At 46.5% G+C, this 144,179-nt stretch overlaps 1 protein-coding gene and 1 pseudogene across 3 annotated transcripts; both read left to right on the forward strand.

The window, feature by feature from the left end:
• Positions 1–15,441: 15,441 nt before the first annotated feature.
• On the forward strand, positions 15,442–71,089 carry LOC132376392 (vacuolar protein sorting-associated protein VTA1 homolog; annotated as a pseudogene).
• A 37,018-nt stretch (positions 71,090–108,107) lies between these two features.
• Positions 108,108–136,369, forward strand: THBS2 (thrombospondin 2). Of its 3 annotated transcripts, none has more exons than XM_059940818.1 (22): positions 108,108–108,271; positions 110,955–111,023; positions 112,411–112,967; positions 114,143–114,227; positions 116,797–116,993; positions 118,608–118,748; positions 119,321–119,417; positions 120,808–120,975; positions 121,223–121,399; positions 122,142–122,315; positions 122,801–122,928; positions 123,011–123,163; positions 123,589–123,807; positions 126,193–126,300; positions 127,068–127,227; positions 128,670–128,788; positions 129,414–129,648; positions 130,959–131,186; positions 131,664–131,935; positions 132,477–132,574; positions 133,705–133,844; positions 134,715–136,369. In XM_059940818.1, the coding sequence occupies exons 2-22, from the start codon at positions 110,978–110,980 to the stop codon at positions 134,720–134,722; spliced, it is 3,510 nt and encodes a 1,169-aa protein (XP_059796801.1). In that variant the 5' UTR covers positions 108,108–108,271; positions 110,955–110,977; the 3' UTR covers positions 134,723–136,369. The 3 variants fall into 3 exon arrangements, with proteins under 3 accessions (XP_059796801.1, XP_059796804.1, XP_059796805.1); XM_059940821.1 differs by having other exon boundaries at positions 120,811–120,975; XM_059940822.1 differs by lacking the exon at positions 121,223–121,399.
• Positions 136,370–144,179: the final 7,810 nt, after the last annotated feature.

Here is a 144,179-nt window from a genome sequence, read left to right on the forward strand (position 1 = left end):
TGTAGAGAGTCCAGAAGAGAGAGCCCAGAAATAAATCCATGCATTTATGGTCAATTAATCTACAACGAAGCAGGCAAGAATATACAATGGAGGAAAGACAGTCTCTTCAATAAGTGGTTTTGGAAAAACTTGACAGCTACGTGTAAAAGAATGAAATTAGAACATTCTCTAACACCATATACAGAAGTAAACTCAAAATGGATTAAAGACCTAAATGTAAGACCTGAAACCATAAAAATCCTAGAAGAAAACATAGGCAGAACACTCACTGAATAAATTGTAGCAATTTTTTTTGGATATGTATCCTAAGGCAAAGGAAACAAAAGCAAAAATATACAAATGGGACCTAATTAAACTTAAGAGTTTTTGCACAGCAAAGGGAACTATTGACAAAAAGCAAAGACAACCTACTGAATGGGAGAAAATATTTGCAAATGATATGACTGATAAGAGGTTAATATCCAAAATATATAAACATCTCATATAACTCAACATCAAAAAAAAGCAACAATCTGATTTAAATTGGGCAGAAGACCTGAACAGACATTGTTCCAAAGAAGACACACAGATGGCCAACAGGCAAATGAAAAGATGCTCAACATCACTAATCATCAGAGAAATGCAGATCAAAACAACAATGAGATACCACCTCACACCTGTCAGAATGGCCATCATCAAAAAGACCACAAATAACAAATGTTGGTGAGGGTGTGGAGAAAAGGGAACCCTCATAAACTGTTAGTGGGAATGTAAATTTGTGCAGCCACTGTGGAAAATAGTATGGAGTTTTCTCAAAAAACGAAAAATAGAACCACCATATGATCCAGCAATTCCACTCCTGGTTATGTATCCAAAAGAAACAAAAACACTAATTCGAAAAGATATATGCACCCCAATGTTCATAGCAGCATTATTTGCAATTGCCAAGACATGGAAGCAACCTAAATGTCCGTCGACAGATGAATAGATAAAGAAGATGTGGTACATATATGCAATGGAATATTACTCAGCCATAAAAAAGAAAAAAATTCTTCCATTTGCAACATGGATAGACTTAGAGGATATTTCGCTTAGTGAAATAAATCTGAGAAAGACAAATACTGTATAATATCACTTATATGTGGAATCTAAAAAACAAAGCAAAAAATGTATATAACAAAACAGAAATAGACTCACAGATGTAGAGAACAAACTAGTGGTTACCAGTGGGGAGAGGGAGAGGGGCAAGCTGGGAGGATGGGATTAAGAGGTGCAAACTACTAGATATAAAATAGATAAGCAACAAGGATATATTGTACAGCACAAGGAAATATAGCCATTATTTAGTAATAACTTTAAGTGGAGTATAATCTATAAAAATGTTGAATCACTGTGTTGTACACCTGAAACTAATACAATATTGTAAATTAACTATACTTCAATTAAGAAAAAAGAAAAAAGTAAAACAGCCTAGCAAACACTGCAGAGCCCAGAGGCCTTGCTTACTGCTCTCCTCATGGGGCCCTTGTGCATCTCAGGAAAGCTGAGGTCACCATAACCCAGAGACTTGATCTTTCCTGGGAGCTTTCAGTGGGGTAGGGGGGAGGTGCCATCACCCCTCTGCACACACCAGTGGGTACTGGCTGCTGAGCTTCCTGTGGCTAAGCTGGACATGCTCACACATATGTGTATGTGTGTAGAGGATATGCATACAGGCACACACCCACATACATTTTAGGATACCTCCACAAACACATGCATATACACACACTGTGTATGTATCCATCTACGTGTGTGCAAATAGAGAGATACAACCATCCAGCCATCCATACTTACATGTGTAACTGGTAAGTTTATATGGAAGAGTTACCATTTAGACATGGACCCAGATATTGACCACACCTGGGTACAAGGTGGAAGATTTGTCTGCAGAAGGAGTTTTTTCCTATCAATTTCAGTAAATTTAAATTTATAATTGATTACAAAATAATACTTGAAAATCCTCCTTTAAAAATTAGAACCTTAAATATAAGTTCCAATAACAGATTTTCCTTCACTCCCTCCCATCAAATCTGGTGTTTTTTTCAGTTTGTTTCAAAGCATAAATAGATAGATCATCTCTCTCTGTCTCTATCTATCTATCTATCTATCTATCTGTCTATCTGTCTGTCTGTCTGTCTGTCTATCTATCTGGGTCTTACTGTTTTTGATACAAAATACAGCAAGTCCCCTCCATACGAACGAGTTCCATTCTGAGAGCATGTTCATAAGTCCAGTTCACTTGTAAATCCAACAAAGTTAGCCTAGGTACCCAACTAGCACGATTGTCTACATAGTACTGTAATGTAATAGGTTTACAATACTTTTCACACAAAACGTAATAAAACAAACACAAAAAATAAGAAAACATTTTTAAACTTACAGTACAGTACCTTGAAAAGTACAGTAGTACAGTACACCAGCTGGCAAACAGGGGCTGGCATCAAGTGAACAGGCAAGAAGAGTTACTGACTGGAGGAGGGAGAGGAGGTGGGAGATGGTTGAGCTGAAGGATCGTCAGCAATAGGAGATGGAGGGCAAGCTGCAATTTCAGTCACGCCTGACGTTGATGGCACAGGTTCTGGTGCCTTGCTGGAACCAGATGCATATGCGCATCTTTGAAAATTCCCAACTTGAAGGTTCGTATGTTGGGGACTGACTGTAAAATGTGACTATGAAGTAAGACACTGACTTGTTTTACAACAAATTTCACTCAAAATCCAACATAATAATTTATTTCTCAGACAGAGATAGACTCCCACACTGAGTGCAGTGACAGCCAATTCTCACCAGAATATTCTGTACTATAGTTAAAATTCTGTATTGTGATTAAAACTTAACAATGGTGTTATTGTTTTAATAGTTATACCTAGAATGTAACCTTATCATCTTTCTGATCATCATAAGTATGTAATAAACTAATACAAAAATAGAAAATCCTTGTTGACTATTGAATGTGTTATCTCTGAAGTTACTTAATTGTAAAAGAAAATGTGAAAGAAAAGGATAAGGTTTGACAAAAGTATTGTTGGAAATTCTTAACGTCCATGGAATTTTGATCACTACAGGATAACAGCAATGCTGTTCAGGTTTGTGTGAGAATAGCTCTGATTAGTCTGGTTGAGATGGGTGGGCTGAGAGAATTTTTTGGATTCAGAAAACATTTCTAATTAAACACAAACCATTTGAAAAGTAATTTCAGTAGTCTTGCCAGGCATTTTTCTGCTTAGTTTTAGAAGCATGGTAATTCTAAGGAAAATTTGATCCATATGTTTGGATAACTTAAATTGTGGCATTGGATGACTATTTTAAACATTATTTAATGTGTAAGAGGCTTTATTCCCTAAACCGAGAAGCCACACTGTTCCATCCACACATCTGCCAAATGAATCTGAATTTCCCAGATTCCGGTTTTCGTTGGCTTTAGGAGGCTTTCAACGTGGCTGCGGAGGGAGAACAACTTCCAGCCTGGTTGGCTCCTTACGTTGCATCTACACAGCGAGCCCTGCATGGACAGGGGTCCCTGCCCGGTGGGTTTAAGGTGAGGTGGCCATGGTGTTTCCAAGGCCATCCTCCCTCTGCTTGGCTGGAGCTCCTTTCCAGCCCGTGTGTCACCTTGCTTGCGTGTCACCTTTGGTCAATAAAAGAGTTCAGATTGAAGGTCCAGGTTCAAAGCTATTCTAATATCACTCTTCTCCAGCCGGGCTCAAGGGGCCCCGCTGTTGGGCCAGAGCCGGCTGGTAGAGCCTGGGTGTGAGCACTTGGCTGGGAGGAGAGGGATAGCCCGGCCTCACTTAGGTGCCGGGGAGTGGCTGTAACCCTCTCCAGGACAGTCCTGCTTCTTGGGCCAGCGTCCAGGCCTCTCACCGGGCCCGGCTGAGAGGTGGCGGCTCCCTGTTGGGTGGGCCCTGCCAGCCCCTCCACCGTGCAGCTCCATGGCACCAGGCCCCTCTTTGCTCTGGCTGCTCACTCACCCTCTGGTTCTCACCGTCAGCAGACGTCCTACATCTTCGTGCTGAGGCCTCTCACCTGGCAGCCGGCCTCTGGGTGCTGCTTGCAAAGTGTTCTGGGCTGTGATCTTGCCCGTGAACAGGGGCCAACATCACCTGATTTTCCCCAGGAAAGGAGACAGTTCAGACTGCTGTCCTTCCCCTGCATCGCAGCTCAGAAGAATTGGGTGTGTGAGGCCGGCCTCAACCCACACGGGGCACCAAGGCTGTGACCCCCACTTCTGGGCCTCGGCTCCACGCCCAGCAGCCTTGGGGGTCCCTGCTCATTTCTACTGGGTCCTACCAGCCTGCCACAACAGCAGCAGTGTGAGGTCCTTCTGGACACACTTGCATTTTCATTATTGTGGTTTATCCAGTGGTCCTCATAAAAGTGCTCATCTCTACTTTTTGCAACATAGGCAGCTGTTGTGTGAATACTGTTTGTGTTGTCCTTTTCCCTCAGATGAGGAAGGCATTTCCTGGTCTCACTGACAGAGGGGATGAAACACAGGCATTTTCCAGGCAGCCTGTCATCACTCTCCTAAAAAAATCTAAGATTGCAGATGGTGAAAGTGGGGAGATGGACCACAGCACAGCAAGGGAAAGTGCGCTGAAAGCACTGTTTTGTCCTGAGTGATAGTCTCTCTTGTTTTCTGTTTTCTGTGATGTCTCTTTTCCACTGTGGTCCTGAAGCGAATCTGTGTAGGACAGTTGTGGTTATCTTTTGTTTTTGTTTTGTTTTGCTAGAAGCTTTCTTCTATTTTAGAAGAAAATCCAGTCCATTTTGATTCTCAAGAAAGATTTGGGAGAACGTATTTTACTCATCACCAGGTAGATGGTGTTTAAATTGCAGGCTGGATGAGACCCCTGGGCGGGTTCAAAGGGACAAGGGCGCAGGCAATGACGGAGCTAAAAGTCCTTGAAAAAGGAAAATGAGCCTTTAGAAAAACTGGGGAAACAAATGAACAAAACGCCAACCAGATAAGTAGAAGGAGAGCCACACAGATAAGCAGAAGGAAAGAAGGAAAGTAGAAGGTGGGGCGCCAAATGCCAAGGGGCAGGGGGTCCCGAAAAACAAAGAGGCCAGCAGTGGGACGCATCCCACTGACATGGGCACCGGGGATGTAGAAATACGGAGAAAAATGGATGTTGACAGGAGCTACCTCCGGGTAGCTGCGGGGAGAAGTGGGGTTGAGGCCTGAGGCGTCATCAGGGGGCAAGGGGCACAGCTGGGTGAGCAGGTGCCCACGTCGCGGACGGGAGCTCGGTTGGGGGTCAGATGGCGACGTGGGAGCTGGACGCTGAGAAGGGGCCTCTGTGGTTGCACTTGGCTCCAGAGGAGGTGAGGAGGGTCGCAGCACGCAGAGCAGAGGGGGGTGGAAACCGTAGACCTGCAGGGCAGAGAGCAGCCTGCTGCTGTGAGGGTGGGGACGGGCCTGGAAGGTGCGAATGAGGTCATGGAGACTCAGTGAGCACGCTGGGGCCTGGTGCTCATGGTCTCCGCCGTGCTGTGCATTTTCCCCAGAAGTGCCGGTTTGCTCAGATGCAGGCAAAAAAGAAAGTGAATAGTTGGGTTCACCTAGGGGTGGATTTTCTCCAAGTGGGTGAGAGGAAAGGCAGGGGAAACCTTATTTAGGGCATTGGAAGGAGGGGTAGGACCTCGATTTTAAGCTGGATGGTAACTGGCGAGAACCCGGCATGGGTGTGATGGTGAATTTTAGGGCCCACTTGGCTGGGCCATGGTGTCCAGCGTGCGGCCAAGCCCACATCTAGGGGTAGCTGTGAAGATACTGTTATATGAGATTGGCATTTAAATCAGCCCACTTTGAGTCAGGCAGATGACCCTGCACAATGTGGGTGGGCCTCTCCAAGAAGCTGAAGACGCTAAACGAAAAGTCTGAGATCCGCCAAAGAAGGAGGGATCCTGCCTCCAGATGGTGAAGGGAAACCTTGCCTGAGTTTCCAGGACTCAAGACTTGAGCACAATACGTCTCTGGGTCTTTAGTCCATAGGTCTTCCCCGGAGATTTCAGACCTGCCAACCCTCACAGTCTTGTGAACCGATTCCTTAAAATAAATCTCTCTGGATAGACTGATAGATGGATAGATAGATAGATAGATAGATAGATAGATGATAGATAGATTGATAATAGATAGATGATAGATAAATAGATGATAGATAGATTGATAATAGGTAGATGATAGATAAATAGATGATAGATAGATTGATAATAGATAGATGATAGATGGATAGACAGATGATAGGTGGATAGACAGGTAGATGATAGATGGATAGACAGGTAGGTAGGTAGATAGATCCATAGATAGACAGATAGACAGATAGATAGATGATAGATAGATAGATTGATAATAGATAGATGATAGATAAATAGATGATAGATAGATAGATTGATAATAGATAGATGATAGATGGATAGATGATAGGTGGATAGACAGGTAGATGATAGATGGATAGACAGGTAGGTAGATAGATAGATACATAGACAGACAGATAGATAGATAGATAGATGCTAGATGGCTGGATCAGTCTCCTGCTGGTTCTCTTCTCTGGAGAGCCCTCACTACACAGCTCGTCCACCGTGAGCATTCTTAGGAGCCAATGAAACCGGAGCCGTCAGACAGTTCGGGAGGAAGGAGGGAAGTTGTGACCAGTTAGCCAACTCTTCATCTCGTGACCACACAGGTGAAACTTTGGGTGACCCCAAGGACCACGCGTGTCTGGAAGAGTAGAGGCTGAGGGCTGCTGGGGGCTGGCAGGCCGGCTCAGCTGAGGCGAGCGGGCTTGGGCTGCCTGTCCCTGTGGACACTGATTTATCCAGGAAGGGGGCAGAGGTTGTGGCCGAGAGGGCGGCGGTGAGCAGACAGCAGTGGCTCTGATGAACAGGTGAGGGCAGCTGGGAGGCTCTGGGTGCAGCGGCCAAGGCTCCTATGGGGACCGTCTTCTTGTTGGCACACAGGGGGCCAGATGGGAAGAGGGAAGCGAGGCATGTTTGACAGAAGAGCAGCGCAGGGGCTCACGATCAGGCCAGTGACGTGTGAAGGTTAGTGAAGCACCGTCAGGAAGCCTGTGACTCACCTACAGACACAGACTCGGGAACGTGCCACATCATGGGATTCGCTCAAGTCACTGCCGCGAGAATGAGTGACAGAGTCAGCAGAATTAAAACCAGGTTTGTTTAACGGAAAAAAGAGCGAGAAGAAAGTCCTAATTGTAAAAAGTGGGGACATCGGTGAGAAGTGACAGCAGGAAAGAGGGAGGTTAAGAACATCTTACAATTATATGTTTGTTGTTATCTAACATGATATGAAAAAAATAATCTTTTTTTTTTTAAATTTAAAAGGTGGGGATGCATTGATAGTATGCGTTTTGAATATATAAAAAGATGTTTTAATGTCATAGTGAGACTTCCTTTTCTGAAGTGTTTTTCTAATAAATGCTATTAGTGAAAAATAAGGAAAAAGAAAAAAAGCAGTTTTGATTCGAAGTGCCTTGCATCTCCCCAAAGACAATATTAAAATGCCCTAAGATCTCTTCATACATTTATCTTTGGTTTTTGGTGAGGAAGGATCTGACAACAGGGACAGTTTGATGTTGATTTAATGAAAAGAACAATCACTCGCTCTCTCTGTGCTGGAATGTGGGCTGTGATCAGAGCAGAAACTTTTTAGTAACATTAACTGCCTGTTCAGATTTTCCTCACCAGAAATCCAAGTCATTCCTTTTACAACAAAACAATCATAGTAGAATGCATTCTCCGGGATTTGGAGAGAAAAGAAAGTCCAGAGGCAGAATTTGGTATAAATCCTGAAGCTGGGCTGATCACCATGACTCGTCCACATCGGAATGTCACGGCCTGGGCTGGCCGAGCTTCCTTGGCGGGAGGCGTGGTTGTTTATGCCAGGCTGGAGAAGTCACTTGAACTCATGTCCTTCGATTGAGCATTTTTTTATAAGACCTGCATAAATCATTTCCTTAAAATTGGCATCCTGGGCATGGAGACAGTCTGTTTTCCTGGGAATTTTTATGTGCAGGGTACTTCTCTTTCTTAGATGAAAGAGATTCTGCTTTTAATTCCCTTGGCCCCCTTCCCCTGTGCAAAATCTGTGTTCTCCTAAACACTCTGGTTTTTAAGAGTGTTTAGGAGTGTGGTTATCTTTTAGACCAATATTTCCTCCTGTGATTAATTAATTGGAAGAGTGAGAAAGTAAATAAGTAAAGTGAAAAGAAGACGTCTTACTCATTTTGTCTCCCGCTGATTCCTCCCATCTTTGTCAAGTCAAATTTAACCACCTTCTTCTAGAAATTCTTCTTGTAAATATCTTCATGGTCTTCAGGAGGCAAATATCTCTTAGGAGCCCACGAAAATACTAAAAAGAATTAAAAATATAAAAATAATTTTAAAACTGGACATAATCAAAATTAAGGACGTCTATTCATCAGGTGACAGCATTAAGAAAGTGAAAACATGGGAGCCCTTCATTTGTATCCACAGTAAAGAACCCCTACAACTCAATCAGCAAAAAACAAGCCAATTTAAAATCTGAGAGTTGATTGCAGAGGGATTTCACAGAAAAGGATCCCCAAAGCCTCTGAGCACGAGGAGGTGGTCAAGATCACTAGTTATTGAGAAGATGTGAATTAAGCCCACAACGAAGGAGAACTCACACTCACCAGAGTGTCTGAGACCGAGGAGACTGAAAATTCTGCTTCCTGGCAGGGATGTGGCAGCACCTCCCACCCTTCACTGTGGCAATAGAAAGTGGTTCAACCTTCACTGGGAACATTCTTCAGCCATAATTACTAAATTTACAATATGCCCATCCTATGATCCCACAATTGCATTCCTAAGTATGACTATGAGAAATGAGTAAACGGGTCCACAAAAGACATGCACGAGAATGTTCATAGCGGCTTTCTTCATAACAGACTCAGACTGGTGACAACCCGATGCCCGTAACTGAGGGGATGGATGGATACGTGGTGCGTAGTCAGGCAGAGAAAAGTGCAATGTGGCTGTAGCCACAGCCAGGGGGTGACCCCCACCGGCCGATACCATGTTGTGTGGAAGAAGCAGGTTCATTCACGGACAGAGCGTGTGATCCCCACTCTGGGAGGCCCACGTCAGAGGCGAGAAGCCAGACGGCGCCGAGCCCCAGAGGGAAGACCCATGTGCAGTATGTGTGGCCAAGTGTGACCAAGGGCACACAGGCGTCCTGGGACTCAGTGATAGAAGCTGAGTGAATAAAATAAAGGGTTTTTGTGTGCATACAACACGTCAGATGATGAAACTCTAAGCCAGCGGTCCCCAACCTTTTTGGCACCAGGGACCAGTTTCATGGGAGACAATTTTTCCACGGACGGGGTCGGGGCGAGGGGGATGGTTCAGGCTGTAACGCGAGCGATGGGAGGTTTGGTTCAGGCGGTAACGCGAGCCATGGGGAGCGATGGGGAGCGGCAGATGACGCTTAGCTCTCTTGTCTGCTGCTCACCTCCTGCCTTGCGGCCCGGGGATTGGGCCCCTGCTCTAAGCGCTTCCGAGGGGTTGCTTCATTTAATCCACACAAAAACCATGGTTAGTCATTACACTGCTCCGTGCCTGTTTCCTCACCCGTTAGAGGGGTCATGGCGTATCTGCCATGGGGCTACTATCGTGGTCTTTCATGTTTCCTCTTTTGTCAATATCCTGCTCATGTTTTTATTTTCCCTCCATTTTTCTATTGGAGTGTTCACTTTTCTTTTTTATTTGTAAAAGCCCTTTGCATATGACAGGTGCTGGTCCTCTGTCTTGTATGTGTTTTGTGTCCATTCTTTAACACGTGTGAGCCTGGACGATGCTTTGCAGTGTCTCTGAAACTGCTTTGGCAAAGCTCACCGGGTCTCCTAATTGCCGAATCCAGTGGATCCTTCAGACTCTAACTTACTCCCTGTAACTTTGGCCCCGTTACTTCTCCGTCTGCCTTTAAACATCTTCCTGCCTTGTCTGACAGTACAGGACTCTCAGTATCCCTGCTGCCTTCCTGTTTCTCACTCTCTTTTACGGACTCCTTTTCCTCAAATTGAGCATCCTTTTGAGGTTTTTCAAAATTCCCAAGAATTTCCAAGATTCCACGGTGCAAGGGCATGGAGGACACAAGTCACAGATCCCAGGGATGGTGGCCTGGACATCTGGGGGAGACAGAGGCAGTGTCCAGGGAAGGAGGGAGCATCAACGGCTGGCTCTAACCCACACCCTGTCGACAGCAAGGCACCCCAGGGCCGGACCTCATGGAGCGGGAGGGGAGGTTGCAGCTCCGGCTTCCCCAGAGGCCATCGTGGGCACTCAGGCCAGGCTGTGCCCCTCCTGGCGGTGGGAGGGAGCCCCGTGACTGTCCTTGAGTGTGGCCAGGCCTCTCAGGATTCTTCAGGGGTCTCACGGCTCATCATCTGGGGAGCTGAGGAGTAGCGTTCTTCCTTCCCTTCAGGACACAGCAGGTCCCTGAGTCCGGATTCTGGACCTTCAAACCCCATGGACCTAAGGCACTGCCATTGGCCTCCTCCTCCTGGTTGGGCTGTGCTATGGGTGCAGGATTCCAGCTGGGCATCCTGACTGCATCCTCTGCTCTGTCCTGGCACAGTGGCGGGCGGAGTCCTCACAGGCTGAGGGGCTTGGGGCACAGATTCTCATCAGACACTTCATCCTCTGAGACCCAGCTCCAAAGGGCATCAGGGCTCCACCCCACACCTGCCCCCAACACTCGTGTGTGGAGACCTGCAGTGGCCAGGCGCTAAGGTCCGGGGGCTCCTGGGAATCAAGGGCTCTTCAGGGCATCTGTCCCTGTGTCTGCTCCCCCATGATGGGCACAGGCCCGTCCCCACACCTGCCTTCTCTGGGCAGCTGGGTCACTGGGCTGGTCTCGGCCATGGCCTCATCTCCCCCGGGGCTCCATCGCCTCCAGCGCAGTGACCCTGGCCCTTGCTCTGCCTGGTGCACTTGATGCATCCTGTCTGCTGGGAGACACCAACCCCTCCTCCTGACCCATCCGGTCTCCTGCCCGAGACCTTCCCCAGGAACCCGGCTCCCTCTTTGTGCCTCCTGTTGACCCACGAGAACTGGTTGAACCGTCTGTGTCCCTCTCTCTCCCCTGTCTCAGCAGGTGTTCCGCGTGGGTCTTCCCTGCTTTGCTACTGGCCCCCCAGCCAAGCAAGCAAATGGAGCGCCCACCCTAGTCCTGAACCCAGGCCACCCACTAGAGCAGAAATAGAGAGGGGGAAGGGTCCCAGAGAGGGGGGAGGGTCCCAGAGAGGGGGGAGGGTCCCAGAGAGGGGGAGGGTCCCAGGGAGGGGGGAGGGTCCCAGAGAGGGGGAGGGTCCCAGAGAGGGGCGAGGGTCTAAGGGAGCAGCAGGCTGGTGACTCCTCCGTGTGGGGACACCTCTTCCCCCCAGTTTAAAGGGGTGGCTAGAAATAGCCTTGACCACTTTAGAGGGCTGTGAGGACCTTTCCACTGTTTGTCTTTTTCGAGTGGAGAGAGACCAGGAAGGCATAGGAGGAAAGCGTCTGCTGAGGCCCAGGTAAAGCTCGTAGACACGGAAAGCCCACGTGTCCAGCAGGAGGCAGCAGGGCTGGTTCTCGGACCGGTGCTCAGGGCTGGGGGCGCCGGCTGGTCCAAGCCTGGGGGCTGGCGCAGGCGGTGGAGCTGGGGAAGGGCACTGACCAGCCCATGCTTCATTCAATCAACGTTTTCCTTCTTAGTCTTTACAGAGAGGAGTCTCCTTTTTGTCAGCGGTGGGGCCTGAGCTGAGCCTTAGGTGAGACCCTGCTTCCTCCGTGGCCTCCTATTGCCCCAAAGGCACCTGGACAGACGCAGGGTCAGGCACCAACAGCTCAGCTCCTCAGATCCATGTGCGGGAGAGAAAGGACCACAGGTTACAAAGGGATCCCAACCCTAGGAACCCGGGCTGCGGGGGGCCGGCCCCTCCATCCCAGCGCCTGGACTTACCTGCTGTCCAGTCTGGGCCCTTGAGGTCAGAGGAGGCCCAGTTCACAGAGGTGGAGAGGTGATCACCTCGGCCTGGGGACCCAGGACCTCTGCTCCTTCCTGAGCCCAGGACAGGATGTGAATGGCTGGGCAGGGCCGACAGCAGAGACAGAGATGGGCATCCAGGTGAGACGGGGCGTGGGGAGTGTTAAATCACCAGTATCGGCTCCCACCCCACTACCCCGCATTCATGCGTGAGCAGGGCCCACGTGTCTGCACTGGTTAAATGATCCCTGGTTGATTCAAGGCATGGACTAAATGGAACTGGAGGCTGAGAGGGATCCTGATAAAATTCACTTGAAAGGACAGAGGATTGTCTACAGAGAGAGCTTATGAAGGACAGGCCGCTTAGCCGCGAGTGTGGACAGTCAGGGTCCCACCGGCTGCAGCCCTGAGATATCACAGCAGGTCTTTGTGAACAGTTACAGGAGACAAGGAAGGAACATTATCATAGATGCTATCTGATTTGACTAAATGCACATTTTTTCCTACATTGACCTTTACTTAGTAACCAAAGAATACAGTTTTCCCTCTTGTATTGCATTAATTAGCAGGGTGCTAGACAGGGACTTGATGGGTTAGGTCTCAGCTTCCTCAGCAACATTAATTCAGTTTGCAGCAGATTGTTTAGCTGTGGGGCTGTGAGTCCTAAATCCTGGTTTCTCACTGGTTTGTCCCTGTTGACTGTGGACCGTTCCCCAACGCCGGGCTGCAGGCTTAGACCCCAGCTCTCAGAGCGAGAGACTCCCAGGAGACACTCGGCCAAAACCCGTCACAGGCTAGGTGTGCCCCAAACACTTCCCCCGAGAGGAGGTGGGACGGATGCGCCTTGGGGTCAGTCCTGGGTAGGGGGTCCCACCCTCGGGGAGCAGCTTGTGGGGTGTGGAGTCACGCCTAACGCTTCACATGGTAAACGTGTGTGTGTGTGTGTGTGTGTGTGTGTGTGTGGGAGCAGAGGCAGAGAGAGAAAAAGAGAGACAGAGAGAGAAATGGAGACAGAGAGAGACAGAGACACAGAGAGACAGAGAGGGAGGGAGAGAGAAGTAGGCGATTTCCAGGAGAATCTCCCCCTCCCCGTCCCTCTCCTTCTAGAAATCTTCACAGAAACTCAGAAGCCAGTTCACTTGTCAGACCTCATTTCACAGGACAGCGTCTAACGGGCCCCGTTTGATCGTCTCCCTGTTCTGTGCGTCCGCCGTCGTCAGCAGGTGTCGTTGGAACCTCCAGGTGTGTGAGGCTGGATGGGTGGTGGGCGCTCAGATTGCAGATCCTGTCCTCTGTGCTCCAGGAAGCGACCATCCACTTGGGTGGACGACTCTGTGGTCACTAAACTGTAAGTAGAGGTTTCCCCAGGCCCAACGTCCGGGGGATGGGTGTGAGGGGCCCCGGCAGGCGTCCACCTCACAGAGGGCCCGGCTGGGAGACGCCGGGGCAGGACCTGGTGGGGACGCGACCTGCACGAAGGCCGCCTGCCGGCTCCGCTGGGACAGCGACCTCCACAGGCCTACCAGCGCCTCTCAGCCGCGACAGCAGCTCCTAGTGAGTATCCCGGCCCCTGCGGTGCTCCTGGCGACGCTGCCGTTCCCTTGGCTCCGGCATCCCCAGGGCTCCCGGGGTCTGATCGGCCTGCCTTTTTTGGGGGTGCTGTGAACTGCCTCATAGCTTTCCAAAACATTCCATGTCTGGTTTGCCGTCGGCAGAGAAAACGCGAGTGAATGAGAGCGTGGAGACAGGAGGCCAGCGGTCAGGGCCTCGGGGGTCGCGGGCTGGCGCTGCAGCCAGTGTCCTGCAACGCCCTCACGTGACGTCCGGCTGGGATGGGCCAGGGCTGCCACCCACTGCTCTTCCGCAAGCCCGCGGCCAGGCCGCCTGTGTCTGCGGCGGAACGGAAGGCGGTGTCCGAGCCGCGGGGCAGAGAAGCCCGGGCTGCGGGCGGCAGGGGCTCTGGGAGGGCCTGGCGTGGCGTCCCGTCCCGGCTGCAGCATGTCATCCGGTTAGCTGAGTGGGGCCGGTTGTCCCCAGAGCGTGGTCCCCGGGCTGGCGGCATCAGCATCTCCGGGGCTTGTCAGAGACACGGGCCCCGCACTGCGTTAGAAGGTGGGGGCCTCGGTCTGCTCAAGGAGACCCTGAGGCCTCGCATCTGCTCAAGGCTGAGAACCACCGGGGGAGGCGACTCTCCCAGGCTTCGGGGTCGAGAGGAACCTGCAGGTCCCTTTTCTGCCGAGAAGTGACCAGAGGGGAAGAGTGTCCTCCCCGGGACTTGAGACTTGAAGTCGTGAGCCGATAACGTAATTCCTGGTACGTTACGTGTGGTCACTCAGGAAGCAGGAGGAGCCGGAACGACTCAAGCCTGAATCGCAGCGTCACGTGTCCTGCCGCCCTGCGTCCGGGGGAGCCCGTGAGGCGACCCCCGAGGGCCCGGGCTCCGCACCCCTCGGCTCCCGCCGTGCCTCCCCCGCCTCTGCGTGTGGGCTTACCGGTTCCCTCCCACTGTGAACTTGAGTCCTACTGTTTCAGCTTCCATAGTCCATTTCTAAATAACTCGAATTTCTTGGTAACGGTAGTTTCAAATTCTGTCTGGGGAGATGTACTATCCGGAACACTTCCCTTAAGGATGCTAAAGAGTGATTAATTTAAAAACTTAAGTGTTTTGTTAGCCTTTGTGGCATTTACTATTCTGTAAGACTGATAGTGTTTCCCACCGACATCGTAATTTATTCAGAGCAAAGGTGGGATTTGGATACAGTTTTGGGAGAACAGGAAGCAGGGTCGAGCGTCACTGCTCTGCACCAGTGTTGACTGGATTTGGGTGCGTCTGGGATGTTCTCTGTTGGAGAAGTCATTGTGAGATGTCCTGCCTCTTTAGGGAGAGACTGAGGACAGTACTTTCTGGCGGTAACAGAGTCTCTCTCTTTAGGGAGAGACTGAGGACAGTACTTTCTGGTGATAACAGAGTCTCTCTCTTTAGGGAGAGACTGAGGACAGTACTTTCTGGCGATAACAGAGTATGGGGGTGTCTGGGGTGCTTCCCGCTGAAAGATCCTGACACATCCCGCACACAGATCTGTCACGGGCTTGGGGGGTGACAGTGAATGGGGTGGAGATGGGGTTCCCTCCACCTGTCAGGTTCAAGTCCAAGGCCATGCCTTCTCCAAGCCCTTCCCCTCTTCCCGGCATGAGCCCCTCCGTCCCTCCTACCCTCGGCTTCCCTGGCTCGTTTCTGAGATCCTCATTTTAGCACCTGAGGCTGGTTTGTTTTCTAGTTCTCTGGGTGGGAAGGTGGTTGTCTCCTGGGCTGGGTTGTGGGAACCTTGAGAGCCCAGTTTTTCCCTCTGCACGTCCCTGGCTTCTAACTTCATCAAGCATATAACAAAAGCTCCCTAAATTCTACTAAAGCGATGGTATTTCTCAAAGATGAAGGTGGCTGGTGAGTAGGGCGTTGATCTTATTATAAATAATCCATGGGCATGTTTGACCCCTTGGTACCTTGGATAGATTCTAAGATGTTGCGTCTAATGCTTAGCACTGTGAAATCTCAGAAAACTGTACGTTGTGTCAGCGTAATTTTAAAGAGCTTTTACCTTAATTGTTGAAAAGCAGGGTACTTCTCCCAAATTCAGTCCTGGTCATTCTCTGGCCTGGAGGCTGGCGCTCTGTCTGCTCTGACCCCGGCTTCCTTATTCTGTCTCCACACCAGCCGTTTGCTCAGGGGACGCGAGACTGTTCTCCATCTCTGGAAGCCTTTCAGGATCATCCCCTTACCGTGCCCTTGATCTTTCTGTCCCCTTTTCCTGGTTTGCGCCTTGTGTTTGCTTGTTTGTTTTTCCGTTTTCAAGGCCCAGCTCAAAGCCAGTGTTTTCCTCGTGGCTTTGGGCGGGAGTGAGCGCTCTTCCCTGGACCCATTCACTCGTCCTCTGTGGCTTGTGCCTGCACCCTGGCACCATTCACGCGCTCTGCTGGCCTGCGTCTCCCGTTAGATGTTTCTCATTCTTGGAAGAGAAAACCAGGCGTTGGGACGGCATCCTGAACGATGAGAAGCATCAGATTCCCCTTGGAAACGAGAAGGAACTGGCAGTGTTGACCTTGTTAGAACAAACAACAACAACAAAACCAGCCGATGCGGAGTGAGGTTTAAAGCGGGGAGGATGGGTAAGCGACAAGCAAGAAGTCGAGAGGAGAGGGTGTCTAGGTTTAGCTGCAGTTTCCGCAGACCGTCGTGGTGCGAGGAGCAGCGCCTTGTGTTTCAACAGCTCCTCTGAATTTTCGAAGTATTTCACGTTAGCTGTCAGATTTTACCCTCAAATACAAGGACAGGCACGCGGAGGCCTCCCCGTGATGGATGAGGACACCCGGGGGAGAAGTGTGGATGCTGTCTGTGGTCATGTGGCTGGTCGCTGACGGTCTTGGGGCAGAAGTGGACTTCGTGGTGGCCTGTCAGGGGCTGCGAACTGGGGCCCTCGAACCACAGACACTTATTCCTCAGGGTTCTGGAGGTGGAAGTGCCAGACCCGGGCGGGGGCAGGGCTGGCGTCTCCGGAGGACTGTCCTGGGCTCGCAGACGGCCACCCTCTCCTGCATCCTCGTGCAGTCTGTGTGCACAGGCTTCCCTGGTGCCTCTCGGTGCCCAACTGCCTCTTCTTACAAGGATGCCAGGAGGATTGGATTAGAGCCACCCTGATGGCCTCATTTCAGCCGAATCTTTAAAGTCCGCTCTGCAAACACGGTCGACCTGGGCGCTGGGCTCGGGGCGTGGACTTGTGAGCTTGAGGGCCACACGACCCGGCACCAAGCAGGCCTCCCGACCCCGTTCAGCGGGGTTCCCAGAGCTCTTCCCCGCACCAGGATGCCCCCGTGGGGGCTTTCTCGTCAGCCTTCGACTGAGCACTTACTGTGCTTCTGTGGGGCCAGGACTGGCCTCAACGCCGAGCCGCACAGCGGCTCCCAGTCCCAGGGGTTCACGGGTCAGAGGGAGGTCATCAGGGGCTTGTGGTTTATACGGTGACCAGGTTACATTCTGCGCCGTGCGCCCCTAGTGCTCTTCTCCCCAGCGCTGGGGCCCCGGACGGACGCCTGCTGAGTGAAGCAAGCCTATACCCAATCTCCCCTCCACCCCGTCCGTCTCTCATCCCTCTCTCTCTCTCTCTCTCTCACACACACACACACACACACACACACACACACACACACACACACACCCCTCAGGCTCTGTGAGGTCCTGCCCGCCTGCACTAAGCTCACCTGGGTCGGGCAGCCGCATCTCCGGAATCGAGGACCAGAAGGGGTGAAGTGGCACAGCCGCAGGGGCCGGCCCTCCCTGGAGGCGTCCTCTGCCCGTGGCCCCAGGGACGGGCTCGGGCTGTAACTTCTGCGAGTCACTGCGGCCTCCCCAAGCCAGAGCACCCTTCACACCTGAGAGAACGGGGGACCTGGAGCCCGTCTGCGTTCACGTCTCTTTATTCCTCTAGATCCGTGGGAAGTCAGCCCTCCACCGGGCTGGAGCGAGTGGGGTGTGTCTGCCGCTACGTGGATGAGCACAGTTTACAATAGGGGCACCTGTCTCAGGACGCAGGCTGTGACGATGCTGGGCAATTGTGTGGCTTTTGCAGAAAAGATTTCCCCGGGGGTCTATTTCCTCAAAGCAAACCAACAAAGGATCTCCATCTCTGGCGTGAGGAAACTCTGTCTTACTAACTACGGAAGTCCACACAGGCAGATAGACGGGGTGAGGACGTCGGTGCTGTCCTGTGGGGCATGAGAGACTGTGATGAGGAGAGACAGGGTGTGACACGGCCTGGCTGCCACATGGCCCGGTGTGCTGTCACGTGCTGTGACACTTATAGTACCTGCTGCTTCAGACCACTGGATTCAACATTCGTTTCTGCCCTTCAGAAGGTTGGATTTCCAGAAGCCATTTTTTGCATCCTCATAACTATGTGTTAGGTACAGAATTTGTGGTGCACAAGGGAAAGGCATCTGCTCTGTGGAAAATCCATTCTGACTTGACTGTGCCCTGTCCCACACCCCACCTGCAATTCCTCCTTGGCCCCCTTCCTAGTGATTACTAGGTTCCCTAGTAGGTAAAAATAGTGAAAAGAACTTAGCACTTTCAAAACCCTATAAAGAAACCACCCCAGAGGCGAGAGGGCAAGATGCCCAAGACACAGAGTGGGCTTTCGTGTTGCCCTCTTTGTTTGAATTCCAGGTCAGAACTTTGCCCAAGCTCCGTGGAAAGATTAATAATGTGGCATCCATCAAAGACTATTTTCCTACAGCAAAGGGATTTTCATTTTAAAAGGATCCATTTCCACTGAAGCTAGCATTTACTGGCGTTTAAGTTTTGCTCCTTATAGCTGTGGAACCTGGGAACATTTGGCCACGTTGTATTTATTTAAGCAGTTTGAAATGTGCGCACATAGCCGAGATCTCCTGAAGGAAAATATCGTTTTGTGATTTTGAATCTAGGGTGATTTGGCTGTAAGATGTTCAGATTTCCACAATGGGCCTAATTGATTCCATTCTTTGTGCTGTCATAGTTCTTATTAGTTGCCAGTAACATGTAACCTTGATTACGTTTATCGTCGTGAAAGACTGTATTTCTTACATCATGCATCACTAAACTTTGCCTTTCTTAGCCAGTCCTTGAAAAACTGCCTTCAACTTCTACAGCCTAATCAGCCCTCTTATTTCCTTCCACTGGGTGCACAAAACTATGTATTTGTCCAAAAATTTAGTTTTTACAGACTGCAATGACTTAAGAGTTAACACTTGCTTACCCAACCGACAGCCATTTTATTTCACTTTGGGGAGTATAAGGTCAGTCCTCAGATTCCCCCCCAAAGAACTGAATAATCTGGTCTGTGGTTTACTTTTGATAAATCAGGTCTGGGGACTCACTGCTCCTCCACGGAGGGACTGGGTAACATGTGGTAGGTATATAATACTGCCAATTGCTCTGGCAGTAATGGCAATATGAATAAATTTGCCTTATTACTTTATAACCAATTATTGAGATTTCATTTAATATTTTAAAACCCGTCATTTGTAATCATGGCATTTTACATTTTCAAGTGTATTAATGATGAGAAATAATTTTTCAATAATCATCACATATATGGGAGGGGAGTCTGGGGGAGAATGGATACATGTATATGTATGGCTGAGTCGCTTTGCTGTGCACCTGAGACTATCACAACACTGTTAATCGGCTCTACTCCAACATAAAATGAAAAAAATTGATCATCACGTATAACATTCTAACAACTTAGAATTTTCTTTTACTTTTTGTTTTTGCTATAATTTTGCCTTGTATTTGGTTGAGGAAATCATCTGAAATGCAAGTGCTGTGCTAACCTCTTCATCCCGTCCCCTAACTCTTTCAGAACCAAACAGTGGCCAGGAGGTACAAGCTAGTTCTTCTGACCCCTTTTCACTCATCTCTCCCATCTGCACCACCTGCCTCTGATAACCGCCAGTCTATTCTCTGCATCTGTATCTGTGAGCCTTTTTTTTTAGATTCCACATGTAAGTGAAATCCTATAGTATTTGTCTTTCTCTGTCTGACGTACTTCACTTGGTATGATCATCTCCAGGTCCATCCATGTTGTTACGAATGGCAAGATTTCCTTCTTTTTTATGGCTGAGTAATATTCCTTTGTATATATATGTATACAAACATTTATCCATGTGTCCATCAACGGACACATAAGTTGTTTCCATTACTTGGCTATTGTAAATAATGCTGCAATAAACATGGGGGTGCAAATATCTTTACGATATATGTGTTTTTGTTTTCTTTGGTTAAATACCCAGAAGTGGGATTGCTGGATCATATGGTAGTTCTATTTTTAATTGTTGAGGAACCTCCATACTGTTCTCCATAGTGGCTGCACCGATTTACATTCCCACCAACAGTGCACGAGTCTTCCCTTTTCCCACACCCTCACCAACACTTACTGTCTATTTTCTTTTTGATAACAGCCATTCTGACAGGTGTAAGGTGATCTCTCATTGTGGTTTTGATTTAGTGATATTGATCAGTGATGTTGACCATCTGTTCATGTGCCTGTTGGCCGTCTATGCATCCTCATTGGAAAAATGTCTGTTCAGCTCCTCTGCCCATTTTTTAATTGGGTTGTTTGTTTTTTCTGTTGTTGAGTTGTATGAGTTCTTTATACATTTTGGTTATTCACCCCTTATAGGATCGTCTCAGTAGATGCAGAGTGAGATTCTTAATGCAGCAGTCGCACAAGAGCACGCAGCCACTGAAGGCTCTCTGCACGTGATCTTATTCCTGCTGAAGAAAAATATGACCAGAATCACAGGAACTGGATGATTACAAGTGGAAGGAAACTTACAGGCTATCATGACAACTTTTACCATTATGTAACACCCTTCTTAGTCTCTTATTATAGTCTTTATTTTAAACTATATTTTATCTGATATAAGTATAGCTACTTATACTCTCTTTTCATTTCCATTTACATGAAACATTTTTTCTCTCCCCTCACTTTCAGTCTGTGTATATCTTTATATCTAAAGTGAATTTCCTATAGGCAGCATATAGATGGATCTTGTGCTTTTATCCATTTAGCCACTCTATGTCTTTTCATTGGAAAATTTAGTCAATTTACATTTAAAGTAATTAATGATAGATACATGCTTATTGCCATTTTGTTCATTGTTTTCTGGCTGTTTTTGTAGTTTCTTGTTTCTGTTTCTTCTATTTCTTTCTTCTTCTCTTGCTCTCTTTCTTTGTGGTTTGATGACTTTCTTTAGCAATATGCTTATATCCCTTTATCTTTTGTGTATTTACTATAGGTTCTTGTTTTTGGTTACCATGAGGCTTACATATATAACAACTTATATCTATAACAGTCTATTTTAGGTTGATAGCTACTTAAGTTTGATCACATTATAAAGCTCAAGATATTTACTCTCCCTTCCCCATGTTTTATGTGTTTTTTGATGTTACGTTTTACACATTTTAATCTTTTGTATCCCTTAACTTATTGCTGTAATGATAGGTATTTTTACTACTTTTTAATCTCAACCTTTATACTAGCTTCATGTGTTTTCTTTTTATTAGTTAGTGCCCTTTCTTTTCAGCTTAAAGAAGTCCCTTTACCATTTCTTGTAAGAATGGTTCGGTGGATATGAACTTCATAACTTTTGCTCCTTTGGAAAACTCTTTACCTTTCCTTTAATTCTGAATGATAACTTTTCTGGGAAGAGTATTCTTGGGTGGAAGTCCCCTCCACCCCCAGCAATTTGGCTATATTGTGGCACTCCATTCTGGACTGCAGAGCTTCAGCTAAAAAATATGCCGATAGTCTTATGGGGTTTTCCTTGTACATAACAAATTGTTCTTCTCTTGCTGTTTTTAAGATTGTCTCATTGTCTTTAACTTGACATTTTAATATAATTTGTCTTGGTGTGGGTCTCTTTGGGTTCATCTTATTTTTTTAAAAAACTTTTATTGGAGTATAGTTGATTTACAATGTTGTGTTAGTTTCAGGTGTACAGCAAAGTGAATCAGTTATACATATACATATATCCACGCTTTTTTTAGATTCTTTTCCCATATAGGTCATTACAGGAGAGTTCCCTGTGCTATACAGTAAGTTCTCGTTAGTTATCTATTTTATACACAGTAGTGTGTACATGTCAATCCCAATCTCCCACTTTATCCTTCCCCCCTTCTTTCCCCCTGGTAACTATAAGTTTGTTTTCTACATCTGTGACTGTATTTCTGTTTTATAAATAAGTTCATTTGTATCATTTTTTAGGTCCCACATGTAAGTGATATTTGTCTTTCTCTGTCTGACTTACTTCACTCAGTATGACAATCTCTAGGTCCATCCATGTTGCTGCAAATGGCATTGTTTTTGTTCCTTTTTATGGCTGAGTAATATTCCATTGTATATATGGACCACATCTTTTTTTATACATATATGTTTATTTAATGAATGAATGAATGAATTTTTTTTTACAGTAGGTCCTTGTTGGTTATCTATTTTAAATATAGCAGTGTGTACCTGTCAATCTCAAACTCCCAATCTATTCCTCCCCTCCACCCTTCCCCCCTGGTAACCATAAGTTCATTCTCTAAATCTGTTAGTCTGTTTCTGTTTTGTAAATAAGTTCATTTGTATCATATTTTTAAGATTCTGCATATAAACGATATCATATGATATTTGTCTTTCTCTGTCTGACTTACTTCACTTAGTATGGTGATCTCCAGGTTCATCCATGTTGCTGCAAATAGCATATTTCATTCTTTTTTATGGCTGAGTAATATTCCATTGTATATATGTACCACATCTTCTTTATCCATTCATCTGCTGATGGACATTTAGGTTGCTTCCATGTCTTGGCTATTGTGCATAGTGCTGCATGAACATTAGGGGAGCATGTATCCTTTCAAACCATGTTTTTCTCTGGATATATGCCCAGGAGTGGGATTGCAGGATCATATGGTAACTCTATTTTCAGTTTTTTGAGGAACCTCCATACTGTTCTCTATAGTGGCCGCACCAATTTACATTCCCACCAGCAGTGTAGGAGGGTTCCCTTTTCTCCACACCCTCTCCAGAATTTATTATTTGTAGACTTTTTGATGATGGCTATTCTGACTGGTGTGAGGTTTGGAACTCTATGGGCTTCCATGAGCTTGGTGTAGTATGAAGACTCTTGGGAAATTTATGATGGAAACAAGAAAGTAATGATCAAGGAGACTATTAACTGAATTCTAACATTGTGAGCATCTCCAAATAGTTGGAAAAAAGAGCATAGCACATTTTGACACCATGGAGAACTGCTATGGTAGAAATTGGCAAGGTGCTTACCAAGCTATTTCCAATTTCTGAGCACACAGAAGAACTATATTTCTCAGCCTCCCTGCAGTGAAATTAGGACGATGAGAAATATTTGTCCAATGGTATGTGGGTGGGAGCAATATTTGCCAATTCCAGGCCTGGCAGTAAATGCCCCACACAATCTTTCTACTTCTCTCTGCCCCATGCACAGAAGAAAGAAAAGAATTCAGAGATGGTGGAACCATATGATAGAAGGGTCAACATTCCAGAGTCGCCACTTGGTGTAGAACTCAGGTGAGTTACCAGTCACCCAATCCAGGGTCAGTGAAGTATGACCTGTGAGTAAAGTTTCCCAACCCCCACCTAGTCAACTGTGATGCAAGGGAGAAACAAACCTTTATGTTACTAAACCACTAAGATGTAACATAGATAACTATAAGATATAGTCGCACCTTATCCCGCCTACCATTAATTACCCTGGCTTATACCACTCTCAGTGCTCAGAGTTTTCTCATATATATATATATGAGAAACTGTATATATACAGAGCTATATATATATATACAGTTGACCCTTGCACAACACGGTTTGAACTGCGCGGGTCCATTTATACATGGGTTTTTCGATGGTAAGTACAAATACATGATATGTTTGGTTGGATTTGCGGATGCAGAACCATGGATAGGGAGGAACCATGTATACAGAGGGCCGACTATACGTTATACTGTTATGTGCAGGTTTTAGACTGCACAGAGGCGCCCCAAGGCTCCTGTGTTGTTCAAGGGTCAACTGTGTGTGTGTATATAAAGATATATATATGTATATATTCTCCATATATGAATGCTTATTCAAATATATCTCATTAATGTGATATAGTTGAGAGGTAAACACAGTACGTAGTAATGCAAATTCTGAGATATCAATTTTATTTTTAAAATACGTGTAAATTTATCACTTTTGTGAAATTTGAGGTCATTTTGTCTACACCTCTTGTTTTACAAATTAAGAGACTAGAAATGTGGGCTGATGAAGCTATTAAATTATGGTAAGTTTCATCACCATTAGTGAGAGCAACCGTGGTTCAGCTTTCTGGAAAGTGCACAGAACATGCCAGCTCCTACTCTGTGACTCAGCCTTCATGACCCTGATCCACATCCCAGAGCAGGTCTACAGGGGACATGTACAAGGGCACTCACAGAGGCATGTTTGTGGAAGTGCCTAGAATTCATCCTTAGGGGAATGGTTTCGATGATGCTTTTAATGGATAACTACTTACAGACGTATAGAAAACATAATTGGGGTGGGTTTTCAAGTAGGGGGGACATGGGAGAAGGTATCAAAGAGGATGGAAGAAAAAAAAGGAAAGATATTATTTCACTAAGATCAGAGACAGTAATTCACATAGTAAAATTTCCAAATTATTTTCAAGTAGAGAGTTTATTTTACTAAACATGTTGAATTAATTTAAATGTTGTTGGTCACTATGCTGCTGAAGAGAATTATTAAAACACATAGAGATATTGGCTTTAACAGTTTTTACTGAACATTTCCTTTGCCGTTTTAAAAATGATTATTTACTTAATAATTGCTCCCTTGATTTTTGACCCAAACTTGCTTCGTTGTGTGCCTATCACAGAACCCTACATATACTAAGTGCTCAAAGATTGATCATTATTGTATTTTTCCACTATGAATGTAGGTAACGGATGATTTCATAAAGATACTTTTGACATTTCTTTTAAATATAATGTTTGTATCAATTTTGTATTTTACTCTGTCTGGATTCCAGCCCTTTCCTCTCAGTTTTGATTATGTTTTATTTCTAGGATCCTTTATTTATTTATTTTCCCACTTTTCTTAGTTTCAGTCCTTCCTTTGGCTCACTTTGTGGCTTTACGAAATGACGTGGTGTCAAGAAGCAGACGCTCAGCAGAGAACCCACGTGTGGTCTCTGGACAGTGTGCGTTTGAATTAAGCCCTCAAGTCTGCTACTGACAGTACAGCAAACGGCAAAATCAGTTCAGTATTTACTGCTAACATTGCATCTGGTACAAATCACTCTAACTCTCCAAGGTATGATGTTGTCTGTCAATTGCTGCTTTGGTAGTTTTGTGAGGATTTTATGTAGTTTTGTTAGTTCTGAAAATTTGCATTTATTTTTTTAACCACATTCATTTTTAATGACCTAAGTTCTTGTCTCTAAACTAAGAATGTGTCATCTCTTCCTGCTGTTCTGACCTACACATCAGCACCCTAGTCTTGTAACACCCCGTGCCTGAGGCTTGGGTGATCAAAAGTAGAAGATGCCATGATGTTGAAAAGATATTACAAGGAGGTCTTATATTTGAGACAGAGCAGTGACTCTACCATTTTTTTCTGATGTATGCCAAAACGGAATCTTTGTCTTCAGTGGTTTATTGGTGAACACAGATGGTATATGGCAGGTGCCTGGTCTAAAAAATTATACTTGATGTGGATCCTAAGCCTTCCATACTGGCTTATCTTCTTATCTTGTTCATACTTTCCTGCTTAGAATGGCATGGATGGAGTGTTTGTCCTTTTGTATTTAAAATTGTTTTCCTATTTTTGTGATCTCTGGCAACATAAATCTCCAGAATTAAATCTTGGCTCTATTAGTCAGCTGTAATTAACTTACTTGCTGTCAAGACACACAATAGCTCAGAATTCCTCAATGGTTTCTGACTTTACCTTTTCTCAAGATGAGTGATACTAGGGACCAAATGCCTCTTTCTACACAGAAGCAGAGTAAGGCTTTTCATGAGATCCACAACCCCGGGCACACGAGAGTGGAAATAATGTCTGAGAGCCTCTTCACCATGAGACCAGCTGGAGTCCTGGCTCTAGCACCAAAACTGTTGTATTTGATTACTTAAGACAGAGGATTCGGGGAAATTGGCAGAGCAGAAAGTAGAAAGCAGAAAGTACCTGGTAGATGAAATCTGTCACGAGGAACCCTCAATAAGACTATCGACAGATTTCTCATCAGAAACTTTGAGGCCAGAAGACTGGGCTGATCTGTTCAAAGTGCTAAAAGAAAAAACTGTCATCAAGAATCCTGTATCCAGCAAAACTTTCCTTCAAAAGTGAGGGAGAAATTAAGACATTCCCAGATAAACAAAAGCTAGGGAGTTTGTGACCACTATTTGCCCTGCAAGAAGTGTTCATGTGAGTCCCCTGCAAGATGAAATGAAAGGAAACTAGACAGTAATTCAAAATTGTGTGGAGAAATAAAGGTAAATACACAGGCAGTTATAAAGGCTTGTATTATTGTAACAGCAGCTTATAACTGTACTTTTTATTTTCTACATGGTTTAAGGGACTAATACACTTAAAGAAAAAACCAATTATTCGTATAATTGGTATATTTTGGTCACATATTCCAAAAATCTATTGCAAAATGTCTTAAGCAAAATAGGGACTAAATTGGTTCACATACCTAAAAACCATCAGAGCCCTTGATCCAGCACTGTGGCTGGATCAAGACATCACTGGAGGGGCTGGGGATACAGCAGTCAACAAAATGGGAGAAGTTTGTGCATATTTTATAGAAAGAAAATGGAAGAAACATGTAATCTTGTTGACAGTTTATAGTTAGTTTTTAGAATTTAGATTAGGGGTTATATTTTCCTATAAATTTTGATCTATTAATGCAATGTGGCTACAAAATAAAATTCAAAAGGCCAATAGTCAATTGTTATTTACTTTGATATCTCTTTCCATTACATTGAAGAAGAAAACCAAAGGAACTGATTTGGGGAGTAGTTAGGTAACTGGATTAGATACTATTCCTTGCATTTTACTCGGGGTTATTTCATTACAAGAAAAAACAACACACTCTCTTAGCTATTTTAAGAAAAATAAGATTTTTGCATAAAGATCCAGAAGTCTATCGCGGATACTCAGAACAGGAACCCTGCAGTACCTCAGAATGGCTCTCGCTGCGTGTGGTGAAGGATGAGCTCTAGGAGCTGGGAAGCTGTCTGAACAAGGCGGGCTCTCTGTCCCCTCCGTCCTGTCCTGCAGTGTCTCTCATTTCTCCTGCACGTGAACCTCAAAGAATTACCTGAGTCTTCACGACCTCCCAGCCGGATGTAGCCACCCACGGCCATAGCTGTCAATTGTGACAGCCTGGGCCAGTGGCACAGCCCCAGGCAAGTCTGCTGTGGCAGGCGGTGCAGCAGGTGGGGAGCTGTGTCCCACCCTCCGCAGGACTGGGGGTGGGGGATGGGCAGGCAGACCCTCCAGGTGTGCCTGCACCCTGGGCACTGACCTACTCTGCTTCTCTTAGGAGGTAATATTTGTTCACTGATGCTTATTTCTATCAACTAGATGGGGTAATGCAGAGTTTTCGATGATATTTATTCATATGCTCATTTTATTTTTCAACAATATTTAAGTGCCTACGATTTTTTAGGCACTGTGCCAGGTGCAGTGATACACTGGTGGGTGAAAAATGGTGTTTCTGCCTTCTTTCACGGGTTTATGAACAAACAAGGTAGTGATATTATAAAACTTTAAGGTCACTAAAAACACATTTATTAAGCCCCAGTGATCTTCCTGGGCACTTTAGGGACCCAGATATGTATTAAATTAAAAGCCCAGTTTCCACTGCTGGAAATACAGTGGCTCCTTCCACAAACATCACTAATGTTTCCCAGGAGTTTCCGATTTCGCCAAGCCTCCCGCGTGCATGGCTGCGGGGATCCCAGCTCGTCCCTGGAGGGCCAGCGGGGGGGCTGTTCTGTGGGCTTCCTTCCAAATGAGATGTGAAGGGGCTCAGAGAAACTCCTTTCCTTCCTTCGCCAGAAGCTCTGACATGACAGTATCATTAGTTAGGTTACTGGATTGGTTCCTGTGCTTTAGAGCATGTTGAGTTATTTTACAAAAAATGGCTGAAAGCAGTTTTCTGTCAAGCTAGTCATATTTTTTCTGAATATGAAGCTCTATCTGCCCTTTATCAAGTGCCTCACAGACCAGGGCAGCTCTGTGCTGGCTCCTGCCCAGAGGATGCTTTTCTCTGCTGTTCCTTGCACCTCCCTTCAAAGGGTACCAACCGGGCATCTGTCCTTCTGTCCCCCTGGAGCACCTGTGTCTCTCCACCTTTCATCTCCCGAGTAACACGCTGGGCCTTCTCCCCCCAGCCCTCATTTCTCCACACACACCTGCAGACCCACCTCGCATCAGGGTCTTGAACACCCTCTGGGTTATAATGGGGGTGTGGCCGTCCTGCCCTCAGCAGCTCAAGGTCTCATGAGGGAGGAAGCAAGGAAGGCGTGAGGTCTAAACCGCCAGAAGTTCTGGTCACAAAGGACCCTGACCACTGTTGGGGTCGGCGAAGGCCTCTGGGGGGACGTTTACGTCCAAGCCGAGACCTGGAGGCCGGCTGGAAGCCCAGGTCTCAGGTAGAGGCCCCAGCCCGGGGTGACCCCAGGCCTGGAGGGACAGGGAACGGCTGTTTGTTCTGAGTAGTTGTGTGTCTCGTTTATCATGCCAAAAAATGGTAAAGTGATTAGAATGTACAGGACCTGGTGGGCGAACAGTATTGCTGGTGGCCGTGTAAGCACAGTGAGTCCTGGCCCCGGGGGCTGGGGTGGGTGGGGGACATGACGGTGGCCCAGCTCCTGCAGGGAATCGCTGTGTTACTGGAATTCAGACGCCCCCTGGCCCAGCCTTTGTCTACACTAGAGCTAGTTTCCAACCCTGGCTTTCCATGTTTGCTGTGAAGGCGGCCAAGGGACTGAGGGCGCCTGCAGCCCTGGGTGTGCTGTCGGGGTCTCCCACCTCCTCCTGTCCGCAGGGTCTCCTCTGGGACCCTCCCCCTTGGCCTCTCACCTGCAGGCTCTTCACGGGGCTGGGCCACCCCTCAGGGCTCTCCTGTGCTGTGACAGCTGCATGGCCAGGGCTGGGACCCGCAGCCCGCACTCTGCCAGCTCATGTGGTCTGCGACTCCCTTCGCCAGACAGCTCGGCCCCACTCCCCAGGAGGGTCTTGCCTAAGGGCAGCTGCCGTCTTGGCGGATGTTTCTGTTCGTGAAATACACCATTAAGGAGACGCCTCAGGCCTGAGTCTTACCTGCCCTGCCCCACTCCCTGGAGCAGTCGCTCCCACACCATTAACCAGCGCTACTTGTATTTTTCAAATGGAGCCGGTTATAAATGAGGTCATCACACAGCCAGCGTGGGGTGACAAAATAAACCCCAATTATTTTAAATCACATGGAATCTGAATCAGGAGTCGAGGATGGACAGTGCCTCTTAAAAATGTAAAAAGAAACATTTACGGAATGGGTGCGTGAAGGGTTGTTATTTGCTTTATGAAAGGTTACTTTGCTTTTCTAAATGATTTACCATGGAATCACTCTAATGAGTAAAATCCTTAAGTGCTCTTAAAATTCTAATTAGAACTTTTAGCTTAAGATTGCATCTGGCTGTTTTCTTATAGGTTCTCTTCCAACTTCCTGTTTAAAGATTCAAGGAACAGTAAAGAAAACACCAAAAACTAAAATATGTGCTGTAAAACAAAATAGCCGTCAACATTTTATAAGATCCTTGGAGCAAGTTCCAGTAATAATGGGGCAGATGTGTTTGGATTCAAATTCTTAAAAATCTTAAACCTCTTCTTCACCTTCTAAAACAAAGGGCAGCACATCCAGGAAGGGGTGGGCTGGGGTCGGGTCCTCTCTGTTACCCACCTACATGTGAGGTCCACCCGCAGAGGCCAGCTCTTCTCAGAAGCAGCAGGAAGCCTGTGTCCTTGTCCTGAGATGCCAGCCCACCAGGAACCACCATCTTTCCACCCACTGGAGGACCCAGCTCGGAGGACACAGTACCTGTGGGCACTGCTGGGCCTGTATGTGGTGGGGAGACGGGGGATGAGACCAATGGGCCCCAGGAGGCCTGGAGGCTGCTGCACTTATGTATTTTAACACAATGATTATCTACGACCTCCTGTACTTGAAGCATTATTTTTTTCTGCTCTAAGTTTGAAAATTGGACGTAGGAAAAGGTAAAGGCCCTGCCTCAGTCTGGCAGAATACTCAACATGTGCTAGACCCCGGAAATTGGACAATTTCTCTAGTTGTTGATGCAAGAGGGAGATTATTTCAGTACCGACTTGAACAGAAAGGAGACATTCATATCCTGTTGCCAGCGTCTAACTCATTTGTATTAGAAACAATTTTATCTGGTATATTTACTAATCATACCTAGGTTGACACTTCATACAGTATTAATGTGGGCAGCCCCTTCTCTTTTTGCTTGTATCATTTGGTGCTTTTTAAAAATCTTAACCTTTATGAGTTGCTTTGTTTTAGGTACACCTCTTAGAAATGGAACATTAGTTGAGCTTTGCTTTTTCAGCCAATATTAGACTGATGTTTTAATAATGACAGTAGCTAAACTAATTTCTAATAGTGTGAAAAGCTGTGTAAGTGATTATTTAGAATAACACCGTAAACCCACCAGGGCAAGGACCCTGTCTGTTTTGTTCGCAGCCGTGTCTCTGGCAACTGGAGTAGAGACCGGAGAACAGTGTTGCATGAATGTTCAAGTAAATGAAGGGAGAGTTTTTGATTTAAACAATCTCTTTAAAACTGTACATGTTCCTCCCAGTGTCTGCTGGCACCTGATGTTGCCGGGAAATGCAACCCTGTGGGGAGACTTGGAGATGCTTTTGCCTCGGAGGAGTCCTGGGGAAGAAGCATGGGACATGCTAGTTGTTTTATTTCATTCGTTATCAGAAGTGGATTTACTGAGAAGCAAACGATGCTGAGGCCTTAAGGCTCTTCCCTGGACCTGGTGGGTCCTCAGTGGCATGCCCATATCATCACGTGTTGTGAAATTTTCAGAAGGTATCACCTGCAATCAGCAAAGACCATGCCTCTTTCCAGCCCAACTTCCCTCACCTGTGTTTCCCACCATGGCAGGAGGCAGGGGTTGCTGCAGTGAGTCAGGCTCTGGGGAAGTGGGGTCAGGGGTGCATTTGATTAGGGTTAGTGGAGTCACAGTCACTTCTGTCCCAGTGCTGGGGTGACTTCAAAAAATGCTCTAACCATGCACTCTGCTGACTTACCCAGTGTCATGATATGAAGACTTAGGAAGAAAAGATAAGACCGTAATCAGCCAGAATATGTAGTTAGAGTTGTGTAGAGGTGTACTGTGTCCTTAAGTTGAAAAAAAAAAAAAAAAGCTTCTTTCCAGATTGTGTGATGCTTGTGGTAGCTGTCATATTTAAAATGTTAATTTATGTTATTCTTTTATGTGCATAATTTTCTTAAAGAGGTTCCCCAGATTATATAACTTTCAAGCCTCTCAAAACCTGGGATCCCATGCTTATTAAAATCACAAAAATTAAGAGCACTTTTAACATCTCTAGATTTTCCTGCACCAAATAACATGGAATAAATTTCTATGGAACAAAAACTGAAGAGGTTACAAGAAGAGATGGCCCAAAACACATTAGTTGTGAGAAACTTAATACTTATTTCTCTTCCTCTGCATTCCATGGATCCAGAAGAATTATGAAAGACATATTTATGAAAGATGTGTGTGTGTGCGTGTAAAATAAAAAACAAACACCAGAGGGGAAAAACAGAAACAGATAGTAAATGGTAGACTGAGCTAAATCTTATCAGTAATTACATTAAATGTTAATGGTCTACACACTGCAGATAAGAGGCAGAGATTGTCAGGATGGATTAAAAGCAAGTCCAAGCTATATGCTGCCTACAAGAGACAAACTTTTAATAAGAAGACAAGGAGAGTCTGAAAGGAAATGGTGGGAAAAGGTAAATCATGCAAATGTTAAGAATAAGTCATTGGAGTAAAGTGTATTCATATCTGAGAAAATAAACTTCTACATGGCGAGTATTGCCAGAGATAAAGGGAGTTTGTGTTGTGGTAGAACGAGCTTCTCTTCATCAGAAAGTCAATAATTATAAAGGTGCCTGTTGAGAAATACTCCAATACATGAAGCAAAACTGACCCAGTGAAAAACTGAAATAGATGATTCCATAACCAGGGTAAGATTTTAACACTCCTCTCTTGGCAACTGATAGAACAACGAGATTTAAAAAGTGGAAAATGGGTCAGTGAGGACAAAGTGTGACTCACAGCCTGGGGTCGCCCTGAAGGAGCTCCTGACTGAAGTGTCTGGAGGTAGTGAGAGCCTGGCCCCTGGCTCAGTCCTTGTGGGAGGTGACTTCCCTCCTCTGTAGTCGTTTGTGGCCCTCTGAAGCCTCCTTCCCACCATGAGGAGGTGTCTGGCTCCAGGGGCCTGTGGGAGCAGTGGTTACAGGAGCTGGACAGGCCACCAGGCTTGTCAGGTGGCCAGAGCCATGGCCGGCCTCGGCCCATGGAGTCACCTGTGTGTAATCTTGGGCCATGGAGGGCTCCTTACTTCCTTGTGAGCTCAGCAATGCCGTTAAAGAAGATAATTTTAAAATTGCATTCAACATTTTACTTGTTTTCAGGAAGAAAGCAGTTCAGGGAACTTTGTCATGAAGGGCAGAAGCCTTTTGAAACATACAGTAGATTGGTGCGTATTTGTACACTACTGAGCATTACAGTGTTGTTTGTAACAACAGAAAGTGTCAAAGCTACACTAATAAAGTGGAGCAGTTCAGTTGAATGTGGTGTGTTCATATTGAATGTGGAGGGGCCTGGATTAACAGTCCCTGTGACCAGCAGCTTCTGCGGAGGGACCCTGCATCTCCCCTGGTTTCCAGCAACCACTTGCGTGTTTGCCTTTGCAGGAGTCTCTGGGTTCCCAGGGACCACAGCCAACAGCGTCCCCCTGGAAGAACTGCCTTCCTGACTTGCCGTGGGTACAGAGCACAGCCTTCATTTTCATTGCTTTGTGCATCTGAAACCTGGTGGACGAGTGACCCAGCCATGACTCCCACGCTGGACCCAGGTTTGCTTTTTCACGGCTGTTGGAGACTCCACCCCAGGGGCTCTCCTTTCCCGGATTCTTCATTAACTTACTCTGAGCTGACTTCCTTTTCTTTCTCTTGCAGCATAAAAATGAATTGGAAAAGCAAATATCACCTCTAAGATTCACTGCTGCTACTTTAATTAAATGCACATTACCTTGGGGATTTTTTAAATGTTCCATCTCAGAACGGTAGAGACACGAGCAGCGTGGAAACCACATCTCTTTCCACTCCTCTCACCTCCTTTTGGACGTGGCAGATTGAATTTTGGCTGAGTCTGTGTCAAAATTCAGACACTTGGCGACGGTTAATCTCTCACTGCTACTGCAAAGGCAGTAATAACAACCAGCTGAGTGAAGAATGAAGCCCAGACTTGGAAAACAAGCAGAGCCACCCCTTGGTGAGGTCTCGCTACTCGGCAATACATGTTACAGGAGCCCTGGTGGGAGGGGTGGGGTCTGGGGTCTGGGGTCCTGGCACAGCTGTGTCAGAGGCCGCTCTGCTCCCTGACTCAGACGTGCCAGATCACCCTTCCACTAGTTTGCGAAGGTATGTCTGAGATGGAGACAATAAAGGATTCAGAAGTGAAGTCTGGAGTATAGTTTGCCCTGTTATTGTCTCTAAGGACCAAAGTAGCAGAAGAACAAAGTCAGTCCAAGTTTAATACTTTAAAGCCAATGTATTTCTTAGTAAGAATATGAGTGGAAAACAAAACAACTTAGCCAATATTCTCCCAACTGCCATAATCCCTCAGCTCAGGGAGAAATTCCACCCCAAAAATAACAACAAAGAAAATCCAAATGAATACGGACCAAAGCCAGCCTCCCCCACCAGGTGACTATTTCCATGGGTGATGGGCCTTGGATGAAGTCCAGTCCCGTTGGCGGACGCACGGCGCACTGGCCCCGGCAGCCACGTGGACCTGGGCGGGGGTGTGTCAGCGTCTCCCTGAGCACCTTCTACCTCTGCTCCCCACACAGGGCGCCCGGACGTGGGACAGAAGCCAGCTCCTGGCTGCAGATTGACACCTAGTTTCCTCATGAAGGTGGATCTATCTCTAAACATGTGTGCACAATAAATGCTACATATTCCTTCAACAAGCAAGTGAGAGGGAGAGGGAGAGAGAGGATGGCAGGATTGATTCAAGAGAACATTTCACAATGTACATGAAAAGTTTTAGTGGGTTGAGTTCCATATGTAAACATTTTTCAGTCTGTGTTAGATCTTTAGAACAGCTCCCTGGGTAACGTTTTTGACCCGTGATATATAGGGCAGTGTCTCCCCCCAGCCTGAGAATAAGACATGAATGAGACCCTGAGAGCTAGAATAATAATTATCTTCCCCCCAGTGAGCTAATGTATGTAATTTCCATGTTTTAATGCGATAACAGTAGACTCTTATTTGGAGTTCTAAATAAATATATTTTGTTAATTATATACTTTTAAATTAGCATGAAAGTTTTCTCAGGATAGAGTTTTCCATCTTCTTTCAATTTTGAGGAGGGGGAATTGAGGAGGAAGAGGGTCCCACCGGGTTTTCTTCATCCTGCTCTGGCCACGGAGCCACCCTGAGTCTCACCGACTGTTTCCTTAGCCTCGGTGAAAACAGTCACGTGAATTCATAAATTTTTGAGTAGTCAAAGGTATCAGGTTTAGCTAGTCAGATGTCCCTTAAAATATTTTGAGAAGCGTCTGTGCCTCTTTTGATGCGTAAGACACAGGGGTGCTTTCCATGCATGGCTTCATCCTTTCCTTGCAAACAGCTTCTAGATTAAATTCTCTTTAATCTCTGCTTTTACTATATCCTTGTTCTAAACCTTTGGATAACTAGCTGTTAATACGTGCATTTGTGTATCTTTTCATAAACACGTCATTTCCTGAATGGTGTCTACCTCCTTCTTTCTCCCCCAAAGCTGGAATGAGTCAGGTTTGCTTCACTGTTGAATCGCCAAGAAGTGGGAAGAGGTGCTTGGGAGCAGGAGGCTTACAGTCAACACGCATTCGCTCGTGAAGCCATACGATGAGCAGGTCTCACCCTCTGGTGTTTGCCAGGCGTCTCCTGTCCCCTCCCCACACTGTCCTCTTTGCTAGGGGGTCACTGTGCACAGCCCACACTTGGGAACATCTTCATAAGTTACTTGGAATTCTTGTGCATGGGTTGGTCTACTCTCCCCCCTTTGTTTATTCCATCGTGTGTTTATATCAGTGTGGACTGGTGGGTATTTATTTTATGCTCTGGATTATGATCCAACACGACTTTATTTTGTTGTTCAAACTGTCCCAGCTTTGACCACTGGGGGCTCCTTCAGTTGGCTCCTGGGTCCCTTTGACCTGCTCCCTCTTTACCTTCTGACATTATAAGAAGCTCCAGACTCATCCTGTACAATTCCTGCTGCAGTCAGTCTTAGAATCAGTCATTTCTCCAAGGAGCCCTGGTGGCTTTTCGTGGAGAATGGAGTTTAGACACCAAGTTCTGGGCACTGGGTGGGTGTTGTGGCTGGTGAGGTGCCACTGCCTCTCAGTCGTCTTGGCTGACAGAGAGGAGACGGGCGAGTGTGTAGTGACGGTACGTGCACACTAGCTCCTATGTTAGATCCATCACACATGTGACATATTTGCACTTCTCTGCGTATCCATCAGTCTCTGGAGTAAGTGAGACACGTGTTCATCCTGATGGTTGTGGCTCTGACTGCACCACCTGGGTTATTCTGGTGGCCTTTCTGTTATTTTACTTTTGAATCTTGCATCTCTGCTTTTCTTAGCAGGAAGCATATCCATGTACTTTTTTCTTCCCTAATAACTTGAGGAACATATATTTGTCTAAAAGTGCTACTTTGAAGAATGTTTTAGTTTTCTTTAAGGTATTTATATTGTGGTTTGCTGTATAATAATTTATATACTTGTTTAAATCTACCCAAATAGATATTAAACTCTTGGAGGGTCGGGATCATGTGTTTTTCATTTTTTATTCCTCCTGGCAACCGGCACAGACACTCAATTATGTCTTGATCGAGATTCTGTCTTTGTTACCCTATACTTGTTTCAGGAATCACAGCACATGTTGTGGGTGCTTCAGTGGAATGGTTACCTCTTCTGCATTTGGGGAAGATGCCAGCACCTTATGGCTATCACAGTGTTCGTTGTTCCCTAGTCGGAAAGACGAGCCCTGGTCCCTTTCGGGGGTCCTCCCTCTGCATGGGGACCTGTGTGTATTGCTAGTCCTCACTGTAATTTCTCGGTGGTTATCTACTTTAATGGCAGAACTGGAATACTTAGGAAAAAGAAGTACATTTATTTTTGGTAAAGATCTTCAAACATTTGATGAGAATGCGATTTTTTTGTGTGTGGCAGTAACTTTCTTGTTATCTTTGGAGAAGTTAATATGGGGAAAATTATATAAATACATGGAATAGGAGAAAGAACTAGTTGCCATTAGGGTGAGCTCATGTAGACTGTGGTTGGGCTGGATGACAAGTAGTGGGAAAAACAAGAGGATTGACTTTGCCTTAAAATCTATAGTTTCTGTCAATACAAGAATCCTGTTTAATAACAGGAAAATTTACTATGTGTCCACATAGCAAAGCACAACCTACATACACTCTCTGATTCTGTGATTATGATTTTATGTGGCTATCCCTGATTTCCCTAAATGCCCAGAGGAAGTTTTTACTTCTTGGTTGAAGGGCAAATACAGGGAAAAAGACATGGTTTTCCTTTGTGTCACAGTTAAAGCTTTGGCTCTTTGTCTTATAACTTAAAGGATTATAATTACGGTCTCTTATGGGATGATCCAAACTTGTCCCATGCTCATGGGTTTTAATGCTTCCTCCAGGGAACCAAAATTGCTACATTTCTAAATTCCATCACACTTTATTTCTTAACATTCTTATACTGCTGCAGTTTATTGAACTGTTTCTTATGTAAAATTAAGTTATTAATTAAGTTATTTTAAATAATGTCCACATTGAGAATACCAATGACAATGACAATAATAATGTTGATGACAACACAATAGAGGTATCTTTATTTCCATGGTGAGTGTGTGTGTGTGTGTAATTGTGGTGTATAAGTATGGTGCCGTATATTTATCATCCAGGTTGGGGACACTTCTGAAAGCGGCTGAAGCTGCTGTTAATAATCCCACTGCCTCACAAGCGTGAACGGGGACAGGCCTGGAAACGGAGATACGGTGGTCACCCTGTGAATAAGCCCAAATAGAAATACGATTTACCTTTGGTCTCCTTCCTTAAACACTATTCAGATTCCCTCACCAACTAGTTAGTTCCTCTGCCTGAAAATCTCAGCCAGCCCAGCTCTCAGACGCCCGGGGAACAGTGGACACAGAGGCACAGGAGTGGAGAAAGAAACAGGTGCTGAGCTGGGTCCTCTAAGAAAGGCCTGAGGTACTTTGTGGACTCAGGGGGTCTGGGCTGGTGAAGACCCCCCATAGCCCAGCATTCCTGCGTCACTGGGGGCTAGGATGAGGACGCTGTTCACTCGGGGGGGTTCACCTGGGTGGGGAGTATAGCCGAGGAAGAGGAAGCAAGACAGAATAAAGGCAGAAACAAGGTCCTGAAGGGATTTGTGTGCCGGCGGAGGGAGTCTGGATGGGGAACAAATGAAGGGTCTTAAGAGGCTGTGAAAGACGGCAACACCAGATCTGCACCTTAGAAGGATGACCCTGACTGTAGAGAGAGGGGAAGTCTCCAGCCTGGCAGGGGTCCTGGTCAGGCAGGCCCTGGTTTGGGGAACCTAAAATTTATGTAGTTTAAAGGGCCCTCTCAAAAAGAAATAAAGAATTAATACCATGTGTACAAAATGAGGTATAAAAGTGCGTATGTAAGTGTCAATACAGCAGGATGCAGGTCTATTCTTGGAGGCCACTCCTGCTCTAGGACATTTGGCAATGGCTTACCACACATGGAAATACCCGGAGACGACACCATCCATCCCACTAAGCCAGAACCAGATGCTCCCCGTCCAGACCCTTCTAACTGATGCCCAAGAATGCCCAGGGTCACTCCAATGCCACCTGACACTGAGCAGAGAAGACAGAGTGGTCTTAAGGACTTGCTATGAAAATATCTCACCTTTGTAGGTGAAATGTGCGCATGCACAAGCACACACACCAGCTGAGAAATCTTAAAACTTAAACTCTTTGAGCTCCATGGCAAGTCCACCTCTGCATCTGGGCAAGAGGATCAGAATCAGGCAGTGGCAATAAAGAAAATTAACGGGATCGTTAGAAAGAAAGTACCTTTGGGATGTAGTTACCTACTGGGTATGGCCAGTAAGGCACATAGGATCAACCTGAGTTTCTGACTTAGGCACAGATCAAGCACTCGGAGAGTGTTTATTTTGTGGGCTGTAAGTCTTAGAAATCAGAGTGCATTTACAAAAAAGTCAGTAGAAAAGAAATAATTAATAACACACCTTCCTCCTGTTTCAGGGTAATTTACTGCTATGGAAGGATGAGGGATGTATGAGCTCTTGAACACCGGGGTGCGCCTGGCTTGTGATATTTTCACGCCGTGACTGTGGTCCTGATTTTCACTCTTGCCCCATGAGTCACTGGTGCTGCACAGCTTTGGTTGAAGACATTGGCTGCTAAGTGGAGGTTGTCTTGCAGTTGGCAGATGGATTACTGAGCAGAATTTTTTCTGTCCCGTGCAGGACTTGGTGTCCGCTGGGAGAGGCTGACATCAGCTAATGGCTTTTGTCCTTGGCTCACCCACGGAAAGTGACTGCAGCAGAGGTGAAGTGAATTAGATTTGGACTAATCTAAACCTTGGGAAACTCTGTGGGACGTGGATCCCACTTCTGACAGAGCTGGTCTGAAACAGAATTCCTCTCCGAAGGGGATACAGAGCTAGTCACCCCACGGCACTGCTCCCCGACCAGCAAACATCAGGCGCTGAGTTCCTGCAAGTCACCCAGCTGTGCTGAAACTGAGACGTTTTCCTCCCCCCTCCCATTTCCTGGGAAGAAATGAGAGACAGGACAGCAGAACTGACAACGATCTTGCAACACCTGCATCAAGTTCAGGCTACGTAACCCACCCTCATCTCTGGAATATGAGCAGAAAGGGGGAAAGGGGTGCTGTGCTCTCTTTGCATGGCCACATGCTCCCAGTTCAAGGCAAAGGGGGAGCCTGGGTGAGGGGCTGACACGGGGAAGGGAAGACTCTGGGACTGTGGGTTCTGGTCAAATATCTGAGTCCTGCCCTCTGCTTCACAGTGGCTGGACCTCACATTAGCAAGACATGGTGGGCAGTGACGGGCATGGTTCCTCCAGGCCACAGCTCAGCTTCTTCAGGAGGTCATGAGAAACTCTAGGAGCAAAAGGGGCAAAACAAGAGAAAAACAAGTATGGACACGAGATCCCTGGGTCCAAAAGCAAACTCAAGTTTCTCCCAAAACCAACTACTCAGAGACTGATTTTGATAGAATTGGAAGATGATCTGGTTGAAGAAAGACAAGCAGAGACCCCGGGACATTCCTGCAAATTGTCGTGTCCTCACTATGAGCTGGTGGTAGTGCAGAAAATGGGTGGATTGAGGTGGTTCCAAAGGGCAGGGGCTGGTTGGGACACCGTAGAAATACTCTTTGATTCCTCCTTGATGAATTTCTAGATGGTCCCCTCCCAATTAAATATTTTATATTTGATAGCATTCTACTTACATTGCTCGATATTGAACTATTCCATGATTGGCATATCACATTTCTGAGAAGATTCCAAATAAATTGTGAGATTGATTCCACATGATGTGTATCTTCTCAACCAACATCATGTGCTCCAGTCGAAGAAATATTCAAGTAATATTGGGAGCACATGCTTGTTTTTCTTTTATCATGATTTATGCAACACATGTTTTTAAAAAAAATATTTGGAGATTTAGAGAACATTCAGTAGAATTCTATTATTCTACTGGTAAATTTAGAGTAACCCTATTGTGTCATTGAAGAATTTTGGGTGCATACAATCCATGTGTTTCTATGAGGAAAAAATCCTTTTATCATACTCAAAGGAACTGGATATTGCAGGAATTCCTTGATTAAAGCCAATTATCTTGTTTACAACTCTTTTAGTATCATAAAATAAATTTATATTTAAAAGATTGTGCTACAAACCATGAGTTGAGTTCAGACACGAAATTATCCCCCAGTGTCATCATAAGATGCTGGTTATCTTCACTCTCACCAGATCCGTCCAGGGACCATCGGGATGAACTTGGAGTCAGGAGTCCACGTTCTGCCGTGGCTGAGCTTGGAGACGTGTTCATCCCAGTGAACAGAGAAATGCAGCCCCAGGACCATCAGGCCTCAGATACAGGGAGTGCTGGTCTACCCAAGTCAGAAAGGCAGAAGCGTGTGTTCCCATCTCACTCTATACCCAGATTATTTAGAAAAGAATTTAAATACCTTTCATTGTTCTGTTTTCTCTCACCTTTTATCATCTTATTTCTGTATGTTCTACTGAGGCCACTGCTGAGAGGGCCCGACGCCTGCCGAGGGTCGTCTGCGTGGCTCTATCTGGGGCCCCGTGGAAATTGCTATCAAAGTTCTCTGCTGACTTCACTCCTGAGAGCTCTGCCCTGTCATCAACGATGCTGGAAAAAAGGAAGAAGGAAAATACCAGGGGAGGTGACGACTGCCACCTACTGTCCCTGCTCCATTCACATGACTTCATTTCATATCGTGAGACTGTCTGTGGGCTCGAGGTACTGGCCACCGCGTTCTATGTCTCTTGAAAGAAATTGTACTTTGGTTTGGCCCCAAGCACCTTGATTTTGCAATCCAATGAGGCGGTCAAAGCTACATCTCTCATTTATGTAGGAATAAAACCAGATATAAAGACAGGAATTCCAGATATTCATGTATAGCCTTAGACAGACACCAATAGATACAGTATTTATGTGCATTTAGAAAAACAAACTACAGTAACCATGTGCATTAGAGAATCTAATCAAATCTGTTGTTAATATTTTAGCTTTATGCCTAGATGGCTCTGTGTGTGTGTGTGTCTGTGTCTCTGCCAATAACAAAAATTAAGGAGACCACCCAAATTTGGCATTCTTCTGCTCTTGTTCCAAGTAGATTTGGGATTAATTATAATAAAAGCGATAATTTGTGAATAATTTAATTTTAAACTGAATTTTATATACACACATATGTATTTGGTATGTATTTATAACATATTATATGGATATATAGACATATAATTATTTTTCTATGCACATAGCATGGTGGTTGATAGCACAGAATCTAGAGCTTAACTGCCTGGGTTCTGGGTTCAAATCCCAGCTCCATTCTTACTTCTTTGTGAACTTGGGCAACTCAGTTCCCTTCCTTCCTCGATTACCTCATCTGTAAATAAGGATAATGATAGGACCTGCCCCTCATGTTGGTAGGAGATTTAAATGACTTACTGTTTCTGACACATTTAGAAATGTTTGCTAACTCACTCCCGCTGGCTCTCATAATTTACTTTCTGGCCCTGGGGGCTGGTGTGATTTTCCCCTTTTACAGAAAACAAAAACTCTGGACTCTGGGAAGTTCAGGGACTGGCTGAAAACCACACAGTTTTATTCTCTCAACCCTGAGCTCTTTCTGGTTTATTTAAACTGAGGCATTTTGTGAAGGAAGGAGGACGACCTCAGATGTTTTTCTCCATTTACGTGTAGAGATTTCTAAACCATCATGAGCATCGTCATGGAAAGACCTGCATTTATTGCTTTCCTGTTTGCATTGTTTTTCTAGAAGCTTTAAAGCTAAGCCCATGCATATTTTCCTCATTCTCATCATTTTGTCTATTAAGTATTGAATATAGGCACCTTCTTGCGGATAATGAGAGGTGGAGTGTTTTTCTTAAATTTCGTCCTTGTCCTGCTTGTGTGGACACTGATCCTTCAAACACACGATGGTTTCGCATCATTCACGTCACCTGCCCCCAGGTGCACCTTCACAGGGCCTCCAGAGCAGCTCCCTGCCCCGACCTGGTCTCTCAGTGCCCTATTCCCGCACATAATGTAAAGGTATTAGGAGCAAAAAATGAATGTTTCAAATGTTTTTAAATACTAAGATTTTTGCTTTGGATTTGGAGCAATTCATAAAATACTGGAAGATGACACAATTATGAGACAATAGTTATCCCCCAATGATCATAGTGACTCATTGGCCATCCAAACACATCAAAGGTATTTTGTCTTAGAAGAGCTTTGGGTAAAGAGATTATTGCAATGTTTTCTATAAATTACCATCCCACCAAATACCTACTTTCCTTGCTGGAAATATTACCCAGCACACCCGTGAGAGGCAAGTATTCTGAGTGGTGTATATATTCTTTCCTTGAAAAACGATGGCCCTTACAGTACCGTGTTTGGATGTATGTGTGTTTGCGTGTCTGTGTAGCTCAGTTTGCATGTTTATGTAGTTTAAAAGTGCGAGCGTCTGTGTGTACTTACATCATTCACACTCACAGCTGTGCCTAGGGTGTGAGGGCCGATGTGGTTCATCTCATGACGGTCGGGATATAGCCGGCGAGGTGCTGCTGGTCAGTGGCGGGGCCTGAACTTGGACCAAAGCGTCCTCGCTCTTGGGCTGGCAGACTCTCCATCTTGCTGCGCTGCCTCTGCCCTTGGAATTTTTTATAACTCTTTGTGACCTTTCTGACTCAAGGCCTCTAAGATATTTTTTTATTGAGATGAAATTCAGAAGATATACCGTTAACCATTTTAGAGTGAATAAAGTGGTGGCTTTTAGTACATTCACAATGTTGTGCACCCACCACCATTATCTGGCCCCCAAACACTCCCATCTCCCAAAAGGAAACCCCATGCCCTTTAAGCAGTCACTCCCCCTTCCCAGCCCCTGACAACCACCAATCTGCTTTCTGTTTCCATGGATTTGCCCATTCTGGACATTTCATATAAATGGAGTAATGCTCTATGTGGCCTTTTGTGTCTGGCTTCTCTCACTGAGCATCATGGTTTCAAAGCTCATCCACATTGTAGCCTGTGTCAGTGCATCAATCCTTCTTGTGGCAGAATCACATCCCAGAAGGTGGATGGACTGTATTTGTTTATCCACTCACCAGCTGGTAGAAAATAACCTAAACTGTGATTTCAATCTCTTGGCTGAAAAAATGCTGCAGAGAACATGCATGTACACATACGTTTGATGTTTAACATTTTTGAAGACTTTCCAAAAGGAAATTTTATCTTTGGATTCAAGACAACATTATTAGACATTCAATGTGAGAAGCAAAGGATAATTATTTGTATCATGATATTTTGGGCTTTTATGTTCATTATTAAGCATAAATGGTTGTTTATAATTCCTCCAAGACTTATAAACTGCACCTACTTTCCTACATTCTGTGATTATCGTGGGGAATGATATTTGTGGATGAGCATTTTACAAGTATGGAACAAGTAAACACTTCACTATGAATACTTCATCTAATGCCAGTAAATTTACCCTGGGTCCTCAGTTTCTAACTCAGGGAGTTAGGATTCAAAGTAGTTAGAAACCAGCAAATTTTTAAATGCTCAACTTTTATGGACATAACCTGAAGTTGAAAGACTAGAGGATCAGATTTAGCAAATATTTAAACAACTTTATTTAGGCTACCAAAGAAGATTTCTGAAAATAACAGGATGGATAAACATACCGAAAAGGCAGAGGAATGACCTTTTTGCTATTTAGAGAAAACATCAGGGATATTTTCCTTATGTTCTATTCCTAAGCAGAGACAATACACATTTGCAAATACTGTCTTATAATGTATAATAGGGACTTACACTTTTCTTTACTTGTCTCATGTTTATGGTTTACCTCTTCAAGTAGAAACTTGAAATTATTAAATTATTTTCTTTTAACTTATGGGTTCAGAAGTGTGGGTTATTCATTCAATATGGATGAATTAGGAGGGAGTGGCAGTAATCACAGTTTATTAGTTTAATTTATTAACTACTTAACAGACATGAATTTTACTTAATCTTCTATTACTGGCCAGTTTCTCTGGCAGAAAAAAGATAGTGGATCATCTCATGACTTGTCTGGATGTTGGGGGGTACTTTTTTAGCATTTATTTTCTACTCTTCCTTAGAGACGTGTATGGAAAAACTTTAAAAAATATCACAACATTGCGTCGAGTGAAATAGTTATCTCGTGAGGAAATTTACACCATCCTGTAGGATCAGGAAAAGGAGAAAAATGTCTTTAATGACACAGAAAGTCTTTCTATTGATTTACAGTTTAGAGAGACTATGTTTAGAGGATTGAGCCACTGCCCTAAAAATAGGAAAATATTAGCTGAGAAGGCAACTTCAAGAAAGGAAGTATTCAAGATATGCGTAGTGCACGTGTATTAGTCACATGGCTTCTGCCAAGACGGTGGATCATGTACGATCTTCTAAAAAACCACATTTCCTATAGGTTTGTTCCTACTTCTCAGGGAACAAACACAACTGGGGATAGTCCCTTAATTTCTGACAGTACTTAACGCAGGAGGTAACATACCTCATGATGGCATTAAGGATCTGGGGGGCCCGGGGCTCTTGGTCCTGCGACCATGAACTTGAGAAGCTGGGGAAAGGGGTTCCAGCTGATCTGTGGCTTGGGTTAGAGCAGACATTTCTGGTGGTGGCTGATATTTTCCGTCTTTGAAACCATGCTCACACCACAGAGAAGCTGAGAAGGCAAATACAAAGCTCTCTGTAGCGAGCAGGGATGGGGTGAGGAAAATGCCAAGATGCTCACTTATAAATAATCTGGTTCCCATCACAGCTGCTGAAGTAGGTCTTTGAATTCAATCTGAGTGGAAACCTGCTGGCTGCCTGAGACTGGATCCTGAGACGGCACCATCCAGGTGCTCTGCTGCTCTTCCTGGATGAAAGTGTCCAGCGCATCCACCTGCCAGCAGGCGGCTGTTGGTTTTCTCAAAGGACACTGCCAAGTGGGGGCTTAGCACTAGATACTGCGTCGATGGACTAGACGTTGAACCCTGGCAGTCCAGACACCAGCCGCGATCAGTGGGCCCCGCGCCTTGACCCCAGACAGCGCCCTGCGGGGCTTCCATGCACCCACTCTGCCAGCTCTGTGGTGGCTGCAGCCCACCTAACAGGTCAGGTGTCCTTACCCCCAGGTCAGGTGTCCACTCCTACAGGTGTGACCTCAAGCCACTTCTCCAGCCCCTGACTCTCTCGTCACCCTTCTTGCTCCAGGCCCCTGTCCAAACAGTCAAGCTACTCATCCTTGCCCCATGGCTGTATAAGTTCTCTCTTTTAGTCAGACCTGTTTTCACTTGCCGTGTTGCCCATGGTGACCAGGTGTGTGGCCTGAAGTTCTGCCCCTCAGCTTCCTTCCAGGGACCCCCAGGGGGCTGCCGTTCAGTAGTAATTCTCTCTGTTCAGCTTCACTATCGTGTTAAGATGTCCCCACGGTGACCAGTTGGGCCCTTTTCCTCCTCAGCCAGAGGACCACTCAGCACCCAAGAGTGGCCTTTGGTGGGAATCGAGGCAGGGGCGCTGGGGTGGTGGTGGGTGGTGTGGCCTCCTGCCTGCGCACCTGACACTGGGGGCAGCTCGCGCTCTGGCCTCCGGGAACCGTCTCCAGCCCACCCCCTGGAGGACCTGTAGGTGCGGGGCAGTGATGCTGCGAGGTGAGCCCCTTCATCTCCGGGGAGAGAGGGAGTGGCCAGGGCCTGTTTTTCTGAACGTGGATCATGCTCTACTTAGCTGGGATAGACTCGTCCTAGAATTTTCGGGGCCACTTTGTGATTTTCCTGTTGGGGATTGTTGTAAACTCTGCGTGAGCTTTTCCCCACCATGGGTATCTCTAAGACCGAGAAGTCTTTGTGACGCAGGACGCAAGTGGTGGATGGTGGCGTCCCATCTTCTGCTGGACAAGCCATGGTGTCAGCAGCTGTGACTGTCTGTGTGTCCCCAGTGATACAGCCAAGGACAGAGCCCCCAGAGCCCCCAGAGCCCCGACTTCAGACTCCAACCCCACTTTCTTCTTTTACACAACAGTGGCAGCAACCTTGATTGTTAGCAGTGTGTTTTCTGGAAGTTACTGTAAAAGTGGTTTCATAGAGGAAGTATTTACGTGTGGCATGAAACGTAAGGGGTCTCTCCTTTGACCTGGTTAGACCTCTTGGCACCTCTTTTTTTTTTTTTAACGTCTTTATTGGAGTATAATTGCTTTACAGTGGTGTGTTAGTTTCTGCTGATCACAAAGTGAATCAGCTATACATATACATCTATCCCCATTTCTCCTCACTCTTGCATCTCCCTCCAAACCTCCCTATCCCACCCCTCTAGGTGGTCACAAAGCACTGAACTGATCTCCCTGTGCTATGCGGCTGCTTCCTACCAGCTATCTATTTTATATCTGGTAGTGTATATATGTCAATGACACTCTCTCACTTCATCCCAGCTTACCCTTCCCCCTCCCCGTGTCCTCAAGTCCATTCTCTACGTCGGCATCTTAATTCCTGTCCTGCCCCTAGGTTCTTCAGAACCATTTTTTGGTTTTTTTTAGATTCCATATATATGTGTTAGCATACGATTTTTGTTTTTCTCTTTCTGACTTCACTCTGTATGACAGACTCTGTATGACAGACTCTAGATCCATCCACACCACTATGAATAACTCAGTTTTGTTTCTTTTCATGGCTGAGTAATATTCCATTGTATATATATGTACCACATCTTTATCCATTTATCTGTCGATGGACACTTAGGTTGCTTCCATGTCCTGGCTATTGTAAATAGAGCTGCAATGAACATTTTGGTACATGACTCTTTTTGAATTATGTTTTCTCAGGGTATATGCCCAGTAGTGGAATTGCTGGGTCATATGGTAGCTCTATTTTTAGTTTTTTAAGGAACCTCTATACTGTTCTCCATAGTGGCTGTATCAATTTACATTCCCACCAACAGTGCAAGAGGGTTCCCTTTTCTCCACACCCTCTCCAGCATTTATTGTTTGTAGATTTTTGATGATGGCCATTCTGACCGGTGTGAGGTGATATCTCATTGTAGTTTTGATTTGCATTTCTCTAATGATTAGTGATGTTCAGCATCCTTTCATGTGTTTGTTGGCAATCTGTATATCTTCTTTGAAGAAATGTCTGTTTAGGTCTTCTGCCCATTTTTGGTTTGGGTTGTTTTTTTTTTTTTGATATTGAGCTGCAAGCGCTGCTTGTATATTTTGGAGATTAATCCTTTGTCAATTGCTTCATTTGCAAATATTTTCTCCCATTCTGAGGGCTGTCTTTTCGTCTAGTTTATGGTTTCCTTTGCTGTGCAAAAGCTTTCAAGTTTCATTAGATCCCATTTGTTTATTTTTGTTTTTATTTCCATTTCTCTAGGAGGTGGGTCACAAAGGATCTTGCTGTGATTTATGTCATAGAGTGTTTTGCCTATGTTTTCCTCTAAGAGCTTTATAGTGTCTGGCCTGACATTTAGGTCTTTAATCCATTTTGAGTTTATTTTTGTGTATGGTGTTAGGGATTGTTGTAATTTCATTCTTTTACATGTAGCTGTCCAGTTTTCCCAGCACCACTTATTGAAGAGGCTGTCTTTTCTCCATTGTATATTCTTGCCTCCTTTATCAAAGATAAGGTGACCATATGTGCATGAGTTTAACTCTGGGCTTTCTATCCTGTTCCATTGATCTATATTTCTGTTTTTGTGCCAGTACCATACTGTGTTGATTACTGTAACTTTGTAGTATAGTCTGAAGTCAGGGAGCCTGATTCCTCTAGCTCAATTTTTCTTTCTCAAGATTGCTTTGGCTATTCGGGGTCTTTTGTGTTTTCATACAAATAATGAAATCTTTTGTTCTAGTTCTGTGAAAAATGCCATTGGTAGTTTGTTAGGGATTGCATTGAATCTGTAGATTGCTTTGGGTAGTATACTCATTTTCACAATGTTGATTCTTCTAATACAAGAACATGGTATATCTCTCCATCTGTTGGTATCACCTTTAATTTCTTTCATCAGTGTCTTATATTTTTCTGCATACAGGTCTTCTGTCTCCTTAGGTAGGTTTATTCCTAGGTATTTTATTCTTTTTGTTGCAATGGTAAATGGGAGTGTTCCCTTAATTTCTCTTTCAGATTTTTCATCATTAGTGTATAGGAATACAAGAGATTTCTGTGCCTTAATTTTGTATCCTGCTACTTTACCAGATTCACAGATTAGCTCTCATAGTTTTCTAGTAGCCTCTTTAGGATTCTCTATGTATAGTATCATGTCATCTGCAAACAGTGACAGTTTTACTTCTTCTTTTCCGATTTGGATTCCTTTTATTTCTTTTTCTTCTCTGACTGTTGTGGCTAAAACTCCCAAAACTATGTTGAATAATAGCGGTGAGAGTGGGTAACCTTGTCTTGTTCTTGATCTTAGTGGAAATGGTTTCATTTTTTCACCATTGAGAATGATGTTGGCTGTGGGTTTGTCATATATGTATATGGCCTTTACTATGTTGAGATAAGTTCCATCTATGCCTACTTTCTGGAGGGTTTTTTATCATATATGGGTGTTGAATTTTGTCAAAAGTTTTTTCTGCATCTATTGAGATGATCATATGGTTTTTCTCCTTCAATTTGTTAATATGGTGTATCATGATGATTGATTTGCGTATATTGAAGAATCCTTGCATTCCTGGGATAAATCCCACTTGATCATGGTGTATGATCCTTTTAATGTGTTGTTGGATTCTGTTTGCTAGTATTTTGTTGAGGATTTTTGCATCTATGTTCATCAGTGATATTGGCCTGTAGTTTTCTTTCTTTCTGACATCTTTGTCTGGTTTTGATATCAGGGTGATGGTGGCCTCATAGAATGAGTTTGGGAGTGTTCCTCCCTCTGCTATATTTTGGAAGGTGTTGAGAAGGATAGGTGTTAGTTCTTCTCTAAATGTTTGATAGAATTTGCCTGTGAAGGCATCTGGTCCTGGGCTTTTGTTTGTTGGAAGATTTTTAATCACAGTTTCAATTTCAGTTCTTGTTATTGGTCTGTTTATATTTTCTATTTCTTCCTGGTTCAGTCTTGGCAGGCTGTGCATTTCTAAGAATTTGTCCATTTCTTCCAGGTTGTCCATTTTATTGGCATATAGTTGCTTGTAGTAATCTCTCATGATCCTTTGTATTTCTGCAGTGTCAGTTGTTACTTCTCCTTTTTCATTTCTAATTCTATTGATTTGAGACTTTTACCTTTTTTTCTTGATGAGTCTGGCTAATGGTTTATCAATTTTGTTTATCTTCTCAAAGAACCAGCTTTTAGTTTTATTGATCTTTGCTATAGTTTCCTTCATTTCTTTTTCATTTATTTCTGATCTGATCTTTATGATTTCTTTCCTTCTGCTAACTTTGGGGGTTTTTTGTTCTTCTTCCTCTAATTGCTTTAGGTGTAAGGTTAGGTTTTTTATTTGAGATTTTTCTTGTTTCTTGAGGTAGGATTGTATTGCTATAAACTTCCCTCTTAGAACTGCTTTTGCTGCATCCCATAGGTTTTGGGTCATCATGTTTTCATTGTCATTTGTTTCTAGATATTTTTTCATTTCCTCTTTGATTTCTTCAGGGATCTCCTGGTTATTTAGTAGCGCACTGTTTAGCCTGCATGTGTTTGTATTTTTTACAATTTTTTTCCTGTAATTGATATCTAGTCTTACAGTGTTGTGGTCAGAAAAGATACGTGATATGATTTCAATTTTCTTAAATTTACCAAGGCTTGATTTGTGACCCAAAGTATGATCTATCCTGGAGAATGTTCCATTAGCACTTTAGAAGAAAGTATATTCTGTTGTTTTTGGATGGAATGTCCTATAAATATCAATTAAGCCCATTTTGTTTAATGTGTCATTTAAAGCTTGTGTTTCCTTATTTATTTTCATTTTGGATGATCTGTCCATTGGTGAAAGCGTGGTGTTAAAGTCCCCTACTATGATTGTGTTACTGTCGATTTCCCCTTTTATGGCTGTTAGCATTTGTGTTATGTATTGAGGTGCTCCTATGTTGGGTGCATAAATGTTTACAATTGTTATATCTTCTTCTTGGATTCATTCCTTGATCATTATGTAGTGTCCCTCTTTGTCTCTCGTAATAGTCTTTATTGTAAAGTCTATTCTGTCTGATAAGAAAATTGCTACTCCAGCTTTCTTTTGATTTCCATTTGCATGGAATATCTTTTCCCATCCCCTCACTTTCAGTCTGTACATGTCCCTAGGTCTGAAGTGGGTCTCCTGTAAGCAGCATATATATGGGTCTTGTTTTTGTATCCATTCAGCCAGTCTATGTCTTTTGGTTGGAGCATTTAATCCATTTACACTTAAGGTAGTTATCAATATGTATGTTCCTATCACCATTTTCTTATTTGTTTTGGGTTTGTTATTGTAGGTCTTTTCCTTCTCTTGTGTTTCCTGCCTAGAGAAGTTCCTTTAGCATTTGTTGTAAAGCTGGTTTGGTGGTGCTGAATTCTCTTAGCTTTTGCTTGTCTGTAAAGGTTTTAATTTCTCTGTCGAATCTGAATGAGATCCTTGCTGGGTAGAGTAATCTTGGTTGTAGGTTTTTCCCTTTCATCACTTTAAATATGTCCTGCCACACCCTTCTGGCTTGCAGAGTTTCCGCTGAAAGATCAGCTGTTAACCTTATGGAGATTCCCTTGTATATTATTTGTTGCTTTTCCCTTGCTTCTTTTAATAGTTTTTCTTTGTATTTAATTTTTGATAGTTTGATTAATATGTCTTGGCATGTTTCTCCTTGAATTTATCCTGTATGGGACTCTCTGCACTTCCTGGACTTGACTGACTATTTCCTTTCCCATAGCAGGGAAGTTATCAACTATAATCTCTTCAAATATTTTCTCAGTCACTTTCTTTTTCTCTTCTTTTTCTGGGTCCCCTATAATTCGAATGATAGTGCATTTAATGTTGTCCCAGAGGTCTCTGAGACTGTCCTCAATTCTTTTCATTCTTTTTTCTTTATTCTGCTCTGCAGTAGTTATTTCCACTATTTTATCTTCCAGGTCACTTATCCTTTCTTTTGCCTCAGTTATTCTGCTATTTATTCCTTCTAGAGAATCTTTAATTTCATTTATCGTGCTGTTCATCATTGTTTGTTTGCTCTTTAGTTCTTCTAGGTCCTTGTTAAACGTTTCTTGTATCTTTTCCATTCTATTTCCAAGATTTTGAATCATCTTTACTATCATTACTCTGAATTCTTTTTCAGGTAGACTTCCTATTTCCTCTTCATTTGTTTGGTCTAGTGGGTTTTTACTTTGCTCCTTCATCTGCTGTGTATTTCTCTGTCTTCTCATTTTGCTTAACTTAATGTATTTGGGGTCTCCTTTTCACCGGCTGCAGGTTTATAGTTGTCGTTGTTTTTGGTGTCTGCCCCCAGTGGGTAAGGTTAGTTCAGTGGGTTGTGTAGGCTTCCTGGTGGATGGGACTGGTTCCTGTGTTCTGATGGATGAGGCTGGATTTTGTCTTTCTAGTGGGCAGGACCGCTTCCGGTGGTGTGTTTTAGGATGTCTGTGAACTTATTATGATTTTAGGCAGCCTCTCTGCTAATGGGTGGGTTTGTGTTCCTGTCTTGCTAGTTGTTTGGCATGGGGTGTCCAGCACTGGAGCTTGCTGGTTGTTGAGTGGAGCTGGGTCTTAGCGTTGAGATGGAGATCTCCAGGAGAGCTCTTGACAATTGATATTATGAGGGCCCAGGAGGTCTCTGGTGGACCAATGTCCTGAACTTGGCTGTCCCACCTCCGAGGCTCAGGCCTGACAACTGGCCAGAGCACCAATGCCCTGGCAGCCACACTTCTCAGAAGAAACGGGAGAAAATAAATAAATTAATTAATTAATTAAATTAAATAAAGTTATTAAAATAAAAAAATAAAAAGTAATTAAAAAAAAGAAACCAATAAACAAATCCACCAATGATAAAAAGTGGTAAAAACTATACTAAAAAGAAAACCAGACAGATGGAACCCTAGGACAAATGGTAAAAGCAAACCCCTAGAGACAAAAATCACACAAAGAAGCATACATATACACACAGACAAAAAGAGAAAAAGGGAAAAAAAATGTGTGTGTATATATCTATCTATCTATCTATATCTATATCTATCTATCTATCTATATATATATATATATATATAAGGGAGAGTGCAACCAAATCAATAAACAAATCTACCTATGATAATAAGCTCTAAATACTAAACTAAGATAAACATATAAATCAGAAACTAGTCAGTTGCATACAGTAAACCCCAAGTCTACAGTTGCTCCCAAAGTCCACCTCCTCAATTTTGGGACAATTCGTTGTCTATTCAGATATTCCACAGATGCAGGTACGTGAAATTGTTTGCAGAGCTTTAATCCGCTGCTTCTGAGGCTGCTGGGAGAGATTTCCCTTTCTCTTCTTTGTTCGCACAGCTCCCGGGGTTCAGCGTTGGATTTGGACCCGCCTCTGCGTGTAGGTCGCCTGAGGGCGTCTGTTCCTGCTCACACAGGACAGGGTTAAAGGAGCAGCTGCTTCGGGGGCTCTGGCTCACTCAGGCCGGGGGGAGGGAGCGGTACGGAGGAGGCGGGGCGAGCCTGCGGCGTCAGAGGCGTCGTGACGTTGCAGCAGCGTGAGGCGCGCCGCGCGTTCTCCCGGGGAAGTTGTCCCCGGATCACGGGACCCTGGCCGTGGCGGGCTGCACCGGCTCCCGGGAGGGGTGGTGTGGAGAGTGACCTGTGCTCGCACACAGGCTTCTTGGTGGCGGCAGCAGCAGCCTTAGCGTCTCACGCCCGTCTCTGGGATCCGCGCTGATGGCCGCGGCTCGCGCCCGCCTCTGGAGCTCGTTTAGGCGGCGCTCTGAATCCCCTCTCCTTGCGCGCCGCGAAACAAAGAGGTAAGAAAAAGTCTCTTGTCTCTTCGGCAGCTGCAGACTTTTCCCCGGACTCCCTCCCGGCTAGCTGTGGCGCACTAACCCCTTCAGGCTGTGTTCACGCCGCCAACCCCAGGCCTCTCCCTGCGATCCGACCGAAGCCCGAGCCTGAGCTCCCAGCCCCGCCCGCCCCGGCGGCTGAGCAGACAAGCCTCTCGGGCTGCTGAGCGCTGCTCGGCGCCGAGCCTCCGTGCGGGAGTCTCTCCGCTGTGCCCTCCGCACCCCTGTGGCTGCGCTCTCCTCCGTGGCTCCGAAGCTCCCCCTCCGCCACCCGCAGTCTCCACCCGCGAAGGGGCTCCTAGTGTGTGGACACCTTTCCTCCTTCACGGCTCCCTCCCACTGGTGCAGGGCCCGTCCCTATTCTTTTGTCTCTGTTGTTTCTTTTTTCTTTTGCCCTACCCAGGTACGTGGGGAGTTTCTTGCCTTTGGGGAGGTCTGAGGTCTTCTGCCAGCGTTCAGTAGGGGTTCTGTAGGAGTCGTTCCACGCGTAGATGTATTTCTGATGTATTTGTGGGGAGGAAGGTGATCTCCACGTCTTACTCCTCCGCCATCTTGAAGGTCCTCCCTCCTGGCACCTCTGACCTTTAGTCTTCAAACCTGAGACTGAAGAACCAGGACACACCCACTCGATCCAGTCCAGGGTCGTGCAAGGGTTTAGACTCCCTCCTCCAGGCTGGTTTCTAGACATCACCGTTGACCTGGGATCCCATTCCTTTCATCAGAACAAGGGGAAATATTGTCTTCTCAGATATCTAGGGAAAGATAAATCACTGGAAATAAGACCAATAAAAGAAGAGTGTATAAACCAGATCACATATGTCTTAAACACAGACAGTTTTCATCTACTGCTTGTGATAAACAGGCAATGTTTTGCAGTGAGAGTTCAAACTGCCAAGCAAGCAAGATGCTCCCTTTGTACCACCTCAGCTCGACTTTAGCCTGAGCCATCATCAGGAGCAGCCAGAGATGTAATATCGACCTAATACTTTAGCCTAGAATGGATTTATTTAATACTTTAATAATAATATACATTTTAGCAAGTGTTTCCACCCAGGAGCTGAGGGGTTCATCAGCAACCCTGCCAGCCTATCTCAGATTCTCAGATTAAGCTTCTGGAATTTTCCTTCCTTCCTTCCTTTTCTCCATCTTCTCCTCCTCCTCCTCCTCCTCTCCTTCTTGTCCTTCTTCTCCTTCTTCTTTTTCTTCTTCTCTCTCCCTTTCTTTCTTTATGTAAAAGAGATTGCAAATTGGCAACTAAATTTCGATTGCTTTTTAAGTTTGTTCTTATTTTCCTTAGTCATAATTTTGTAAGTTACTAGAAAAATACTTAGATCCACTCATGCCTTGTTCTCCGGGGGCATCTGTTAGAGGCCAGCCCTCTTCTGGGCATCGGGTCAGTGAGTTCCTGCCCCCAGGTCAGTGAGTTCCTGCCCCCAGGCGTTGACTTTCTTCTGGGAAGAATGTTTACCTTTATGGATGCCGTTTCTAGCAAACCTCTCACCCCCGAGAGGAAGGAACCTGGTTTTCAGGAAAGAGGGTTCTGATCCTGGCAATAATGTAAGGCAGCTGGGCCTGGGAACTTGAGATACACTTTCGTTTTAGGTTCTTTGCTCCTTAATGGAATTGACTGTCAGTAATCTGGTTTCCACATTGCTTTGTGTTAATAAAAATGGGAGAAGCAAAGAAGAGTTTATATCTTCACATATGTGCAGCTGGAGGGAAAAGCACTTTTTGGATGGGTCGTAGCATATTTCACAGCGTGCTGAAATCAGAAGCTGCAGGCAGTGAGTGCAATTGCGTTCCCAGCTGTTGGCACCGGTGGGGGCTTGCCTCAACCTCCCCAGCCCGGCTCTGCCTCCAAAAGCAGGATGCGGGCTCAGGAGGGAATTCCCACGGGTGATAAGTTGCTGTCTTGCTTTCCGTTCAGTTTACTCTTTCTTAATCTTCTGCCAGCTGGACAAATAAAAGGTAGCCTTCCACCTTCTTCAGTCCAGAGCACATCAAGGGACCAAAAACAACTCTCCTCTCACCAGCTGAAGAGTTTCAGGACCTCATCCTTATCACAGCAAGACTGACTCAAAAAAATAGATTTGGTTCAATTAAAAGACCCTAGAGCGTAATGCTCCTTCTACACAAAGGCAGAATATGTCTGGCTGTGGATACACAGTGAAGAGGAGACAAACAGATGCAGTCTGGAAAATAGGGTTATATCTACCTATTAATTTTAATTTTGGAGAGTTCTTCTCTAGTCAATATGAGCTCAGTGAATGAAAAAAATTAAACTTAGGGTTTCCTCTGAGTCGAGCAGGACATTCTGCCTCTGATGCAGGTGACCTGACTGTGACTTTCTTAGGGCGACTTCACTTTCTAAGACTCGAAGGGGAAACAGGCTTTGGCCCCTCCCTCAGCCGTGGTGGAGGCTCTTGAACAGGCTGTGGACGGTTCTGAAGTTCAGAGGAAGGCTGCCCAGGAAGTCTGCACAGCTGTGTGGGATATTCATGGAGACTGTCTGGTTATTACAATTTTATTTCTCTCCCTATTGAAGTGGAAGCTTATAGAAGAATGCACCCCTGTCTAGACTTTCTGTGAATTTCCCGCAGTAGCTCCTGCCCAGCCGTGCATAACCTCAGTTCATTATCATTTCTTTTCATTCCTAGGAGCCTTTCTCTAACAATCGCTAACAGGTGATTTCTCTGCTAGACCAGAGGCCCCCAGTTCCTTGGTCCATTAGAGTCTCAATAATTTTTTCATGATGCTCCTGGGCCAAACGAAATACCCAACAGTTCCTTTTATTAAGTAGTTAGGTCCAAAGACCGTCATATATGCTGTGTCCCAGTGAGTGAAGCACAGCTCCCTAAACTTTGGAATCAGGCTGGACACTGCCACCCTCCCGTCCTCATGTCCACACTGATTTTCTGAGGGTTCTTGCTCTTAATCACAGCAACTGGGGCAAACCCAGCAGAGATGATGTAATTGGAAGGAATGCAGGGGTTCAGTGAAGCTGTGAACTACCTCAAGCTGGAGGTTCCACAAACACACAATTTAAAATACCCAGTGGCACCCCTCCTGAGTTCCCTGGGGTGCCAGTTGAGTCTTGGTACACAGTTTGGGAACCATGGTGCTGGACCAATCTTTTCAGTTAAGAGCTTCCTGTCTCTGTAATAAAACCAGGCCTGCAAGCCCAGTGCTGAGCATTCTCGGCCATCTGGTCGACTCAGACCTATTTACCACTTCTCCTGGCCACTGCCTATAGGTCACCGCGTGACCCCCTGGGGTTCCATCCTGCACTCTCCTTGGCTGGGAGGCCCTTGTCTTCTGAAAGCAGAGCCTGGCCCACACTTGGGTTGAGCTAGTCGGTTGTCTAACTTGGGCAAAGGCGGCAGGAGTAAAGGAGAGAGTCAGACAAGGAAGGAGGAGAGGTCATGTAGGTGCGTTTTCCCAGTTGGAGGCTGCCCCACAGGGGCCTCGGAGAAGAGACGGGAGGCCTCCTCGGGCCCTCGTCACCCACTAGTGAGGGCTTCCCTGGGACCTCTGAGTTCCCCGTGCCTCTGGGCCTGAAGCGGGGCAGAGTTGAGACGCAGGTGCACCCTTGGGTGGGATGCCGTCAGGGCAATGGGAGGAGGCAATGGGCACGGAGCACACCTGCAGTTACTGTTATGTTAAGTTAGGTTAAGGTTATGTCCATCACCATGTGTTTAACAGAAACCTGGCATCCAGCAAAGAAAGGGTACTGTGCATAAAATAGACAACTGAGGGGAACATACCGTATGGCACAGGGAGCTCTATTTAATGCACTGTGGTGACCTAAATGGGAGGGAAACCCAAAAGGGAGGGGATATCTGTATGTGTATGGCTGATTCTCTTTGCTGTGCAGTAGAAGCTGACACAACATTGTAAAGCAACTACACTCCAATAAAAATTAATAAAAAATAAAGAAATAAAATAACTAGGAAAACAGCAACAACAAAAACAAAAAAACAAAAAAAAAGAAAGGGTGCTGGTGAACCCACCCACTTCCCCAGGACTGGCTCTGCGGTTGGAATTCTAACCAGCTCCCCTGAGCAGGAACCTTCCAGGGTCTGAGTGTGTGTGTACCACATGACAGTCATGTGACTTCCTGCACTAATGATGACATACTTGATTTATAGCAATTGATTGGAGAAATGTCCACTGATCTCCGAGCCGGCGGCCTCGGCCCTGTTGGTTGGTTATCAGCGTGTCCCGGGTTTTTCTTCTGTGGTTCCACGTAAGGAGCCGTGTCAGGCCCGTGACATCAGGGGAACATGGTATGTCCTCCCATATCCCTCACAAACACACACCTGCACGTTTCTGAGCTCACGGTACTTACCTTTAGCCAGTCCATTTTTTAAATAGCTTTAATACAATTTCACCATTTCCCTAGGAACTTTGATGACAGGCAGATGTCATGTTTTTACGAAGAAAGTACTTTGCGGTATGATAACCCACATCCATGCATTCTCCTAGTCAGCAGTATTGGTACTTCGTTGACAACTAGCACTTCTCCTAAAGGAGACACTTTATTTACATCCTGCTGTGTTAACACAGCAGACAGTTTCCAGGGCGAAGCTTGGGTGTGGAGGGGGCACGGAGTGTCCTCGTGTGGCTTGTGGTCCCTGGACTTTCAATCAGTTCACCCAGAGCTGGCCAGGCCCTGGGGAAGGGCCTGCGCCAGCCAGACTCACAGAAGCAGGGCCTCTGTTGTCAATCTCGTGGGAATTCTTGGCTGGTGGGAGCGCGTTACCACAAGCTGGAGGGAGGGCAGAGCCCCTGCTGGTCCCAGAAAGGCAGCAGCTCGGCAGGATGCAGGAAGTCCTTTCTGGGTGGAACAGATGCTCCCAGAGGGGTCTCCCCCCAGAGGCACCAGGGACCAGCCCAGGCCTGGCTCTTGGGTGAGTCTCGGCTCTAGTGTTGGCATCGACCCTCCCAGAGCCCCGAGGAAAGCTCCCTCTGGGCAGAGCCGCTTCCTCCTGTCACAGGGTGGAGGTCGGTCCCTCGCTAAAGTCATGGTCTTGCTCCCAGGATCCTCTCCCTTCTGTGGACCTGGGACCCGACCCTGGAAACTCCTATGTGGTATCAGTGGAAATCCCAGGCTCTTCCTCCAAAGGGCCCCAGCCTGGGGTCTCCCTGGGAGGGAGGGAGGGACTCGGGGGCTGAGCTGCCTGTCCTCGCCCCACACCTGTCCTCATGCTCAGGCTGTGACTGGCACTGACTGCATTCCGGTGTTTGTTACCAGTCGCCAGGAATTGGAGGGATGGCGGCCATTCAGGGCAAAGAGGCAAGAAGAAGGGCTGGCTGTGGAACTCATGCCCATCACACTGGTCAGCAGGACAATTTCCTGCCACTGACTCTCTCTTATCGCCCCCCCCCCCCACCCCAAACATAAGGGCTCCGAGACAGAAGGCAGAGGACGCAAGCCGGTGGGTGAGAGCCGAGGCCAAGGGTGCCCACTCCAGTGAAGACCTTGGGGTTGGGGTGCAGTGAGCTTGCATTGGAGGCGGTGTGAGGGCCAGCGCCTCAGCCTCTGCCCACGCGGATTCTCCCACAAGGTGGTCCCCAGAGCCTCCAGCGGGCCAGGGAGCATTGCCTGCTGACAAAGTTTAGATTAAATGGGGTATTTTGTGTCTGGCTTCCTCTCTCTCTGTTGTGCAGTGAGATTCATCCAGGTTATATTTAGCATGTTCATTTTTCATTTCTGTATAATATTCTACTGAATAAACAGACTAAAATTTATTTCTCCAAACCTAGGGTTGTTTCTACTTAGGATTCTGAATGGTGCTGCAATGAACGTGCCTGCACATGTCTTTGGCATGTACGTGCATGTAGCTCCGTGGGTGTGTACTTAGGAGCAGGTGGTCCAGCTTTACCAGCACTGACTAGCTTGCAGTTCTCGAGACTTTCAGTGGCTCACGTATTTTCAACAATTGGTACTATCAGTCTCTACTTTCAGCCTTACTGGTGGGTATGTAGTGATATCGCCTATGAATTTAATATACACAGATTTTCCAAACTTTATTCCTTAAATATATTTGCTCTCCTATTTTCACTTTTATTTTCTTCTGACCCTCATTAGGTGTACGTTAGATATTCTCCTCCTGCTTATAATGCCTTTTACTTATTTCTCATATTTTAACTCTATCTATAATTCTGTTTTCTTTCTGGGTAATATTTACAGAAGTATCTTCTGGCCCACTGCATTTTTTTGAACTATGTCTACAATGTTATTTAAAATAACCCACAGAATTTTTCATTTAAAATATGTGTTTATATGTGTATGTGTGTGTATATATGTATGTGTGTGTGCATTTTAGAAGTTCTATTTAATTCTTCCCTAAATCTGCCTGTTAATTTTGCATTGTCCTCAGTTTCTTCCTTATATTTTTAATTTTACCATTTTTTTCTTTAAGCAGTTTACACATACTTGTTTTATATTCTCCATATAATAATTTCAATGTCTGCAGTCCTTGGGTGTCTAATTTTGCTATTTTTTTTTCCTGCACACTTTTGCTTTTTTCCCTGTCTTTTGTAATTATAGACCTCAAGTTCTTAATCAGCTCATCTTAGTGGAAATTAAGGGTCTACATTGTGTATATGCCCCTCCAGAGAAAATTACTGTCTTCAAGGGGCCACTTGAAGTTAATTTCTTGGCTGGGGGTTTATAGCATCTGTGTTGCCCAATGTGGTAGCCACTAGCCAAACGTGGCCACTTAAATCAAAATTAATTAAAAGTTAATAAAATAAAATTAATTTCTCATTTGTACAAGCTACATGTCAAGTGCTCAATAATCACATATGGCAAATATATTTCCATCATTGCAGAAAGTTGTATTTGAAAGTTGTGTACTGGTTCACAGAGATTTATATAAATGTGACCCCCAAATCAACAGGCAGTACTGTTGTGACAACTTCTTAAATGAAGGGTGTGTTTTCCCCATGGAAGGGGAACTATTCAGTCCTTCCTGTAACTTATATATATGCCAGGGGATTTATTCCAAATCCTCACTTTCTTTGGCTGAAGGCTTGTCTCCTTTCAACTGACTAGTTAGTGAAACCCAAGGCTTTAGGTTTCTGGTTGGGTGAAAATTGCACCCAGAGAAGCCAAAAATTCAGTTCCACCTCTTCTGCATTAGTTCTTGACCTCTGGGGATCTCCTGTGCAATATCGTTGAGCTTAACTAAGCATTTAAAAATTTTTGGTTGTAATTCATCTAGTGTTTCAAAGTATTTTGCAGGACGGTATATATATTTTTTCAGAAAAACAAATTCTCTACCGATCCCCAGCTCAGCATGTGTCAAGAATGAAAGTCTTCCCGCTCAGAAGCACTTCCTGCCCTCAGGATGAGGTCCCCCCGTCTTCTGCATCCCTGCCTTGTTCCTCCTTAGCGCCCGGTCCCTGCCGCCATCATTCCCTGCCTTTCACTTAACCTATGAGCTTCTGAAGAGCAGAAACTGTGCCTTTTTCATCCCAGTTTCACCACCTGGCACTAGCCCAGCCCAGAATGGAACCAATTCAAGTCCTTAATTTTAGCATTTAAAACATTATCTTTTGAAAAATATCTTACTTGGGAGATCTTTTGCATGGATGTAAAGAATCTACACTATGTTGAGAATACCAAGGGGATGGCCATCCTGCTACATCTCTCGTGTTTCCCGAGGTGATAAAGCTCTTTAAGAGTTTACAATCTAGGAAATCGCCCCCAGATTTGAAAGAGCATAAATCAATAGGAAATTAAGGTTTCATATGAAGATTTGTGATTGGAAGACAAAAGGTCAACCAATGGCCATAAGACAGCTGAGGATGGCCATCCCTGCTCTGTTTCTCAAGCAGCGGTTACTCACCCAGCCCTGAGCTAAGCTACTGTGTTTTGCTTTGTGAATCTGCTCAACAGCAATTCCTCAGCACAGAAGTCACAGAAAGTCTTCTTAGTTCTACTTTTAATGTTTTCCTAGTTTTGTTTTTTTTTTTATAAAGAATCTGTAAAACATATGCAGATGTTTATGGCAACACAAAGTAAACATCTATGGCTGGTCACTCAGTGTGATTTCTTTGATGAGGAGCCATTCACTAATCTTCAGGGTCTGTTACTAACGCTAGGGTTCCTTTAATGGGAGTGAGTTTGTACAGAATGTTCCTGTCAATGTTTTCAAAACCCTTGCTCAAACTGCCGGAGTCTGGTTACTCAGCTTGTGTTCAAATGTGATGCCTATAGGAAGATGAAACCCTTTGATGAACACGGCACATTGGTGAGAATTTCACCTGGAAACATATCCTGGGATCATCACCTGAACATTTCACACAGGACAGACACCCATTTATTTCAAACTTTTTATTTTCTTTCTCGGAAATTGGCCAAGTGAGCAGAATTGTCTAACGTTGAGTCATTCCTTTAAATGGTCAAAAATGGAACGCCTTTAGTTAAAAAATGAAAATTGTTAAAATTTTATTTTAATAATTATAGCAGCAAATGGCCAACTCGGAGCTAGAAAGAATGTCCAGGGGTCTTTCACTGTAAACTGGCAACTTGAGAAGTTGAATGTAGACCCCGGGCGCCATGCACCCTGTAGCACAGCGGGAAGGGCCCAGGTTGGGTGAGACACGTCTGGGTTACGTATTAACAGGTGGCTTCTTAGGTGTCCCGTGTTCAGGACGTTACCGCTGAGGATCAGTTGTGTCATCTTTATATTGGAGACAACCATTCCTTTGATGATATCATCTTGAGGAGTAGATGAGATGAAGAGTATAAAATATCTGGCACATATATGTGCCAATGATATAATAACATCATTGAATAATTCAATAATCATTCAATAATAGTTTCTTCCACTTCCACATAGGTAGTTTTCTACAAATGGGAGCTAAATAACATGCTTTGAATTATGATTGCATATTGCATAGCTTTTTTGCATTGAAGTCAAATGTCAATATGGAAAACAGGGTATAATATACCACTTTTTCTTTAAAAAAGGATACAAATACATATATCTCTCTTTATAATAAACTAGAGAACTTTAAAAGTGTTGAACTATAGGAGAGGTGGTAATAGGGTATTGGATACATGATTTTTTTGATCTTAAAACAGGAGCCAGACTTCTTTGAATATAACTTTGCTTGTACATTTGACTCTGGAGTCATAAAAATTGTGTATATAAGCATGGAATGCAAATAAATTTTAAAGTTCAGTTTTGAAAAATCCAAACAGAAAGAAACAAATTAATTTTAATGTGTATACAGTTGGTGAAATAACCACACAGAGAAAAACATTAAAATGACTCTAAAACACAGGATATTGTACATTCTTTGTAAAGTATATATTAAGGATAAAAACCATAAAAAGCTAATACTTCTTTGTTGTAATCATATTGTAGGATAGGCATGTTAACATTTTTATTCTAAGAATTTTGAGTGTGGTATTGTGGGATAAGGAAAATTAGTAATTATATATTATTTCATCCTGTCATTTACAGAATTATTTAGAACCAAGTTTCTTGGAACAGGATAAAGAAAGCACAGATGTAAGATATAAAAGGTTTAGTACAAACCCAGAATTATGAATGTAATTGGCTACATCAGAATGAACTCATGATGTATTTTATATTTCAAAAAAAGAGCCCCTAATTTTGTCCACTAAAATGGCCTAAAAATAATGACCAGTGGTAATGAGCACCTCTAGTGTCCAAATTCAGGTCCTGATATATTATTTCCCACCAGAAGGAGTCAGGCTTCTTGAAGAAATGCTGTATTTAGACCTGGATAAGAAACATATAAGATAAGCCTGGACCACTGGACCTTGTACGTAGCAAAGAAGCTGTCCCAGACAACTAGGATGGCATCAAAAGATCACAGAGGTCAACCTGACCCATGCATTGGTGCCCAGTGAAGATGCTAATGAACTAAATCATTATTTTGAAAAATGATAAAACAAAAACATAAAGAACTTGGCATTTATCTTTCCTTTCCTGTAATAAGTCAACCCATCACAGACCAGGGAGATTTACTTTTGTAGAAGTATGTTAGCTAATGCATGAAGAAGGATTGGGAAAATATGATTGTTTTGTAAATACTAATGAATGAATTAATCTAGACATTAACCATCAGTGGCTGCTTACATCACAAAAAGTGGTAGCTCGACACTTTGTGCCTCTTTTGGATAAAAATAATCCATCTTGTATAATGCAAACTTTCCCAAAGTAAAGAGAATCAAAATAAGACCTTATCAAGCCTCTATATTCAACTGTCAATTTACAGGAAGGAAAGAGGCCAGGGAGTCTGTTAAGGCTACCAGAGTAAACAATCACCAAAAGTCAGGCTGTGAAAAATGCTTAAAGACAAACAATCCAGTTTCTTCAACCAGGTGAAAAAATGAAAAAGGTGGATATGGGGCCTATAGAAATAAAAGAGATTTAAGAGATGTATCAGCTGATCACACTAAGTGAATCTTGTTCAGATCCTAATTTAATCAGTATTTTAAAAAGTGACACAAGGCCTGAAAATTTGAACACTGGCAGAATATTTGAAAATAACGATTGCTAATTTTTAAGGTATGACGATATTTTCGTTAATTTTTTAAATAGACCTTGTATTTTAGGAATACATACTATACTATTTACAGATGAAATTCTATGATGAGATTTCCTGCAAGGTAATGTGGATGGAGTCAGGTTGGCGGAGTAGGTAGTAGATGAAACATAGTTAATATGCCATGATTAGAAATAAGCCTTTTTCTTGAGATCACACTCTGTACAGTATCTCGTTTCACTTCCTTCCCAAATATTGTAAATGATGGAAAACTATAAATGACACCTTCAGAAGTCACTATACATAAAATTATAAAAATTACCTCACCTGGAAGGTAGTGTCACCAAATCTGAAAACTTTTTTCTGGGATTTTGATAAAGGTGGGTGCACATAATAGGAGGGGTGGCCCTCACTGACGCCCTCGGGATGCAGTGCAGGACCTAGAAATGCCTCATCTGATGGAGAGCTAGTGTAGACCGGCTGCAGTATAGCCCCACATGAGCCACAGCAGCCTCAGACTCATCAACCGGTTAATCAACCACTTGCTAAAACATAACTCAACACTGTTTTGTAAATGGTGAAAAAAATTTATATTTAGAACTAGCCAGCCCAGCTCTGCTTAGGTGATCCGACTTTTGTTGGCAGCATGAAAGCGTTGTCGTCAGGAGCCTGTCGCACACACGGCTTCTTCTCCTCGTCAGGCCTGCTCGGCTGTTGACCTCGGCCGCACAAATGCCGTAGACCTTTCCACATCCTGCTTGTCCTGCCTGCTGGCTCTGACCTCTACAGTCAAGGGTGACCTTGAGGAAGGCATAGTGGTCAAGCTCGTTTCTCCAAGCTTGCCCTTGGGGGCCTCTTCCAAGGGCATTTGGACCACTTTCAGGGCTATGGTGTCTTGGGCCACTGGAAGGTGCGTGACAAGTGAATCTTTTTTTAAAAACAAAAATATTTATTTATTTATTTATTTTTGGCTGCGTTGGGTCTTTGTTGCTGCACGCGGGCTTTCTCTAGTTGCGGCGAGCGGGGGCTACTCTTTGTTGCGGTGCGTGGGCTTCTCATTGTGGTGGCTTCTCTTGTTGTGGAGCACGGGCTCTAGGCAGGCGGGCTTCAATAGTTGTGGCATGCAGGCTCAGTAGTTGTGGCATACGGGCTTAGTTGCTCCGTGGCATGTGGGATCTTCCCGGACCAGGGCTCGGACCCGTGTCCCCTGCATTGGCAGGCGGATTCTCAACCACTGCGCCACCAGGGAAGTCCACAAGTGAATCTTTTCTCTGTGGCTGTGATGTCTTTCCACACTGCTTTCTTGGCTTTCAAGCCTTTGCTTTGGCTTCAGCTTTGTGGAGGGCAGGGGCCGAGAGAAGTAAAGAAAGTGGGGGTGCAGGACTCAGAAATCCGTAACTTCTGACCTCACGACCCAAAGTGAGTGCCTCATGTCACATGTGCATCAGTGGTGGCTTTGAAGAACTCAATACTCTTAAGAGAAGAAAAAATGACCCAGGCTTTTAACAACCAACATTCACCATGTCCTTAATAGAATCAAATGGATAAACAGTTTTTAAAAATCACTAGTTAGGCACAGAATCAGGAAAATGTGGTCTATAAAGAGGATAGAAAAAAAGTAAATAGAAACATACCCCCAAGTGACACATATGTTAGATTGACGGAAAGAAACTTTAAAAGAGCTACTACAAACATACTCATGGATTTAAAGTAAAGATGTACATATTGAGTAAACAGAAGGGACCTGAGTAGAGAAATGGAAACAATGATAAAGAGTCAAATGGAAACTCTAGAGCTAAAAAAGTACAGTATCTGAAATTAGCAGAGAGCTTAAGAGAAGATTGAACCTGTAGAATAAAAGATCAGTAAAACTTACAGACATGTCAACAGAAACTCAAAATTGAAGCTGCACAGCCGCTAAAACTCCAATGGAAGCCCCTGTTTTCCTGATGGAGGACCCACAAATGGAGCCCGTGGGGCTGTGGATAGGAATCCAGGAGAGGAGACACTTGTGAAAGGGGCCGTTTATTCTCTGTGTGGTCCATGCCAGTCTCAGCCTGACCTCCGAAGCATGTTTGTATGGGGCGGACCCAGTTCAGCACAGCAAAGGTTTAGAGAATTAAATTTGATTTAAAAAAGTGCTCATGATAGGTGAGAAAGAACTTACAGTCTGAATTTAACCAGGTGGTCAACCTGCTAGAACAAAACCCACAAGAGTCTCCAGAAGATTAAGGTATAACCAAGAGACTATGTCAAAAAATGTGACAAGAGACAATGTCCAGCATACAATCAAAATTTACTGAATATACAAAGAACAAGAAATGTGACCCAGTCTCAAGAGAAAACACAATTAAAAGAAGCCAACCCTGAGATGACTCAGATGTTGGAATTAGGAAAGATGGCAAACCAGCTGTTATAACTGTGCTCTTTGAATTAAAAGAAAAAATAAAACACTTGAAATGAATGGAAATATAGGAATTATTAGTTGATAAGCAGAAATAACTTTTAAAATATGTATCAGACAGAAATTTTAGAACTGAAAATACAATCTGAAAAAACAATTACCGAATGATCTCACTAGCAGAATGGAGGCGACAGAAGAAAGAGTGAGCTTGAATAGAGATAACTGAAATGGACCAATCTGAAGAAAGAGAAAGAAGAGATTTTTGAAAAAATGAACAGAGCCTGGGACCTGTGGACCAATATCGGATAGTCTAACAAATGGTAATTAGAATCCCAGAAGAAGAGGATAAAGAGGTTGGGAGGTGTACTAACCTCCTAGGGCTTCTGCAATGAAGTACCACCGAGTGGGTGCCTTAAAAAACAGAAATTTATTTTATCCCACTTCTCGAGTCTGGAAGGTGTTGGAATAGAGGGAATAAAATTGTCATTTTTGCACATGGCATAATCATGTGCACATAAAACTCAAAATAGTCTATAATCTATAAATACACTACTAGAATTAATAAGTGAACTTACTAAAACATTGGATATAAACATAATTTTTCAAAAATAAATTGTATTTCTATATACAAATACATTTTAAAAATGGGTATTTAAAAGTGATACCTTTTATAAATAAATAAATGAGGGAGAAAGGACAAATCATTTTTACAGAAGAATTTCAAATACTACCAGCGGATACCTCCCCCTTTCCAGGAATTACTAAAATGACAAACTTTGGTTTTGTTGGATCAATTGCTTCAATTAATAGAATGTGTGTGTAAACATATATTCATATAAATGTTCTATTATTTGCTCTAAAAGGATACCTAGTCTTCTGTTTCTAAGAGGGCTGTGCTTGGCACTATTCTTATTTGATAAATCAGCACATTTCTGATTGTAAAGGTGTTTTGATTACTAGGCATTAGAAGTTGCAAGAAGAAAAAATGAAATAAACCAACCATCTCTTATTTATGAAAATTCAATCATTGTTTTTTTCTATATGACTTTTGAAACATAATACCATTATTTTACATTAAAAATGAGAGATATAATGCATTGGTTAAAAATACATAGAAAAGTAGATACATAAATACGCGCACACACACACACACACACACAACTGGTGTTGATATCTCTATGATTCATCAGAAAATTAAGTCATCCTCAATGTGACTTAATAAGGGTTTTAGCAAGTGTAGGCATCCTGTCTTTGCTTTGATTTTTACCTGAGAACATGCCTTTTCCATTTCTGGCATCACTGCTAAATATACTGTTCCTGTCGAACAAATAAGCAGATAGTGAGTGATACAGGGTCCAATAGCTCTTATCTGTTTCCATTAGGAAACATGTTTAAATAAGACTCAGATTTTAATCTAATCTCTTTTCCTTGATGTTCCTGCTCTACTCTGAGGCAAAATGTGGTAGAAACTATTTATAATAAAGCTGAATAATTTGAAAGCTTGATCTTTAAGCACGGAAAGTGAAATTAGCAATGGCCTGAGACGACTTGGGTCTTTGATGTTGATGTTCTGGAATTCAGTTTGTTGATTTGTCAAATGTTTCAAATAGAATAGAATAGAATAGAATAGAATAGAATAGAATAGAATAGAATAGAATAGAATAGAATATTGAGACCCTTGTTTCAGATTTGAAGATGAGATCAAGAAAACCTGGGATAGAAGCAAACCTGGAGAGTCTGTTGTTCAGTGGCTCACCAGTGTCACAGATGGCCGATCTGGTGATCACATCCAGTGATTACAGGACACACTGACACCTGAACCCACCCCAGAACTTCCCACAGGGGCCTTGCTGGTACCTGGGAGTCTGAGTGCATGACAATAACTTCTAATGGGGACCATGAACATCCCAACCCTACATTCTTAAGTGAGGGACGCCAAGGAACTTGGCTGAGCTGACAGAACACATAAACAGCTGTAGACAAGCACAGAGAGTATTTGAGAATTTATTACGGCACGTAACCCACAGACCACCCTGAGACCGGTGCTGTTACCATCCCTGGAGACAGCTGGACGTTGAGGTCTAAGCACCAGTCACAGGACTGCAGGAGGGGGTCCATGGGGACTTCCTGTATGCACCTCCCATTCTTTCTGTAAACTAAAATTGTTCAAACTAGAAAGTTTCTTTTTTTCTTTTTTTTAAATTGATTTTGTTGGAGTATAGTTGCTTTACAATGTGGTGTTTGTTACTTTCTACTGTACAGCAAAATGAATCAGCTATACATATACATATATTCCCTCTTTTTAGGATTTCCTTCCCATTTAGGTCACCAAAGAGCCGTGGATGGACCTAGAGTCTGTCATACAGAGTGAAGTAAGTCAGAAAGAGAAAAACAAATATCGTATATTAATGCATATATGTGGAATCTAGAAAAATGGTGCAGATGAATTGATTTGCAAAGCAGAAATAGAGACACAGACGTAGAGAAAGTTTATTTAAAAAAAATAAGTTCTGGAATTTATTATCCAAGTTATTAAAAGCAACTCTTTAAAATACATCAGATGTCAAACCACAGCTTAGTGAGCAGAGAAGTAGAAGGAGGGTGAGGGCGTTGGTTAAGAACTAGTGCTCACTTTGTCTGAAACACGCTCTTGTGTACATTTCAGCCCAGATTTATGTGACCAGTGTTCTTGTGGACGTTCTGCTGTTGGGTCGCCATTATCAAAACCGCTGTCAGCGTACAGAGAGTGTTCAAAAACAGTCTAAACCTAACTATTTTTATCCTGCTCTAAAGTTGCAGAAATAAGTCTCCCTTGTATTTATCCATGTGAATGAACTAGGCTGCAGAATGAAAAAAGGCAGTGTGTCTGTAATCTCTCCCAGGCAAATTGTAGAGGTTTAACAGAACGCCAATATTGAACTCATTAATCAAGTATGATTAAGAAATTCTTAGGTTCTCTTGATAAGACAATTTTATCCATTGCATTTTAACAGCCACTTACCATTACCCCCATGGCTGAATCTTAAACAGCATGAGGGCGTTTCTCTTTCAAGTGCAATGCGCTACTTGACTGCTCCTAAGTCACCTTCATGTGGGATTGGGTATGTTTTATAAAATTAAGGTATTTGACTTCATCTACAGGATGTTTCATATTGTGAGACTGACTAAGCATGTTGCAAACATGTCAACTTTAATAGATCTTCTTTTTTCTTAATTTAATTTTTTTGAATTTTATTTATTCTTTTTTATACAACAGGTTCTTATTACTTGTCTATTTTACACATATTAGTGTGTATATGTCAATCCCAATATCCCAATTAATTTTTATTTTATATTGGGATACAGTTAATTTACAATGTTGTGTTGGTTTCAGGTGTACAGCAAAATTACATTTTCTATATTTAACTAATCATGTGTTTTTAGTCCTAAGAGTTATAATTTGTTTAGCATAAATATATAGGCAGAGCAAATATATAACTTTTAAAAATACAGTATTGCTCACTTCAAACTCCATGATAAAAATGAGAAAGATTATGTCTGCTTTATTCATGATTCTGCCCCAGGGCCTGACTCAGCAGAGACCCAGTAAGCATTTGTTGAATAGAGAATGAGTGACATATAAAAGCAGTCACCTGGGATGATGAAACTCCATAATAAGACACAGTGTGCACTCACTCCCTTGTTATTGTCCGACTTACAGGTACACTGTGTAAGGTAAGAACTATTCTTTTACTAGTAATGGAGCAAACTACAGCTATTATGAGGGCAAAAATGTGGGGGGGATTTATAGAGTCACATGGACCCAAAAACATTGAAAAGTGTCCATTTTAATCAGCTGTGTTATTTTAGGAATTTATCCATTTCATCTAAATATTCAAATTTATTAAACCATAAATTGTCTGTAACAGTGTTTTAGACATTTGTTGTTTTTCCTTCCTGGTAGAGGTAATTTTGTCCTTCTTTCTTTTTCTCTCATTCTGTGTTTCTGGGGCTTTACTTTTTTGTTGGTGCTGCTTAGTCTTTTCAGAGTAACAGTTTCTGATTTTGTAGCTACTCTCTTGTGTGTGTTTTCTTTTCCATTTCATACTATTTGCTCTGATTTAAAAAAATCTTCTTTCTTTTGCTGTTTTTTTAAAGTTTAGTTTGTTCTCTTTTTCTATAAAATTCTTCAATTGTATAGTTAAATCATTGAGTTCTGTTGTTTTTCCTAAAATAAACTTTCAGACTATAAATTTACTTTCTAGCACAGCAGTAGCTACATCCCACAAATTTTCTTATACCAATTTCATTATCACCCAGTTTAAAATATTATGTTCTATTCTATTCTATTCCATTTTTATATTCTATCAATATAACTAACAGAATAATTAATAATATGGTCAATTTCACAGGTTCCAGGTAGACATGAATTTGGGGGGTGGGTGGTGCACTGCTCAACCCAGTACAATCCCCAAGTATTTGAGGATTTTCCAGGTATCTTGGTTATTTATTTCTAGCTTAATTCCACTGTGGTCTGAGAGCATATTTTGTATGCTTTTTATTATTTTAAAATTGTTCAACTGTGGAGCAGAAAGCAGTGGCTCCTGGAGTGGTGAACCCCATCCCCCCACAGTGTAAGGCAGGCGGTGTCATCTGAGGGTGCCTCGGGTGCATGACAGACAGGATGCTGGGGGGGCTGACTACTGCCATTTACATGTTATGCACATTGGAATGAAGATTGTTAGTAAAACTCCTAAATGTGAATTTTTATCAAAACGAATGGATCAGTTCAAAGCTCTTAAGAAACAGCTGGGTGGTAATAAAATTGTTACTCAAGAAATAGCTGGTTCTGTCCATTTGGAGAATTATGCTCTGGAATGTTTTTGTGTGCAGACAATGAAGATAGCGCCGGTTGTTTTCACAAGATCAAGTCCATCTATCCTGCAAATCCTTAATAGCTGTCATGACAGTCTTTGGCGAACTCACTGATGACAATGTGAAACATAGAAAATATACAAGGTGGGGTGACATATATCCATACTTTTTAAAGCATGGGGAGACGACTCAAGGAAGACCTGTTAGAATTGGAAAGATACTGATGTTGAAGAAAATCAAGAAGGTGGAGCAGCCCTCTACCCACTTGACCCATTTGAATCAGAATCATCTTCATCTTCAACTGAGGACTCAGAGAACACGCCCCCAGGCAGCTGTTCTGGAACGGAGCCCTCTCTGTGCACACGCCCTGGCGGATACAGCGGCAGCAGTGCCTGACAGCACGGGTGAATCGGGTACTGTCCTACCTAGGCCACGGGTTCTTCTGGCCATTTATCCACAGTTTCCACAGGGGGGATGCTGTTCTAACACCAGAGGACGTGGCTCGAGCTCAGAGGCACTGCAGGCGTGCTGGCTGGCGGTGTACAGCAATGTGAACGTTCAGCCCTGCTGTGCAGAGCCTTCAGAGGCCCTCAAGTTACGGTCTGCAGGCAGAGAGTGAAGCCTTTGTACAGCAGAGCCGTGTAACTTTGGCCTGCGGAGCCAACGATCGGTTACTCAATCTTCAGCCGATTGGAGCACAGTTCTAAGGAAGACGTCATTTCTGCTGACTCCGACAATGAAATCTGCGTGCAGACTCTGTTGATGCAGCTTCGATCAGTTTCCACTGCCATTAGTGGACCCAATAATCTCTGGGGATGTAGGGCTGCTGTAAGCTGGGTCTTAAAACCGCCCGCTGCACCCTACTTCAAAAAATGAGAGCACATACAAATTATATGTTGGGAATAAGCTTTGCACCTTAATTTGCGTACATTAAGAGAAGTTTTTCAAATTTATAATGTTTGGATGAACATATTATTACTTTGCTATAAAATCCTAAATTTAATTTGTAATAAAGATTGTTGGACCATTCTAGCTTACCAGCCGTTGGACTATTCATATTACAGGGTGAATATGACATAGATTATGTCAAACTTCGATTTATATTCATGTAAAATATAATTGTATTAAAAGTTTAAACTTTCATGGAAGGAAATTTAACAAGACAAAGGGGTGGAATCACATTTAGACTTAAGAATGGTGTTCGTTCTCAGCTGCTTCTTTTATCCACTGAAGCTTGAGGTGAATTACTTCGTAGGCGGTTTGACTGCATGTACCAGAGGACATTTATAGTAATACCTGGAACCTTGGTCTTTTATGTTAGGTCCTCCTCTGATGCCATGTGGATTCCACAGAGCATGACTATGAATCGTGTAGATGATTATGAGTTTAGATTTTTAGCTGTTAATTTACATGTAAGGATGGGAATTACGGGCTTACTGTGTCACCTGCATTTGTGCAATGTAAAAATAAAAACAAGGATTCTTTTATATATATAAAAAAATTCAATTGTGTTTTATGAGCCAAAATGTGGTTTATTTTGGTGAATGTTCCAGGTGAGTTGAGAAGAATGTATCTACTGTTATTGTTGGATAGAATACTCTATAAATGCCAATTAGATCAAGTTGATTAATAGTTTTGGTCAGGTCAAACCTCTCCTTGATGATTTTCTGTCTTCTTGATCTATTAGTTACTGAAAGTGGAGAATTGAAGTCTCCAGTTATAATAGTGAGTGTCTCTATTTCTCCACGCAATTCTATCAGTTTTTGCTGCACATATTTTGCTGCTCTATTGTTATGTGCATACATTTTAAGCGTTGTTATGTCTTCTTGGAAATTAACTCTTTTACCATGATTTAATGTCCTTCTTTATCCTCAACAATTTTTCTTGTGAAGTTTTTTTTTTCTTTTAAATTTGTGTAGCTAATCCAGCTTTCTTTTGGATAGTGTTACCGTGGGTATATCTTTCTCCATCCCTTTATTTTTAATCTGTGAAAGTTTATGTTTTTAAAGTGGATTTCTTGTAGACAAGATAACAGTTGAGTCTTGTTTTGTCATCCACTCTTGAATTCTCTGTATTTTAACTGGTATATTTAGATCATTCACATCTAAAGTGATAACTGATATAGTTGGATTAATATCTGCCATGTGTGTAACTATTTTCTATTCGTTGTGCTTGTTTTTTGTTTCTATTTTTTCTTCTACCTTTTCTGCCTTCTCTGGTTTTAATTGAGCACTTTATGATTTTATTTTATCTCCTCTCTTAGCATATTATTTATACTTTTTTAATAAACATTTTTAGTTGTTGTCTTAGAGTTTGCAATATGAATTTTCAGTGACTATAAGTCCACATTCAAATACCACTTTCCTACTTCACAAATAGTGTATGCACCTCATTATAAATTATTCCCAATATCTCCCTCCTGTCATTTATTCCCTTTATCCACATACTATTGATTCCCAATACATTGTTACTACTGTTATTTTAAACAAACTGCTTCTTTTAGATCAATTAAAATATGAAAAATAAAGGATTTCATTTTACCTTAATTTATTCTTCCTCCAATGCTCTTCCTTTTTCAGACAGATCCAAATTTCTGACCTGTATCAATTCCTTTCTCCCTTAAAGAATGTATGTAAATTGTACTTCAACATATTTTATTAAAAAAATCAAGTCCAGTTTCTGCGTATGGGTTCTATGGGGTGATGTTTAGGAGAGAGAGATTTAAACAACCACCATGGAGAGGACCATTGGGAATCTAAGGAAATGGGTAAACAATTAGTGTATTGAGTCCATGCTATTTCTTCAAGTAAAGATTGGTTCATACTGTGGAGTATTTCGGCGTGGCTCTGAAATATATCTGTGTTAAACAAATGCTTATAGGATGTTTGAAATTGTGGAACTCTTCTTGTTTTCATGTAAGGAAACTCCACCTTAGAAATGGTGTTGACATGAATGCAGAAACTATTTAAACTGTAAGAAATTCATGGGAGCACATAATATACTTTGTTCTGAGATTCTGATTCAGTCCACCTAATTTTAATTATTACCTTGCAATGAATAAATTAAAACCAGATGATTTAGTCATGTTTGTAAAATGCTCTTATTTTGAATGTTTCGATTAATCATTTGGTAATAACCCCCCTCCCCCTTTTAAAGTTTAAATGTCAAACATGGATGTCAAATGAGTAATGTAAAAGGTCTGACATATACAATAGCCATGTGTAATATTCGGAAACATCTTATTAGAGTTTCCTCAGTGGGCTCCTGCCCTGAGAGGCTCGGGATGGTTTCAATTATCTGTTGAAGAGCCCAAGTCTATAGAATATTAAACTATGATGAAATGGAAAGAATATTTTCAGGCAGCTACAGGCACAACCCTGCCTGTCAGGAAGAAAGTCTGGGAATGAGTCATCTGGAAGGGGAGGCGTGATCACATTTCCTCAGTGAGGAGGCCATGTCTGCAAGGCTGATTGCACAACTGGGACGGCCCTCTCACCCCCGGCCTGAGAGGCCCTGGATCACATGCTGGGTCAAGACCACTGGGCAGGGAAGCGCCACAGATGTCCTGGCAGGACGGACAGATCTCCCCAGCCACGTGGAGCCCGCACCTCCTGGGGAATCCCTGGTGTGGCTATTTTTGCTTCTGAGAAGGCTGTCTACATCGGAAAGGGTCGTGTATACACTCCAGCCGGGGGGCTGCAACCAGCCCTACTCCTGGCAGACGACGCCTTTGAGCATCAGGTGATCTCTGGAGACTGAGGATAGCGCCACTTTAATTCAGGCATCTGGGGGTAAATGGCTTAAATAAGGTAGTGAAAGGTTGTGAAAGGTCAAGGAGCCGTAGTCAAGATGACACCATGAATTCATGCTTTCAATCTCCACCCACAGCCCGAACAGCAAGGATTGAGAAAAAATACATAATGAAACCGAGTGGAACAAAGGAAGCAGTCAGAGTCAGGCTCTTTTTCTTAATCAATATATTTTTTATTGAAGTATAGTTGATTTACAATGTTGTGCTAATTTCTGCTGTACAGCAAAGTGATTCAGTTATTCTTTTTTTTAAACATTCTTTTTCATTATGGTTTATCATAGGATATTGAATATAGTTCCCTGTACTCTATAGAAGGACCTTGTTATTTATCCATTCCATACATAGAAGCTTACATCTGCTGACCCCAACCTCCCACTCCATCCCTCCCCAGGCCCCTCCCTCTTGGCAAACACTAGTCTGTTCTCTAGGTGATTTTGTTTCTGCTTCGTAGATAAGTTCATTTGTGTCATACTTTAGATTCCACATATAAGTGATATCATATGGTATCAGAGCCAGGCTTAGAGCTTTTAAAATCAGACCTGGTCCCAGGAGAGGTCCCACTGCTGGTGAGAGGGTGACGCAGGACATGGGGACCCGGGACCCCCAGTATCAGGCCGCCCACAGGACCAGTGGGAAGGCGAGGGGTGAGTGAGGGGCACAGGTCACAGGTTTCCTACTGATGGGACATCTTCCTTACTTCTGCATGTTCTTCCACCACCTCGTCTAAACATTTGCCCCCAAAGTCCAAATACTCTCAGCCCCATTCTGGCTGCACTCAGTCTTCAGCGGTGACCCCAACACATGACACGGCTAAGAATTCCCAGGACACCGTTCCTGGCAGTGAGTGCAAGAAGGGCCCTCTCCCCAGTCTCTGGGACCAGGCAGATGTACCCCAGAGGAATTAGCTGTGAACTGAGTTTCCAGGGATAAGAAAGTGGTAATAGGTGAATAAGACTGGGGGACAGGACAGGAACTCTGGAGAGAAGAGATAGCACATGGAAGACACAGACAGAGAGAGAGATCCTGGTGGATGTGCCCCCCGAGTGGTACCACTGAAACACTGAAGACAAAGGTGGACATGCTGGCTGGTGGCAGATCCCTAAATGCTTCCTAAGAAAGCCGGGGTTCACCTGCTAGCCAGCAAACAGCCATTCCAGGTGTAAAGAATCAGAAGACAGCAGATCTACTTTGAATGAGATCTGTTTTAGATTGATAAGTAAATTCTGGTTCTAGTGTGGGTGGGGCAGACTTGAAAATGTGATATCACGAAAAGTCAGGATTATGATACCATCACCAGATCCTGACCCCCGCTCTTTACCTGTAGACATCCTTATTACTCACATTCGCCTGTAGTTGCTCTCCATGACTCATGGTCACCTGGCACCTGGGACGCTGACCAAGGCTCTCCTTGAAGTGCTAGTTTGTGACATGTGGTTCACACACAAGGTTGCAATTCCTTTGGTTCAAGAGTCTGAGCTTTGTGGGGAGACAGATCTGCCCCTGACAATGGTTTTATATCTGCCCAGCTGTGTGGTCTCGGTCATTGCGCTAATGTCTTGAAACTTCAGTTTTCTTATCTATAAAATTTGAATAATAACACTCAGTCCTTAGATTGCTGTGAGAGTTCGGTGTACAGTCCGTGCAAAGCGTTAACAGCGTTGAGGCGTTATCTGCGTGAGGGATGAGGGACTCTCTTGGGGGAGCTCGGAGGACGAGGTCACAGGTCGTCGGGGTCAGAGGCTCTCTGGGGTCCGAGCTGCCCCCTGAGAGACTCCTGCTGCCGAACCTGTCCCAGAAGATGCAAGGGGGCTTTGGGGGTGATGGAAACAGTGTCGTCTTTCTGAGGTGAACCCCAGGTACCAGGAAACTCTGGTTAAGGATGTTTAGTTTGTGCCTGGAAACACGGGGCTCAGAAGAGAGTCTGGGGCTGGACCTGTGAATCTGGAAGAACATAAATGAGGCTGAGGTCATGGGAATCCACCAGGTTTTGTAGGAGGAACAGGGAGTGGGGAGAGGAAGGGGCTGAGGATAGACCCCGGGGACCCGCGCACATGGCCTCTGGGGGCTGGACAGCAACCGGGGGTGGGGGGAACATGGGCTCCCAGGGTAAGGACGCCCCCAGGGGCTGTCTCGTCAGCACACGGCCCTCAGACCCGAGTCCACCACCCGCCTCGGGTACCCGCTCCTCGGAATTCAATGGGATACAGCCGATTGTGGTGAATTAGCTGTTCTTGTGATTGTTTTGGAACTCAGCAGAGTCTACTAGGCCAGTAGTTAGAGGCACATCCTCATTTGGCCTCCAAAATCCAAACCCATCACACCACTGGCCGTTCAGTTGTACTTGTGTTTTTTTTTGTTTGTTTGTTTGGATTTTTAGAATTTTATTTGTTTTTTATACAGCAGGTTCTTATTAGTTATCCATTTTATACATATTAGTGTATATATGCCAACCCCAATCTCCCAGTTCAGTTGTATGTGTTTTCTACTTTAGGTATTGGAGGAAATAGCTGTGATTGTGTGAATTAAGTGCCCCAGCTTCCACTTTGATAAAATGAGCAGCACTGTCTTTCTGTCGTATTGTCACTTAATCCGTGTGTTTTGCTCTTCTCTTGCCCATTTTCTTTTCTTTTTTCTATCACAGCCCAGTAATCTGAGAATCGTGAGAAGAAGCTGTTTAAACGTCACCCAGCTTTTGCACGGTTTGAATCAAATAAACAGTGCTGTCCAGAGGGGGAAACTAACACCTTGAAAACAGAAGGATCTCATCCAGCTTCTAGAAAAGGCGAGTCACCTCTGGGGCTGTCAAGGTGAAGAGCCGCAGTGAAGCTGCTGGGAGGAAACAGAAGTCCGTCCTTTCTGGTCCCATAAAGACGGTGCTCTCTGTGAGAATTCCTATTACCGAAGTCCACGTGTCCACATGCGCTGCCCACATCGGGGTCATGAGGTGGTTCCCTCCAAGCTGGAGCACGGGAGGCAGCCCTTCATCTGCCACTTGATGTCACCCGGATGTCCCTCAGCACCGGAGGCGGGGCGGGAGCTGGGGGAGTGTCCAGTCACAGATCACGCACGGCGGTGTGATGATGCAGGTGCGTGTGTGCAGACATGTGCGTGCACAGACTTACGAACATACAGACACACACGTGTACCCATGCACCACGCTGGCATCACAAATCCTGGTGTCAAAACGGTAGCCCTGACTCACAGAACTATTACCTCATCTTTCTGCATCTCATTCTCCTAAATTTTACAATAATTGTAAACTGGTCTCTAAAGCTTTTCCTAGCCCTACCTGGAAATGACACACAGCTCACGGCTCCCACCCCGGCCCCCACTGTCGGGCCCTCGTCCCCACCCTCACCCCGAGGGGGGCGGCCCCAGCCCCGTGTGTCCTGCTCGGCCTGGCCTGTCTCCGTGGCTTTGCTCACAGGGTGCACAGCGGGCTCAACCTTCCCTCAGGGCCTGGCCCCTCTTCGCCCCCCTAGGAATCGTGCCCCCTCAAGTGCTGGGTGCTGGCCTGACACGTGGTGTTTGTGGTGACCTGGAGGCTGAGACACCCAATTTCTGTTTCCTTCAGGGCCGAACTGCTTGATTTGGGAGACAGTCCGCAGAAACTGGCTGGGGTGCACACAGGTGTACTCGCCAATTACAAAGGTAAGAAAGGATGTGTGTGGGATGGTCTATACTTCGTTTTCCCATTTTATGTACAATACACCTATTATTTACTTACAATAGACTTACTATTGGTACACTTAACTGTGCTCATTTCGAACAGCTAATGCTCGGATATGGGACACGGTTTCCAATGTTCCACAGGCTGTAAAGGGAGCGTCTCTCCTGCACCTGTGCCCGCCCGCCCCCCTCAGAAGCAAGCTCTGTCCTGTGCGTCTCCTGCACGATCCTGGAAATACCCAATCCCAGGTTGCTTTTGCTTTTAAAGGCAGTGTGGTGAAGGATGCTTTAATTCAGGTAGCTGTTTCTGTGTCTTGGATTAAACAAATAGCACAGGAAATAATCAACTATCAGGGAAGTTCATCTGATTCAGAATGAGGCTCCCAGATCCTAAGTTGGAACTTTGGAAGGAAGAATGGAACTAGCCCCGTGTGACTCTGATGGCACTGACCTTGACGCATCTTCCCAGAGCGAGAAGCAGCCCACACTCAAGAAGCAGCTGCTCAATGCTGGGCTGGAAGTTAGGCCTTCAAAGAACATAAGCCTCTGTCATTCATGTGTCTGGAGTTTGTAGACCAGAAAAACAAATAGCAAGTGTTTCTTTTTTACAAAATTTATTTGTATACCTTTTGCATAGGTAAGGTATGCTTTACTGCAATCATGGGATTTTTATTCTTATGTTGTTCTGTACCCTCTATTCAGAAGAAAATTATAGAAACACACATGCTATACAAGAAAGTTATTGGGAGTAAACACATTTGTTCTGAAAGGCTTTGTGGCATGCAGGTAAGTCAGGGGTGTTTCTAAAGGGTTGTTTGCTATCGGGGTGACTTGGCCCGACACGCAGCAGCATGAGGGCTGCTCGTTTTGAAGGAATGACACTTACACGGAGATCAGGGAGCTGGAGGTGGTTTTAGTCTGCGTGGGCCGTGGTTGCTTTGCAGGCTCAGAAACCCAAAGGCCGAGAAGAGCTGGTGTGGGAGGAGGGTGGGCAGGGAGGGGCCGAGGGACCGCGTGGTGGCCTGTGCAGCTGCCCGTGGGATCCCGAGGGGATTCAGCCACGGGGCCGCTCCCAGTCTAAGAATTCACTTCCTTTGGAAGCTGAACATGTTGAAACTGTGTTAAAGGTCTGAAATCAGATCACTGATGAACGGCAGCTCTGTTCTGTGTTTATCTCGGTGGTGCCCTGAGTCACAGCCGTGTCAGAACTCGGATGAGTCACAGTGTTATGCGCAGGCATCGTCTGACTAGTTTTGCAAACGGAATTCGCGCCCCTTAGCACCTGCTGCGTCCTCCTTCCCAGCGGCTTCTGCCCCGTGATGCGTTGCTCGGCGGGGGTCGCGTCTGTCTGTCCCTGGGTGCCCTCAGGCCCACGCGGCGCTGGGCACACAGGCCAGCGGTGGGACGTGAGGCCAGGAAGTCACGAGTGGATGAGTGTCTAGAAAACCCCGGATCACGTCCGTACTAGTGGCATCAGTGACGTCTTTGACGGCACCGGGTTTTAGTGGTGATGTGCAATGGAGATGTTCATTTTACAAAGTAGGAGTAACTTATTTTGTGACATGTATGCATATATCAAATCACCACATTGTACACTTTAAATATCTCATGGTTTTATTTCTCACTTATACCTCAATAAAGCTGGAAAAAATACTCTCTTTTTGTAGCAAGGCTTCCATCAGATCCGCCACATGAGGCCTGAGGCTCCAGACACTTAGCAGGTGATCATGCTTCTCTTCTCGAAAAGCAGGTGCAATCACAGTGGACATACGTCATCTCCGCGTCCTTTCCCAGGAGAAGGACCATGAAGGCTGTAGCTGCATCTCATTCTCCACTCTCTGGGCTGATTGCTCCCTACGTTTTTCTAGGAAGGAACAGGGAGAACCTTAGCTGTCTCTGCCTCAGGAAGTTAGAAGTTGTAGCTGGCTTTACAGATGCTAACGGAGCACGACTGGCTGATTGGTGCCAAAGGCCCAGCGTCTCTGCCCCACGGGAGGAAAGTGGTCAGAACATGTTCTCTCTGCGAAGCGTTCCAATGTTTGTTCCCACTGAACTTGCCTCGGGCTGCTGGACACGTTCTCTGGAGCCTCCACCTCCCACGAGGAGGGGGCCGTGCTCGGGGCTTCCTGGCCGCAGAGAAGCTCACTCAGCAGGACCTGCTGGGCTGGACGCGGATGAAAGGACAGCAGAGCCTGGCCAGCGGCCGCCTCCCGTTGGCCTGAAATGTCTCTCTCGCTGCACTTTGAAGAACCAGAGGCCCAGGCAGAGTTGTTCTGATTCCGGCTGCTTCAGTGACATGCATGAAACATCAATCTTTATCAGTGGCCTTTTGGAAAAGATGTGGCAGATGGTAGGACACAGCCTTGCCCTCAAGAAAATACAGGGAATCAGTCAAAGTTTATGTTGATCCATTTCCATTCCCCTCACTCACCCACCAGGACCTTCGTACTTAAGTCTCTCCCTCTAGAAGGAAATTCAAGGACCCTGGCCTGGCCCGCCTTCCTCTCTGTGGCCAGCGCCCCTGGTCCTGTAGGGTTCATGCCTTCTGTTCCTTGGGAATATAGTCTCCAGATAATTTTGTCAGATGTGATAGGCTAAGTACAGCCCCAAAGATGTGCAGACTCAAATCCCTCAGAACCTGTGACTGTTTCCTGATTTGGCAAAGAGACTTTGCAGGTAACTGAGTTAAGGGTCTTGAGATGGAGATTGTCCTGGATCGTCCACATGGGCCCTAAAGGCCCCTGCAGTGTCCTTAGGAGGGAGGCAGAGGGATGTTTGACGGCACGGAAGCAGAAGGGGGGTGACCACTGGGCTGCCGGATGCGGGGAGGGGGAGGGGCTGGAGCCGAGCAGCCCGAGAAGTTAGAAGAAGAAGGAGGTGGGTTTCCCACAGCCCAGGAGGGAGGGCATAGTTTCGGTCCAGTACCTCTGATTGTAGACTTCCAACCTCCAGAACGATACAAGAATGAATACGCGTTGTCTGAAGCTGCCTAGTCCGTGGTCACTTGTTACAGCAGCACCGGAAGTTCATACAGGGGCCAAGTGTCTGCCAAGAGCAAAGGTGACGGTTCTCAGCCCCTTTTGTAGCTCTTGGCCATCGTGCTGGGTTCTGATGGATAAGACACACCTGCAAGCATGGTGCCAACTTCTGGAAAGTGTGGCTTAAAGACGGGGTCTGACTTCTCTGTTCTTCTTCCTGCCAACTATGCTGACATGTTCTCTGGATGCCAGCAGCCGTCTGGGACCATGAGACGAATTTGGGAATGAAGTCTGCACACGGTGGGTCAGCAAGACGAGATAAGCCTGGCAGCAAACCTCCAGGGCTCAGGTAGGAGGAACAAATCCTCCTTCTAACAACACACCTTCTTACCCATCTCCTCCAAAGGGCCCTGTGGATCGATGCATGCCTCTGTTTCTTGCCCTCTAAAACTTTTAGCATAGCAGTATCATAAATTGATAAATAGGAAGAAAATCTGATTAGATTAATTTACAAAAAGGTGTGGTTGACTAAGAAGTTTCTCAAGGTTTACATTTGAAGAATAAGCACGTTTTAAATCAAATGCCCCTCCCAGACTGTACATTTCACATTTAGGATAAAATAGAAGGAGAAAAGAGCCAGGCTTCACCCAGGTGGACCCTCTCCATCTTTGTAGTTTCCACAGTGGTTGAAAGTTTGGAGCTGCAGATCAATATTTCTTTTTCTTTTTTTTTTTTTTTGATGTTTGTAATTGCTATTTATTTTCATGTTCCCTCTTATTTTCTTTTCTCTAACTCATAGAAGACAGGAGTTTTCTATTTAGGTCTATGTGGAAACATCCTAATGTTGGTCTCAGCACAATATTTTATGGAAGCAAATGCAGTGATTTGACTGTCCTTCACTTGAGCATCTTAAAAACATAACAATAGTAAGATTCATAAAGTCTAAGATCACTGAATTGTATTTTTCCTTCTGTTTATGGAACAAAGCTTTCAATTGATTTTATGAGTTAGTTTCCAAATACTCTCTCTTTGTGAAGCAGTGGGGATGGGGTTACAATGCTGGTGTCCGGCCAGTGACCCAACACATGTCCTTCTAGCCTACAGTGAAAGAAGATGAAAGCTGGCCCTTGGATGCTGGTGTGATGGAAAGGCTTTGAGAAATGCATCGACAATAAAAGTAACATTTAATTATGTACAGCTTATCACGGTATGTTGACTAAAGCTCTTGAGATGTTTGTGAAAACAGATTCTTGCAGTCTGGTTTTGTACCTTCCTGTCTTTAACTAGGCCAGGAAAAGACATATCTTTTTCCCTTTTCTCAGCATCTTGGCAATGTCAGTTCCCATTCCAGCCAAAGTCTAGAAGTGCAGAGAGCGGTGATTGAGAATAGCTATTTGAAAAACCAGTATGTTTAATACTGCACAGTGGGCTGGCTTGAGCTTGGGAATGAATGTCCACCTCCAATCTTTGCATCAGAGCGGTTTCAGCAGGTTTCATCGGCTGCCTTGCTGAAGGACGACTACTGTTGTCCCTCAAAAGGTCATGTAGCCCCCAGGGGAGGGCATTTCCACGTCAATGGAACCCTACAGCCAACTCAATAAGACCTTTCAGAAACAGGTTGAAGAGGATCAGTGTTTCCTAATCAGATTTGATATTTGAGTTTTCAATGGATTGAAGTTATTTAGATGTTTAAAATGAATACTATTCTTCTGAGATTCTGTATCTTTGAAAGAAATTTTAAATGAATCTTTAAAGATTGCACAGGGTTATTGTTGGGAGTATGTCCTGTGAACTGTTCATACGAACACATGGACTGGAGTCCAGAGATGCCGGGAAGCTGGATGTTTTTAATGGGAGGATTAGGTTTTCAAAAGTCGAGTGTTGAACAAGGGCCTTCTCATTGTACATGTAAAAAAGGCTAAGTAAGAAATATTCAATTTTTTTTGAGTTTTATTTAATTTATTTTTTTATACAGCAGATTCTTATTAGTTTTCCATTTTATACATATTAGTGTATATGAAACCTCATAGCGCTTGGTGTGTGTGTGGGTACCCGGTTGATGAAGAATCTGGTACCCATCCAGATCTGCTCCAGATCAGGCCCTGCAGTGGACGAGGCTGTAAGCTGCCCCCTGAGGGTCTCCGGGTGACTCATCACTGGTCATCCTGTCCTGCAGCCTCAAGCCAGCCTGTCTGTCCCCTTGGCCTGCGTGCATTGCTTCGTTGGGATGAGCCATCTTGTGAGAGCCATCTGGAAGTTTCTGAGTCAGAGACTGAGAGAGCTCATTGCTGTTGGAAATGTAATTGACAGGTAGGTGGAGATCTAATCAGTGTCCTCAGCGGTAGAGGCTATATCATCCTTCAGGGATCTGGGGGGACAGAGGATTTACACAGAGACTTAAAGAATTATTTATGTTACCGGATGATTCATTACTGTGTACAGTCACTGACAGAAAATGACAGTAGCCTGTTTTAGAATGTCTTCTGCATTGAAGCCTTTGACAGTGGGCCCAAGAGCATGACAGAAAATTCCCTGGCATTGCGTCACACCTCTGAGACTCCTGCAGTGTGGCTTTGTGTCATTTCAAAGGACACTCAGTTTCCAATAATAAATGTAATTTCTAACTTGAGGTATATTCAGCACGTGTGTTTACTTTGCAAGGGTTCTGAGACTTCCTTTTTCATTTTAAATAGAGAAAAAAACATCCAGGCATGCCAATTCTAGCTGCAAAATAACAATTGTGCTCTTGGCAAATAAATCGGGGTAAATAATAGTTTGTGTTACCTGAGATGCGAATGCATGACTTCAAAACACAGAAAATACTCAATTTTCTGTGTGTGTGAATGAATGAATGAATGAATGAATGAACTATTCTCACTTAAGTGGGACATAGAAGTACAAATGTGAGAATTTAAAGGAAAGGAATACATGCCTGTTGAGAAAAGCAGCAAGTGCTCCTGGAGCTGGATCTTGGCAGGTGAGCAGGACCTCCTCAGTGATGGAGCTCAAGTCCTGTATTGCTAATTCTTCTGCTCTGAGAATGATGAGGGGGCTGTAAACCCACAGAAATGACAAAAGAGGAGACAAATGCAACTTTGTTCCATCAATGGAATGGATGTCAGCCAACGCAGGGCTTTCTGGTTGGCATGAGGCTGCAGTGAGTTCCCTCGTCCAACACCTCAACGGTCATCTCTCCGTGGATCCTACACCCCACACCCAGCATTCAGGATTTTATGACCTCCAACTGGTTACACTTTACAGGAGACCAGAGTGTGACCAACACACTTAAAGTGTGTTTCAGGAAGAGAGGAAACAGGGAAGAGGGTCCAGAGTGAGATGAATGTCCGAAAGTGTTCCACGGAATGGAAAAGAAAGCCACACACAGGACCTGGGTTTCTCAAGTATCTCAACCACTGGGGTCCTGCTGAGAGGACATGACAGATGAAGAGTCCTGGAATCTGATCGCTCCTTCCTCTCCAGGGGGATAAGGAAAGAGTCGAGGAGAAGGACGTTCCCTTTCCCTACCATAGGGGGTTGATAGGTGATTGGATTTCCAACCATGTTCATACTTCGCTTCTCTGTCACCTGGCTCAGAGCTGCCCTGTCCTAGACCTTTTGGGGTCACACAAGATGGAAAGTGGAGTGGCTGTCTTGCCTCTCACACTGTTCCGTACCTCAAGGATCAGTGACAAGATAAAGGTAACGTTGACCCAGACCAGCATTTACTGTTAACTTTTACTGTTAATTATTCCCTATTATTGAAAATACCATTCTCCACAGTGGTTAAAACAGAGGGGATCCAAATAATATCCTTATCTTGGCGTGCATACGATATGCTTCAGGTTATTCTGTTAAGAAGGGGGTGCCCGATGCCCCTTCCTCAACGGGCAGGACACAGCTGCACCTGGCTTTTGTCCTGGACAGGACCGAGTCCTCCTTCCCCAATTTTAGGGGACCCGGTGGAGGTCTCTAACATGTTAATTAGAAGAAATGAGCAAAGAAAACAAGTCCTCTTTTCTGCCTATTAAATTCCCAACTTATAAGATGTCTGAACTACCCAGTTTTCTTCCCTGTGTCTTTATCACGGACCTACATTTCCACGAGGTCCATCTGACAGGAATTAATGGTGAAGATTTTCTTGTGGATGTGGACCATACAAGGGAACAAAAACACAGGACTCAGCATGGTATTAACGAGAGAAATTCTAGTGGTTGATGAAGTCACAGAAAATGCCTGTCTAGGGGAGGTTAGGCCTCATTTACACAGGCCTACAGCTGTCCGCATGTGCTTATTTGGAGGTTGCTAAAGTCACATTCAAATCCCATGTTCCACCGTAACTACACCACATGCCATGTAATGTAATGAAACATAATAATGACAGCAGTGCCATTAACTGAAAAATCTTACTATATGCCTGGTGACCTCGGTTTTATATAAATTATTTTATAAAATCCTCAAAATAAATCTATTAGCTCAAGTTGTTACTTTATATGTATCAATTTATTTAAATACATCTGAGAGGTGGTGTAACTTGCCCGAGGTCACACTGCTGGTACAGAGGTCTGGGTGAATCCCTGGTCCCAGGGCTGCACAAATCTTAAACTTCCCAATGACACCACTCCTGCTTATTAATCAAGAAATAAAGAATGAAATTTTGTCATTTGCTGCAACATGGATGGACTTGGAGGGCATTATGCTTAGTGAAATAAGCCGGACAGAGAAAGACAAACACTGTATGATATCACTTATATGTGGAATCAGAAAAATCAAACACTCTAGTGAATATAACAGAAAAGAAGCAGACTCACAGATGTAGAGAATAAACTAATGGGCACCAGTGGGGAGAGGGAAGAGGGGAGGGGCATGATAAGGGTAGAAGTTAAGAGATACAAACTGCTACGTATAAAATAAATAAGCTACAAGGATATATTGTATGGCAAGGAAATATAAACAATATTTTATACTAACTGTAAATGGAGGACAATCTTTAAAAATTGTGAATCACTATATTGTACACCTAAAACATATAATATTGTAAATCAGCTATACCTCAATTTAAAAAAGAAGAAAAGGAATTAAAGAAAGAGAAAAAAAAACGTTTGGGACTCTTAACTGTTTATCTGGCATGAAAAATTTATTCTTAGCATAAACAACATAAACATTGCCAAGGAGGATCTTTTGGGAAATAATTATGCAAAATAAGTGATGTCATTGCAAGGGATTTAGATGTCTGATGAAACTTATTTCTAGAGATCTGGCTCCTGAGAATTGGTGAGTCATGTCACTATGTTCTGATTTGGCATCAGTTTTGAGGTCACATAGGAAGTTGCAAAGTTAATAAGCTTAGATAAAAAAATCAAACCATATTTTTTTGTAGCCTCTTGAGTGAGTGGAAGCCTGGAGGGTCTCACGTCAGACTGGCTGGAGAGCGGGATCAACGGTGGGAAGGCACCATTCACAGAAGGGATGCAGAGGTGAAAAGTCAAGGAGGCAAGGTTATCCAGGGCTTATTTTATAGAGAGTGTTTCCAAAGCGCTGCGATGGGTAAGGTGTACGTGGTTAAATGCTATTGAATCATACACTTCCCTTTTCGCTGTTTGCTAAGAACTTCAAGGACACAAGTGCACTCGCCCCTGCAGAATTTAAAGGCTGACTTGTCCCCAGTGGAACCAGGCCCCTCTGCTGTGTCCCTAAGGGTGGGAGTTAACTTCCACTGACAGACATCCTCTGTCCTCTCCTCCCACAGGGAGTGGCCTGGCAGGGAGAGAGGCTGCCTTCCCAGCATCCTGGCGGATACCCACCCAAAGATTTGGAGTCTGTCTTTGTGAGCTGGTGGATGGAGTGAATTCGCAGCTGTGTTCCCGGAATCTTCAAACTCCGTGGGTGTAGCTCCTCGAAGCGGCAGGATGAAGTGAGTCCTGGAGGTCTGCCTGTTGTTGGTCCTCAGAGGACGCCCATCAGCACCCTTTCAGGGAGTCCCCCAGAGATGCTTTCCATTCCAGCATGGGGCCAAAGGTGATGTTTTCATCCCAAATAAGGACACTGCTGCATCGCTTTGCGTTCACTTGGCCGAGGGACCGTCCGCCGCCAGCTCCTTTCCTCCTCTGCACTTGGCCGCCTGTACTCCTGTTGTTCCTTTTCAGTTCCCTCCCCTGGTTCCAGCTCCTCCCACCCACTGACTGCTGGGTCCCCCAGTTTTTGGTCTTCCGTCCTCTCTATGCGGGAGCTGAGAGCAATGCCCTCTGAAGCCTGGCATCTTGCAAAGCAGCATCTGCAGTGCCGGCCTCTTTTCTGAGCTCCAGCTCGCACGCCCCAGGGCCTGCGCCCCTCCCGGGGGACGTCTAACCCACACGTTCATCAACAAGCGCCCCGTCTCTATCTATTTCTTGATCAGATTATCACTAGCCCATCTATCTCCCACGGTGAAGGTCTTGACCTTCTTCTGTTGTCAGACCCTGCCCGCCATATCCGTCACCACACACGGCTTCCACTCCGCCAGGGCTCTGCATCCCAGCCTCCTGGGCACGTCTGCTCGTCTTCAGGAAGCCTTCACAGCCTCCTGCCTGGACTGAGTCAGGGCCTGGACCTTCTCCCCGTGTCCCCCGGAGTTCTCCCCGACCAGTCAGTGCTCACACGGTAGCCTGGACGACCTGTCTAAAATGCAGAACTGCTCAAGTGACCGCTCTGGTTAAAAGCCACTGGCGACTCTCACACTTGGCTGGAGGACATTCTGAGGAGGGGAATTTGGCCAATGTTTCGAAGGTAAAAATTCACCCACCCTTTGATGCAGTGTCCTGAGGCCATCCTGTCACACATGCGCAAAGGCACACAAATAAGGATAATCACTGGGGGCGGTACATCAGCACAGGCCTGGGAACGCCCCAAATGCCCACTAGCAGGGACACCGGCGAAACGAAGAATTCACCCAAACAGTGAGGTGTGCACAATCATCGCAGGGGATGAGGCAGCTCCTCTGAGCTGGTTCAGGAAGGTCTCAGGGTTACGCCCCGGCAGACCCGCCCAGAGCCCCTCGGGCCCTGCCCTCCAGTTCTGCACTCCCTGTCACCAGCTCTGACGGTGTCCCCCCCCCCCCCCCCCCGCCAGCACCTGCTACTCCTGCTGAGGGGGGGCCTCCAGACCACTAGGCAGATCCACCTGCGGGCACAGAGCTGGGGGTGCAGGAGAGGACGTCCCCCAGGCTGGCCCCGGGCCGCCGACAGAAAGGTGGGGAGAACCAAGCTCCTGGACCCAAGTTCAGGACAAACTTGGAGGTATCACTTACGTCCTGGGGTCCCTGCAGAATCAGAATTGGGCAGGGTCAGCTTCGTGGGCTGCCACCTGTGTGGTCAGACAGGGCCCCTCAATCGGAGGCCTCATACTTGGTTTAAAGCTCGGCTGTCCCTATCTCGATGATTTTTCCTTTTTATTTTGCACCGGGCTTTGCAATTTGTGTAGCCAAGCCTGGCTCTGAGAACGTTGCATGACAATGCGCCCTGGCTGGCCGTTGCCCATCCTGGACCGGGACCCCCTCCCTACTGTTTCTGTAGGGTGCGCTCACACATCACGACTTGATAAGGTCCGCTTCTGGGCAACCTGACCAACCCTGGAGCGCTTATGTGTCCTTGTGTGCTGTGCAAACGTGTGATTGTGTGTGCTTGTTATATCACCTCTGGGACACACACAAGACACAGGGAGCAGGAAGAGAAGAGGGTGACGGACAGGGGGCTTAGGAGGCGGAGGTGGGCATGAAGAGAGAAGCTTACTTTTCACTAAAATGTGGTTTGGGATTTGTTTTTAATTTTGTACTGTATGCATTTGTTATGCATTTGCAAAAAAAACTGCAGACAATTAAAACAGACAAGCAAAACCCAGAACCCCGATGTTGACATAACTGAGGCTAAGCTCCTTGGAATACAAGTCCTTTGATGTCTGGACGGACAGACTTCTGCAGCCCCAACTGCCCTCACCCCTTCCTGTTCACCTGTGTTCCAGGAACACAGGCCTATTTCCTTTGCTTAGATGTGTCATGTGCATCTGTGTCTTTTCTCTTTGCTCATGTAATTCCTCCTCTTGGAAGGCTCTCTTCTCATTAGTTCACCTGGAGTCCTGAGCATTCTTTAAGGACTGTTTCCAGTTGTGATGTCTTTGGAGCCATCCTGACCTAACCCGCAAAAGACTGGTGTTTCTCCCTTGTCTAATTCTTAGCCATTTTCCTACATAACTCTTTTACAACAGGTTTTTAGTAATATATTTAAAAATGTAAATTAAAAACATTGAAATTCTCAATTTCTAATACAGCATATCATGCACATAGTAGATGTTCATAACCAGTCAATGAATCCAATTTTAGGTTTTTATCTTCAGGGAATTGAATATATGCACTAGAAGTGGGGAATCTCTAGACCTATATGGTAGATGCAGACATTGCTGCTTTGTGGGACTTGCAATAGGAAAGTTATACCCAGTACACAGAACACAGCATGGAGGACTCGATCTGGCCATTCCCACAGCATGAAGGTCAGCTGCTGTAGGCATTACCTGTGTAGAGAAGGCTGTGAACATTTCATAAAAGATGTTGAAGATCTGAAATATCACTGATGGGCTTCACCTGCTTACTTTGTGTATTATCATTTTATGTTATTGTATTTTCTTTTATAAAAATAACACACTGTCTCTGCAAAGACCTGACTATGTCCAGAGATTTACTTTGATTTGGGGAAAATTAGTTCAGAATAAATACATGTTAACTTGAATAGCTTTCAGTCAATGTTGACTATTAAAATTATTTTCAAAATATGGTCAGAGTTACCTAGAAAAATATGCACAGCACAACAACCAAGAAGAGATATTCCCAAACCTCTGGAATAAAGAGACAACAAAGTTTACCTCTGAATGGTGGGGAGGCGATTATTTATTCATTTTTTATTCTTTCTCCTATTTCCTCCATTTTCTATAGTACCAACTGTGTAATGGAAAAACAATTTAAAACCAAATAATTGAGACATTGTTCAAGGGTTTGCATGCATTTGCCCTAATCTTTTAAAGAAGGATGATTTAACAGGTCTTGTATACCAAGGTGTCTTGTAGTATTTAGTCAATTATACTGGCAGTTTATCTAAGGAATTCATACCCAGCACATCTGATTGGTTTGTGTCATTTGACTGGCAATTCAGATCAAAATCCTTCACGGTTTTGCCCAATGTCCATATGGGATGAGGAGGCGGTGTGGACAGAGGCCAGTAAGGCCCTGCGGTCTGTGAAGCTCCTGGGTGGAGTGGCCACTGTCCACCATTCTCCCTCCTCCGGATTAGAAATATGAGTCCACCTCTACCGGTGTGTTTGTAACAATGCCCATGAAGAGGGAGGGGTTCGTTCCCTTACCCACTGACCCAGCTTGGCCATGGGACTTGCTTTTGTCACAGAATGTGAGCAGAAGTGACAGTGGCAAGTTCAGGCCAGGCTCAGGGGGATGGCGTGTCCCTACTCACTCTCTCATGTGTAGGGAACCCTCTGGCAGGTGTGGGTCCCAGGAGACTGGGGATGTGAGTGGAGCAGATCCAAACCCAAGCTCCTTCCTGGTGCCAAAGTCAGCTGGCTCCGAGTGAGCCCACCTGAGACCCCAAGAAGGATCTGTGCTGTGGCTGTAAAGTCACTGGGGTTTCGAGGTTGACAAGCAGTCCCTTTCTCCTATGCCCCACTCAGCTAAAAATAATAATTATTTAACCAGTCCTATTCTTCTTAAAAGGCACTTTCAGGACCATCTCTGTCATTCAAGGAGATCCCTTGGCTCTCCTGGCCAACTCCAAAGAGTTCATCAAATAAATCTTTCAAACATGCTATTTTCTGCATCCCTTTACATCTCTGGAGATAGTTTGACATTTCTTATCGATAAGATATCAAGGCAAGAATCTGGCTGGCTCAGTTGTACTCATTTCTGGAGAATGTACAGTCCATAAGTACTGCCCAGATAAGGGCACCCGGCCCTCACCATGCGTTCAGCACCAGGTTCTTTCCTGGAGCTCTTGTTTCCCTCAAGGGAAAATATCATGCAATAATAGGCATGATGATAAATGTGTCTACCATGTTTAATGAGTACATTTTAGAAGGAAAATTTTACTAGCATCATTTTTCTCTGCAGAGTATCTAGTAACAGCTCAAAACACATTTTACGTAACTGATGAGAACATATTTATCATAGGGTTATGAGTTACAATCCTATCTTGGTGTAATGATTTTTTTGGAGTAAACTTAAATGGGGTATTAGAAGACAACAATGCGGTTTCTTTGACAGGCCTTACAAAATTCATGTTTTCCCAAGGAAATCATGGCTGTTTTAGAGTCCAGTTTTCCTAAACAGTCCTCTGGTGCAGGAAATATGAGAACACAGGCAGACATTGCCTGTTAAGTGGCAGTGTTGGCTCAAACACCAAAAGTGACATTGCACTTATATAATGCAATTAAAATGAAAGCTCTTTGAATTAAGAAATAGACATCACAGTCTCCATTAGTTCTATGAATTGTGCTAATGTTAATTACCTCTCATAATTTCTGTGTCAGTGATATATGGTCAATATCATCTCGCCTGTCCACTGGTTGAATCTGTTGGTCAACACGGAAATGAGGTGGATTCATGCTGTTACTAGGAGAAAAGTTAGCTAATTGTGGAACAACAGCTGCTTTTAACCTGAACACACTGAGTAGAAAGCTAGGGGTAGTGCTGATAAGGCTGAAGAAAACATTGGCGTTCTCTCTTTCTCTTACTTCCTGTTGCATTTTATTGTAAAATTCTGGATAAGTGCACAGACTTGGGCTTAAAATCTGTGAAATATAGTACTGCAACTCAACGCCCAGAGAAATTTGGAACTAGAAGAGAAACAGGAGGTCACCTGCCACTGATTTCATTTTAATAATGAGGCATCAAGCACCGGAGCTTGAGTGACTTACATAATTATCCGGTGACATGCCTGGTTGTCCTCATCCTGCCGATTTCTCCCCACATGTGGCCCTGCATCCACACATCTATGGACGTTTGACGTGTAGGTTAGCCTAAGCCAACTAGAGCCTTGATAACTAGGTGTCGGAGAGAATGCTAGAAGGTGATTTGCTTGTAGGAGTGAGCTGGGAGGGCGTTGCTATGGCTAAAGGAAAGATTAACCTACTAGCGGAAAGCTTCATTCAACCAGTGAATACAATTCACTCGACTGATTATAGAATTCATGTTTCCCCAAGGAAACCATGGCCACATTCTAGATGGAGCTGCTGGATCATGGCGAGTGTGGTGATGCGAATGTCTGCAAACCCCATCTTCCCTGCTCACGTAGCAGCTCCCATAACAACACCACGTTTGCCTTCTCTTGCGGGAATTTGGCAACAAGCGGTGTAAAAGCCCCTAAAGAATGGAGAAGGCTTTAAAAAGGAATTTGTATATCTAAGAGTGAATACACAGATAAGCATTTTAGATAAATACTATCTCAAAGAGGTGGTAAATTCCAAGACCATCACAACAGTGATGTCTCCACTGGCCCCCGATCAGATGATGACAATCACCATCACCATCATCATCCTCGCTAATGTTTATCATGGGATCACTCTTCGTCCAGAATTTAGTATTAGATGTACTATCTCATCAGTCCTCAGAATGACCCAACGAGCTAAATACTACAATTACGGCTATTTTACAGATGAGAGGGTAAAGACTTAGAGAGGTTAATATTTCACCCAAGAATGTCAACCTGAACACAAAAGCAGGTCTCCTCCTCACTGGGCTAATCCTCACCAGGTGCCAATGGGGTAGACAGGTTGGTGCATATTTAAGATGGTAAATGTCCTCACATACTGTATTCATAATATCCCCATCAGTATATTAAACGCTTGCAGGCTTAACTCTATGCATACTGGGTTGCCATAGTTTCAGGGATATTTGTACTCTGTTTAAAGCTAAGAACATATTTGTGGACTCCTAAAATTCTCTTACAAATTAAGCACACAGACTTGCTCTTTTGCAATGTACTCAGTGCATTTTACTGTTGGTGAGTAAGCGTCTTGAACAGATTTCTCGTCACATGCCAATGGTTATGAGCCTATTTATAATCAGGCTAAAACAGATGTTTAAATGTGCAGTATACTAATTTACGGCAATATGTATTATATAATGACCTCGAGAGCATTATGCTGAGTGAAATAAGTCAGACAGAGAAAGACAAATCCTGTAGGATCTCACTTATATGTGGAAACTTAAAAAAATAGAATAAGAGATCAGAGTATTTGTGGTCACAGAGGCAGGGGGTGAGGGGTGGGAGATTGGATGAAGGTGGTCAAAAGGCACAAGCTTCCCTTTATAATATAAATGAGTACGGGGGATTTAATGTATAGCATGATGTCTATGTCAACACTACTGTCTGGTATATTTGAAAGTTGTTAAAGAGAGTAGATTCTAAAAGCTCTCATTACAAGGGAAGAAATTTTTTTGTATTTCTGTGAGGTGATGGATACTAACTAACCCTGTGGTGGTAATCATTGCCCAGTACATGTAAGTCAACTCATTCTGTTACCGAAAGTGGGGTCTGGTTGCTCGCCACTCAAAAGCCAATAAAAAGGCAAGGTTGGTGGAAAGAAAAATTTGCCTTATTTCAGATGCTGGCAACCGGGGGTGTGGGGGGAGGGTGGACCCCTGTCCAAGGGCCCACTCCCCACCCCCCACTGACAATCAGGGGGCAAGAGCTTTTATAGACGGAGGGAGGGGGCTACATGCAGACAGAGCGCAGCCAGCTCTGACGGTCATCTTGAAGTTGGTCATGGAGGTCTGATCAGCGTCATCTTGATTGTTTTCAGCACAGTTAGTCTCCAATTCCAGGGTCGGTTCGTTCCCATTTCCTTGAGGTCAGTTCTTGGAATTGTGGCAGCTTATGTCATGGTTATGGCCTGGTCATCGTGTAGTTAACTTCTTCCACCTGGTGGGGATTTCGGTATCTGCAAGACGCCTCAGAGGACGTGGCTCTGACTATGATCTATAGCCCTTGAGGAGGAACTAAAGGTCCTTGACTTTGCTTAATGACTAAACTACTGTGATTTGGTCTCATTCGACTGTTTACCTTTGTCTTCGCATTTTCTCACTTCTCTGATTAAACTTATTCTTTGGCTAAAGTTTTTCCACAGACAAAAGGCAGGGGCAGGATGTCGGGGGAGGGACCACAGGGTCCTGCTCCTTTTCAATTATGCTGTGTACCTTAAACTTATACAGAGAAGTATGTCAATTATATCTCAATAAAACTAAAAAGGAAAAATAATTTTAAACTTGAAATGTGCATGAGTATCTAATGAGGATTGATTATAACAAAAAGAAATAATAACATAAGCTATAACATTAAAAACATACCTACAGAAAATGAACTGCATTAAAAAATGTGCAGAAACACTATGGAACATTGCATCTGACGAAATTCTAATATTACACATTTATGCATACTTTACTGTGTTGTTTCATAGAAAAGGATTTGTTTAAAACTATAGAAAATGTGGTTGCTTTTACAAATGCTGCTTGGTATTTTCAATCATTAATCTGCCATCAGCTCAACAAATCACTTTTACTTAATGCATGTGCCACCAATGTTAACAAAAATAAATTTAACCATCAAAATTAAAAATATTCTATCCACATAGCACAGGGAGATCAGCTCGGTGCTTTGTGACCACCTAGAGGGGTGGGATGGGGAGGGTGGGAGGGAGGGAGATGCAAGAGGGAAAAGATATGGGAACATATTGTATGTGTATAACTGATTCACTTTGTTATAAAGCAGAAGCTAACACACCATTGTAAGGCAATTATACTTCAATAAAGATGTTTTAAAAAAAAATATTCTATCCAAATTCTGCACAAAGAAGTAGTTTTCTTTTTTTTTTAACTGATCTTTTTCTTACTTATTTGGCATGTATAAAGCAATAACAGAACCTGCACTGCTATTGAAAATGTTAAATTTTACCATAAAGTAAGAAAGTAGTTTAGGTAGACAAGTGTTAAGAATTTTTTGAGGTTTTTCTATGTAGAAAAATACATTTATATACTTAGCATATAAGTAATTTCTATAATTTAAAAATAATAATTAAAAATAATTATATCTTTCCCTAAAGAGCTTAATAGTTATCAAAGACTTTTGCCTATGTTTTGTCATTTTAAGCCAACCAGACTCTTGGATGAATATTTATTAAAAATTTACTTTATTGAAGTATATTCGATTTACAATGTTGTGTTAGTTTCTGCTATATAGCAGAGTGATTCAATTATACATATGTGTATACTCATTCATATTCTATTCCGTTATGGTTTATCACAGGATATTGTACATAGCTCCCTGTGCTGTGCAGCAGGACCTTGTTGTTTATCCATTCTCTACACAATAGTTTGCATCTGCTGACCCCAAACTCCCACTCCACCCCATCCCTCCCCCACCACCTCCCCCTTGGCAACCACAAGTCTGTTCTCTATGTGAGTCTGTTTCTGTTTTGTAGATAGGTTCATTTGTGTCATATTTTAGATTCCACATATAAGTGATATCACATGATATTTGTCTTTCTCTGTCTGACTAATTTCACTTAGTATGATAATCTCTAGGTCCATCTATGTTGCTGCAAATGGCATTATTTCATTCTTTTTTATGGCTGAGTAGTGTATTCCATCGTATATATGTACCACATCTTCTTTATCCATTCATCTGTCAACGGACATTTAGGTTGCTTCCATATCTTGGCTGTTGTGAATAGTGCTGCTATGAACATAGGGGTGCATGTATCTTTTTGAATTATAGTTTTGTCCATTGAATTATAGTGTATGCTCAGGAGTGGGATTGCTGGATCATATGGCAACTCTATATTTAGTTTTTTGAGGAATCTCCATACTGTTTTCCATAGTGGCTGCACCAGTTTACATTCCCACTAACAATGTAGGAGAGTTCCCTTTTCTTGGATGAATATTAAATCATTCATTCATCTATGGTTCTGTAAGAATATATTAAATCATCACCACATGGCAGGCACCTGGGGGGATGCTGACCTCCCCTGGAGAAGAAGCATGACTTCTACCCTCAAGAAACTTACAGACCAGTGTAGTGGGTGATTCGGAAGGATAAATCAGGGTGAAAGGGTGACTACAAGGTGACGTGGGATCATGAGAAAGTGGTTCTAACACAGTCCAAGTGGTCTGGAGAGGCTTGTAGGAAAGAAGTCTCATGTAACCTGCGAGCCAGGTCAACCAGGCATGGGTTCAGGTGACTGGAGGGACAAGAATATGGATGGAGAGCTTTCCAGGCAGAGAGACAAGATGTCCAGATGACCGCAGGGTACTTCAGGACTTGACTTTGAACTGTTGGAATGAATAAGAGGTGGCCTAGGGTCACTGCCTTCAAGGCCCACTTTTCAAGAGAGAGCAAAAAAAGACAAGCGCTCCATGACTTTTTCCATTAATATTTTACCAAATTTAACCTGATAGAAGATTAAAGTTCAATGTTTGATGATTTAGTGAATTATTGCCATTTAATTAATTAATATTATTCAAATGTATAAATAAATGTGTTAGTAGAATACCTATATGTTCTTAAACATCAATAGGGAAAATATTTCTACAGGTAACTCCATTCTCTGACCATACTCTTATACTCTCAGTCCAGTGATGCACTGGTAAATGTTTGTCAACCAGCTTTCAAGAGAAACAGACACAAACAAACACGCTGATTTCCATGACGTAGCCGCTCCCAGTGTGGAGAACTACAGTCTGCCAGTTTGGCACTAACTGGTTCATGATATTCTGAAAATTTTACAGCTGGCTTTCACACAGTGGAACTAGCCAATTCTAGCATGTTATTCAGTTTCTGCTATTTTTTAGACTTTAGTGAGTTATAATTACATGTAATAAATTTCACATATCTAAACTGTAAGATCTGATCATCTGTGACATTTGTACAGCCATGAAGCCATCATCACACGCACACAATATCCCTGACATATCCTTCTCCCCAGACTCCTCCTCCTGCCTCTTTGTAAACCCAACCTTCTCTACCCCTCCATCCACTTTCCCCTCCCAAGGCCACTGTTGACCTTCGTTCTGTCACTATTGATTAGTTTGCACTTCTAGAGTTTATGTAAATAGATTATGAACTTTTTTGTTTGGATTTTTTTCACTCAGCATGACTATACTGAGATTCATCCATGTTGTTGCATGTATTATTGATTCATTTATTTTTATGAATGAGTAGAATTCCACTAAATGGATATACCACCTCTTTACTTAACCACTCATCTGTTGATAGACTTTGGGTTGTTTTCTGTTTGGGGCTATTACCCAGAGCTGTTATGATCATTCTTGTTCAAGCCAAGTGGAAATTTGCTTTCATTTATCTTGAGTAAATACCCAGGCATGAAATGGTCAGATAGTGTGACAGGTGTATGTTTAACATTTGAAGAAATGGACAAACTGTATTCCAAACTGTTTTCCAAAGTTGGACTTTAACTTCCCAACAGTAGTGTATGAAATTTCCAGTTCATTTCTTCCACACCTTGCCAATACTCGGTAGGGTCAAGCTTTTTAACTATTCTGATAGGTACATAGTAGAATCTTATTGAGATTTTAATTTCCATTGACCTGGTGACTGACAGAGCTGGGCATCTTTTCAACCATACTTAGGGGGAACTATTCAGTCTTTTATCATTAAGTATGTGGTTAGCTATAGATTTTTATAGATGCCATTTATCAGGTTGAGGAAGTGTCCTTATATTCTTATTTCCCTCTTGTATTTCTATTTTCTTTCTGCCTGATAGACTTCCTTTAACATTTTGTATATTGCAGGTCCATTGGTGATTAATTCTTCCCAATTTTGTATGCCTGAAAAAGTTTTTGTTTTACTTCTGTTTCTGAAAGATATTTTGTCTGGGTATAGAAGTCTAGGCTGATATATATAATATAAATTAAATATATATATTTAATTTCAGTACTTTAAATATTGGACTCCATTTTCTTCTCAATTACATTGATTGTTTCTTATGAGAAATCTCCTGTCATTATTAGTTTTGTTCCTCGGTATGTAATGCGTTGTTTTTCTTTGGCTCTATTTACATTTTTCTCTCTATCACTGATTTAGACAATTTGACTACTATGTGCCTTGGTATAGATTTTTTGTCATTTTACTTATGATTAGGGTTCATTGGGCTTCATCAATATGTGGCTTCTTACTCAACAATTATAACTGTTTTGCTCTCTTCCTTCGGGGACTCCAGTTGCAAGTATGTGAGTCACTTCAGGTGCCTTATAATCCACTGTGCTCTGCTAATTTTTCTAAATCCTCTGTTCTCTGTGTGTTTTCTTATAGGTAGTAGCTTTGCTAGGACTTCAAGTTCACTAATCTCTTGTTTTTTCCCCCCAAATAAGCACACATGTATTTTCATCTCACACATAGTTTTCATGTCTAAAAGTTCTATTTGGATGCATTTTATACCTTCAACGTATCTACTTAACTTTTTGAACATGTGGAATACAGTTATAAAAACAGTTTTACTGCCATTTTCTGCTATTTTCTAACATCTGCATCAGTCCTGGGGCAGTTTTACTGCGTCGAATTTTCTTCTTATCGTAGGTTCTATTTTTTTTTCATTATTGCATATACAGTACTCTTTGATTATATACCAGATGTGAATTTTACTTTGTGGCATGCTGGATATCCCTATATATATTCTTATATTCTATTCTAGTTTGGGATTCAGTTAAGTTGCTTGAGGACAGTTTAATCTTCTCAGGCCCTGCTTTTAAGATTCATGAGGTGGGATGACAGCAGCACTTAGTTTAAGGCTACTTAAGGCCAGAGCTTTCTGATCATTGTACTCAATACACCATGAAACGCAGATAAAACTATAATGACATATCACCTCATGCTCATAGTATACATATGCATATATATGTATATATATGTATGTATATATACACACACATACATAGTCACTATAGAGTGACTATTATAAACAAACAAATAGAAAGTAACAAGTGTTGGTGAGGATGTAGAGAAATTGTCACCCTGTGCACTCTTGGTGGGAATGTACAATGGTACAGCCACTATATAAAACCAGGATGACAATTCCCTGAAATTAAAAACAGAATTACCGTGTAATCCAGCAGTTCGACTCAGTATGGTTCTTTTAAGTCCTAGCCAGAGAGATTAGGCAAGAAAAAGAAATACAAGTCATCCAAATCCGAGAGGAAGAAGTAAAATTATCTCTGGAGATGACATGACCTTATATGTAAAAAACCCTAAAGACTCCACACACACACACACACACACACACACACAACTGTTGAAACTAATAAACAAATTCAACATAGTTGCAGGATACAAAATCAACATACAAAAATCAGTTGTGTTTTTATACACCAAATAAATTATTTGAAAAAGAAATTAAGAAAACAGTCCCACATATAATAGACTCAAAAATAAAAATAATAAAAATGAAATTGTATAGATAGGAATATGAGCATATTTTAAAGATTCCTAGAGATAGCTGTAGATGTGTGTACTAGGTATTAGGAGAAATACAAAGAAAACATTGAAATTTGAGTTAAATTGTATTATTGTCATATGATGCTCTTATACCATTGGCTTGCTTTGGGTGTTGGAGAGTCCAAAACTTATTTTGTTTTACCCAATTTTACTTAGGTTTTGGATCACCAGCTTTACTTTTGAATTGACAATTTCAGTTTAAAATATGTACATTACTGTACTTCTAGATTCTTTTCACCATGCTAGGTGCTTTATCAAATTAATAGAAATTTAAGTTAAATCAATTAATTAAGAACTTCTTATGTGGACTTTTTTTACTGCTCTTCTGAATGGGGAAAATAAAATATTTTATACAAATTTACAAGCAAAGAAAATTTCTATTATTTTCCATTTTTCAATAGCTTCAAAAATTGAAAGAGTGAAATTCATAGGATAAGAAACACTTTCGGGATCAAATGTTTGAATTAAAAGAGTTTCCTTTTATACTGCCTTAATAATATCAGCTCACTTTTGATTCATCCTATCCACTGAAGGGTCAAGATAGTCATTGAGGAATAAATTCATTCTCGGTGTGAGTATTGTTAGACAGCTCATTACTAACCCGTACCCAAAGAGAAATTCCATTCATCAGAGGAATCCTTTGGTTTTCTCTTCTTTCAGTCTTTAAGTTTTGTCCATGTAAGTTGTGATAGTTAATTTTTTGTGCCATCTTGACTGGGCCATGGGGAGTCCAGACATTTGGCCAAGGTTTATTCTGTGAAGGTATTTTTGGATGTGATTAACATTTGAATCTGTAGACTAAGTAAAGCAGATTGCCCTCTCTAATGTGGGTAGGCCTTAACCAATCAGCTGAAGGCCTGAATAGAATGAAAATGCTGACCCTCCCTTGAACATGAGGGTACTCTCCTCGCCTGACTGTCTTTGAAGTGGGACATCGGCTTTTTCCCCCTTTTGGACGTGACTGAAACATCAGCTCCTCCTGGGTGCCCTGAGTGGAAAAGCACCCTCAGTTCTCCTGGGGCCAGGACTCTGGACAAGGACTGGACTTAAACGATCAGCTCTCCTGGGCCTCAAGCCTGATGACCGCAGATCTGAAACTTGTCAGGTTCCATAGTGGTGTGAGTCAATTCCTTATAATCAGTCTTTCTGTATATATGTACCTCCTATTTGTTCTGTTTCTCTGGAGAGCCCTGACTAACACATAAGGTTTGCCAAATACTATTTGAAATGATCCAAAACTGAGTAGAAAATGAAGACCCTGACCCTTCTTATGAGGTCATGCAGCTTAGGACATCTTGCAAGATTTGGCCTTATCACTAACTTGCAAGGCCATTGAAAAGAAAGGAGATACTAAACTCTTTTCTGTGATTGCACTTTGCAAAAGGTTAATCTTGCTCAATACTGGGAGCCATATTTACATCTGTCGTGCTAACTGGGATATTTTATAATCGCTGGGATTCTTCTGCCCTTCCTGACTGAATTCCACAGCAACAATGCATGCACATGTGCACACACCAAGTGAGCGGCGAGCACAACGTCGGTTGGCCTGAAAATCTTTCCATTTCGTCTCTTTGCTCAGATTCCTGCTCCCTAATTACAAAAACATTGTACAAATGTCAGTCACGTGAATCTGTTTGTGGAGACCCATCGCCATGTGTGCATTCTCCAAGGACACAGCGCAGACTGATTCGGCACAAGTCCTTTCCCCTGAAAGACATTGAGCAAAACCCTGAAGAAGTGAAGCAAATTCAGGGAAAACTCTGCAGAAACACCATGTTGACACAACGCCCTTCACTGACCCTTTGTGTTGACGGCCCAGGGTGTCTGTGGTGGTCATGTCCATTTGGGGCCCTGGTGCGGCTGGGAGACCCTGGTTTCCTGTGTATCGTGTATCAGAGTTTGGCCATCTTTAGGGTTTGAGGAAAAGAAAAGCACCGGTTGTCTGTATGGAGTTACTCGACATCAATGTGCGTGATAAGATCCTTATCAAAGGAAACTAAGCGGATACTTTGTCCTTGCCGCTCTGCTGAGGGCGGGGGTTATTCTTCGGCATCAAGAACGGGGGACCTGACAGGTGGAGCGGGGGCAGCTTTTATCGGAGGTTCTGGGCGGAACAGAGACAGCTGCAGCCACCTTCTGGAGGGTTCCTTGGCAGACGCCTCGGTGTCCCGTGTGGGACCAGTGACAATGCTCCCACGGGGCCTTGGGTGGACCGGCGTCTGCCTCCCTGAGGGGGAGGACCCTCCTTACTGATGCCGGGTTCCCCCCGCTCCAGCCGAGGAAACGCCCCCAGACTGTCTTCCACTCCCTTTTCTTTCTCCCTCTCTGCATTCCCCGCTTTATCACAATCCAACTATGCACCTGCTGACTGTCCCCCAGGATCTCGCTTGAGCATTGGTTCCTCGTTAAGCAGCTTTCTGGTGCTGGCTGCGGGCTGATGTGGAGCCTGGGCTGAGAAAACGGCGTTGCCGGCGTAGTTCTGAGGCAGAAGCAGCCCTCACATGGCTTTAGATTCTTCCTGATCAGCAGTAGCAGCGGCTGAGACTTGGCTTTCAGGCCTGTAGACCGCCTCTCCACCAGGCGCAGCGAGGAATTCTGTAGGAAGTAGCCCTTTGGAGCCTGTCAGCCCCTTCAAGCCTCAGCCTCACGCCTGCAACATTCCCAGAGACCAGCCTGGTCCAGGCACAGGGTGTATATTGACTTTATACTGATTGACTTAGCAAAAGAAAAAAGATGTTAATCAATGAACTTCTGCTGGGTAATCAGAAGTCCTCCTCTGATGCACAAGGCAAGGATAGATGGGGTTCAGGATGGAGTCACCAGGGGAGGCCCCATCCCTCCCTCAGTGACGCCGAGAGTGGGCGTCTGTGCCCACACCCCTGGGGCACGTCCCCCAGGCTCGGGCCATAGCCCTGGAGATGGGGTGGGTGAGCCCCTGCTGTCCTGGACCCTCTGTTCTCCTGGAGGTCACAGGCCAGTGAGAGGGAGGCACCCCCTCCAGGAATCCGCAGATAAGCTCAGCGTAAATGGCGTCCTGAGAGATAAGAGGACAGTGGGAAGTGGCGGGTGCAGAGAGGGGTCTTGGTTGGCTGGGCCTGGAGGAGACTTCGAAGCTGAGACCTGAGCTACTTTAGCAGAAAGAACCAGCCGTCTGACAGCTGTCGGGTAAGTGTTTCGGGCAGAAGGGGTAGCAAGTTCAAGGTCCCTGAGAATAGCATTTGAGGCACAGAAAGGTGACGGGGCGAGGGAGGGGAGCCCAAAGGAGACAAGAAACGGGGAGGGGGAGGGGAGGCGACGGAAGTTGGGGAGGGAGGTCACTGGGGGCTGTCAGCAGGGCACTCCGGGTGTCACTCCTGCAGTGTCCCTCCGGTCACTCTGGGGGATGACTGCAGGGGGGGCAGGCGCAGCGGTTGAGGCTCTCTTGCCCCTGCAGGAGGCTGAGGGCTTGCGGGGCACCAGGCACTTCCCCAGCCCCCTGTGGGCTCACAGGTCCCTGGAGCGGTACTGGGGCTCCCATTTCGCTGTCATTTAGTCGGTGCAGAAGGGCTGACTCGCGGGAGCTGAGCGAGGTGTGGGGCCCCGGACTCCGCATCCCAGCGGCTGGCCGGCCTGGCCCTCGGAGCCAGCGGAGTCTGGGGCTTCTGCAGTGGGAGGGACAGACGGGGAGAGTGACGTCTCGGCCCAGGCTGGGGGTGGGCTGCTCCCAGCCTTGCAGATGTGGGATCCGGAGTTCCAGGGAGAGGTAAGATCAGGATAACTCACCGGCCTGGGCTCGAGGAGCCACGTCCTCCGTGGAGGGTGGATGAGGAAGGCTTCTGTGCACGTGGGTTTACATCCGATGGCGCGTTTGAACAGAAGTAGGACAGGTGAGTCTACAGCCAGACGGGGCTGGGCCTGGCTGGGGTGAGGCCTGAAACCCGACAGGATGACTGGATGAGTGAGCCCGGAGGCCAGGGGGCCAGCCAGGAGGAGACCTGACACCGGGAGCTGAGCGTCAGGTGTGGGAGTGCAGGACACAGCCGAGGGAAGGGGTCCAGCGCGCTCGGAAAGCGCCGCCTGGCCTCACCCGGCCCCGCGCTGCTGCAGCCAGGTCCCCGTGATTCCCGGGGTCCCCCAGTGGATCAAGGACCTGCAACATGTGTCTTTTCACAGTGTCTTGGAGGGTTTGTAAAGCAGCAAACACGGGGAGAGTGCAGAGATGCGGCGTTTCGTAGCTCAGAACGCTGATGGGAGGACAGAGCACAGCCCTGGGCCTGAGAGCAGCCCCGGCTCCCTCCCGGCTGTGCTGTGGGACTAGAGCTTCGGGGGTCACTGTGGCCTCCCTGCCCTCTGGCCTGGAGCCATAAAGTGGTGTCCCCTGCTTGGTAAGCATCCCCACCACGTGCTGGGGACCCTGGAGGGGGACCTCGTTCCACCTGCTGACGTTGCCAGAAGAGCACAGAGCCCTGGGCTGGCGCAGACCCGGGCTCCGACTCGGTGCGTTTTGCAGTGTGCCTGTCTCACGGGGAGGAAGCGAGGCCCAGGGTGGGGCGTTGGCAGTGTCGCGGACGGCTTGGGGCTGGATCCAGGCTTTCCGCTCTCGCTGCCTCGTTTCACGGCCTCCCCAGCTTCTGCCCGGCCTCACGTGGGCCGAGGCCGCTGGCCACCTCCTCAACCCCTAGCATTTCTGGGCGGCTGCTCCCTTCCCACCGGGACTGGAAATAACCCGCGACCTCGTCCTGTCTGGCCTCCATTCACGGGACCCTTTGTTCAGGAATCCTCTCCTGCTCCCGGCGCCCCGCACCCTCACGTCAGAATCACACGTGGTTGTTTCTCCTCTGCTGTCGGGCAGGGCAGAGCGAGTTCCAGGAACCCTCCGCCCACAGGAGGGTGAGAAAGCCCTTTGCTGACTCAGGGCCAGGAGAGCATAAGAGGAAACAGATGCCTGCAGCCGCGGTGTCTCCGTCCAGGGCTCCCTGCTCCCTGCGCCCGGCTCTGGGGTCCTGCGCCCTCGCCGGCTCCGCCCCTGCAGCCCCACCGGCTCAGCACTGTGAGGGTCAGGTGGTCCCGGCCCCCCGCCCTCACCTCCAGACCCCCTCGGTTCCCGCAGAGACCAAGATCCCGGAGCGAGGGGTCCTCGGAACGCCCCAGGGGGCCGCGCTGGGCTGACCCTCCTTCGATTCCACCCAAACCTCACCTGCTCAGAGTTTTCACGTCAGAAGAGCTCAGAGGTCATTTTGTTGGTTTGTTTGTGAACCCACTGGCTCCTTCTCTAGCTCAAAAGGTATTTATGGCGCATCTGCAGCACTTGGTACAGAGCAGACCCCGTCCTCTGGCCAACGGGCCCGCGTGTGCCAGGACCGTCCTGCGTTCCTGGTGTATCCCCTGGCGCGTCTCCTTCAGGGTCCATGGCCATCAGGTGACGCTCAGGTGTTCACTGTGACTGGAAGTCGCTGACAAACAGGGAGCTGCCAGGAACGAGTGGGGATCTCACCCTGTTTCCTTGGTACGTAAATTCTAGTTTTGCTCCAGAGACACGGAGACACCTTTTCCAGAGGCTTCTCCAGGCATCTGGAGTCAGCGGCGTGGCCCCCTAGGCGTTTGCTCTGGTCCCCTCTCCATCCCGCCCGTCCTTCCCCCTCCTGCCCCAGGGGCCACGTCCATCTAAAGTCCAGTGTCTGGAGCTGGGCACCTGCCCGGTGGGGCTGGACGGGGGGAATTATACCTGCATTGGGCACTTCTGTGGGAACACAGCCCGGCCTAGGCACCTGGGGTGAGAGCTGCACCCCGTACCCCACCCTCTGTGTAGGATGCCCTAAACAGGGTGATGTTTGATCCCGTTGCAGGAACCTGCCTGGACCCCCATCTGTCCTCCTCATCCCAGAGCCCCTGATTCCCAATCAGATTCAGAGTCATCGCCAGGTTGACCCCGTCCCCAGCCGGGGATGGCCACTGGCCCAGTCAGTAGCTGGTCCTGCTGTCCTGACGTAGCTTGCCTCACTCCACTCCCCCCGGGCCTCCCACAATGACTGTGAAAATGAAAGTTTCTGGAACCTGGCAGTGTATCTGCGTTGGTCTCCTGGGGCTGCTGTAACAAAGTGCCACAAACTGGGTGGCTTGAAACAACACTGGTGAATTCTGTCACCATCTGGAGGCTGGACCTCTGAGGTCCAGGTGCAGGCAGGCCTGTGCTCCCTCCGGCGGCTCTGGGGAGGTCCTCCTGCTTCTGGGGCTGCATGATCCTCAGGTTCCTTGGCTTGTGGCCGCACCCCTCCCATCTCTGCTTCTGTCCTCACATGGTCTCCTGTGTCCCAATGTCCTTCTTGTTATAAGGACACCAGTCACTGGACGTAGGTCACCCTCCTCCAGTACGACCTCATCTGCAGAGACCATGTCTCCAAACAGTGTCCGGTCACAGACTCCAGGTGGGCACGCACTGGGGGATGTGAACCAGCCTGCTTTGGCCCTTCCTTCCCCTCTTCTGTTAGATGCACACTTTCCTCATCCCCGAACACTGATATTCTGCTCAAGTGTCTGTTAACTCTTCAGAATTCCCGTTTGCTGGCTGTGACCGACTTTGCTTTGTGGTTCGTGGTCACACGTCCCTCTGTCCCGTGGTGACCGCCCAGGACCTTCCGTGCCTGCCCCACCCTCCAATGCCCCCTGTGCAGCGGAACTGCCGAGTCCAGCTTCCCCTTTGGAAGAAACCTCTTCTCTGGAGCCCCAGCAAGGTGGTCCCCCTGGCCAAGCGCTCCTCTGACCTGGCGCTGCTTGTGGTCTGTTCTCCTCATCAACCACGAAGGTGCTGAGACTCCTGCTCACCCCGTGTGCTCCTGAGGTGCTCAGCACAGCAGGACTTCCTGTCTTAAAGCTCGCTGGGTGAGTGGCTGTCAGACGGGTGGGGAGATAAAGAAGGGCACTGACGGCTCCGTCTGCTGGCAGATGGGGCGTGAGGGTTTAACCACCGCTTTCTGGACAAGGAACAGCCAACCTGTCAGCAAAGTCAGGTCAACTAGCAAATCAACAATTCTCCACTAAAAAGGCTTTAAGGGAAACTGGGTTATACATTCTTCTTTGGAGTCTGAGATAACATCAACTTAGTTACATAGAGTCCAGATTTTTTAATTTAAATGATGACTGTGTCACCAATTAGTTGACCAAAAGCAAGATATCTTACCTTGAACGAGACATATACTATATATTCTTTGAGTCAAGTTTCTTCTTTCTCTGTACATCAGAAATTGATATTGTTTACCCGGTAATAAATGTACAGTCACCATAAACAAAGGCTTTCAGAAAATGCAAACAGTGGGCAAAGGTCATGGTCCTGCTCGGTTACAAGCCCTCTCCCTGCCCCACTCCATCCTCCAAGCCCCCAGTGACGCCCTGGTTAGACTGCAGTGTGGTTGGCTCTGTGTGCACCTGCTGCCCCTCTGTGGCCCCCACCTGGCAAGGACCCAGGTGTAGAGGGTGCAGGTCCCTCAGCAACGTTACCCCATCAGATTCCAAGGTGGCTTAGAGCAAACTCCCTCTAACACCCTTTAGCTGAGACTTGACCTGTTGACTGCTGACCACACCGCTGCCCGGTACCTCGGAGGTCGTCAGCCCATGCAGCCGACCACACCTCCTCTTCTGTCTGCGGTCCAGCCTGGCCTTGGGGATGCCTCGCCTCCTCCCTCCATCCACCTGCTCCTCATCCAACCCCTCCTCCGCCCATACCTCCACCACCCAGCCCTCTTTCTGCCCACTCCACCCCTGACCCCCTCCTCATCCACCCCCTCTCCCATCCATCTCCTCCCTCCGTCCAGGGTCCAGCCTGGCCTCAGGGGATGTGTGAGCTCTGGGAAGTGGCAGGGAGTCTGGCTGTTGCTATTCTTCCTTCTCGAGGCTTCCTCCTGCACGACCCGCTCATCGGGCTGTCCTGGTAAGCGAGCTTGTGGAAGCTGACCACGGCTCGTTCATGCCGCTGGGAAAGTCTGTGCCAGAGGCTCTTGGCCGCACACTGGGCGTCCGCAGGGAGAGGCCATCCTATGGGGTCCAGGCTGAGCTCATGAAGTAGAATTTGGATGAAAATAATTCCCCATCCTGTTTCTCTGTCATCTAGGTGATGTGTTGACTTCCTTTTAGATTAAATATCGTACTTTCCGCACATGATAAATGAATTCATCCGTATAACTTCATCAGTAGGTGGACTGATCATTTCCACCAACTTACTCTTCTGCGTTTTATTGATTGTTACTTATTTGGTTTAGAAAGACCATTCTCACTTTGGGTAATGTGAACCAGATCTGAAGCCTACAACTTGCATTCTTTCTCCTAAGCAAAAAGGGGAGTTCCAGCCAATCTTGCTGGTTTTATTTATAGCATTTTATTTCCTGAGAGAAGACAGGAAAAGTCAGTCTTCCCCTCACTCATCTGGCTTCTCCTCTGTGGTCCCCCAGCTGCGGGTCGGAGCAGGGGCGGGGCTACGGGTGTAGGGGGAGGCTGGACCGGACCGGCGCCCGGTGCTCCAGCAAATGCGAGATCAGAGGAGGAATTATGTCATTTCTCCGAAGGAGTGAGTTCAGCGTGCTTCCGCGTGTGTCTGACTGACAGCCCCACACAGGACCCAGCGCATATAAGGAGCGCCTGCTTCCCGGCGGGTGCCGAGCTCTGAGCCCAGCTCCTCTGCTGAGTGGGGCTGGGTCTCCTCCCGGACCCTCATACCTCCGGGACCCCATTCCCAACTCTGAGAGAAGTCATCCCTGCAGGATTTCCACATACCAGGTAAGAGCTTTTTTAAAATTTACCAAAACATTTCATTGTAGTTTAATTTTCAGAAAAGGCTCTTTTTGATTCTAAGAGGGGAGAAGGAGAAAGTGCAGAATAGGTTTAAAGTAAGGAGGGGGCATGCCTATTAACACCTAAACAGCAAACCTGTCTTCACCGTGTATTTGTGCTGCTCAGTTGGAAAACGGAGGCAGGTAAACTCCTTTTCAGCGCTTTATTTGCAGGAATGATGCTGTGACCTTCCCGGGCTTTCGCATCACCTGAGGATTCTTGTTACTTTCGTGCATGTACCTGCCTGGAAACTTGGGCAGAGGCTTCTGTTTTCAGCTACAAAATAAGACGTTTCCACATACAGTTTGTTATTGAGGTGCGGCCATGAGAAAGAAACTAGAAAAAAATTGTTCCTCAGAACGTGGAAAATAAGCAGAGAGGTTATAGAGACAAATTCTAAACATTTTTCACAGCTGACAAGTGTTTTTGAACGTTCTTAATGAATGATATTTAGTAAGTCTGTGAAGAGTGTTCTGACTGTCCGTGGACTCCAGCTGTTCTTGAAAGTGTGGGGAATAATTTGCAGATGAAAAGGCAGCGGGGAATTAGCGTGACTTCTGTAAATCCGAGTTGGGTTCCTTTGGGGAAATCACGGCACTCTCCACCGAGGGAAGGAGGTATTTCTCAGTGAAGTTATGTTTGCTTTGATTGTTGATATAAAAAGAATTTTAGAAGATCTTTACAAGTTCTAATGATATTCTGTTGCAGACTGCTTTGGAAACCTTTCCTTTGGAAAAAATATGACCTTAAACAAGCACTAAATGTGTGAAGTGAGGCGTAGGATATGGGAGCGTGTGTCCCCGTCCCTATGGCGTGTGTCGTAGGATATCATACGTGTTGCCTTCTAAGAACACAGGACTTGATAAGGCTGTACCAGCCATACCCACGACTCCGGCCCTGCTGTGTTCTGTTTTGCTGTCGCGACCCCCTGAGATAAGATGGGACAGATGGCAGAGTGCCGCTACTTCTGCTTAGAATCAGAGGATTTGATTTTGTTAGCAACAGAGTTCAGTGTACTCCCTTGAGGCTGATAGGAAGCTGAGCCTCCAGAATTTGGAAATTTACATTTTGGATGGAGCTTGTCTTTGCCAGAGGCAATGGTCACTGCTGTCTGCAGGGGACAGAGGTGCACGTGTGGCTGAAGGGGGAAAGGACCCGAGCTTTGCAGACGTGCCTGCCCACCGTTTACTCTGAAACACTTGCATAGTGTTCACTGAGTGCCAAGTGCTAGTCTAAGTCCCTTATGAGGGTTCACTTGTGCAGCTCAGCCCTCTTGAGTCCTATTAACATCCTTACTGTCACTCGTACTGTGCTGGGTGGTCATGGGACAGCGCATTCCAACGAGCAGCCATGCGCCCTGTGCTTGCTGGGCTTCACAAGCCTTTACAGACCCTAACTTGCTTGATTTAGTTCTCACAATAACCCCATGAGTAGAAAATTTAAATGCCTATTCTTCATTCTACAGAGGAGGAGACTGAGACCAGAGAGGGTAAGTAAGTTTCCCCAGGTTGCACAGAGGGTGCCTGACAAGGCAGCTCTGAGCCCGGCCCGGCGGGGGCTTGCATGGGTACACAGCTGGCTCCTCGATGTGCAGGTGGAACTCAGCGAAATTCTGGACTTGCTGTGGAAAGACTGAAAGAAAGTGTCTGGATCCCAGGGGGAAACCTGAGGGTCCTGCGTGGACCCCGCTACCCCAGGGGATGGTCCCCATCTTGGGCGGAATGGGTAGTTCCAGGTTCCCAAATCCTTCTGGAGAGGGGACTCCTTGGATTTCTTCGTCACTGAGAAGCTCAGGATCTTTGAAGCCCTAAGCAGGGAGGGGTGAGGGTCTCAGCTTGGCTTCGTCTCAGCGGGGCGCAGTGTATCGCTGGAGGGGCGTTGGGACCACGTGCTCAGCGGGGAGACCAGGAGGCCGAGCAGGGGTTAACGGTGGATCGGGCTCCTGGCCAGTCTCTGACTTCTGGGCCAGTGTCTGCTGAGCCTGCCAACTGAGAATCCTCAAGAATGGAAAAACAGGCCTCAGGAAAATAGCAAAGCAAAGTAAAAATGATTACTGAGTAGAAGGCTATTTTTTTTTTTTGTAATTATGATCCACCAAACTAAGTTTACTTCTGACTCATATACAGTTAATATTTATTCTATTTAATTAAGTCATGTGCAACTTTTTTCTTGGCTATTTACACAAAATGTCTTCATAGGTTATTTTCCCCAAGCTGACATTTTTCTGAATTCAAACTTCCTGGGTTTACATCCTGGCTACACCTTTCAGTGGCATCATTGCTCTGGGCAAGCACTTAACTTCTCTGAACTCCACTTACCCGTCAGTAAAATGGAGATGATAATAATAGTTGTTGCCTCCTAGGTCATCATGAGGGTTAAATAATATGAATATTTAGGACACCATTAGCACAGTGCTTGTCAGCAAATGCTAGACCAGTGAATACCAGCTACAGTTAGAAGAATCCATTGGAAAAGCACATTTCCTATCTAGCTTTAACTGCCCACAAATCCATGTGTTTCTGATTTTCCTATACAAATTCTTTTTAAATGGTCGTATGAGTAAAAATTCCAATGTACACTAGACGTTGAGGTTATGTATTCAGAAGTAACGGGTCTGATTTACCTGCAGGGGTCCAGCTGGGCAGAGGCAGGATGCTGTGGCCGCTGCTGGTGCTGGCCTTCTGGCCTTGCGCTCGGGGTGAGTGTGGACCGCCCCCCACCCCGGTGACCTGGGCTCCCGGAGCAAGCCTCACCTGTGGGAGGAGGATGGACAAAGTGGAGGCCTGGATGGAGCACCTCACCTCTTGGAACCTTCTTAACGTAGTTTAAGATAAATCCTCAATTACTTTTGAGTCCATACACCAGGAAATCATTTATTTTTGGAAAATCCAGGTGGTAGAGAAAGATACCCTCTGACCTGGAGATGCAGTCTTTTGCTGGGCGCTTTTCACCTTTTTTCGTATGTGATATTTACAACATACTAAACTTTTTGGTGTTTTATAACTTCTTTCCTTCCCACTTTTTTTTTTTTTTGCTCTTAAAAATGTATTTCTTTTCTTACATGTGTTTCTTTTCTTACAACGTGATTTTTAATGACTGTATAATATTCCATTAGAAGGTAACCCCCAGTATTTTTAGGTCAATTCCCGTTTACTTTACACATCCCATCTACACTAGTATAAATGATGCCTCATGGAATACTGTCGTGAATACATATATCCTAGAGTTTGTGATTATATATTTAGGATAGCTTCACAAAGTAAAATTGCTGAGTCAAAGGTTTTAATTATTTTAAGGATTTTTGATATATGGGCAAATAGCTCTATTGCAGGTAGTAAAATGACACTTCTATCAACAACACTATGTATTATAATGCTTTAATTTGCCAAGTATTAGATGAAAAGTTATTCTCTGTTTAAACTTTCTGTTCAGAAAATTATTGTGAATGACTTAAAGTGTTAGGATTTGGTGAGGTCTGACAGCGTCTCTTTCCAGTAGTTTAGACGGTGACTTAAAACCATTCGTTTGTGGCCTAATGGCTCATCACCTCTCAGATGCCCCCCTGCAGGGTGAGCTCTGAGTGGGAGCACGTCTTTCTACAAAATAAGGGATTCCCACGTGACGAGCTCAAGTCAGCTGATCTGTCTAAGAAAGCGACATGAAATGTAATCGCTTTCTAATAACGCGCCAGTGGCAAGATCGGAGGTGCACGTCCCTGCAGGATGCCCTTCTGGGCAATCAGATGCTAGAAAGAAGGTCGCCTTTGAGCTTCAGCTCTGGGTGGAAGAGCAGGCGGCCAGGGTCCTGGTCCGGGAGCAGGGGGGACCGGGCATGACCCGGACGCTGCATCCTTCCTGGAGGAAGGCTGGCTGGGCAAAGCGTCAGCTGGTCTGAAGAGAGGGCCCCTGACTGGTCAAGGGCGGAGCTGGTCCTGCGGAAGCAGATGTCTGGGGAGGGAGGATAGCGGGGGGTTTCGAGGAATAAAGCCCTAGCACCCCGGTGAGGAAGGGGAGACTTGGGGCCCCGAGCTGAGGATGCCTGCACCTCCTGCTCTCCGTGACCTCCTTGCTCTGCTCCCCGGGCAGCCAGCGACCAGGACGAGGACACCGCCTTCGACCTCTTCAGCATCAGCAACATCAACCGCAAGACGATCGGGGCCAAGCAGTTCCGGGGGCCGGACCCCAGCGTGCCCGCCTACCGCTTCGTGCGCTTTGACTACATCCCTCCGGTGAGCGCGGAGCATCTGGATCGGATCGCCGAGGCCATGCGGCAGAAAGAGGGCTTCTTCCTGACGGCCAGCCTGAAGCAGGACCGCAAGTCCAGGGGCACCCTGCTGGCACTGGAGGGCCCAGGCGCCGCACACAGGCAGTTCGAGATCGTGTCCAATGGCCCCGCCGACACCCTGGACCTCACGTACTGGGTGGATGGCACCCAGCACGTCATCTCCCTGGAGGACGTGGGCCTGGCTGATTCCCAGTGGAAGAACATCACCGTGCAGGTGACCGGAGAGACCTACAGCCTGTACGTGGGCTGCGACCTGATGGACAGCTTCACACTGGACGAGCCCTTTTACGAGCAGCTGAAGACAGAGAAGAGCAGGATGTACGTGGCCAAGGGCCCCGCCCGAGAGAGTCACTTCAGGGTAGGTTCTGCGGGACGCAGCCTAGGGCCTGGGGACCCCAGTGAGGGCCCCGCTTAGTGCGCTGCCTTGTTGAGGGGTCGGGTGTGGCCTTGGAGAAGCAGACACACATGCACCTACCTACAACAAGCTCCACGTGCACAATGCACACCCACTGGCACATGCAATCATGTACACGTGCACACACTATACACGTATACACACGCATGCACACACACTCATAGACACTCTTACGTGCATACACAGCACACACGGCTTTCTGCACCAGGAATGAGCAGAGCCAGCTCTCACAGGTGCCTTTTCTTAGCTGCACAAATGGTCACCGATTTCCTGATTGAAGATTGATTTGATGATTGAGGAATCAACCCCATTCAAATGTCTCTATAATCCCAGACCCCCAGATTCCAGTTCAGTACTGACATGACCGGATGACAGGAGAGAAAACTATGTTTTCTAAGGAAGGGGCTATTGATTTCTGAGGGAATGGTTCCATGTTCACCTCAGTTAAAATATTTTTTACAAGAGGATCTTTCTAAATGCAAGTGTTTAGAACCTGCAGTGGAGTGTTAGTAACTATTCTCTCCCAGGTGTGTGTGTATTCTTTGGAAATAAATGTATGGTTAGACTCAGTTATTTCAGTAAAGGCCTAGAGATGCTGGTTGTGGTCTCTGCCCATTGTCAGGAAGCCCCCCAGGCCCACGTGGCCGACTGGCCCGGCTGGGACGAGCCCCTCACTGTCACAGGGCGGATGGCCTGGTCTCATAGCTGTACCGTCTGTTCTGTGGTTGGAGCAGTGCACGTTCCCGAGACCGACGGCCGCATGCAGGAGCACCAGGCACCCTCAGAGTCCCCTGCGGAGAGAGTGTGGCCCCCGCTGTCCCCTGAGCATGTCCAGAAGACAACACTTGCCATCCCTCTGGGGGCCACCGCCCCTTCTCTAAGACACTCTTCCTTCTCCTCGGGTCAACCCCACTGTCTGCCTCTTGCCTCAAACGAAGCTTCAAAGTAACATATGCAGATAACCCATTAATGAGATTTCAGACCTGCTGAGGGTAAAAGCGCAGAAGAAAATGTTCTCACTGCTGTAAGGTTACATCTTGTATTTTTGAAATATCGTTTAATGTGGCGTCGAACATTTGCTGTTTATCCAACTCTGTTTCTTTCCTTGTACATTTCAGGGTTTGCTGCAGAACGTCTACTTGGTGTTTGAAAACTCTGTGGAAGATCTTCTGAGCAAGAAAGGTTGTCAGCAAAGCCAGGGAGGTAGGTGTCTGAGCTGCGTGTGGTGCCCCATGTCCCACCTCTGATGGGTTCCTCCTTTGGTGTGTGGGGAGGGGCCGGTGGCACATAAGTAAACATGTTGGAATATGTTTCAAGTGCCGCCATGGCCTTGAATGAGTTCGCTGGTCAGCTTGGATGTGTTGGCCTCTGAAATAATACATTGCTTGAAGGATTAATTATGAATATATTTTAATTATCCAATATAATCCATTTTACATGCCAAAAAATAAATCCCTGGCATTTTAACATGATTTTAAATACATGCAACTATTCCAGTCTACTGATGTGTGAAGATCATCTTAATAAGATAACACCACAGATGTTTTTCCAACCTGGTTTATGGAAGATTTTTATACTATTCACAACTGTTGATACAGCCTTATTATGAAAATGGACACCACTTGAATCATTGACAGATAATCCCACGCTGCCTGTTGACTGCATTTTGAATTTACATTCAACCATAATTTGTCAACATTGTCTTGAGCATTTGATATTTGAAGGTCACTATGCCGGGCTTTTTGAATGCAATGTGTCATTTCATCTTCAAAACCCCTTGAGTTGGGCTCATCCACTTTCCTCACTTTACAAATAAAGAAGCGAGGTGCCAGGAGGGCCTGCTAATTGTCGGGGGAGTGGCCTGTGAGCATCGGAGCAGCGCACCTCCCGCCCCCAGGCTGAGTCCCACACAAGAGGCTCTTATCTGCCACGTGATCCCATTTTCCGATTTACTTCCATTAAAAGCCTTCTTCATGTCAACTGTAAGCAAATATAAATTGTTCTTGTATGGATCCTTGCGTAAGGACACGTAGGATTTGATGTCTGTAATGCACAGTTGTGGCTTTGTGACCCAGCCCTTGACCCCGGAGCGGGAGTGCTGGCTTGACGGTTCAGAGCCTGGAGCCCTGAGTGCTGGCACCGCAGGCAACATCCGAGTCTGTCCATCCAAGGCTGTCCACCTTTCAATCTGTGCGTCTTTCAACAGTTGGCCAGTTGAGTTCAGGGAAGGAAAGAAATTAAATTGTGACTTTTGGTGGCCTGCGCAGTGAGAGGACCTTATAAGGCCTCCTGTCACACACCCTCAGCTCCAAACTCGCTGAGCACCACAGCCTCTGAAGCTCTGGACCACATCCCATCCCAAACCGCCAGCTCCGGCTGAAATGCCAATATCAGCCCCTTTGGATTAGGTCATAGTCTTTTTTTGTGGGGAGGTGAGGTCATAAAAAAGCAAAAGTTCTAAAAAGGCTAAGACAGTACTAACTGACATCCCACAGGACACAGAAAGAGAAGGTGGTCCCGGGGGCCCTGATGGAGGGAGACTTGCTTGTCTCTAGATAAGAGATTAGCATCCTTGGAAGTGGTAACCCGGCGGGGTGGGCACATCTCTGTGACAGAGAAAAGGAAAGGGGCCACTTGACCCTCGATGGGGGGCGGAGAGTGGACGTGGCCCTCACCCCGGTCCCTGCCCTGCATGCCACGAACGGGGGGTGTCCTATCCTGAGGAAGGGCTCTGCCCATCTTCCATGAGGCAGTCGTGGGACTTCCAGGCGCTTTTGTTGTTGCTGTATTTTTATTCTTCTATATACATGTAGTGATTAATATGCTTATGTCTGTACGGTTATATATGGTTTTAGGTCTGGTGAGTCTGAGGTATCAAGGTGAGTTGCAACAAGGATTTACAACCAAGTAACAAAACTCGATCATAGACTGTCTGACAGAATTATAACATTGACAAGTCGTAACTCAGTAACGGAACGTATCAGACAAGACAGCTGATCATCACTGCGGAGAGGACGCTGGGGCTGGCTTGCCGGCCGCACCCCAGCTGCCCAGGTTCCCCCGAGGGCGACACCCGTCTCGGCACTTGCCCAGATCACTTTTGTAACTAGTGGCATAGCCGCGTGTGTCCCACGTTCAGGGACTTTCAGGGGCTTGTACTATTTCTGGGGTAGTGAGCTCTGAGCCCATGGTTGGGATTCTGCCTTTCGGGGGTCTCGTGAGGCCAGCAGAGAAATGACGAAATTACTCATTTAGCAAGAAAAGAACTGAATTTGCCTTAATGCAGTAGCCAAAAGAAAAGGCGTTTGGGATGGAAAAATGGGATAAATGAGGAGTGAAAGGAGTTGTCGGAATTTATGGAGAATATGGGGCTGGAAACAGGTTTAGGGTGGGGGACAAAAAGAAGGAACTTATCTTAGATAATAAATTATATAAATATTTATATAAAAACAAGAGAAACAGGAAATTGTTGCCTCTAATGAGTTTGAACACGATGCATGATGCAGATGTACGTCTCCGAGGCGTTTTGCATTTTTCCATCCCTGAGCTGAACTTTCGCTCTGCTGATGGGTGGTGTCTCAGGCTCAGTCCCCACGGTGCTGTGCGGTGGGCAGCGCCCTTTGGTACAAGCAGGGCCGTAATGGGAAACACCCCCACCAGCTCTCGGGTTCTTGGGCGCCACGTAGCTCAAGTGCTCTGGATAGCGCCCCGCGGGCCCGGCCAGGCTGTGGCCAGAGGCCGGCGGGCTCACTCTTCCGCGTCTTCCCCGCAGCTGAAGCCAACGCCATCAGCGAGAACACGGAGACGCTGCACCTGAGCCCCCCAGTCTCCATGGAGCACGTGGGCCGGGGCGAGGACAAGGGCCCGGAGGTGTGCGAGCAGTCCTGCGAGGAGCTGGGCAGCATGATCAGGGAGCTCTCAGGGCTGCATGTCATCGTGAACCAGCTCCACGAGAACCTGCGCAAAGTGGTGGGTGCCCGGGGACCCTCCTCGAACCACGAGTAACCTCGACTGTCCACCATTAGCCAGCACTATCCACCACGACCCCCGACTAGCCACTGCTAGCCAGGAGTAACCACCCAGCTCCCTGGACGAACAGGCTGGCGGTCCCGGATGTGTGGTTAAATGCCGTGTGGCTAGAGGGCGGGAGAGGGATGCTTCTGGAAAATGTGCCCACGGGCCACGGCCTTCCTCTCAGTCCTTCAGCCCTGGGGATTCGTCTCCCAGGAAACAGAAAGCCTGCACACGGAGGGAGGCACGTTCACGTAAAGAATGGCGTTCAGAGCGGACCTGTCCCCGAAGGCACGAGGTCATAACAGGCAAATTGGTTTTCCTCTCCACAGCACGTCGAGGGGGAGAGCACGTGCCTCGTCTTAGGAAGCGTGCTTCAGGGCTCAGAGCAGGTTGCTGGCGGCAAGCAGCCTCCGCTGGCCCATCCTCCCGCCATGTCGTCCTCAGGCTGAGCTCAGCCCGAAGGAAGCTTGTGCCCCGGGGCGGGGGGCAAGGCCGAGGGAAAGAATAACAGAGGAGAGGGGTCCCCAGGCCCCTGAGGCTCTGCTCCACCCAAGGGCCCTGAGGGGGTTCTGACTCGAGTCCTGGATGGGGCACTTCCGCTCCAGCTAGGGCGCTGGCTGGGCAGTACCCATGAGGAGTGTGGCTTCTGGAATGTTCTACCACGTGCTGGGCAGGGGCAGGAGCGGGAGTGGGGGTGAGACCACCCTTCCCGCCCAGCACTCACCACTTCATGGAGCCTCCAGGGCTGGGGGCGCCGAGACCAGGGACACCTGCAGGCGGGGGCCCTGCCGGGCGGGAATCTTCATAAACGTGGAGGACCTTCCCCCGAGCTGCACGTGGCGTGCGACCTGCAACTCTCCGGCTGCTTCGGGACACAGCGCCTCGGCCCTGCTGGTGCCGGTGGCGTCCGGGTGGTCCCGGCGGGGGAGGGGCTGCAGACCTGAGGCCGAGACAGGAGCGGGGGAGCCTTTGCCCCCGACGCTTCTCTCTTTGAACTGAAAAGAGCTTCGGGAGAAGTTTACCTACATTGGCGTCGGGGATTAAGGACATTCGCCAGCTCCCTGAATCACACAAAAACATCAGGATGGTGTGTTTCTGTCCATTTTGCGCCAGAGGTGGGGGGGTCCGTATCTTTTGGGTGATTCTCAAAGCGCCCATTATCCCCAAATCAGAAACGTTAGCGGGAACAGGGTGCCTAGAAGGAGGGCGGTGACAACACACGCGCTCAGGGGACAAATGGTGTAACTTTCACTTGGTTGATTTTTTTTTTTTTAAACTTTGCATTGTTTCCTGCAGTCTGTAACCCCCAAGACAGCAGGGCTTATGTCTGTTTGCCTTTGCCGTTGTGCTATCAGAGCCGTGTCTGTCACGCTTGGAAGAATGGATGAATTCAAGAGTTGAACCTTAGTTTTCAGCTGCGGGTGGCGGGAGGGACCCCGCCCGGAGGGACCCCGCCCCCCGTGGTCCAGCATGAGGCTCCTTCACGACTGGACGCCCTCCATCCGCCCGTGTACGACGGCTGCATAGCCATGCGGCGGCTGTGCTGACCCCTTTCCCTCCTCTTTGCAGTCAAATGACAACCAGTTTCTCTGGGAGCTCATTGGAGGACCCCCCAAGACCAGGAACATGTCCGCCTGCTGGCAGGACGGCAGGTTCTTTGCGGAGAATGAAACCTGGGTGGTGGACAGCTGCACCAAGTGCACCTGCAAGGTGAGACGGGCACACGGTCTCCTGGCGGCGGCCCGGGCTGGGGGCCTCCCGCGCGCTGCTCCCCGTGCCGCGCGCGGGGCGTGGGGAAGGGGGCCACCTCCAGGGAGGCCCGAGTCGGCCCCGTGCTTCTGCGCCCAGACAGCCGGGGAGGGTGCAGCCAGTGTCCCCCGGTGGCTGGCCGGCTCCCCACTTGTTTGTGTTTGATGCCACTCGGTCCTGCGAGGGCCTCGGGTTCGGCACAAGCCGCTGGGGGTGGGGTCACTGCCCACGACACGACATGCCACTTGGTTTCCTTACGTCCTGCCACCTGGTCTCCACTGCTGGGGGCCTGGACACCGGACGCCGCTGCGACCTTGCGCGTCCTCCCGCCCGCAGCGCGCGGAAGGCCCGGTGCCCGTGGCTCTGCGGACGGAGAAGGGAGCTTGCGGCGCGGCGAGAGATGCGCGCGCGTCCCTGTACCCGGCGGGGTCTGCGGGCAGAGACCTCCAGCCTTCCTGCCGACCTTCCAATCCAGCCCTGGGTCAGTGTTCACGTTCCTAAATGAGTGACATACACGCCTCTTTTCCTTGTAGAAATTTAAAACCGTTTGCCACCAGATCAGATGCCCTCCCGCCACGTGCGCCGACCCGTCGTTTGTGGACGGCGAGTGCTGTCCCTCCTGCTTCCACGGTGAGCGCCCGGCGGGCGGGCGGGCGGCGGCCTCGGCTCCAGCGGCCCCGGCCGTGTGACCGTGCGGGTCTGTGTCGGACGGTCCCGCAGGGGCCGGGGCTCCGAGGTCCTCCCGAAGCGCCCGGATGCTCGTGGCTCCGGGGTCGCGGCGCCCCTGCTCCCCCTCAGCCTTCCCTCCTGCGCTGGTCCAAAGCCACAGCCCCCGCCTCTGTTTGGAGACCCCGTCCCCCTCCCCCAGCTGACCCTGGAGCATCTGCGCCTCCTTCACACCCGGCTCCCCGCCCCCTTCCTCGTGGTGTCGTCAGCAGCGTTGACTGAATCGGGTGGTTTCTCTGAGACCTGCTCCGCGTGCCCTGTTTGTCTTTCGCTGTCTGGTCCTCATCCTGGTCTGGGGGCCTTGAGCCTGGTGACCGGGGTGGGGCTGGGCAGCTTCCCTGTTCGGGGAGCCCACGGACATGAGCACAGGCTCCGCCCCTCCATGAATCCGAGCAAAATGTGGCTTTTCCAGGTTTCAGATTCTTAATCTGTAAAATACAGAATGAGTGTCCCCATGACACAGGGTTAGTTTTAGGATGAAAATAAACAGCACGATATGTACAAAAGTGCCTGACGTATACTAGGTGTTAAACAGAGACCAAACCGGACGTGCTACAGAGAGTAGCAGTGTAATTGCGGGAGCCTGAGGGTCCACGTTTGCCCAGAGGGAGCCGTTTCACGTTGTTGAGTAAAAGCCCAGGAAAGGTCTCCTCAAGTTCTTCTCTTCCTGCTTCTGAGACGTTGAATCGTAGCATGTTCACAGGGTTCTTTCCTCCCTGAATGTGACAGCAGGGTGATGGTATCTTTACTATTTACCAGAAAGATCTCTTGCATTAAGGTACATCTTTTCTGTTATTTAGAGATTGATAATTCCCTGTGAAGAATTTCTTGGCAAGAAATTGCCTTTTTATGTAACTTGTTCCAATTTAAAGTATTTGGAATGAAACTTCGTGTCCTGTAGTTTCAACCAAAAATTGAAGTTTCATCACCATATATAAATCAGCACACGGAGGTTCAGGCGGAAGCAACTCACATCTTAGCAACTCCAGCGAAACCTTGTGCAGGCAGGGTTCAGCGCTCTCCTTTGTGAAGCCGTTAGCAACATCCACCTTAGAAAGACCCCTTTCCTGCCTGTAGACACTGGGTTTCTGGCCCAGCTCCTCGTGCATCCCCCTGCTTCCCCTTTCCTGGGAGGGCAGCCCCTGAGCTCCGACCCTGGCACAGACGTGGGGTGGCCTTGGTGTCTGCCCCCTGCCAGCACCCACCTGGGGCATCCAGCTCGGACCCCAGGGCTGGGCTCTGCTGTGTGGGGCAGTCCCTGGGGAGGTCTGATGGGCAGTGGTGTTCCCCCCAGCAGACGGCGAGGAAGGCTGGTCCCCATGGGCGGAGTGGACCGAGTGCTCTGCCACCTGCGGGCCTGGCACCCAGCAGAGGGGGCGGTCCTGCGACGTGACCAGTAACACCTGCCTGGGGCCATCCATCCAGACGCGGTCGTGCAGCCTGGGCAAGTGCGACCACCGCAGTGAGTGTCAGAGGCCGGGCCGGCCCGGGGTGGGGGACAGGGCCCAGGCCCTGGGGTCTTGGGGGTCCTGAGAACCCCTGCTGCTGCCCTTTCTGGGAGGTGCTCCACCCGGCCCAGGTATCCTGCTCTTCCCCACCTGGGCTCCCCGCTCCTGCCCGGTTGATGAGCAAACTCCCCGGACGGGCCAGCCCCGGCCTTTCACTCAGCGCCCTGAGCCTCTGATGCCCTTGTTCCCTCCACGCGCTAGTCCGGCAGGATGGTGGCTGGAGCCACTGGTCGCCTTGGTCCTCCTGCTCTGTGACCTGTGGGGCCGGCAATGTCACCCGCATCCGGCTCTGCAACTCACCAGTGCCGCAGATGGGCGGGCGGAGCTGCAAGGGGAGCGGCCGCGAGACCAAGGCCTGCCAGGGCCCGCCCTGCCCGGGTGAGTGGACCACGGCGGGGACCGGGCTCGGGGCCGGCCTTCAGCAGGACACAGGCGCGGCGCGGCCCCGCGAGATCAAGGCACTGGGATCCCCTTGGTCGGCTGGTTTCTGGAAGCTGGGCCTTGGGGTGGATACCAATCGCGGTGCTCAGCTCTGACCTCCCCTGAACAAGCTCCAGTTAATCCACGATGGAGCAGAAATAGGCCAGGACCGAGGGGGAAGCGACAGCAGGCATAGGAGGGGGTCTCAGGAGGCGGCCTCCCCTGCATCTGGGGCATCTGGGGCCTGGGTTTGGGAGGACACGTGCTCCCCGCACCGGGCCTGCTCTGGGACTTGGGCAGGGTCTTCACCCAGAAAAGGCTGTGCTGTGATTCTTCTCCCTACTGAGTTATCCATCCTGATGATGAGTGACAGCCATTTAAAATGAAACTCAGCTCCACACAGCTTTTCAGACGTGAGCACCTCTTTTCCGTGGCACGGGTGGACCCGTAGCCAGCGGCCCCCGGTCAGTGGTCCCAGGTTCTGGGCGCAAAAGATTGTGTGATTTCCCTTCCCGGAGACAAAACAAAAACAACTGAACTGTCATCATCTGCATCCCTCCCTGGCCATACGGTCCCGAGAGGACTTTCCTACCAGGTTTCCTCCACGTGTGGAGACATGGCCTTATCCCAGGCTCTTTGTCCTGAGCCCCCAGCACAGGCCGCGCCCCCCCGAGTGACCCCTCTGTCCTCTCTCCCCCAGTCGACGGTCGGTGGAGCCCCTGGTCCCCATGGTCGGCCTGCACGGTCACCTGTGCCGGAGGGATCCGGGAGCGGACGCGCATCTGTAACAGCCCGGAGCCCCAGTACGGAGGGAAGGACTGCGTCGGAGACGTCAAGGAGCATCAGATGTGTAACAGGAGGAGCTGCCCCGTAGGTGGGTGTGCACGGACGGGCCCACGGCCTCCAGCCTTTCGGCCGACGGGCGTCTGTCGTGGGGTCTGGACGCTCCAGCCGCAGGCGTCTTTGAAGACACCACTGGGTTTTAATTCTGATTAAATGTATAAAAATGCTTGGAAAATACAGAGAAGAAAAATCAGTTGTACTCACATGAAGCTTTACCCTCTGCTCTACGTCCCTCTGGCATTTTTACACAAAAGCAGAAAACATGCCGTGCAGAGTGGAACATCGTAGGTAGTGCGGTCACAGTGGACGCGTGCCCCGTGACCCCCTACATCTCCGACGCTTTATCCTTGGGGGCGGTGGCTTTGGGTGGCTGTCCCCAGCATCTTCCTAACCCACTCAGTTTCGCCACAGCTGAGCCCCAGAGTGTGTGAAGGGCATCACCCGGGCCTCGCGTGTGGCTTCATTACGGCGCTGCCTGCTGGCAGCTGCTGACTCTGCCCTGCTTCCTCCGCGCAGACGGCTGCTTGTCCAACCCCTGCTTCCCCGGAGCCGAGTGCCGCAGCTTCCCTGACGGGTCCTGGTCCTGCGGCTCTTGCCCGCTGGGCTTCCTGGGCAACGGCACCCACTGCGAGGACCTGGACGAGGTGGGTGCCCCCTCCCCCGGCGGCGGGGCGTCCCTCGGGGGTGGGGAGCGCGGGCTCACGTCTGGCCTGCTGGTCCCCGCAGTGTGCCGTGGTCACCGACGTGTGCTTCACGACCAGCAAGGCGCGCCGTTGCATCAACACCAACCCCGGCTTCCACTGCCTGCCCTGCCCCCCGCGCTACAAGGGGAGCCAGCCCTTCGGCGTCGGCCTGGAGGCGGCCAGGACGGAGAAGCAGGTGAGCGGCTCGGCCTTCCGCGCTCCTGTGAGGACAGCAGGGCAGTGAGGCGGGAGCTGGAGTTGGAGGGTGGACGGGACGGGAGCGGGCACGGCGGCCAGGGGGAGAGATGGTCTCACTCTGCCGGCCAGCGCGACCCCACCCGCAGGGGCCACAGGGCTGAGTTTTCACTCACAGCATCCCAGAGGGCCAGGGTGGGGACTCGTGGTCTCCCCGTGACCCCAGGCGCCACCGGAGGCCTGACGTGACCTTGCTGTTGCTCGGGCCCTTCCAGGGGAGCAGAGCCCCGGGTCTCTGGACGCTGCCCCCTCCTCAGCGTCCCGTGGGCGGGCGGGAGCCCTGCGCCCTGCGCCCTGCACGCGGCCCTCCCGTCAGGGTCAGGGTCAGGGTCAGCACGCGTCCTAACCCGCTCGGCCCTCCCGCAGCTGTGTGAGCCTGAGGACCCCTGCAAGGACAAGAGCCACAGCTGCCACAGGCATGCGGAGTGCATCTACCTGGGCCACTTCAGCGACCCCATGTACAAGTGCGAGTGCCAGACGGGCTATGCGGGCGATGGGCTCATCTGCGGGGAGGACTCGGACCTGGATGGCTGGCCCAACAAGAACCTGGTCTGCGCCACCAACGCCACCTACCACTGCATCAAGGTGAGGGTGGGGCGGGGCGTCCCCCTTCCTCCGGCCCCAGTGGTTCCAGCTCGGGGCAGCTGTGCCCCTGGAGGCGCCTCTACGGGTCCAAACAGTCGGAGGCTCCCTGTGGGCCCTGCACTCTGCGTGGTCCCCACCCCAGAAGCGGACGGGAGCCGGGGTGTCCCTGCCCACCCACTAGCCCCTCCAAGGCGTCTGCCAATTCCAGGATCACTCTGGAGAAGCAGCTGATTGTTGGGGGCTGGGAGAGGACGCGGCGCCTAATACATGTTTGTTAACTGAACACAAAGAGAGGCTTGAAATCATTGGGGGCGGGGCGATGTAAACAGGCCCCACCCTCCTCCAAGGCTATGGGGGCCTGAGGTCTGCAGGTGGGCCGGGCTATGGTCACGCAGAGTCTAGCAAACATTTTTCTTTGCAAAGACCCCCATGTGCTGCACACAGGAAGCGGTTAGGGACCCCGGGTGAGTGGGGCTTCCTTAGGGCCTGTAACGGGGGGGGGGGGGGGGGTCCTTTCCTGGGGCCACTGCAGCCAATGACCACAAACCTGGTGCCTTTAAACAGCAGGACTTCATCCTCTCATGGTCCGGAGCCAGGAGTCTGAGGTCAAGGTGTGGCAGGGTTGAGCTGGAGCCGCCAGGGGAGGGTCCTTCCAGCCTCTCCCAGCTTCTGGGCCCTCCAGGTGTCCGTGGCTTGTGGACACGTCGCCCCAACCTCTGCTTCTGCCTGCTCCTCTGTGCGTCTGTCTCAAACTCCCCCTGACGCCCTTAAGGACACGCGTGGCTGTATTTAGGGCCCATCTGGATACTCCAGGGTAAACTCGTCCTTTCAAGACCCTTATATCAATCGCATCTTTTGCATATAAGGTGATATTAACTTTACCATGTAAGGTGATAGTCACTCTTTTGCTATTTAAGGTAAAATTGACAGGTTCTAGAGGTTAAAACATGGCATATATTTAAGGGATCACCATTCAGACCACTAAACAAGGTGTACCAGAACGTTTTAGTGAAGTTTTATACCTTAGAAGCTTCAGAAATACAAATACTACAAACTCACGAAAGACATTACTTGCAAATGTAAATATATTAATCTATTTAATATTTATTTATTCTTGTGAATTTTGAGTAAGAGAGTTTTAAGTTTTTTCTTTTGCCCTCTTGATTAAAGATGGGAGATGTTGACTAAAACAAAAAGTGAATCTGCTTTGAAATAATAGAGGCAAAGTTTGCAACCTTCATTGTATCTCCCCGACCACCTTCCCTGACCTAACAAGGTCAGGTGTCAAGCTTGGAAATCCCCGCAGGAAGTGGGTGCTTATTGGATGCGATTATTGATGAAGATTTCCACTAGGGACCCAGATGCCCTGGTACCGTAGCAGGAAAAATGGAAGGTGTGCACGAGGCAAAGGACACCCTTCTTTTTTTTCATTTTTGTGGAACCTCAGGCAGGAATTTAATAATTAAAACGGTGGCACATCAAAATTTGCAAAATTTGCACATTATATTTGCATTAAATATAACTTATGGGAACAAACAGATGCAAAAGTAAGACAGTCCATGAGAAGCCCCCTCACCCCGTCTGAGAGATTCCCTCACTCATCCCTGCAAAGGTGCTGAATCCCTCCCTCAGGACCTGTGTCCACACCACAGGAATATGCTCTCCTCCTTCACGGGCTGGAGTTGAAACTTGGCTCCAGACATGGCCCTGGGCTGGTGCTTCTGAGCAGACCCCTGCCCCCCTTGAACCCCTGGGGCTTCTGGGACACCTGTGTTAATGGCATCGAAACACCTTCACGTGGACCCTCTCCTGGTGTTTCCAGCTCCCTCAGGCTGCAGTGTCTGTACAGCTCGGGTTTGAGTCCTTATATCATTGAACTGAAACAAAATGACTTTTTTCCCCCGTTATGGGAATTCTCCACTTCTTGGGCAGAGCTGAATCAGGGAGGTGGTTTGAGGCTCTGGGCCTCGGTTCCTGAACAGAGACTCTAGGCCACCTGTTGGCTAGTGAGGGCTGAAGGTTTATGACCTTGGCTCTTGGATGGATGCTTGGAGTTTGTGGGAAGCAATGGGACGGGGGGCTCTGCCCTGTCCTGTATTTTCATTCTTTCCTGGTTCCCGCAGTTGTTCAGCTGCGTACAGGGATCCCGAGCTCAGGACACAGGCTTCTTTTGCCTCAACTCCCTGGCGGTGGCGATGTTGGTGCTAGAGCAGCATCTGCGGGGAAACGCGGGGCCCCCGGCCCCGCCGCGAGGTCTCCGTTCTCCTGCTCCCACGAGGACAGGGGCCTGGCGTTGATGTCGCTGGCTCCGCCCTCATGATCTCATCTGAAAGAAGGGCGCTCTTGGGAATGTTTCTGTAACTGGCCTGCTTCCTCTGCTCGCAGGACAACTGCCCCCTCCTGCCTAACTCTGGGCAAGAAGACTTTGACAAGGATGGCATCGGGGACGCCTGCGACGATGACGACGACAACGACGGCGTCAGCGATGAGAAGGTGGGGCCACTCGGCCTGAGCACGCGCCCTCGGGGTCAGGAGCAGGGGGAGCGCGGTGCCCTGCACCCAGCGGCCCCCGTGAACTGCCGCCGGGTTTAGCGCTCCTGCGCGAGTAACGGAAAGTCACCAACGGGGAACGTCTGTCCTTCGCACAAGCAGACGAGGCAGCCAGAGCATGGAGCCGCCTGGGGTGCTCTGCCAGAAGCGCTTTCAGTGGTTTAGTTTACCTTGAACTGCATAAAAGGGACTCATCCCCTCTGCTTCTGGGGCGGGCGCCAGCGATGGCGGTTGCGTGGCATGAGTGATGTTGCCACTCCCTGCCTTTAGGGCAGAATTTAGATGTTACCATTTCCCGGGAGAAGTGTTGCAGACATAAGTGATCTGACATGTTAATCCTAATTCAGCACTAGCAGAGATAGAGAGGCCAACTTCTTATTCACAGGTTTACTGCATCTGGCTTCCATTGATCCATTAACTCATTCATTCGTTCATTCCCTTGACATTTATGTTTCTATCCTCACCATGAAATATGTCCCAGATCACCTTGGCTATCAAAATTTTTCACAGGGACAGATGCATAAATAATTATAAAATTATTTGATATCAAGAAAGTGTCAGCAAGGGCTACCTTTGCCGACACTTTATCGCTACCTTGATTCTCTTGATCTACTTTGAACACATAGCCTGTAAGTGCTAAGCCATTTTAGAAGCAATTCAGCAAACATCCCTACCCTATTTCTTAAATTCTTCCCTCGCTTTCTCTCTAGGACAACTGCCAGCTTGTCTTCAACCCACGTCAGTTTGACTACGACAAAGACGAGGTCGGGGACCGCTGTGACAACTGCCCCTACGTGCACAACCTAGCGCAGATCGACACGGACAGCAATGGGGAGGGCGACGCCTGCTCCGTGGACATCGATGGGGACGGTCAGTCCCGCGTCCTCCCGACGCGCTTCAGGGCTCGCGGTCGGCGGAGCTCCCAGACCCCATGCTTTATTCTGTGTTACCGCATAAGCCCAGCTTCACCCGTGCACTAACACGAGACAACGTGATTCATGACGCTTGGCTCGCAGGGGCCCAGCCTCGTTCGGCCCCATGTCCCCTTGGGTTCCTGGAAGGGGTCGCCGGCCTCAGGACCCCCCTTTGGAAAACTACGCGTTTGTCACCTTCTTTTCCTGACCCCGAGCTCTTGCCCTGTGTCCTTGTGCCCAGTCCTGGTGTCTTCTCTCAGGTCCACCTCTGTTCACAGCCCCCGGAACCCGGTTCCCTGTCCTGACCCAGCCGTGCTTCTGAGAAAGGCCTGAGGACAGCTTTGTCTCTCCTGTGTTCCCTCCCATTTCCCTCCACGCTGTATTTCTAGCCATTCATTGAATCATTCATTGCAAAGCCTCCCCGAGGGGTTCCAGGTATCCCCGGACTTCAGAAACCTGCGACACCACCAGGTTATTTAACCCTAGATGCCAGTGCCGCGGGCACAAGCTCTACACCTCACGGCACGGCCTCGCCCTGGGTGTCTGACGCTCAGGAAGCAGCTCGGACAGACTCACACCCACTCCCTCTGACTCCGCCCACCCACCCCCACCTGCATTTGTCTCCTGGCTATTTTCTTGGTGTAACTTGGCATCACACTGACCATCTTCCACCGGCGCCAAGACAGCGTCTGGCCGTGCTGCTCTCTAGGGCTTTCCAGCAGCCGGGCATCTCCTCCAATCCTCCGTCTGTGAGGTCTGACCCCCTGCATATCTCAGGGGTCCTTTCTCACTGCCTCGCCCCCTGGCTCCCCCCACCTGCCAGGACCTCCCCATCTGCCAGGATAAGACAGCTGCCTAGCCTGGCTCAAGCTTTCCTGCTGACTCACTGATTTGTGAGGTTTTGCTTTGCCCTTCGAGCCTGATTACTGTTAACTCAGTTTTCATAACCCCAAAGTTGATGAAATTCATTATCTATTTTCAGATTTCTGGGTATAAGGCACTGTAGCTAAACCCCCTGTCAGTCTCTGCCATTGTTATTTTCCTGCTAACGCAGGGAACAGATGAGGCACTGGAGCCCCGGAAGCTGATCAGCGAGGCGAATTTCCTGAATGGATGTTAGGGCAGATAGTCAGCGTGTTTACACTGTGATGACTCACTCGTCAGCCCCCCGTGTGTATTGTCCTCCAGAGACCTCCGAGAGTTGGTTCTGCTTCAAACTGAGGGAATTTTAAGTTTAATGGGAAATCTGCCATGAATCTAATAATCTCTACATTTTATGATTTCTTAGATCATTTTTTATTAAACAAAAGTTTGGCCGTAAGTTGCTTACTGCCATAGGAAGAGCAACGTGCCTTTTCTAAACTCCGTATACTTCCGTTTTTCCCCTGAATCCTACAGATGTCTTCAATGAGCGAGACAACTGTCCCTACGTCTACAACACTGACCAGAGGGACACCGATGGGGACGGTGTGGGCGATCACTGTGACAACTGCCCCCTGGTGCACAACCCAGACCAGGTAATTGACCGATGACTGATCAGGTGTGGCTAAGAGCAGCGGGGGTGGAGGAGCTTCTCAGTCACAGAACATGCATGGCTTTGCAGCTTTCCATCCATCTGCCAGGACGCGACAACACAGGCTTTTCAATCATTGTAATTGAAAACATTGAACTCAGGTCTGAGCATGACTCGTATCTCCATGGCCACTGGCCAGATGAGTGGGGGCCTTTGTCCCACCGTCTGAAAGGAGAGAGTCTTCATCTAATTATCTCCGTATTTCCCTGATGCAAACATAGGAATTGGCTGCTTTTCCAGATTTGCCTTTGGAAGACACGGTGAGAACATAACATACTGATGTAGTTCCTAGAACGTGTTGCAGCAGATGTTGTCAGAAAGGACTTGATTCTGTTGCAGCTAATTCTTTCCAGTCTTCCTTAAAGAAAGTGAATCCCCGTAGGGAGGTGGGTTAGGATGGAGAGATCCCTGGACTTCAGTCCCGGTTCTGGAGGCCGTTTCCTCTCTGCGGTCACGGCTCACGTTGGGAGCGAGGGGGTACAGGCCACGTGTCCTTGGCGACTTTCAACCTGGCATCTGTTTCACGGGATGGATGCCCAATGCTGCTCTCCCCGAACTCTGTCTCCCAGACCGACATGGACAATGACCTCGTGGGAGACCAGTGTGACAACAACGAAGACATCGATGAGGACGGCCACCAAAACAACCAGGACAACTGCCCCTACATCTCCAACGCCAACCAGGCTGACCACGACCACGACGGCAAGGGGGACGCCTGCGACTCGGACGATGACAACGACGGGGTCCCCGATGACAGGGACAACTGCCGGCTGGTGGCCAACCCCGACCAGGAGGACTCAGATGGTAGGTCCCGTGACAGCCGCCCCGCAGAGGCAGAGAGGTGGCAGGAGCGCGAAATGCCGGGAAAAAGAAGTATGTAGCCCGACTGCTGACGTGAGTAAGTGGTCCATGAGAACAGGATCTGGAGGGAGCAGGGACACAGGACGGGTCAGAGTCTCAGGTAGCGCGGCAGGTAACGTGGCAGGTGAGCAGCTGGGCTCAGTGGTGGCTTGGTTGTCCTCTGGCATCTGCTGGAGCCTGTGGGTGCAATCCTGGCTGACCGGGTGCTGCCTGGAGGATACACATCCACCGTGGATGAGACGGGGTGTGGGGTATTTGAGCCCACACGACCCAGAGGCACGTGGCGACTCACTGACTGAAGGGCAGCTCCAAGGACCACCCCCCGCACCCCGAGAGCAGCACAGAACTCATTCTTGACAGGAGGACAGATGGCTTCAGTCCCCACAACGGGGCTTGGGGGCGCTTGCTGGCTACCGAGCAGCCTTTTACCAGGAGGGAGGCTGGGATGGAGGCAAGGCTGGCGTGCTCAGGGATGTCTTAGGGGTTTTGGAAGCTCCTTTTTGCGTGAGTGTGTGCCTGTCACCCAGTGCGTGGATGTGTGTTGCTGAACAGAACTGAAGGATAGTTTGAAGGATGTGATGGAAATTCGGTTGAACTTGGTGTCTTTGTCTCCTTCTAAAGCAGTAGGCACTGCAATGGCCTAATTGCAGTGGTCAGTGGTCATCTGGATCGTCACTATTACCATGAACTGCACGGCCGTGAAGGTCTCAGCAGGCATCTCTCTGTGTGCCAGGCTGGTCCACAGCCCCATGGCCGCATCCCCACCTCATTAGAAAATTTGACAAGATGCTTCCAAAAAACAGAAGTCCACATCTCCCTAGGGAAATCATTTTTCATGAAAGAGTTCTGCTTTCAGTGCCAAACAGATTACAGGCAGGGGTGATTTAGGTAATAGTAGAGGTTCTGAAGACTATCAGAGGAAAAAGCTGGAAATTCAGCTTGATTTCACTTGGCAGCGTTCAGGTTTTGTACCCCCAGTTTCAAGTTCAGAAGGAAGTGAGAAATGACTCTACAGGAACTGGATTATGGCGTGCTTTGCTGCAGGGCTTATCACAGCGACGTTTTGAAAAGAGCATCCAGACTCCTCGCAGCGTTGGGGTGAAATGTCAGAGATTACAGGCGCTGGTCCAGGAAATGCTGCCAAGCGCCTAGCCTTGAATTTTCAGAGAATCACGTGCTAAGTTTTCTCAGACACAGAGAGGCGGACAGCAGACCCTTACTTTGCGTGTTTCTCTGCTTGTCCTTGGTGGCAGGTGATGGGCGTGGTGATGCTTGCAAAGACGACTTTGACAATGACAACATCCCCGATATTGACGACGTGTGTCCTGAGAACCACGCCATCAGTGAGACGGACTTCCGGAACTTCCAGATGGTCCACCTGGACCCCAAGGGCACCACTCAGATCGATCCCAACTGGGTCATTCGCCATCAAGGCAAAGAGCTGGTGCAGACGGCCAACTCCGACCCTGGCATCGCTGTTGGTGAGCCTTAGAATACGCACCGCCACTTCCGGTTCCTGCCTGCAAGGTGCCCACGGAGCACGTGGGCTGCCCTTTAAGACTGAGTGGACAGGAGCAGTGGGTCTTTCTGGTAGCCCCCATCCTCCCTTGGTTTGTAAAACCATCTGCCTAAATATTTTTAACGGGAGAACCTGGGGAAGCACTTATTTGCCTCTCCAGATTCTCCGCGATTTAATATTCAGCAAGCCATTTCGTTTTATGGACTTGGTCTGTAAATTGTTACCTAGGGTGGTGAAGCTCTGCCATAACTCTGTAAGTGGGATCTAAAGAGATGAAATTCCACAAGTGGTGTTAATCCCACAGGAACAGACCCTGATTTAGATGGGAGAGGAGAGCCTCTTTCCACCTGCATCCAGTGGTCCCCGGGCTCATCCAGGAATTCCCTAAAGGGCTGTTTCTGACTTGGTTTTGTGACCAGATGTTCCCTCTGGCCCCCAGGCTTTGATGAGTTTGGGTCGGTGGACTTCAGCGGCACATTCTACGTCAACACCGACCGCGACGACGACTACGCGGGCTTCGTCTTTGGCTACCAGTCCAGCAGCCGCTTCTACGTGGTGATGTGGAAGCAGGTCACTCAGACCTACTGGGAAGACCAGCCCACCCGGGCGTACGGCTACTCAGGGGTGTCCCTCAAGGTGGTGAACTCCACCACGGGGACAGGCGAGCACCTGAGGAACGCCCTGTGGCACACGGGGAACACAGAGGGACAGGTGAGGAGGACAGGCTCTTCTGACTGAGGCCGGCAGCTGCTTTGGGCTTTCAGGAGAGCAGTACCTGCCCATTGCAAAAGTACCCCCACCTCGGTTTTTGTTCATTTTACCTCAAGTCACGGTGCTTTTAATAATCTGTTATTGGGTACCTCACTTATTAAAGATGCCAGGCCTGGTGATTTTATAAACACAATTGGTAATCCTCTTGCACATGAAACGTAGGTGTACTCCCTTACAGAAATAGGGAGAACAGGGTTTCAAAAGTTTAAGTGTTTCGCCCAAGGTCCCACGTTGAGGAAGCAGAGAATCTGTGACTTGGCCCAAATGCCTGTGCTCTTTGCGCTGAACTCCATTGTTGCCTATCAGTGGATTTTGCTCATGCTAGAGATTTATAATATGAAATATATTGGAGGTAGATGTGGCAGCAGGAGCCATAGGGATTACTTAGCAGAGTAATGTTTTCGTCTCCCCCCTTTGTGCCGTAAAACTGTGGTTAAGACTCAGGGTGCCAATTATACTCACAAGTGATGTTTTTCCTCAGGTTCGCACGTTATGGCATGACCCCAAAAATATTGGCTGGAAGGACTACACTGCCTACAGGTGGCATCTGACCCACAGACCTAAGACAGGTTACATAAGGTAGGTGAGAGGGTAGCTCAGTAGCAGCTGTGTTTCTACGAAGTAATTTTCACATTCCAAGAACATCTTTCCACTGGATGGCAAGTTAGAACACTAACAGAGAAACAAGCCAAAGTGGGTTCTAATTTGTACGCTGTCCCCTGGATTCTTCCACTTTAAGTGCCTTCTCTTTTCTGTCCAGCATCTTCTTCACGTTTTTTAAAAAAGCAAAAAGCAAAAACAAAACTGTTGAAGAGAAGAAAAATCAAACTTGTTAAAATAACCCAGAAGGTGATAAGCATCTCTCCTCCTAATGAACGTTATGGGCATGGGAGGGAAAGTGCAGTTAAAATAACTGCATCTTTGTGAATTAGCATGTGATTTCTTTGGTGCACAGGTTCCTATTTATTTCTGATATTGTGAATGGCTGAATTTAAAACACATCTTGAACAAAACTTTGGCAAATCAGTCCAACAGAATTTTGTTCTCTTGGCATGACAGCATTTGTAATCAACTTTTTTTTTTTTTTAAGCTGGGACAATTTCTAATTTTATAAAATGAAATACGGATGATTTAAATTTAAACTTTTTGCAAAGTTAAACTTAGTCACTACGAGCATGAGCCAGTCTGATTCTTCACCAGGAGTGTGTGCGTGTCCTCGGTGACAACAAGCACGTCTTAGAAGGGGAGGTGCAGGCTGGTGCCAGGGGTGTGATGTTTCTGTGGAGTGTCCCTGTTTATTCACTCTTCTCCTACCAGGGAAGCTTTAGTGCATCTGTACGTGTAGGGTGGAACCTGGTCCTTGCTATCACACAGCTCACAGTTTGTGGGGAGGAAGCAGGTGAGCTCGTGGCTTTAGTGCAGTGTGAAGGCCAGGAGCTTGCTGACACGGGGGAGCCTTAGAGTTAGGGTTAGGCAGAGGGAGGGGCCTCCTGACTCCACTAAACTGTTCCATGACTCCTGAAGGTGGAGACGACTTGGATGCTTGGGTGGGTGATTGTCAGTGAGTCATGGGGAAGAAGGAGGGCTCTGGGGTGGTGCTGCGTTACTCTTGGCCAGCCTCGTGAGGAGAAGACTGACCTCCTGCCCTCTGGTGAATGTGCTTCAAAGAGCTGACATTCTCTTTCTTTCTCCTTTTTCCCTGTTTTCAGAGTCTTAGTGCATGAAGGAAAACAGGTCATGGCGGACTCAGGACCCATCTATGACCAAACCTACGCTGGTGGGCGGCTGGGTCTGTTTGTCTTCTCTCAAGAAATGGTCTACTTCTCGGACCTGAAATATGAATGCAGAGGTGGGTGTGAGAACATTATTCATTGGGGCCTTGAGTGGCACAGAGGATGGGGAAGGAACACATATTTTACTTTTCCTTTTACAAAAGCTACACATCAGGGAAATAAGCTGGTGGCCTGTCAGGCAGATGTTTTGTTTTGGTCAGCTTGAGTTGGTTTTGTCTGTCAGTTTGTTTGTTTTAAATTCAGTGTGAATGTCTTTGGTAGGACAAACACTTTTAAGTTATTCACAGGCTCTACTTGTCCCACTCTACTCTATCCCATAGCTTTTTATATTTTCTACACCTTCTGGGCCCTTAATGACATTTTAGATTGCTATCTTTGCTAGAAAAAAAGAAAGAAAGGAAGGAAGGAAAGAAGGAAGGAAGGAAGGAAAGAAAGAAGGAGAAAAGGAAGGAAGGATGGGGGAAAGGTTCTCTTTAGTTATCACTCTAGGAGCATATTCGAATCAAAATATTATAGATCTGGAAGGGAACTTGGCTTCTATGTGGTCTAAGCCTGTGTCTTCATGTAGATATGAAAATATCCCTATTCTACAGATAAGGTAAGTAAGGCTCAGAGATGCTGCTCAAAAATCACACAACAAGAGTGTTGATTTGTCTTCTTGATTCTGGTGAAGTGTTCTTTTCCCTATCCTTCATTCCATCCATGCACCCACCCATCCATCCATCCATCCTTCCATTTATCCATCCATCCATCCATCCATCCATCCACCATCCATCCATTCATTCAACCATTCACACATCCATCCATATTGTGGAAACCTTTTTTTTAAAAATAGAAATAGTGATATTTAGGTTATAGTTAAACAAAATAAAGCAAAATAAAATGCATGGTCCAATCTCCCAAATTCTGTTCACTGTGTTTTGCAGATGTCTGAACAAGATTTGCTGTATTTCCAGCAAAGTACTGTAGACGCTGTTACCCAGACACCTCAGTCCATCCCAGTTCTCCCAGCTTCTCTCTAGCAGACCTCCTGTCCTTGACCCCAACGTCGAGTGGTTCTTCACCTCCTGTCATCAACCCAAGCCCACGTGCCTTCAGAGGATGAATATTAATGGAAACGAAAAATGAACATCCAACCCACTACAGGAAAAACAGTTTGATGATCCATGAGACTTTATGTGGAGTGAAAATCGAGCATGATATTACCTTGTTTTCTCTTGTGTGCTTAAAAAGAATGACGTTTACATATGAAATGTAAGTACTTATTTTATTTATGTGTATATGGAGTTGAAGGGAATATTGTGTATAAGCAATTATCATAAATTAAGCATTTATGCTTAATATTGCTACACTACTTCCAGTGCTTTAAGTTTGGTGCGAGAGCACCCAAATCCTCTTAGGTCAATTATAAAGAAGGGTCAACTCAAGTCTGAAGTAATGCCATTATCAGAAAGAGGTCAGGAGATACCAGTCACGTATGTGGGATGTCAAGTAACTAATTGGAACATCAAAAATAATTATGGGAATAAATGAATACCCCTCCCCCACTCTCTTGTCCTACAATGGAAGCCCTCACTGAGGCTGTCTCATCAAAGAAGGAATATCCTGGCAAAATGGCTCTAATGTGGGTCCAGTCGTGGGCCTGGCAAAGCCTCGTCTATGTGAGGGCTTAACCGAGCGAAGTGCTGTCACCGTGGTTGGCCCCTCCAGCCATTGTGGACCTGAGAGAACTCGTGGCCAGTTGTCACTTGATTCCGCAGTCTGATCCCTAGAATCCTCGCTGGAGCTCCTTTCCCAGCTGCTGGGGAGGAGTCAGCAGACAAACAAATCAGCAAATGCATTTTGGCATCTAATCCCTATTCTAGGCTTTGAAACTATGGACGGATTGCTTTTACCTAACTTGGTAACACATTCCATTAAGGTTCCAGTTATAAATGTTGTGCTAATATTTATTAAGTGAATATAGAATGCAGTTCCGTTCACCAATAACTTATTTTAAATATGACAAGTAGCACTTATGTAAGTATAATATCTAAAAGTAAACATATAACTAGCATATAATAATATAAAGATACAGTTACCGCAAAATATCTTCAAAATACAAGACTTTATAATATTATGTTGTCATCATAAAACATGCTGCAAAATGTGATAGAACAAATAAATAATAATGAAGAGTTTATAATGGAACCTTAATATATACTGTTGCCGGTGACTTTAATTCAATATTTTTTAGTGCTATCTATCTGCTGTACATAGGATTTTAAAGACTTGGAATGCTGAGGATAAACCAGTGTTGTCTCGGCAGACATACCCCTTAATCAGTCATATTGTCATATACACAGGTTTGATTTATTTTTTGCTTTAAGTTGCATGACCTTTCTGCAGGAAATATTAGTTAATCTCACTCCACATAGGGGTTTAGGAAGAAGACTTTGTCTTGTTGATCTGATGCGGACAAACTGTTCTCCTCTTCCTGTTAATAGCGATTTCACTCCTCTGTCAAGTAGGGAGAGGGTCCATGACTTTGTCTTCATTTGCTCGTGCCGTCTGATAAAGTTACATTTGTTGCTTCCTTTGAGGTTGATTTTTCTTTTCATTTTGCTGCACTTTTTACTTTTTTTGGTGGAACTGTATTCCCAAGACAAGGAAGTGTTGGGAGACTTCATTAAATGTAACAATTGTGAAGAGTGTGTAGGTTTTCTGTGTCGGTGGTGTTTGGCCGAACAATACGGTGGCGTGGGTTGATGATGATGTGAATATTTAGAATGTACCATATTTTTTTGTAAATTATTTATTTTTTTTTTTTTAAACAAACTTCTCGTACAGATGGATAAAACTTCTTTTGTTTTGACAGACTGTAAATATTTATTTATTTGTTCACATGGTCAAAATTTCACCACTGAAACCCTGCATTTAGCTAGAGCCTCATTTTTATACTTTAAAGATTCATAACAGGAAATAAATTGTAAAAAGGTTTTCTATAAATGAATCTCTCTCCCTTTTTTAAAGAGCTAGCAGGGCTCCTGCTGGGGGGAAGGAGAGGGACCCCGGCTGACGCCTTGTCCCCTGGGCCAGGGACACAGCCTCCTCCGTGACAGTCCTTCCTCGTGCGCGTCTCAGGCTGAGATGCCATTTGGGGTCTTCACGGAAAGAAGCTGTTTAAGGCAGGTCTCGTCATGGTTTGTGGAGCCGCCCGGGTCACGCGCTATGACACGACCTTAGGGAAGCCATCCTCTGCTGCTTCTTGCTGTGCGACAGGGGACAGAGCAGTGCAGTGAGTGCCAGCACCACTGAGATGACTCAGGAAAAGGGGGCAACACGAGGGGCCCCCCATCAATACAAGCGCTGCTTCCATGACCCAGTCTCGTTCCCAGCCGGAGTGAGAAGCAGCAGAGGACTCGGTGGGACACATGTCAGATCATGACGTCACGTGGGCAGCAAACCAGCTGCTCAGGGGTGGGAGGAGAGCCACAGGGCGGCCTGGGGTGTCTCTGGCTGCACCCCTGCTCTTGGGACTTCTGAACATTACGGTGGCGTCAATTGTAGGGGAAACGTGAGAGCGAGAGATGCAGGGGGAGCGGGGAGACGGAAGGGAAGACAGTGTGTTTGGCTGAAATAGGCTGGGAGGAGTCGGCCAGGGAAGCGACAAGATGTAGGGAAGGCCTCCCGAGGGGACGGGATGGAGCCGAAGGCCCCGGCCTTGACTGCAGTTGAGAACGGGTGGATTTGGGGACATGGAGATGGAGGAAGAGACTAGACCTGCAGAAGTGACCCAAGAGGCCTTTGAGAAGTTTAGAAACGAGGAGATGAGGAGAAGGATGAGGGTTGACTGTGGGTAACGTAACCACTGGGAGACCCTCACGTGCACTTCACTGGTGAACCAGCAGGTATATCATGTGTTTAATAACGATGCTGAGAAGTCAAGACATTAAAACGAGATACAGTTTTCACACATTCAGATTTGGGGGGAAGTTTATTGAAAATACAAGTTTCTGACAGACTCCCTGTCAGCGGCCTGGTAGTCCCAGAACTAATTCTTAGTGTCTTTGTGGCCTGACGGGGGGCTAGGTGGCCCACGTGCGGGGCAGCTCTGTGGAGAGTCTTTTCCTTTTGTGTGAGCTTCTAACACACAAGGTAAAACTGTGCATGGTCATTTTCCCTGAAAGAAGAGACGAAGAGCCCGGCCCTGCCCCAGCTGTGCTCCTTCAGGCCGCGCTTCCTGAGCCCTTATCTAGGGGAGCTGCGGGTGACTCTGAACGGGGGATCCAGCCCGAGGTGCAGGGGTCCGAGGGCTCCAGAGGCCAGCTCGCCCTCCCACGGCACCGCAGCCAGGGAGTGTGGAGTCTGCAGCGGCTGAGGGTCCAGAGTGGAGGCACAGCCCTCCGCCACCCGCGGCTGCCAGCCTCTCGCACTGCCCAGGGGTCGCTGTGGGTCTAAACGTCTCAGACAGGTTTTGCTCACTTAGTCTGAGCTTCACAAAGTGGCGTTTTGGCCACGGGAGCGGAGTGGTGCGTGGGCTTAGGGGACATGTAGGAGCTGCCACCGGACAGCTCCGTAGCCCCGGTCATGTAATCACGGATGCCTGCACGGCTCTGCTAAGGACTAAAGGATCCCCATCTGGACCCCACAGACCACGCCCCGGAATCCCGGGGCAAGAGAAGGGAACAGCGGGGCTGTCTGGGCCCGGCCAAGCCCTGGCCCCTGCTCCCAGGGGAGTGACTTGGCAGAGGGCAAGGGTCCAGAGATGACAGAGACTCCGGGCTGGGCAGACAGGGACCTCAGCTTTGGGGAAGCCGCAGAATTCCTGCCAAGACGTCTGGGCCTCGCCTCCACGTCTGACCCTGGCTGAGCTCGCCCCACGCGGGTCCTCGCCGTCCAGGGTCCCCTGTGTGTGGCGGCCTGAGTGGTGGACATGGAGGAGGCCCTGAGCCCCGTGGAGGCCACGCGGGTCCCCGGTCGCCAGGGCTGGGGGCCTGAGATTACAGGCTGGCCTCCCCGACTGCCTTTCAGTTTAGGTCCCTCAGCTGTAAGGAGGCCTGGAAACTTGGACCACTTTCAGCCGTCACTTTTTCATAGAGTGGCTACGAAACACACCAAATACACATGAGAAGTGAGATTTTGACATTTCCAGCAAAGACACATTCTCCACACCATTGACACAACAGCTTCGGTCAGAGGCCATCCCAGCGAACACGCTTATATAAGTGCCTGAGTGCGGACGGGACCCGATGGTCAGCTTGGGGAACAGCCACCCACAGCATCTCAGACCCTGGCCACCGGCTCAGTTTCCAGACCCCAGGCTCTTGGGAGGTCAGCCTTTTTTGGCCAGAGGGGCCTCTTCTGGGCTATAGCCTCATGGTAAGAAGACAGTCTGACTGCAAGACAGCTGTCTGCACCCAGAGGGCTGATTCTTGAAAAACATAGTGTAGGGAGAGGAAAAAAGTGTAGTCCACAATACCTGACCACACTTCATTTTGTGTACTATTAATTTACTTTCAAATTGTTGTTTATTATTTATATAAATGTGTTTTGTTGTTCAGTGGATTTATTTTTCTACCTGTGAAAATTGTTCAGTTATCCTGGGTTGGGATAGAATGCATGTAATTTTTCCCATTTAAACTTTCAAATGATCAGCAACATGGATGGACCTAGCGATAATCATACTAAAAGTGAAGTAAGTCACACAGAGAAAGACAAATATCGTATGATATCCGTTATATGTGGAACCTAAAAAATAATACAAATGAACTTATTTACAAAACTGAAACAGACTCACAGACATAGAAAACAAAATTATGGTTACCAAAAGGGAAAGGGGGAGGGAGGACAAATTAGGAGTATGGGATTAACAGATACGCACCACTATATATAAAACCAATAAACCACAAGGATTAACACAGGGATCTATATTCAATATCTTATAATAACCTATGATGGAAAAGAATCTGAAAAGGTCTGAATCACTTTGCTGTACACCTGAAACTAACACAACATTGTAAATCAACTATAGTTCAATTTAAAAAATTTGAATTATTTTTCTTTAATATGGTTTCAGGAATAAATTACAATTATTAAACAAGATATATATCTGTATATACAAAACATATTCATGTACACTTAATATAGAATGCATGAATATATTAAAAATATTTAATGACATATATTTAATATTATACACACACACACACACATACATATGCCTCATGAAGATACAGCCTCTCTATAAGGAGCCATTTCTTTAGAAACTACCATCTTGCACACAAGAATCATTGGCACTTCAGCTAAAGATTTCAGCTGCTGTGGAAGGAAGAATTAGGAGACTAACATCAGGAGAATTCTACCAGACTTTGGAGTTTCTTGCTATGTTGGGGAGGAGAGACCTTCACCATGCTGTGGTGAGTCGAGCCAGTTCTGGAATAGGACATGCAACCCCAGATTGATCAAAGCTCGGGTCCTAAATAATTGGACAAGGAGACTTGTTAACATGGTCCATCCTGGCAGTTTCTTAAAACCTATTCATGTAGCTGATTATCCTTTTGGGCTGTTGCATGTTGTTTGATAAAGAATACAATATCAGACTATTCTAAAATCCATTACTGGAATGCCATGATATCTCATTCATAGGTAATTTCTCTTTTTAATTCCCAAGCTCTTTCTTTCTTAATGGATTGGGGGATTTAAAAAATGGATATGGGTGTACAAAACCCTAATGGATATGGGGGTACAACTTAAACTTAAAACAATGGTATCAATTATATCTCAATAAAGTTGGAGAAAAAAGGAGAATTCAGCAAAGTTGAAGAGTACAAGATCAACACACAAAATCAGTTGTGTTTCTTTACACCAGCAAGAAGTAATATGAAAATAAAATTAAGAAAACTATTTCATTTGCAATAGCATTTGAAACAATAAAATACCTAGAACTAAATTCAACTAAAAGGTGAAAGACTTATATAATAAAAAGTGCAAAACATTGCGAAAAAATTAACAAAAATCTAAATTAATGGCAAGACATCTCACGTTTATAGACTGCAAGATTTAACATTGTTAGGACAGTGATACTATGCAATGCAAACTACAGATTCAGTTCAATCCCTATCAAAATTCCAACAACTTTTTTTTTGCAGAAGTGGAAAAGATGATCCCCAAATTCATTATGGGATTGCAAGGGCTCTGAATTGCCAACACAAAATTGAAAAATAAGAACAAAGTTGGAGGACTCACACTTCCTGATTTCCAGTCGTACTACAAAGGTACAGTGTTCAAAACAGTGTGGTGTTGCACTGGGCCGGACACATAGACCAATAGACTGGAACTGAGTCCAGAAATAAACCCAGACATTCACGGCCAATTAGTTTTCAACAAGGGTCCTGAGGTCGTCAGTGAGGAAGGAACAGTCTCTTCAACAAATGGATCTCCACGTGCAAAAGAATAGAGTTGACTCCTAGTTCACTCCATATACAAAACTTAACTTACAATGGATCAGCGATCTAAATATCAGAGGTAAAACTACCAAACTCTCAGACAAAAACTTGGATAAATCATCATGACCTTGGATTTGGGAACAGATTCTTAAATATGACACCAAAAGCATGAGCCACAAGAAAAAAAAAATAGTAGATAAACTGGACTCTATCAAATTAAAAAACATTTCTGTATCAAAAAACCTTATGAGGAAAGTAAAAAGACAATCTACTGAATGGGAGAAAATATTTAGAAATCATAGGTCTGATAAGGGTCTGGTGTCCAGAATATATAAAGAATTCTTCTAACCCCAAAACAGAAGGCAAAAAAAAAAAAAAGAAAGAAAACAATTAAAAATGGGCAATGACTTTGAAGAGATATTCCTCTGAAGACATACAAATGGCCATCAAGTATGTGAAAAGTTGTTCAATATCAGTCACTAGAGAAACCACCACGAGGTACCACCTCACACCCGCTATAATAATAAAAAGGACAAGTGCTGGTGAGGGCGCGGAGAAGCTGGAGCCCGAGCGTACTGCTGCTGCGGCTGCAAAGCGGGTCAGCCGCTGAGGGAGACAGCTGGTGGCTCCTCCAGAAGTGGAGCACAGGGACATCACGTGACCCAGCAGGTCCTCTCCTGGGTATAAACCCAAGAGGACTGAAGACAAGAGCTCACACACGGACATGTCATGTGTGCTCTTTGCATCACTACTCATAACAGTCAAAACCTGGAAGCTGCCCAAATGCCCATGACAGATGAATGGATTCCGGACAAAGGAATATTATTCAGCCTTAAAGGTTTGAAGCTCTGACACCTGCTATGACACGGTTGGACCTAAGTAATATTATGCTGAATATTGAGGAAGCCAGGCACAAAAGGGTACATATTGTATGATTCCATTTATTTGAAATATTCAGAATAGGTAAATCTGTAGAGACATAAAGCAGATGCGTGGTGACGGGAGCCTGGGGCAGGAGGGAATGGGGGTGACTGTTTAATGGGTACAAGAGTTTCTTTCATGGGGATAAAAATGTTCCGGAACTAAACAGAGGTGATAGTCTTACAACACTGTGAGTGCTCTAAATGCCCCTGAATTGTACACTTGAACATGGTTAATTTTAGGTGACATGAATTTCACCTTAACGTAAAAATGGGAACTACATGATCACAACTATAGTACATAGTAAATGAACTGGTCAGGTGAGAACTTAGATTGACGCTTTGTTCTGCATAAGCAAAGGTTTAAAGTAAACACATAGGACAGGACAGGGCGAAGCTGGGACGATGTCCGCGAGCAGCCCTCCACCCTCCGCCCTCTCTGGGTGTCTTGCTCTTTACCTCTGGTCCCTCTCCCTCCCAGGCCCGCCTGTGTCCCCTTCCTGCTAATCCCCGGTGACTTCGGAGCTGGAAACAGACTCTGGAGACAGGGCACCCATGTTCTGACTTTAGCTCTGATGCCACCAGCCGTGCAGGTGGGGCGTGCTCACAGAGTCTCACTCGTGCTCTGCAAGGTGGCACTCCGTATTAGGCAAAATAATCACCGTGTAGTCACCTTGTAGCGTCCTGACCAATCACCTAATGCTATCCTGCCAGCAGGAATCTTCTTTGTCTTGAGGCTATAAAAGTTGGCTACCAGCCCGCAAAGGGGGTCGGGTCTCCCTGGTCCATTGGGAAGTCGGCTCTCCCTGGTCCATCAGGAAGTCGCCCGCCGGATTCGCAGCGCCCTCCCTAACTCTGCTGTTTCTTCTCAATAAACTCACTCTTTTCTAGAATACTGGGTGTCTGGAAGTTCTTCTTCCAGGCTGACACCTACGACGCGTACCATGGTGTGGATGCACGTGGGCAGGTCCTCCCGGGGGACAGCGTGCTGACAAAGGGACTTGGCAAACAGCCTTCGCTAATGTGAACTCTTACAGCGGGGACTCCCCTTAAATCTTCCGCAGGAATCAAACCAGGCCAAGGAGGCCTGGAGGAGATTCAGCAGGGCTCAAGTCACTTTCCCACGGCCGCCCTGCTTCTGGCCAGACGTGGGGGAGGCGTGAGAAATGCAATCCCCCTGCGAGGAGCCTCTGAGCCTGAATAGAAGGTGGGACCCTCGGAAAATCCGGTCCTGATGAGCCGGCCTGGTTCAGGTGAGGCCGTCCTCACGGAGGGGAACCTCCCCAAGCCTTGACCTTGAAGGAGAAACACCCAAATCCTAATCAAAAGGTCCTGGGTGTAACCTTCCAGAGGAATGCATTTTTAAAAGCTTGAATGTGTTCCCTGCAGTTTGATTTGCTAAAAGCAGACTGTGCCATCAGAGCAAGGACAGCCAGCCCCGGGGCACAGACAAAGGGGCAGCAGAGAGGGGGACCCAGGAGCCTGTGCAGGACGAGGGCTTCCTGTGAAGCGTGTGGACAGCCAGACGGCTTCATTCCCGGAGGGCCGGACGGTCATGATGTGACGCTGACAGAGTCTGAAGGTTACGGCTTTTATGATGATACGATTAGTTTCTCTGTCGATTCTCCAGTAACCAAGGAGACTTTGTAACTGGGCTTTGTCTCAGCTTGGTTGCCCCAAAGGGGAGCGTGGCCATGGGCTTGGGATCAGGTCACTTATCTTGGAGGTGATTCCTGGCGCTGGAGTGGGATCCGGAAAGTGACAGAGGGGATTAACGTGTCCGTCACCAAGGGGTCACTGCTGTGGGCAATTCAACCTCAATAGTCCTCGGGCCCATTTGAGGAAACAGAAGGTCCCTCTGAAAGGAAGGAGTCCAGGCCGTTTTCCCCCCAACCCCAAACCCCTGGTGCTTTTCATCGTCCCATGACTGGGGCTGCACCCACCTGTGGGCTAAGCAGGAAGAAGGAGGCCGTGAGGATGAAAATGGGAGACCATCGGTGCTTGAGGTGGGAAGGGTCAGAGAGGGATGGCCGTGTCCACCCGG

The sequence above is a fragment of the Balaenoptera ricei genome, chromosome 12 (genome assembly GCF_028023285.1).
Source record: "Balaenoptera ricei isolate mBalRic1 chromosome 12, mBalRic1.hap2, whole genome shotgun sequence".
Lineage (NCBI taxonomy): Eukaryota > Metazoa > Chordata > Mammalia > Artiodactyla > Balaenopteridae > Balaenoptera > Balaenoptera ricei.

Excerpts from the sequence above, each read along its gene's own strand:
- THBS2 (XM_059940818.1), top strand. The coding sequence starts at position 110,978 with ATGCTGTGGCCGCTGCTGGTGCTGGCCTTCTGGCCTTGCGCTCGGG. Across the intron at positions 119,418-120,807 it reads CTGTCCCTCCTGCTTCCACG|CAGACGGCGAGGAAGGCTGG; the intron begins GTGAGCGCCCGG and ends TGTTCCCCCCAG. Across the intron at positions 122,929-123,010 it reads ACTGCGAGGACCTGGACGAG|TGTGCCGTGGTCACCGACGT; the intron begins GTGGGTGCCCCC and ends TGGTCCCCGCAG.